This window comes from Zootermopsis nevadensis, unplaced genomic scaffold (genome assembly GCF_977971745.1).
Source record: "Zootermopsis nevadensis isolate Lab colony 2312 unplaced genomic scaffold, Znev_1.0 Znev_ptg000057l, whole genome shotgun sequence".
NCBI classification, from domain to species: domain Eukaryota; kingdom Metazoa; phylum Arthropoda; class Insecta; order Blattodea; family Termopsidae; genus Zootermopsis; species Zootermopsis nevadensis.
The window spans coordinates 2,162,635-2,273,382 of record NW_028259188.1 but is presented as its reverse complement, the minus strand read 5'-3'; the positions used below and the strand labels follow the sequence as shown (position 1 = coordinate 2,273,382).

General features: G+C 39.3%; 6 protein-coding genes, 1 long non-coding RNA gene and 1 other non-coding gene across 15 annotated transcripts; 3 read left to right on the top strand and 5 right to left on the bottom strand.

Moving 5' to 3' along the window:
• Positions 1–623: 623 nt before the first annotated feature.
• LOC147871438 (uncharacterized) lies at positions 624–4,239 on the bottom strand. Of its 3 annotated transcripts, none has more exons than XR_015538804.1 (4): positions 4,006–4,239; positions 2,918–3,103; positions 1,089–1,702; positions 624–664 (listed from the first exon to the last, which is right to left on the bottom strand). It is a non-coding gene; the product is annotated as an uncharacterized LOC147871438 (long non-coding RNA). The 3 variants fall into 3 exon arrangements; XR_015538805.1 differs by having other exon boundaries at positions 1,485–1,702; positions 4,006–4,234; XR_015538803.1 differs by having other exon boundaries at positions 1,661–1,702; positions 4,006–4,229.
• A 55-nt stretch (positions 4,240–4,294) lies between these two features.
• Positions 4,295–19,540, top strand: LOC147871437 (RAC family serine/threonine-protein kinase homolog). Of its 3 annotated transcripts, none has more exons than XM_087361288.1 (13): positions 4,295–4,426; positions 6,772–7,027; positions 8,728–8,796; positions 9,402–9,608; positions 10,895–11,010; positions 11,871–11,981; positions 13,908–13,985; positions 14,640–14,743; positions 15,185–15,320; positions 15,865–15,996; positions 16,366–16,508; positions 16,730–17,173; positions 17,407–19,540. In XM_087361288.1, exons 1-11 carry the CDS (start codon positions 4,361–4,363, stop codon positions 16,402–16,404), a joined length of 1,314 nt encoding a protein of 437 aa, XP_087217414.1. In that variant the 5' UTR covers positions 4,295–4,360; the 3' UTR covers positions 16,405–16,508; positions 16,730–17,173; positions 17,407–19,540. The 3 variants fall into 3 exon arrangements, with proteins under 3 accessions (XP_087217414.1, XP_087217413.1, XP_087217415.1); XM_087361287.1 differs by having other exon boundaries at positions 16,366–16,513; XM_087361289.1 differs by having other exon boundaries at positions 4,372–4,511; positions 16,366–16,513.
• A 1,666-nt stretch (positions 19,541–21,206) lies between these two features.
• LOC147871436 (cell division cycle protein 20 homolog) lies at positions 21,207–26,878 on the bottom strand. The gene is made up of 5 exons (XM_087361307.1): positions 26,734–26,878; positions 26,091–26,218; positions 25,599–25,716; positions 24,867–24,968; positions 21,207–23,570 (listed from the first exon to the last, which is right to left on the bottom strand). Exons 1-5 carry the CDS (start codon positions 26,875–26,877, stop codon positions 23,406–23,408), a joined length of 657 nt encoding a protein of 218 aa, XP_087217433.1. The 5' UTR covers position 26,878; the 3' UTR covers positions 21,207–23,405.
• Positions 26,879–27,103: 225 nt separating this feature from the next.
• Positions 27,104–32,807, bottom strand: LOC147871435 (cell division cycle protein 20 homolog). Its single transcript, XM_087361310.1, has 3 exons — positions 32,735–32,807; positions 32,250–32,379; positions 27,104–27,432 (listed from the first exon to the last, which is right to left on the bottom strand). The coding sequence occupies exons 1-3, from the start codon at positions 32,750–32,752 to the stop codon at positions 27,104–27,106; spliced, it is 477 nt and encodes a 158-aa protein (XP_087217436.1). The 5' UTR covers positions 32,753–32,807.
• A 5,072-nt stretch (positions 32,808–37,879) lies between these two features.
• On the bottom strand, positions 37,880–51,908 carry LOC147871434 (kelch-like protein 10). The gene is made up of 10 exons (XM_087361282.1): positions 51,780–51,908; positions 49,957–50,144; positions 47,149–47,397; positions 45,534–45,858; positions 43,651–43,887; positions 42,687–42,856; positions 42,200–42,369; positions 41,217–41,375; positions 40,048–40,255; positions 37,880–38,570 (listed from the first exon to the last, which is right to left on the bottom strand). The coding sequence occupies exons 2-10, from the start codon at positions 50,139–50,141 to the stop codon at positions 38,429–38,431; spliced, it is 1,845 nt and encodes a 614-aa protein (XP_087217408.1). The 5' UTR covers positions 50,142–50,144; positions 51,780–51,908; the 3' UTR covers positions 37,880–38,428.
• Positions 51,909–57,980: 6,072 nt separating this feature from the next.
• On the top strand, positions 57,981–58,087 carry LOC147871433 (U6 spliceosomal RNA). Its single transcript, XR_015532435.1, has one exon. It is a non-coding gene; the product is annotated as a U6 spliceosomal RNA (small nuclear RNA).
• Positions 58,088–63,047: 4,960 nt separating this feature from the next.
• Positions 63,048–93,786, top strand: LOC147871432 (protein argonaute-2-like). Of its 4 annotated transcripts, none has more exons than XM_087361275.1 (20): positions 63,048–63,236; positions 70,712–70,743; positions 71,498–71,717; positions 73,257–73,353; positions 73,696–73,889; positions 76,018–76,151; positions 77,286–77,408; positions 78,772–78,862; positions 79,188–79,329; positions 80,345–80,464; positions 82,558–82,674; positions 83,349–83,473; positions 84,755–84,939; positions 85,323–85,482; positions 86,972–87,062; positions 88,242–88,439; positions 89,256–89,492; positions 90,235–90,422; positions 92,522–92,628; positions 93,577–93,786. In XM_087361275.1, the coding sequence occupies exons 2-19, from the start codon at positions 70,728–70,730 to the stop codon at positions 92,622–92,624; spliced, it is 2,541 nt and encodes an 846-aa protein (XP_087217401.1). In that variant the 5' UTR covers positions 63,048–63,236; positions 70,712–70,727; the 3' UTR covers positions 92,625–92,628; positions 93,577–93,786. The 4 variants fall into 4 exon arrangements, with proteins under 4 accessions (XP_087217401.1, XP_087217400.1, XP_087217399.1 ...); XM_087361274.1 differs by lacking the exon at positions 63,048–63,236 and adding an exon at positions 68,525–68,694 and having other exon boundaries at positions 93,583–93,786; XM_087361273.1 differs by lacking the exon at positions 63,048–63,236 and adding an exon at positions 68,525–68,694.
• A 13,394-nt stretch (positions 93,787–107,180) lies between these two features.
• LOC147871431 (protein CFDP2-like) lies at positions 107,181–107,963 on the bottom strand. The gene is made up of 2 exons (XM_087361266.1): positions 107,677–107,963; positions 107,181–107,565 (listed from the first exon to the last, which is right to left on the bottom strand). Exons 1-2 carry the CDS (start codon positions 107,961–107,963, stop codon positions 107,181–107,183), a joined length of 672 nt encoding a protein of 223 aa, XP_087217392.1.
• Positions 107,964–110,748: the final 2,785 nt, after the last annotated feature.

Here is a 110,748-nt window from a genome sequence, read left to right as displayed (position 1 = left end):
AAATATTATCAGAATATTTGGTTTCAGGCAAAGAAGCCAGAAACTCTGAGAACAACAAACAGGAAGACATGGAAAAATTTAAGTAATTCAAATTAGAACCAGAAAAGGACCACAGTTCTGATGATGATTCTACTATATGTTCGCAGTCTTATTGCGGCATGAGTTATTGAAGCTTACGGATGTTTCACCATGTATCTGGTATTAATTGATTAAAATATCAAAGGTGCTTACCGCCTCTGAAACTTCAGTGAATTTCTACCAGACTACACGATGCAACACTCCAGAAGATAGGAAACTTCTTTATTTATCTCCATGAGAGCCTGATATCTAATTTCACTTGTTATGGTTCAAAGTAGGCTACAACAGCTTACAGACTCAAATGACAGAGCCAATACACAAAAGCTTCCTGTACTATGACACACTGTGTGTAAACCCATTACTATACACTCACTTGGCACGAGAGAAAGGACAGCCTCAAAATGTGGCAGGTTACACAATGCGACAGTCCGGAAGGGCCAGCATCTCACGTAGCTCTTTAACTCTGAATGCCAGCTGCAATGCACCTTGCCCGTCAATCAGCATCACAAGACAAACTCTGCTATAGGTTATGGGTTGATAGGCACATCAGCTACTCTGGCTATTAGCGCTCTCTGATGTTAGTACTCTGGAAAAATCATAAAATGTTATACACAAAGCAAATGCTTCAATTTTCATGCGTTGCAAACTGTTCCTTTTCGGTTTGAAATTCAATGGTTAAGCAGCTGCTAATTTCATTAGGAGTCCGTAAAAATTATTTTGCCCACAGGCTCGTTACAAACTAAGCTCCTACTTTAAACCATCTTCCTCAGTTCATAAGAAGAATAGGTCTTGTAGTATTATATCCATGTGTATGTAGTTATTTAATGATTATAGAAATGACTGACTGAATTTCATGAAATTCAATATGAACTACAAGAGGACAATAAAAGCACTCCAGAAACAGTAAACAAGATGACTGTGGTCATGGGGTGGGCATTTATTGTAATATTATCATGGAATTGTTTATATAAAACTAATTTCTATTGTAATAAATCTTTGGTTCTACTCACACCTCCACAGACACTGAAATACTTTAAAGAAAGTAGAGTTCATAAATTGTTCCCACATATTGCTCATTAGTGTCAGCACATTAAACAAATGAAATTAAAACTAAAACTGAACTTTTATCTTAACCCTGACTTTAAAAGAGGCAACTCCTTCATAACAGATATAACAGTCATAGTTCCATAATTTCACCTTCTAGAATTAAGGTAATGGCATTTTTTATTACGAAGCAGACACAATCACACCATTCCTGTTATCAACTACATTTAAAAAAAAGATGTAACACGTGAAGGTGAGTTTGCCATTATTCACACCCTGGCACTTGCAACCCAGTGTAAGGAAACTGTGGAGTGCTATTCCAACAAGATGGGGCTTAGAACAGATGATTCTTGAAGCTCAACCATAAGTCAGCCAATGGATGTAAACACAATGCTGGCAACATCCAAATCAACTTTTCCCTGGCCCAGTACTGCACCCAGCTCCACATTCAAGTTAACAGAAATGTCTGCGTCCCTCGGCAATACGTTGCACCAGCCCACAAACCTCCTGGACAAGATCACGTTCCTAAGCTTCTCACCTTTAACCCCCACAGTCCTTGATCCTCATGTGCACCACATGCCTGCCAACAATGCGACCATCAATCATGTACACCTTCATATTAGAAATGTTTTTAAAAATGGTTTATAGATTCAAAGGAAGAAAATATTACAGTTAAGCCTAAAATTTATAGACTGACTAGCTTCAAAACATTGTGAAAGTTTCTCCTCTAACAACGAAGGTTTTCAGTAATGGAAAAATATAATATAATAATAATCAGAATACATCTGTGAAAGAGAAGTCAATTCTTGCATTTGGGTCATTCTATATTAAGTCAACAAATGGAGTGACAACAATGGCAGAATTAATTATGATGCTTCTTCTTCTTCTTCTTCTATGGCTCTCCGGTCCATACTCTGTCCATGGGCTCCTGTTCCATTCAGTCCTATCCTCTGCTCGGATGTTAGGTCCATCTGTCAGAGGCTTTGATTGAGGTTTCGAAACATCTTCCTTTTTACGGTGCAAGGTTGTTAGCCTTGCGACTAACCCCCAACCTGGAGGACCACGGTACCTGACTTAGTCTGACCTCTCTCCCTCGATCAATCTGGATAGGAAGGCCCTACCAGTAGCTATGCTACCGCCAGCTAGTCAGTTTTAATATGTGAATCCTAATGAAGTAGCGTACATCTACTGAGTTACTTATCTGGTATCAACATTTTACAGATATTACCAATTTTCAGAGAGTATACACAAAAGAAAATGGCACACATGTCATATTAACAAACATAACATGGCAATAATTTTGGAATCTTTGATAAGATTCACATTATTTTACCCTCAAACTTTAGACCTATAAGATCAATTCTGGAGAAAATCTGCCTTACTGCTCTTGGAATCAAATTTCATGGTACATTTTGGATCAAAACTCACCACAAAATTTAGTGCTTTCTGTACGCTAGAAACAAATTGATATTTATGTTATCACATATCTCAGAAATGTTAACAAATGCAAGTTTTAAACTTCTACAATTTACCACCCGAAGGCAGGCACTGGTGTGTATTAATATTAAAGTTGTAGCTTAGGGCACTACTCAGAGAATTGGGGTAAAGTAAGATGCAATCTCATTATGTTGCAAAAATTTCAACTTTCATACCCATTTGCTCATAGACATGTCATTTATACCAAAGATATGTTGACATATGGCAAAAATATACTCAAAATTCAGCACTACATTCATTCTCTACTCTGAAATAACCCTGTCTCTAAATATATCTATAAGAACGTGTGCATCCTAACCTGAAGCACACGTAGGTTCCAGTCCAAGTACCTTTGCATTTGTGGTTAGTACATGATCAATAACAACACTACTCCTATGTTCCTTCCCAATTCAGGATAATAATTCTGGTAGCATTTTATATGTTTGACCTATCTTGATGCTTGGAGCTGAACACCATTATCTTCAATCAAGAAGGAATCTTCTCTCTGAGGGGGAAAAAACAACAACAAACAAACAGAAAGTGGTCAATAAGGCTGCATAAATTTTTCACAGAACATTCTTGTTTTCTTGAACAACCAACCATCAAAAACCATCATAATCATAGGCAATATATGTCTGTGTTGTTTAACTTCTCACACCTGTTATTTGGTGTTATAAACGATGTGGACAGAACAGAAACAGCTGTAGTGACCTCTCTGGAGTTTAATGAGTTAAAACATGGTATGATTGAGCTCCCGGTATTGCAAGTGCATAACTATGTACAGTTATTAATACATTACAAATAATTCCTTAAAGTTTTCTGGTCAAAATATATTATAATGGGTAGTATAATGTATCAATAGAATATAATGGGTGGATTTATTTGTATTTTATGTAAACCCTTATACTATGTGATATCTTTATAACTGTACAAATTGCAATTGTATTATTCATACTTATAACACATCCTACTACCATCCAACTACCTTAGAGATCCATGCAATTAAATAAAAATGTACGCATGTATTCTAATGATGTGTATGTTGCTGATAGAGTAATTTAACAGTTTATGAGGTATTTGAAGTTGACTTGTAGATCTGCATTTGCAGCCAGCATTTACAATTCTCATGACTTGATGCAGAAAAGTATAACAACTTAAAAAAAGGAACATTTTCAATGAGCCTCGGAACCATTGTCATCGAGTTAGTCTGTCATTATGTACTGTTTGTACTCTATTGTCATATCACCAACAAGTTCAATTAGAAGTAATACTTTCAGTGTCTATGCACCATACATACAATTCTCATTCTAAGTGTTGTACACATACTTATCGTTTCATGAACTCATGCCCTGATGAACAATACACACACACACACACACACACACAAGAATATACTGCAAAGCTTACTGAAATACTTGGGTGTCTTTCTTTGAATTATACAGACTTTTTTGAGGTTATGCAACACATTTTTCTTTTTTTGACTGTCTCTACTCAGTTCTGCAGATGGTGTCAATTATTGTTATTAATTGTGTACATCATACATAAAATGTTTAATTATATCCAAGGCAAACACACAGTTCAAAGTCCAAAAACAATGTTTTATACTAATCAATACCCTGAAAGGAGTTCTTACACGCTGGCGACATCTGTCGGATATAGCGAATACTTCGTTACTAAAACTCGACTCACAATCGATACATGTATCGATTGCGGCCAGGTATTGCGCAACAGCCACTCGTCAACAACGGTTGCTAGTTTTGAAATGTGGGGAAAACGGTTTGGAAAATTTTTCGAAGAAAACTGCGGAAGAAAGAACTGGACAGAAAAAGTAAGTGTACCACAGAAAGGACAATGCACATTCCTTCATGTGGACCATTAAATCCAACCGGCGCACAGTATTTTTGCTGAGTTGGGTAAGTAATATACAGTGAACAGCCTTCGGCTCCAACATATGTAGTTTCTTTCGTGGTTAATGTTCCAACACAATATAAAATACAAGTGATAGAATAATATATAATCCTTGTTCGGATCAGAATTTGAGATAAGACTGCAAAACTACAAAAGTGCGTATTTTAAGCTACTGACATGTCTTCAAATCATTCATACACAGTTCTGCATCATTGCCATATTATAAATGTTTAGCAAGAAATATTACTGCATGTAGAATTTATAGGTATATTTTTGCTCTAAAGCATATCGCCAGGCAAACTTTACATGTATGTTTCCAGTTTGCAGTGGTTTTGCTAGTTATCATATTCACACCAAATGCAGATTTTACTCAGACACCATTCGCTACACCAAATTCTACAAATATAGGATTTCAGAAATTGCGGGCTTTTCTCTCCAAAATTATATCACGGTGTGATATTTCGGATCTCCATATGAAGTGGTCCTAGTGTGTGGAAGAAGACAAGTGGCATTATATTTACACCAATTTTTTTTTAAATCGATCGGTGCTTGAAATGCTTAAAGGACAAAAAATACACACAATGTATGTTGATTTTGTAGCTGGCATTACCATTGTGAAAGGAAAGTATCTTAAAAAATTGTTTTCAAGATGTATAGCTTGGCACCGCAGGTTGTAATGTGCAAATTTTGTTAGGCAGAAGAGGCTCAAGTTTAGTTACTTTCCGTCCTATTTGTCAGCCTCAAAGTTCAGTTTAATAAAGTGTTTCAATGTAATGGTTGACAATACGCCTGCAACTATTACAAGTTACTCCATCAGCAGACAGTCCACTCAAAAGGCAATAACAGGAGGGGAAATGATTAACAATGAGCAATATAAGTTGTAGTATTTAACAAATGCTATTACACTGATGAAATGGATGGTGAATGTAGCACACTTGGGAGACTTAGTTGGATTTGATTAATATTAAAATAGACAGTGTGTGAGGATGAGGATTGGATTGATCTTGCACAGGAGGTTAGGATACAGTGGCTGGATATTTTGTACAGAATATCACACAACTTCCATTTCACATTCACATGGAATGCTCAGACGGTAGGGTCCATCAGAAATGTTCCTCAAGAGAGAATATTAAGCACCTAGTTTCCATACCCTTGCAGAACAATGGGGCAGAAGTTGATCTCCCATTACTGTACACTAAACAGACCATCTTCTGCAAAGTCAAAACACTCAACTCATTAAAGTCATGTTTACTGACAATTTAGGGTTCACATGTTGTTGCTGGCACTCCTGCTTCATATTTAGAGAGTCCTAGATTCACATCTGTGCCCAGAGACTGAATACCCTGACATTTGCAAATTGGAAAAGTAAATAAAAATATGTATTTAAAGGATTATATTTCATTTCATTGGTTTTATTATTTGAAATTAAAGCAAATTCTTTGAAGGCCAGTTCATTGTAATATTTACAATGGGCTTTATAAAGTCAACTTCATGTAGACCTGCTATTATTACTTTTGATACAGGTTCAACTATTTTAAGATAGGTCCCAGGGATGGATTTCTACGAAAAAGGCAATGAATGTCAGATTCTGTGGATGCAGGGAATTTATTGTCACCATGAGCAGCTACCAACCATTCAGGTCCCTGCACCAGACATTTAATGATATTATCACTACAAATGGCGCGGCTAAGAACAATTCTGGGAATACTTGCTACTGTGCAGTTCAGAATATTTTATCTTACAGACTGCAATCTATCAAGAAATGTAATAAATGTAAAGTTAAAAAAACACAAGAACTGGAACTTTATACTCGATCTCTCACATCAAGGAAAGATGACTGAGAAGGCAGTTGTCATCTGGGATGCTGCTACATGTATTCTAAGTTGAGGGTGTCTAACGATAGTGTGTTAAAGAGAACATTTGAAATTACGGGGGTGGGGGCCTGCAGAATCTGAAAATTAACGAGCTGCATAAAGTACACTCATCAGGTAGTATATGAATGATACACCATGCAAGATGAGATGGGCAGGACATACAGCACACACAGGAGAGATTATAAATGCTCTGTAGATGGAAGAACACTCATGAGACGTAGCACAGACGAGAGGGAAACATTAAAACACATCTTGTATGTGATGTGTGGGTATAGACTGGACTGATTTCAGATTAACTGTTACTTTTGTAATGTGTATGAGGAGTTTCGTAGCTTTGTCAATTTGACAACCAGACAGTGACTAATTTGCCTGTCATATCCTCTCTTTCCAGTTTTGTAAAAGCACTGAATTGGACCAAGACATGGGGTGCCCCGTCAACCATGGGGATGACTACGAGAAAAACTGTGACAAATACTGGGACAGAGACTTTCACAACTGGAACAACAAACCTGTCTCTGACTGGGACAGGGACGAACTTTATGCCTGGTACAACAAAAATGTGGAAGACTGGGACTGTACCACAGAAAACTGGGACGACGACAGTCTCAAGAACTGGGACGAGAACTTCACGGAGGACAGACCCTCAGGTATGTGACCAAACATCTTATCACTTTGTGTTGCTTGCTGTTAACAAGGGGAATATTTGGCTCATAAAAGACAGGTAGTAAAATGTTTGATACTGGACAGTTTTGCTCCTGATGCCAAGAGAACATATGAAAATGGTACATATCTGAGCTAATAGATTTTATCATCTATTTATATCTTAATTTGTGGTTTATATAAAGGATATGTCAGATGCTCATACAATGTAGCGTAGATGACAATATTTATATTCCTGCTTTTAAGTTCATAAACATGCTATTTCTTGCATGGAAATTTTAGAATGCCATCAACAAAGTGTGGAAGAATGGAGTCATGTTTTCATATTTCTTATCTTTAATTTCCAATGCATTAATCTGTTACGAGAATAATGGTTAATTGCAAATGTCTGTAAACAAACTGCTAAGGAAAATATTGTTGAATGAAGATTTCAGTTGGCAATTATTACATGTATAGCACCAAATTTCGCTGGTTATGTGCATCTCATGTTACTTTTAGGATAATAAAAGGAAGGAAGGTGGCATTTCAATAATATTGATGCACAAGGTATGCATGTACTGTGTTTGAAAGAATATTTATTATAACTGGCCACTTCATTGACGTGGGGGAGGTGGCATGGAAACATTACGATGGATTTTAGGTAAATATGTTTTGAGCCTCTGAGATGACTGGAAATGGCTGACCACAGCTTCCCATATGCAGGTGTTGTTATTACTCTTGATTAATCTTCCAACTGAAGGCTGCTACTTATAGTGGCAACGATATCAAATATTTTCCAAGTGGGCACAATGCTTTTTATTTAAGAATGATCATAATCTCCTGCAGTGGAGAACATGACCACATTATGCTACTGAAAATGTTATTATTTGATGGTACCACACCAACGACCATGAAGTTGTAAACCCAACGTCCCTGAATTAGAAAATTAATATACACACTAAATATTATTGACCAGACTGCACTATAAACAGCATTACATACATAGGAAGACAATATTAAAATCATCTCCTAACTGATTCGAACACTCAGCAAGTACATGAATTATTGCTCCTGTCAGTATGAGACCTGAGTTCTGAACAATTACCTCACAATTACGCTTTACATTCTGACAGCAGACCATGCTTGGCAATTAAGTTATAACTGAACCTATAATTAAGCCGTGCAAATACTAATTGCTGCACCGTATTTCATAAGTTCTTCATATGAATCTGTTATTGCACAAAAAATTGTGAGTAAACACAAAACAGTCATGTCTTATGTGTATTTGACATCTTGTCAATGCCTTGTTTCCTGAGACTAATGCCGGTCAATGTATAATTTTTAGAAACCATCAGAAATAATAACTATCATTAGGACTACCCGAGCAGTTCTTAGGAAGTGGAAATGCCAATATGTACGGCACAATATAGACTAGTATTATAAACTTCAATTTAAATTACAGGCTGTTTTTAGAGACAACAAAACTTCAGACCACTTAGTTAAAGAATTGCCTACTACACAAGTCCTACAGACTGTAATTTAATACATCAGGAAGGTCACCACCATCTGTGGTAACATTCCTCTTCAATTATGATGGACGGTCCATTCAATGGGCAAATTATGTGGCGTACTACGAAAATTATTTTAATCATGCTGTATGGTTAGGATGCCTTAGAACATGCCTGTAATTTTGAAAACTTTGTTACAGAAAAGAATTTTCGGCCTTACGCAACAAAGCTGAGAGACTTTGACCCGCTGAGACTTCTAGGGGAAGGAGGTAAGTATAAATTTCCATTAACACTTGCCTATCTCTGCTGATAAATATAGGCCTGATTTTCTGTAATCCTCTAGATCAAAGGGCAAAATAGTAGAAGTCGTAGCACCAACAGCTGTTACTGTATTCAGACATGTGATTATGATCAGTAGATATCTAACCACAACATTTACAAACTCTGAACCAAATCTTTATTAATGTTTGAGCAAAATGAAGCTTCAGAAATATTTTCTTGCTTCAAGACGTCATGGTGTGGTTGAGAACAGTTGGAAACAACTCAAAATTCTTTTATGCTTAAATTAAATGAAAATACACATTTTGCCAACAATACCATTCTTTTTCTTATTGCCGACTATTTTCTTGAATGTTATCTGGAAAGAGTGGACTGACAAATGGTAGCCATTATTAACCGTTGTGTCTTTATCTTGGTACACATAAAGACCCACAAATTCATAATTTTAGCACAAAATGCACACAATCACACAAATGTTTGATATTACACAAAACGTTTATAAACAATTATGATCTTTATAAAGGGACAGTCTACAAATACCTCAGACCACTATTGAGCAGAAAGCAACAAGAATCATAACCGTGTGCTGTTACAGGTTTTGGAAAAGTTTTCATGACAAGGAAGAACTGTGGCATGGATAACAACAAGACCTATGCGATGAAAATCATGGATATTCCCGTTGAAGGCGACCGAGACAAATACCAAACAGAGTGCTACGTCCATCAACTCTGCTCCCAATTTCCATTCTTGGTAGCACTCTGTTACGCCTTCAACACAGAGTCAAAGATCTGTCTCGCACTTGGTGAGTACATGAAAAACAATTCCTGATTCGAGGATGGTTGAGAAGCAAAGTGAACAATTTAACAACAGAAGTGTCAGTGCATTGTAGTGCCAAGTAATGCTGTAAAATTTACATAGTTGCAGAGGTACAACATCCTGATAACACAAAGAATAAGAACCAGGTTCAAACTTAAATTCCTAGCATTCCATGTTTTCAGAATATGCGTACTCTGCTGGAATCAAAACCTTCAAAATTCTGTTAATTAGTGTCAAAACTATTAAAGATTATACGGACAAATTTGCTGTACTTAGGCCTATCTTCTGCATAACAGTGCTTTTAGTGCAACATCTTAAAATCGTTATTAAACCTCTATCTTCCGTGAAACCTAATTGCTATTTTAATTTGTACACATCTGTATGTCCCATATTCCACATCCTGTAGTCAGTCTAAGATGTGAATCCATGGAAAGTTTGCAGATATATGTACTGTCTATCTGAGCGAAGAACTACCTTGACCTTCATACACAAGTGCCCACCTGCAGTGATGCGCATCCCTCCTAACACGCACAAGAGAAATCAACAGCTGACACTCATTAGTTTTCCAGCGATTCACCTCATTTTTCTAGTTTCGGCATTTCTTAGTTTCTCTTTTTAATTCAATGATCACTGCCAGCACCTGCAACGGAGGGAGTGTTCTTCGTGTCGTTTAATGTTTTTAGGACCACATTCAGGATGCCTTCAAGTTTGAGATAGTTATTACTTTAGACAGACAGACAGTATGTATGATACAGGAAATCCTCCTGCTGAGCACGGTGGTCTGGTGTACTGAGTGTACATCAGTTTGAATGATTCCAGTCAACACCAGTTGCGTGCTGTGGTGTTAACACACTGTCCTATCACTCATGTTTTGTGTGAGGAATCATGTTTACTCAGAATTTATAACTGTTTATAGTAGCCTATAGTGTACATAGCAGTAAAATAAGTTTCAATAACAACTGAATCATTTTAGAATGGGTAGCACAAGGAGTGACCACCATGTCGACCGGAGGACGAAGGGTCAGCGTATTATTTATTTGCTTCTCAAACATCGAGTGCAGTGTCCTGCATGGGCTGTGAGTTTTGTCTCTGTCTACAGATTGTGCTCCATCCCCCACTGACAAACAAATCTGCTGTTTCCAGTCTTCTGGAGAGGAAAACATTGCAGTAACTCCATTGTCAAATTCAACAGATAACGCAGTAGCACTCACTAGTACCCCTAGTATCATGAAGTGTCCTTACAGTAACAATAATGCATTATTATTTTTCCAGACTATTATCCTGGTGGAGACTTGTTCCATTTGCTGCGTTACTGGGGCAAGTTTACAGAGACTGCAGCAAGACTATACCTAGCGGAGATAGTCCTGGCTGTTGAACACCTGCATCAGGTATTCAGACATCACCTCACTTGTCTGCATTAAACTACTTAAGTGAATGTGGGGCTATAACTTTTTTATTCTATTCAATGTCATTTTTATTTTCTGTGGTAATCAACAATAACAATATTATATGACATCTTAGTTTAAGCGCTATAAGGCAGAAATGCAAAATAGTAGTACTACAACTTTCTGCCACATTAACCTTTATCTTACTAGCGTTCCTTGTCTGGGACATAAGTTGTGTACTCAGCCCTATGAACGTTCCCTGTGCGGAACTCAAAACTTGCAACACTGTAAGTAGACTTGGCTACGTCTTTTGGCCTCTTTTAGGGGCTGCAGATATTGAATCACTTTCTCTAGGGTTCCCACAAGTTCAACCTGAGCTGTCAACCCGGAAACTATAAACAGCAATTAACTTTGTTTATGTCAAGTGGGTTTGGGCTTCATTTTCAGTCCCCCTATTCAAAGTTTCTCACGTTCTTCCTCATGATGGGTGAAAAGAATGTGTATCCACTGAAGTAGCGGAAACAACTTTTTCTGTGTGGTCATTAGTTCACAACCATGGCTTCTATCATGTCGAATGAGCTTCAAAAGAACAAAGTAAAGTTACTAAGGCCTATTTAGGCAATTAAGATATTAACTGCATTTTTTCTCTGTTCTATTCGAATAAATATGGCTTTTATTTCGTGAATTTATCATGTTTACTTTAGATAATATTAAAGTTTTCCGTGGAGTGTGCACAAAAGTTTAAAAACCTGCAAAAAACCCCAATAGGGCTACTCCATTTTGTCGTTTAAATCCCCGTCGTGTAAAGGTTAAAAAGCAGCATATCACACTATGCAAATAACTCGTTAATTTCTTCCTTTCAGATCGGTGTCATACACCGTGACTTGAAACCAGAAAATATCCTGATTGATGCACGTGGCCACATCGCAGTCTCTGATTATGGGCTGTGTAAAATCTTCAACTGCCACACAAAGGTAAAGTTAAATCCACCTTATCTTTTGTTGGGTTTACTTACAGGGTCGCATAGGCTACATGGACCACACTCTGTCTGGCACTACTCCTTGTTTAAGACTGGATAGTTTACAGGAGGACAAAATCTTTATGTAGCGATTCTTAATGGAAAAAGTGTAAACAAATGTAACAAGGTCTTTCAATTAGAGGGGATGAACTCAGAACTAATACTTATAGCTCTATTAGAGTTTCATAAATTATTGCTGTTATGCAATTCATACACCATTAACATGCTGTTTACTATACCAGATATGAAATATATTAGATAAATAAGCCTGGTTCTTACTTTGCGGAAACTACATCAGTTAACAAGTGGTTTGAAGAAAGGGCAATACTGGATGCTAAGGAGGATAGAGCAAGGGGCTAGTCCAACTAACTAAATAACTAGATGGCTTACGGAACGCGAAGGTTCATCACCGAATTAACCAAAGCCCTCCACCAGACACTGTTCTGGGGAAACAAAATCCAGTCTCCTTCAACTCCTATCTCCCAAAGATCTTGCCTGAGATTATCCTCCCATCTACGTCTAGGTCTCCTTAGTGGACCTTCCCCTCAGGCTTCCCAATCAATAACCAATGAACACCATTTGCCCCATCAATGCGTGCCACATTCCCCACCCATCTCATTCTTCTTGAATTAATCACCCTGAAGAGATTGGGGGGAAAACAAATTATTAAGCTCACCATTATGCAGTTTTCTCCATGCCCCATCGTCTTCTCTCCTAGGCCCGAATATCCTCCTCAACACCCTATTGTGAAACATCTGCAATCTATGTTCCTCCCTCAGAGTGAGATACCATGTTTTGCACCCATACAAAACAGGAAAAATTATTGTATAGTATATTTTAAACTTTAGGTTTTTATAAATCAGACCGGAAGACAAAACACTATGAACTGAACAGGAGCACGTATTTCCAGTATTTGGTCTCCTTCTAACTTCCTAATGAGTATCATTTTGATTTGTTCCCAAGTATTTGAACTGCCACACTTACAAGGGATCTATTAGCCACACTAAGATAATTCTGTCTGCTGATGAGATACAAACATAATATTAGTTTTTTTGTGAATTTACTTCTAGCCCCACCTTTCTACTAGCCTCCAGTAAAACTTCTGTGTTCCTCTTTATTGTATTTATGTCATCACCCAATAAATTAACATCATCAGCATATGCAATTAGCTGAAGTGTCCCATTCAATTGCAACCCCTCCTGCCTGTCTTGGACTTTCCTGATGGCATATTCTAGTGCAAAGTTAAAGCGCAATGGGGACAAGGCATCTCCTTGTTTCAGACCATTCTTGGTGCAAAATGACTCAGATAAATATTTAACTATACCAATTTTACTACAGGTTTCATTTAAGCACATTTTTATTTGACTCACTGGCATCTTTAGAATACCAAATTCAATTTGAATATTGTATAACACTTCTCTCTTAACAGAGTCATAGAAAATTTCGTTCAAACTGGGGTTAGTTTAGATTTTTTAGCATTAATGAAAAAATATGTGTTAGGACCTTGCATACCGTGCAGTGCATCCAAATATACAAAGTATGTGGTTTGTTACAGTTTACCAAGTATTGTAATGATAGGGCGCTTATGGAGTTAACTTAGAATGGGCTGGACATCTAGGGAGAGAGGAAATGCCGCAAAATATAGGTGGGAGAAACTCCTGCACGTTGCTAACTTGGAAAAGAGGGGAGCAGATGGGAATACAGCATGAAGAGGGATCTTAGAGAAATAGGTTATGAGGGCAGCAGATGAAGGAATTGACTGTTTTCAATGCCAAGTAGTGGATGTTCAGAGCTTTGTTCCGGTTACCAAACAGTTAATTTCTAGTTGCTTCCTGTCTGATATCTCTTTTACGGTTATATAAAATGCTTTTTCTGTTAACAGGAGAAACGTGCAGAATCCGTGTGTGGGACAGCCCACTACATGGCCCCAGAAATGCTGCGAGGCAATGGATACAGCTTTGTGAGTATCTCATACCCTGATAGTGCAAGAATAATGAGCTCATTGTTTTATGTCACTGAACCAGCAGTAAGTTTAATGTAAACTATTAAGGCAATGCACTATAATATTCTGAGGATTTGGAGGCACAGATGGAATCTTCATGGAGCTTGCAATGACACATGCATAATCAAAGTAATCAGTTTACAGCACGAGACATAGAAGCATTCTACCAAATTTGGCGAACTCACAACAATTTGATAGGTATGAAGGAAATGTAAAATAATCTTATGCACTTCCACAACCAAACTCTATGAAAATGCTCCTGTTAGCTTAACCAAGTCTGTCCACGGGCGATATTTTGAGAATTGCTTAACATATAATGATAATTTAAACAATGCTTAACCAAATGATTTCCATGTTTCTCATTGCACATTCATCGGAAAATGTAAGAAACGTCAGCAGTCTCCATGTCAATAGGAATCAAACCTCTTCCTATATTAAACAGATAAATGAAGAATGAGTAAAAGTCATACACGGGAAAGTTCAATATAAAACTGGAGGCAAGAAATGAACAACGCAGATCCTTCCACAATTTTTTTCTTGATTCTGGAGACCCTAATGAAAATGTTTGACCGTGTGATGAAGTGAAAATGAGTGCAATTTGAACTGTTGCAGGAAGTCGACTGGTGGAGCGTGGGAGTCGTCACATATGAGATGTTGGCAGGCCACAGGCCCTTTGAATTTGATGCCAACAAAAGAGATTGGCAAACACTCTACACGTAAGTATCGATGACCCAACGAACGTGTTCCCTGTGAACATCAGTCTCGTATTAACAGTTACGTGCAGATACCTTTGCGGCCAACACATTACTGTCTATTTCAATGCCAGGAAAGCAGGTGCACATTTTAATCATATGCATAATTAGCCTTAGGCAAGGAAACAAAATGCAAGCACAAACATTACGAAAGCAAATTTGTGCAGGACATCGATAAAATGTAAGGGGTCTGTAAACTAAAGTATTGCAAAAGCTAAGAACTAACATATTTTGACAAGTACAATTTTCCTTGACTCTTGTATGACCTGCATCAGAGTTCTCCATGCAAATTACACATAACTAAGCAGTTTACTGGAACCGTCACAGGCATTAGAAATACTAATTCTCAATGCATGTTTAATAAGAATGTTTAAATGGTAAATACAATGGGCCTGTCTTTTACAGTAAAATCGTATGTGACACCATAGACATTCCCACATGGTTGTCGCCAGATGTGGCAGACCTTGTCTGGAACCTCCTGGACAAGAAACCACATTGCAGACTTGGCGCACTGGACATCAAGTGGCATCCATTCTTTGACGTGAGTTCTTATCCCATGTCTGACATGGTATAATAAATAATACAGAATATACACATGTTTCAGTTCTGAACTGTGCTTTGTCCATGCAAATCAAGCACAGAGGCACAGCAGAGCAGTTCATGCCTTCTGACACTATTCTGGACAATCTCGTTGTTTGGAAAGTTCAGCATAATTTACATTCCCAGACAAATAAAAATAACTTATGTGATGGGCCTAACACCGTCAGTACATAAGCAGTAAGACCGCAGTAAAAGGTTTAGAAAGGTGACGCATAATATATTGCCAGAGCAGAATTTCAAAGGTGTCTCTCAGTACACAACAATTTTCTTTGATCCTTGAAGGCAAGATCGGATGTCCCCAAAGTTCCTTGTAACTGCAGTCCAAAGTTTATATCCAAGCAGAAGATTGCAATTCAATTCCTTGTACTTCCTCCGTGATTGAAGGGTCTTTTACGTCGAAGCATTCTCCCTTCTACCTCCCCATACTTTAACTCTGCAATCAACAGTCTGGTCCATGTCACTGACGTTTTTGCTTCATCCTACAGGGACTCAAGTGGAGTGACGTGATGGCAAAGAAATACCAGATGCCACGCCCTCCACCACGACGACCAGTCGGCTCTATTACGTCCAGTCAGACAAGAGACAGTATCTTCAACCAGAGTGAAGACAATTACGAGGTAAGTAAGAGTACTGTGTGATGTGCCACATAGCAACGGTGTTTACACTTGGTGATTCTGTTACATTTGGAAAATGTCCTGGAAGCTGAAGGCCATGTTTCCATTAAGGTGTTTTAGTAATTAAAAGTTCTATGGTTGTCCCGAGTCCTATGCTAATACGCGAGTGGTGGATGACATGAGATGGCTTATGGGCATAAAAATTCATTAGTGGTAAAAGAATGAAATGCAATAAAGAGAGTCTACAATTAAGATACAGCTTTATAAACAGGTTTCAACATAACCTAACGTTTGTACCTTATGAACACTATAATAAACAAGTTGCACTACAACTGAATTTACTTATATATATCTCTGTAATTCATTTTGCAGGTATGCACATATGTTGCGCCCGTACTTATACCACATTAGACACATGACGGAGACATCGAATAGCCGCACCCAAGACCAAGAAATGGACGATGTTCAACTCGCGTCTGTCATCGAAGAAGTCATCACAATACCATTTGAGAATAGTGAAGTACTTAAATAGTTAAATTGTTTTCACTTAAATACTTAAATTGTTGTTAGAACATAAGTTAAATAATGTATTAGTTAAATTGCTTTTCGTTCACATATTATATATATAAGAATAAAAATTATAAAATATGTTCATAAACTTTCGCTGCATGCAATTGCATACTTGTTAGCCGTAATTCCAGTTCTGATCTGATCCAAATGTTTATTTCCTTTGCAGACTCCAGAAATGGACGACGTGATGTTTGCATCGGCCATTTAAGACATCGTGAATCAGCTAAATTAGTATAATTAGGGCATTTTTAGTTGAAAAGTTAAATAGTTAAATTGTAGTAATGAAAACGTTAAATTGTTTAGTCAAAAACTGTTTAATTAAATTGTTTTTGATTTAACTGTTTATATTTTAGATAAATAGTTCAATTGTTTGTGAAAAAGTTAAATTGTTTTTAGTTCACATATTATATATTTAAGAATAAAAATTATAAAATATGTTCATAAACTTGCGCTGCATGTGTTTCCATACTTGTTACTCATAATTCCAGTTCCTGTTCTGATCCAATGTTTATTTCTTTTCCAGATCCCAGGGATGGACAACATTGAATTTCCGTCCTTCACTGAAGAATCACGAATTTGCCCATTTAGTTACGTAGTTTGAAATTAAAAGGTTAGATAGGTTTAGTTAAATTAGTTAAATACTTAAATTCCTTTAGTTAAGTACTTACGTTGTTTTATTTAAATAGTTACAGTGTCTTTAGTTAAATTGTTTTTAGTTCACATATTATATATTTAAGAATAAAAATTATAAAATATGTTCATAAACTTTAGCTGCATGCAATTGCATACTTGTTAGCCGTAATTCCAGTTCTGATCTGATCCAAATGTTTATTTCCTTTGCAGACTCCAGAAATGGATGACGTGATGTTTGCATCGGCCATTTAAGACATCGTGAATCAGCTAAATTAGTATAGTAGTAGTATAGTTGAAAAGTTAAATAGTTTCAGTTAAATAGTTAAATTGTTGTAATGAAAACAGTAAATTGTTTAGTCAAAAACTGTTTAATTAAATTGTTTTTGATTTAACTGTTTATATTTTAGATAAATAGTTCAATTGTTTGTGAAAAAGTTAAATTATATTAGTTAAATAGTGTTTTAATTAAATTGTTTTAGTTTAATTGTTTATATTTTAGTTAAATATTTTAATTGTTTCAGTGGACAGTTAAATTGTATTAGTTTAATTGTTTATATATTAGTTAAACATTTTAACTGTTTTAGTAAAAAAGTTAAATTGTATTGGTTAAATAGTGTTTTTAATTAAGTTGTTTGTTTATATTGTAGTTCAATATTTTAATTGTTTTAGTAGAAAGTTAAATTGTGTTAGTTATATAGTGTTTTTAATTAAATTGCTTTAGTTTAATTGTTTATATATTAGTTAAATGGGGCTGGAAGTAAATTCAGAAAAAACTAAGTACATCTTAGTATCTCGTCATCAGAAGACAGGCGGGCAAAATTATCTTAGGGTGGCTAATAAATCCTTTGAAAGGGTTACAAAGTTCAAATATTTGGGAACAACAATAACAAATCAAAATGACACTCATGAGGAAGTTAGGAGGAGACTAAATTCCGGAAATGCTTGCTACTTCTCAGTCCAAAATATTTTGTCTTCCCGTCTGATTTCTAAGAACCTGAAAATTAAAGTATACAAAACAAAAATTTTGCCCGTTGTTTTGTGTGGGTGCGAAACATGGTCTCTCACTCAGAGGGAGGAACACAGATTGCAGGTGTTTGAGAATCGGGTGTTGAGGAGGATATTTGGGCCTAAGAGGGAAGACGATGGTGCGTGGAGAAAACTGCACAATGACGAGCTTAAAAATCTGTACTGCTCCCCCAGTATTGTGAGGGTGATTAAGTCGGGAAGAGTGAGATGGGTGGGACATGTAGCGCGCATGGATGGGACAAGAGGTGTGCAACGGGTACTGGTTGGGAAACCTGAAGGGAAGAGACCGCTGGGGAGACCTAGACGTAGATGGGAGGATAATCTCAGGCGGGATCTATGGGAGATAGGAGTTGAAGGAGACTGGATTTTGTTGGCCCAGGACAGGGTCCGGTGGAGGGCTTTGGTTAATTCGGTGATGAACCTTCGGGTTCGGTAAGGCATCTGGTTGGTTGGGTCCACTATTTGGGAAGCCTGAGGGGGAGAGACCTCTGGGGAGACCTAGACGTAGATGGGAGGATAATCTCAGGCGGGATCTATGGGAGATAGGAGTTGAAGGAGACTGGATTTTGTTGGCCCAGGACAGGGTCCGGTGGAGGGCTTTGGTTAATTCGGTGATGAACCTTCGGGTTCGGTAAGCCATCTAGTTAGTTAGTTAGTTATATTAGTTAAATATTTTAATTGTTTTAGTAAAAAAGTTAAATTGTATTAGTTAAATAGTGTTTTAATTAAATTGTTTTAGTTTGATTGTTTATATATTAGTTAAATAGTTTAATTGTTTTAGTAATAAAATTAAATTTGTATTAGTTGCACAGTGTTTTAATTAAATTGTTTTTAGTTTAATTGTTTATATTTTAGATAAATAGTTCAATTGTTTGTGAAAAAGTTAAATTGTATTAGTTAAACAGTGTTTTTAATTAAATTGCTTTTAATTGAATTGTTTTAGTTTAATTGTTCATATTTTAGTTAAATATTTTAATTGTTTCAGTAAAAAAGTTTAATTGTTTTAGTTTAATTGTTTATATATTCGTTAAATAGTTTAATTGTTTTAGTAATAAAGTTAAATTGTATTAGTTAAACAGTGTTTTTAATTAAATTGCTTTTAATTAAATTGTTTTTAGTTTAATTGTTTATATTCTAGATAAATAGTTCAATTGTTTGTAAAAAAAAGTTAAATTGTATTAGTTAAACTGTTTTTAATTGAATTGTTTTTAGTTTAATTGTTCATATTTTAGTTAAATATTTTATAATGTTTTAGTAAAAAAGTTAAATTGTTTTAGTTTAATTGTTTTAGTAATAAAGTTAAATTGTATTAGTTAAACAGTGTTTTTAATTAAATTGCTTTTAATTAAATTGTTTTTAGTTTAATTGTTTATATTCTAGACAAATAGTTCAATTGTTTGTAAAAAGGTTAAATTGTATTAGTTAAACAGTGTTTTTAATTAAATTGCTTTTAATTGAATTGTTTTTAGTTTAATTGTTCATATTTTAGTTAAATATTTTATGTTTTAGTAAAAAAGTTAAATTGTTTTAGTTTAATTGTTTTAGTAATAAAGTTAAATTGTATTAGTTAAACAGTGTTTTTAATTAAATTGCTTTTAATTAAATTGTTTTTAGTTTAATTGTTTATATTCTAGACAAATAGTTCATTTGTTTGTAAAAAGGTTAAATTGTATTAGTTAAACAGTGTTTTTAATTAAATTGCTTTTAATTGAATTGTTTTTAGTTTAATTGTTCATATTTTAGTTAAATATTTTATAATGTTTTAGTAAAAAAGTTAAATTGTTTTAGTTTAATTGTATTAGTTAAACAGTGTTTTTAATTAAATTGCTTTTAATTAAATTGTTTTTAGTTTAATTGTTTATATTCTAGATAAATAGTTCAATTGTTTGTAAAAAGGTTAAATTCTTAATACAGATTTGCAAAGTGTGCTTTTTAATATATTTGAAAAATTCGGAAAATGAGGCATTTAATTACACAATTAACAGTGCATGGCCCAATTTGACATTATGAAGATGTTGCCTTGGGAGTGATGAGTAACTGCCTGTATAATGGTAAGAAGGACTGAACATAACAAGCACATTTTATGCTTTGCGGAAGATTTATTATGTCAAGACACAGGATAGCAAAATGAGAAAGATATTGTACTTAAAATATGCAGTTGCATCACAGTACACTAAAAATAAAAATGTTACCTAACGTGTAAATCATAACAAAGTTGGAATTGCTGCAGAGTGGTAAGTCTTTGCTGTCAATCAAGGCAAAAGTCCTTGTGATGCTGTACGTGAAAAGCAGTCCTGCTACACCCATCTAGGTCATTTGGGGGGAGACAGGGTAGAGCGCGTAATCATTCTTGACCTCAGCACTAGATGATGGTGAGTAGTCAGCATCATGCCCTGGTCACTCTTTAACTCAAGGAAAGGACTCAGGTACCCAACGGATAGGAGGCTGGGTGGGCCCCAGAGACGGTATGGACGCAGAGGCTAGAGGAAAAATCCTCTGCCCCGGTCGGGGATCAAACCCTAGTTGTCCAGCTCACAGCTAGTCACTATACTAACTCAGCTATCCCAGTAGGTGGCACAGCATAATTACAGGCAGCTGGAGAAAGCCCTCAATGTCCTAATGACAAGCAAATACTGACAGCCAAAGACTTCTATGAATTTGCACAAGAAAACATGAATGCAATAAAACACTTATGAGTCTTATTAGGGCTAAAGGAACGTTTCAGTAATTGCACATTAGTATAGCCTCCATGTAAAGATACAGAAGAGCATAACTGAAGAAACTGCTTTCACTGTATGATTAAATGCTAGCACATTCATACAACTCCAAAGAAAAACACTATACAAGTCATGATACACTTACTTAACCAACCTTCTTTTCTGCTTCTCTGATAAAGACTTAGGGGCTTCTATTTCAGACTTTTCTGATTCCTCATCTTCATCTTCATCTTCACTTGGAATAAGGTCTTGCAAAGAAACAGTACATGCACTTGTAGCAACTTTATTTTAGTCATAGACCATAATAAAAAGTCATGTCAACACAATCATAATCTGGATGCATCACGATTATTTAGTACACATGTACTGATGCTTTCATCCCGGAATGAGTATCTGCCACAATTTTCTCAGCTTACATTCCTCCAGTGCATTTTATTGTGAACATTAGAAATTCATCGACAGAGTAAAAGGAGTGTGTAATTAAGTAATTTTTTTTAATGCTAGTTTAAATTGTGCCTTTTTATTTACAAGATTTGTGTGATTTGATGGTAGACTGTTGAAAATTTTGATCCTGCATAATATGCACTCTGCTGAAAACATGAGAGGTTAGCAATTGGTCTATGAAGCTTATTTTTGTTCCTTGTGTTGACACGGTGTATAGCAGAATTAGTTTGAAAATGTTCTTGGATATTTACAATAAAGTTCATTAACTTATTCACAAAAGTCGGTAGTTGAACCCTTCCCACATACTGTAGTTCCTCAAAAACATTTTAATATTATCCTTCCTTTTACACCTATGTTACACAAGTGGTATCTTACCTTCAAGATTACACAATTAGAACTTTCTAGATGTGTGTATTTCTCGTAACTTCAATGCTTCACACTCCATCTGTGTTACCCAATGGGCTTGATGCTCTTAAAATTTGTAATTCCGTAAACGTAAGGAATGGATGAAATACAGAAAAGAAAATTCATTCCCTTTTGCAGTGTTAGTATTAGTACCAGGAACGAAGTTAAGGATCAAATAGCTGCAATATTATTTTCGTACTTGTAGCTCGATTAGTGAACAAGGGAATCTATGAAGCATTTACTTTAATGCTGGAGTTTATTGACGGTACAGTAGAAACAGGATTGTAGTTTACCAAAGTTTTAGAGGAACATACAATTCAGTTTACTGTCCATTTCTCATTTTGTAATTTGGATTTCTGTCTTCCTTCCTCTGCACTAACAAATTAACTGGTTTCTTCTTTACAATCATGGACTCTGCTTGACACATCTGATGACTTCTTTGTAATGTCCTGACTATTACTCGATGTTTTATTACCTTACCCTTTAACACGAGGCTGGCGGGCCTCCAGCCTCGTGCTAATCACATCCAATTTCTCAGCAGCTGGGTTTAGAATGGTTCCTGGCACTGTATTAAATTGTAAAATAGGGAAAAAATTAGCTCTCTGCGATATATAAAAATATTTACATTCAGTAGGTAAAACCAAGTCTTAATACACCCCCCCCAAACCGATAATTAATACTGCCGCCAAGAAAACAAAACTTTACATTAATATGTAGAAGCAAAATATAAAGTTGTTCCCTTGCCTTGAATATGTGTAAACATGGAAGTAAGGCACATGAACACTAAATGGATACAAGTGAACAGCTTCACACTCTGGCCACTTCAATCCTTGGGGAAAGAGTTCCCAGTTCCCACTACATAAAAGACTACGGTGGCCAGTCCGGATGTAGTGGCAAGGAGAAAATCTGAAGCTGTCTTGCCAAATGGCATTCATTAGCATGTGCTCTTCCATAGTTTGTACCAGTAAAGTCTCACTCTACATCATATTTACAGAAGAAATAAATAGATGTCTAGGACAGGGACATTACAGAAGTGTATCAAATGTAATATAACAAAGAACAAAGTATGAATATAAAGTAATGGTACAGCTAATGCACCAACACTAGTGAAGCCAAATTCAGGAAAGAACCATTTTTTTGTGTTCTTTATGATGGATAAAAAATGGTACTCTAGTTGCCTTAGAGTTTTTTCATGTTCTGTCCTACAAGAAAGAAAAATAACATTTGGTATTAATGATACCAGAATACAGTCTGACTTATTTCACTCAGAGATTGAACACAAATTTCAATATTTTATGGCAAGTCCTGTCTAACAAACTACATTTTTTTATTCAGCTGTTCACATAACTCTGTGATGTTATGAAACCTCAGGCAATGTTCATTACCACATTCACAAAAGCCCAGAATTGACACATATCTTAAGTCAGGTACTTCATCACTCATGCATTCTCAAAGAAGAGAAATTCTCAACCTTTCCGCATTATAACAATTTTTGAACACAAGGAAAGCTTAGCTACAGCCTAAACTGATGCCCATAAATTTTTCTACATTATTCTGCTAGAATTGAAGAATTGAATATTTCAATAGATACATTATAATTTGTGTGACCAAATTTCATCATCGAATTCCCTTAAACATGCTCGGAGCAGCCTTAGAGTCTCTTATCTCTTTCTTCTTCTTGATAGGATGAGGAGCAAAACATTTCCACAATCTAAAAGTTTCATCTGCACCAGCAGACGACACTGTACTTCCATCTGGAGACAGCCAGTTGCAATACCCGTGCTGTGTGTCCAGTTAATTCAGCAACATGAAATTAATTCAAGACTTGATTTAATTAACTTAATCAATGCTCTCATTTTACTGATAAAATTGTGCAAGGACCAGTTCTCCAGCTTTGGGGTTTGGCAATAAACTCTTGCAGTAAAAATACAAACTGACTCTGCCCGCAGAAGGTGGTACTGGTATTCGTGTTGTGTTAGTGTTTTGTTTGGACGACAAGATCCTGTCTGACATTTAGATGAAAAATATTTTATGGAAATACTTTATAAATTTGTACGGGGACCACAGAAGTTATTAATGTCTGTGGTTCCTGTACAAATTTAAAATATTTACCCAGTGCAATGATGAAAATAAAAGAGTTTCAATCCAAATTTAAGGATCATAATTCTTATGTTAAATAGTAAAATCCTGAACTACTAGATTAATGGCAGCAGAGATGCAATTTTGAAGAAGCAAAGACTGAAATACTAAAAGAGATAGGATAAAAAATTTAAAAAAATGAAAGAGAATCTAAGTTAAATGCCATGGAAGAAAAACTAACAAAGAACAGAAGGAGATGGTATGGGCAATGGTTTATTAAGAATGAATAATAGACAAATCCCAAAGAAGGCTTTGAACATGAAAGTGAAAGGAAAATGTTCACAATGGAGGCTGTGATAAAGATGGGAATGACAGGTTAAAAAACACAACAGAGAGAGAAGGAAGGTCAAGAGGAAGAAGCATAGGAGGTGTGGGTTGAGACCAAATTGAGAGCCCAGGAAAACCACCCCATTTTCTTCTTTCATTCCCTCAAGCACGGCAGAGTAAAGGTGATGGGAACAATATCAAAATAAACATAAATTACAAAGTTTGCCGTGACAGTATTGGAAAAACGTTTTCTGAGATTTCAGGTTCTCATGTTGGTGCCATGTACTGCGGCATAAATACGTATACTGACTCATGATTTAAGATGAAGCAAATAGAGAGTGGGGGAAGAAGACTTTTGGTTACAAAATATTTGTTAATCATCATCATGTTTTTGGTGCTAAACACTAAGTCAGACAATAATATACAAAAGTGGCTGTTAACACAAGCCTGTTCTACAAGAATTAAATCTCAGCCACAGGATGCTGAAAAATAAGTGTGAAATAAATTTATCTTCCAACTAAACAATTATATATGTATAATTTTAAAATACATGAAAATATCCTGAGTGAACTTTCGTAGACATCTCCCAACACAAACCTTTCAGAAATAACCAATTCATTTTCAATCCCTTCTCTATTAACATTTCATCTCACTAAAATTATGATCATTTACCTTTGTCATTGATGGATATTTCCAGATAATTAGTTGATTATTTGCGTAGCCATGACCTGAGATGAGTTCTCTGTATGTAGCTGACCACTGAAGACTGCATACCTGTAAGAAATTTTTTACAGTGTAAATATTTCAGTGGATTCAAGGAAGTAACAAAATCCACTAAATAACCCAGTCCAAGGAGACAAATGACTGACAGATTTAAAAATTCAAGACAATTATGAAGTAAGAGGATGAAAAAATGTTTAACACACACATAAAGATTTTTCATTCATAAACCTTCCCTTAGTGGTAATAATGTCTAACAAACAGAAGACAGTAGTTGAATATGAAGGTAATGGCCATTTTATTACAAGCTTCAACAAGATAATCATGCAGTAGTTAGGCAACAGTCCACACATTTCAGATGTTTGTAAATTGACAAACACAAGTCACGTTACTTATTTGTTATAAAATCTTCTCAAATGACCAGACATGTCAATGTGGAGTGAAAAATCAACGTTTCAGAGACTAGCTCCGTCTCCATTATCAGTGTCTCTGAAATGCTGGTTTTTGACACAACACTAACATGGCTGCCCAGATTTTTAAATAAAACAATAATTATTCACTTAATAACTATAGATGTGCTACTGTACCTTCCAAATTTAACAGTGCATCAGCCTAAGCAGTTATGTACTTTCTATAGTCATGGCAGTCAAGGGGTCTTAAATACAGTAAATATCCAGGCCTTACCTGAGACTTAGTGTCGATGGTGTTGAAACAACAACCAGTATTGCAGTTCCAAAAGCGAATGCATCTGTCTCCTGTTCCACCACCGCTTGCCAATGCCTTCACAGCTGCTTGATGTGCACTACAAACAAACACTGGAAATTACAACACAGCAGGAAAATAAGCATCTCTCTATTGGAATGGAATGTCACAATTTTTGCAGTGCAATTCTACTAAACTGAAAACGTGTTTGTCATTCCCTTGTGAAAATCATTTGTGTGTCTAGAGCAATGATGGAGATGGTCCCTGAAACACTGGTGATTTTTAATCAACTGATATGACTGACAGTCCAAGAATGTTTGACTAAAATACAATCAAGTTACCAACACTGGAACAGTTTCAAGATACAATATATGTCTACAATCGCATTTTATTATTTTCATGGAATTTATATGATAGAGTACGACGTCCACTCATCTCACAAATACGAAACTACATCATCAAGTATCCACTTACCTGAGAGAGTATAAAGGTTGGGGGTGTGAGTAAGCTCGTCCTGCAACAACTGGCCAAATGTACAGCATATTGTCATTTCCACCACTGGCTAGGTATCTGCCATCTGGAGACCACTTTAGTCCACAAACCTGAAAACAGTGAAGTTATCAATAACACATCCAATATAAATGATGTTATGACCGTGGGAGTTTTCTCAAGAGACTGCATGCATGTGAATATTTTAATCTAAAAGCAGAGGTTAAAGAGGGATGTGAGGGGGAAAATGCACATTTGTCAACGTGACATAGCATTTTAGTAACACTTATCTGAAACATTCGTAGCGCCAGTGTTCCTTCCCAAAACTATAATCTGTTCCTGCCATGAATATATCACTACCCTGTACAGAAACTTAGGTCCCTGCAGTTAACAGCGTAAGTTATGGCATGACCTTTGGTGTGGTGGGGAGGGATAGCAGACCAGGGTACTGTTAAAACTGGCCTACGTAATGTTTGTAGTTTGTCAGCAGAAGTGATTAAATGATGGATAGTAGACCTTCATTTAGTTGTGGGAATGAATCTGTCTGTAAACATGCCAATGGATTCTGCATAGTTAGCACAAACTATTGTCTCCATCCTCCGGGAGTTCGCTATGCACGGTTTCTCACCTCTTGTGTATGAGAAGAAAACACAGCCACACTGTGATCTCTAAGTCGAACATCATCGTGAATGATCTGACCACTAGCAGAACCACTGCTCAGAATGTAGGAATTCCACGACAGACAGCTGACACGTGCCGAGTGACCGCCCATGATACGTACTCACTTCATGTTGCTGCAATCCCACAACTTTGAAAGCAAAACAATTCAATTAATCATTTTGAGTATTCTAAAATTACAAAACAATGAGAACCCAAAAATATTCATTCAAATGTCATGAAATGAGAGCAGAACTTCTTCTTCTTCTTTTTCTTATTCTAAGTTAGTCCATAGCCACCACTATTTTGAATGTTTAACGTCAATATTGTCACATTGGTAGTCATATCAAAGAATACAGGTGTTTCATCCACACCTCCCACTTAACTTGAAGGTAACATCTTTCAAGAGCAGGCAATTTACACGCAGCTAATTCTGTTAGTGGATAAATATATACTTTTTGGGTAACATAACAAACATGTATAACTCCCATACTTGTTCCCACAGCAAGACAATCTCCTTCTTGCATCCAATTCACAGAACATACAAAATCACTCCCTTCCAGACTGAGCAACTTCTGAGTAGCACCATTACCAACATTCCACAGATACACACTGGTGTTAAGAGCAACTGCCAGAATGTTGTTCGGACTCCAATCGACCAGGTTCAGATCTGAAATAACAAGGACTATTACTATAAAATATATGACTCAAATTTGAACAAAATTTTTAAAGAGGCACAGTGTAGTATGCATAACCAAAAACTGTGCAGCTGTAAAAATACATTACCTTTTTCAGCAAAGACTCAAACTTTAACGGATTATCTCAGATTCAGATAGAACTAATTATGTCCACTGAAGGACATTCTCTGTATGAACACACACAAACAAAGAAAAATAAAAACAATGGAGATATATATGAGGTAAAAGACCTTTTACAACGTAACAGAACAATATGTACATATACTCTGACTGCAAAAACATGTAAGGTGAACCAGATTCAACACATTGCTTGAGTGGCGTCCATTGTATATTAATTCATTTACACAGGGTTTGTGCATACAATATATTGAAAACTGCATCGCACAAATGTTCATTAAGTGGAGAAAATCACCAGATTATTGGCTAGGGTTGATGGAAATAAACTGTACTGAAGTGCTGATTTGTTATGGTAATATTATAAATAAATATATCCACTAAAACCACCGTAAGTGGCACCAAGGGTTTTCTTCAAATAAGTTGCATGAAATAATGAAACTCCTTCAATCTTCTGTAAATGCCCTTAATTGACATAAAGAAAAAACAATACAAACCAAAATATTCTTGTCAACCAGAAATAAAAGGCCTTGAATTATAACCTAATATCAATGGATTAACATAAGCATAATAGGCAATGTTTAAATAAGTGGTCTGAAATTTTGTTGTCTCTAAACTCGGCCTGTAATTTAAATTGAAGTTTATAATATTAGTCTACACTGTGCCATATATATTGGCATTTTGACTTGCTAAGAACTGCTCTAGTAGTCCTAATGATAGTCATTATTTCTGATGGTTTCTAAAAATTATACATGACTATTTTGTGTTTACTCACAATTTATTGTGCAATGACAGATTCAGATGGAGAACTTACAATATTTGATGTACTTGCTGAGTGTTCGAACCAGTTAGGAGATGATTTTAATATTATCTTCCTATGTATGAAATGCTGTTTGTTAAATAATATTTAGTGTGTTTATTCATTTTCTAATTCAGGGACGTTGGGTTAACAACTCCATGGTCAATGGTGTGGTACCATCAAATAATAAAATTTTCAGTAGCATAATGAGGTCATGTTCTCCACTGCAGGAAATTATGATCATTCTTAAATCAAAGGCCAAGGAGTACAAAATATACATTGTGCCCACTTGAGAAATATTTGATATCGTTGCCACTATAAGTAGCAGCGTACAAGAGTAATAATAAAGAAGACTTCCGTCTTCTGGGTTGTTGCGCTGTGTAGTCTGGTCGATGTTAACCAACGTTTCGGAGGTCATACTGCCTCCGTCATGGCACATGTTTTGGCCTTCTCAGGAATAGAACGAGAAAGGGTGGAAATCCTGGAAACAAAACTAAAATGTTAAGGGAATCATTCTTCAAAAGGAATAGATATATTTCTTGGTGTTGAAGTAAGTTAAAAGGGGCAAGAGTCACGCCAATCTTAAGTAGCAAAGAGAAGATGCAGAGAGGCAGAGGCAGAGGCAGGATGGGTTGAACAACTGAAAAGAAACTGCAGTTGACACTCAAGATCATGTGAGTTAATACAAAAGATGAATGCACTGTGAACACTTGTCATAATAAAGTTCGTAAAAGCAAACAGTGCTTGCTGACACAATATACACCATATACTTAATTAAGAGGGCAATAGGTCTAGTAATCTCTGTCCCTGACTACTCACTTCCTGGTCAGAATTAACATTCTGTCAGCAGATGACTGTAGATTACTTTTTAAAGCTTTAAGTGATCAGATATTTTGAATATTAATATTGGTATATGGTAAATATCTCTCTGTATTCATTTTAAATTTACTTAAGTGTTACAGTTTTATATTTCTTGAAGGTCTGGATGTAAGAACTTAATATGACGATGATGAGTTCCCTCTAGAAAGATCTGAAGACTTTCTGGTCATTAGATACTAAAATGCAGTGAAATCTATGACAGATTTGCTGATGGTACTAATGAATGGTCATTGCAATTGGTGTCTGTTCATTTATCATAATTAAATGAATAAAGTTTAATCAAATTACACTAATTCCAATACAGTCTTCAGTCTCTTACAGCTAAGAGTTCTGACACTGTGTTGCTGCTTCTCCAACTTTAACTTGGCCTTTGCAATTGTTCCCTCCTTGAGAGCCTTAAGTGCGTCTTCATAATGGAAACAAAGAGTTTGTGTGTGTTATATATAAGGATTGTGTTCGACTCCTAAAATCAAGCCAAGATGAAGCTCTTATAATCAAATGGTCACAGGTGCCTTGTTAGAGGGTTCAGTGATGAAACATCAGTTTAAAAGTAATATTTGGACAGGAATAACAGGTAATGTCCTCATGTTTATTTGTTAGTGTTTCAACTCTTAGAGCGTCTTATTCACATTTGAACAGAATTACATCAAATATTGTTGCCTGTGCCATTGACAGTGTAACAAACTGTGGTTTACGAATGGGGAAGCTCCTGTTCATTTTACCTGCAACTTAAAGCAGCGTTTGGACTCTCATCACACATGCTGATGGACGAGATGAACCAAATTGATTTTGTGGCCTCTGTGGCCTGTTTTTTTAGACCTATCAACTTATTCCTCTCAGGGCATCTCAGGGGCATAATTTACTTGGAACGAGTCAACATGAATGACTAGCTTTGGCATTTGAATCAGTGGCTGTGACAACAGAAATTTTTCAGGGTCCCAGTGCCAGCACAGAGCTCAGTTACGCATTCAAAATAATAGACATTTTCAGAACGTTTTGTGAACATTAAAATCCTGTTAGGCATTTTTACGTGAAAGAAAGAATGTGCTTCTAATAAGCTGTTTTATTTGTCTCATTTGATTTACTGATGCTTCCAGTTGTCACCAATGAAGGCGTTTCAGCCGTGTGTTTACAGGAACTTCCTGGCTTTATTTTAGGAATAGAACACAATCATGTTTAATGAATACAATTGAGAAGTCCCTACTATGTGGCTATTTGTAATTATTTGCATATATTATATAAAATGCTGACCTAGAAAACATCCTATTGTTATATTTCAGAAGAATTACATAACTGCTTTCTGTTACATTTGCTAATTCATTCATGTTGTAAATGAGTTTAATTTTTCCTCCATTCATATATTTTTACAGTACCTTCTTATGTACAAACTTTCACATAAAAGTACCCTCCTTCACATTTATGTAGTCAGGGTATCTTGCATGAGGCATCTTTGTAGATTACGGACTTTTAAAGTACTACCTGTTAATATATCCACTTAACCAGTCAAGAGCTGGAGACTACGAGTTGCATCTGAGAAATCACTATTTCCAGCCAAAAAGTCGGGGAAGAATGCTTTAACATTAGATCAATGTTCTCCTCCACTAGTGCCGAGAACAAAAAGCACAATTCTCATGTGCCTAGTTGTGTCAAATGCACATAGAGAGAATAACAGAAGGACATGACTTGAACCTGCAGCAAACATTCTAGGTGTTGAACAGTGCAGCTTTTCTTGTTTACCTAATAATGTTGAATATTGCCAAAAGATGATTACAGTAGGAAGAAACAATCAGCATTCTAGTACACAGAGTTTAAAACTCTGAGACTTTTTTATCCCTCTGTATACTTAAAATAACATTTTGTACTGTGATGTTTCCTTTGGTACAATTAGAGCTCTACAAACTAATTTGTAGAATCAAAACTCTATCCAAGACAACATTCTGAACTGTTTTGTCTAAAACCTAAGTGGGACAATGAGATTTTTCTTTTTACCCAATGGGCATTGGTAACCCATTCCATTTATTTTATTTAGTGTTCTGTCTGATGACAGGTCCATATGAACAGGATCCTTCCATCCTTTTCTCGGACTGGGACCTGTTCATATACCTTCTTGGCAGGTGATCCAGAAGTGGTTTGCCATTGCCTTCTTCTGTGTGTGAATGGAGTGATTGTTGGGATGCCACAGAGAAACTGGGGAAGCCCCAGGAGGAAAACTCCATGTTGCCTAGAAGAAGGGGTGTAACACTCAATCCACCCTATCTCAGCAATGGATGGAAGTGAGTGATCAGCTTCATGCTCCGGCTGATTTATACTGTGAAAAGAATTCCTTCTGTTTTCATGAATTGAATCCCAGTTACCTTTCTTGCCCAGTGCAGTTTTATTGAGGCTCATACTTTGAGATATGGGGGTCGGTGCATGTAGTTGCTTTACTGTATTATTCAGTAGCTAAGATTTCAAGGAGCTTTATCACAGCATCTAAACAACAATGTTGCATTGGAACATAGATCTCTTTGTACCCTTCTGTTCTGCAATTGTATTATAATGACGAAATTTCAGTGTTTTAATTTAATTTGCATTTAAGGTGGCTTTCCTTTTGAATACATTTTTTTTAACAGACAAAGTTAGGAGTTGTGGATTCTTAACCTTAAAACTTCCTAATATTCATCAAGCATGTCTGCTTCTTCCTGATGCTTTCAACGAATCTGGACAAATCTTTACACTTTGGTGACTAATTTCATGTGGTAAGTTCAAATGGTGTGTGTTACTAGTAAGTAAATACAACTGAAAATCCAGGTTAGGTGAGTTAGTTCAATTGAAATAGTTTCATAGGCTTAGTAAAAGTAAATAAACCCCCAAAAACAACAACAGATAAATGTGGTCATTAAATGCAAGAATATTTCCGATATTTCTTTCATACCCTTTATGATATTTACAAGTTATCTTGGGCTAGAAATTCAATAGCAATGTTTGACAAAGAAAGAAAAAAATTATGGTCATTACCCATACAAGACCTTAAATTCGTGGCAAGGCTGTTTATGACCGCACTAATGAGTTGTAAAGAGAAGGACACATCTTTACATGGTCCACGGCAATGCTCTGGTGAGTAATTCATAGTGACATAACTAATGGTCTGAAACAGAAAACGTGCTATTATGGTACAAAAATTAGGTTAGATTAGTTTTAGGTTAAAGTTTTTTAATTTTTGTTTTTAAATATAATTTGATGTCTTGATGGTTCCGAACATTATCTGGGGATGAACCAACTTTAAACCAGCCAATCAAGCAACTAATCGTTCAAATATTAGGGGTGAGAAGGATGTTTTTTAGCGTGAATTATCCTAGAAAATGTTTAATTTTTCTGGACCCAAATCATGTAGTCAGGTAACTTTAAGCTTTAGATTCTTGGTTAATATACAGACACCTTAAAATGTGAAGTCATTAACATTTTATGTGTGTCACCATATACAAAGATGTGATTTGACATACCACTGCTGTGTGCTGCATCTGTGAAATCTGAAAGACATTGGAGCCATTTAATGTTAGTTGTGTAGCATATACAGGTCATAAAACTGCAGCTAATTATCTTTGTTGGGTATGGTGACAGTTCTACAAACCTTTGAAAAACATCGTTTTTACCATTATGTGTCTAGTTTTGAAGAAACATCCAATTTCAAATTGTTGTTTTTATTCCTGTTAGTATATACAGTGACTAGATTCTGCACTGTTTTTGTTAACCATAAAACAGGCTTTATTTGGCATGCAGAAGATTTCCATTCATTTATACACACATTGAAGAGGGTTATTCCTGCCAGCATCTGTGCAAATAATCTTGCTGATCCTTGGGTCCTGCATTAAACATACTGTTCACTGTATGTGGAACACTGCGGTCATGAAGAATTAGTCATTAAGAGTTAATTTTTTCTGCATCATGCAGTTCACCAGTTGTCTTCAAATGTATTCTCTGACAGTATACTGGTAGCACTCAGCAAGAGTCTGGTTATTTGTGTTTGTGTTGCATTATTAACTAGAAACAATGAACTGTGATAATTTATTGGATTAGTGTGTAAGCTTGGAGCCATTTTTGCAGGAAATCTGAGAATGAGTGGTCTCATTTTAAACATTTTTATTGAGGAAATAAACAGAACGGTTCTCACCACATGAAACAGCACTTCGACTTTGAGCTCTCTTTGTTACTCGCACAATATAAATCTGGTATTCAAAAGACTGGAAAGTGTTGGCTCAAATTTCAACATAATGGATGATGCAGTTTTTCACATCTTGCAAACAAGTGATTTGTGTGCCCCTAAAGGAAGAAATCCATCGACGTTAATTCCGGCGAACTTGCAGGTCGTGCACCTCTTCCATTCTATCTTGCAGGAAACGTTGTGAGTTGCTGTTTCATGCCGTGAAGACTGGATGCTCCTGGCTCTGTTTATTTTCTCAATAAAAATGTTATAATTGTGTGCACTCTTTCTTGGACAACCTATATATTGACTAACACCTCTGTTGTTGATAATTTTATCAAAAGATAGATTTCATATTATTGGTGCATTTATATATTTTGTTGACATGTCATTTGTACAGTGAAGATCCTCATCTCAAACATAAGGACCTGTTACATGACCAGACAGTTGGTCTGTGATGTGTTAAAATTATGAGAAGAAAAATATTTTATGATGCAGTCAATTAAGAGCAGTATGTGAATATTATTTCACAATCCTTGCATCAGAAATTAAATGAAGGTACATCCAGCAGACCTACTTGTGAGTAATAACACCTTTTCACTTGTCTCATATTCTGACTCCTCGCCCATTTGACATTGTCATTACTTTGTGATTGATGAGAGTGAATGTGTTGATGTATTGCAAAGTCTGATCTAACATTTAAACGATCTGTTTTCATTTAAGATGCCAGCATCTTAGTGTAGAATACATTCACAAAGACGTCAGAGATCGGATATTGTTAAAAACTTTTATGAAGTTAGGATGAGAGATGCAGAAAGGGAAATTAATGATGTGACTGTCAAAATTTTATAATTAATTACAGCAAATGCAAACAAGAGTCCAAACAATGGAGATCCGTAGAAGGTCCCTTAGAAGGATTATAAAATGAGCAGAACATAAGAAACAATGAAATTCATTTGGGCTCCTATAAATAAGCATAATGTCCCAAAAATAAAGATAAACAAAAAAAAGTCTATCTTCAGGTTTGCAGTAGGATTTTGATAAGCTGTTTAAATGTGTTACTAATTAAGGAAATTTCAAGTGCCTTACTTTTGTTGCAGTGTGTATAGGCAACATCCCTATTAAAGCAATTTATATAAGAATTAAGCTTCAATAACTCTCACCTCAGTGAGAGTGGAAAGAATCATCAGAACAGTAGTCCTTTTTCTGGTTATGAATTCAATTACTTAGATTTTTCTATGACCTTTTGTTTTGTCTTCTCAGTGTTTCTGGCTTTGTTGCCTGAAAACAAATATTCTGATAATATTTCTTGCTTGGCAGCTCATATCATAAATTGGAAAGTTTTATGCAAAATCAAAACCCAAAGGAGAGAGAAATGCCCCTCTGCTACTAATTTAATCATGTGAATAAGACAATGTAGTGACGAAAACCAGCAAAGAAATGTACCCTATGCAAATTATATGATTATAATACCTATAGCATGCATTAGTTTTTGGTTTGATGTAGTGTGTCATAGACCACATCCATCTACCGGCATCTCTATGTCTTTGAGTTATTTGGAGATGGAATGTCTAATAGGATTAACTGAATGAATGTCTACCTCGAGGATAATGACTAAAGAAGAACGATTTGAATTCAGCGCGCTCTGTTTGCACTGACATCTCTGGTGAGAGCAGCATACAAACCGTCCAGAGCTATTATGGCGGTCTGGTTGTAGTCGTTTGTGCATGGTGAAGAAAAATTTCGTTGTAGGCGCATGTCTTCTAAGTTTTAAAGTTAGAAGATTGCACGGTAAGTGTAACTGAGTGTTCGTTATTCATAATACAAGTGATTAGATTTAAAAGTACAAATATATATGTCTATCGTGAATCTGCTGTCTTGTAACACATATTTTGTGGTTATGTTTTGTGATGATACATTAAAATACTTAAAATTAACATACAAAATACGGCGAATAAGTAAATTCACCTGTTAAGTAAAAGCGTTAACTTTATCTTGGGTTTTGTATAAGGTGGTGTTACCCCAGGCACATGGCAGAATTACTCTGTATGCCGGGGGAATTCCGTCAAATGTGTTTTCGCAAAACTCTGTCAAATAATCAAACGTATAGCAGAAATGATGCTGTCATATGCTGACCACTCACCCCCGTCTATTTCCGAGGTCAAGAATGAGTAGGAGCTATACAAACTCTCTCCCCCCCCTCCCCCCCCCCCCCCCAAGCGCCTACATAGTGCATAGTGGGACTGCTTTAATTCTACATTTTAGAGCAGAAATTATTACAAAATTCTCTATGTGTTATCTTCATGATGAATTACTCTCTAACATTCAGCGTTTAGCTATTGTAAACAATGTTCATAAAGCAAGTAAATTAAATTTTACTAATCGAAAACCTGTACATGCAGCAAAAAGTCAAAGTGAGACTGGACTCAGGAGACACCAACAGCGTTGAGATAGGTAGAGGTGTAAGACAGGGATGCTGCTTATCACCAATTCTTTTTAACCTGTACGGGGAGTGACTTGCCAAGGAAGCTCTGGAGGGAACACGAGACTTCAAAATTGGAGGAAGAGTGATAACGACTGTAGAGTATGCAGACGACTTAGTAGTATTGGCGAAGGAAGAGGAGGACAAGTTAGTGGAAACAGGTGGAGAGTATGGAATGGAAATCAACATTGAAAAATCAAAGGTAATGAGGATAGCACCGAGAGCAGAACCATTGAATGTTGTAGTTGGAAACCAACAGCTGGAGAATGTGGAGCACGACGGATGCTCTATGCACCAAGGAGGTAAAGGCCAGGATAGCCATGGCCAAGGCAGCTTTTGTCAAGAAGAGGATACTTCTCACTAGCAAGTTGGGCTTGGAGATGAAGAAGAAACTAGTGAAGTGTTACGTATGGAGTGTCACGCTGTATGGAGCAGAGACTTGGACACTCAGGAAGAAGGAACAGAAATACCTGGAGAGTTTTGAAATGTGGTGTTGGAGAAGAATAGAGAAGATCAGGTGGACGGATCGAGTGACCAACGAAGAAGTATTGAGGAGAGTCTACGAGCAAAGAAACATTCTGCAGGCGATTACACGAAGGAAAGCTAACTGGCTGGGACATATTATGAGAAGGAGTGGTTTACTGAGTGATATCATCGAAGGCCAGGTTGAAGGAAAGCGAGGACTGGGAAGAAGACTGACACAGCTAACAACGATCTTAAACAAGGAAAGAAGATGAAGTTTCAGGAGTTAAAGCGAGAAGCCGAGAATAGGGACAACTGGAGAGCTCTTTTTGGGCAGAGCAATGGACCTGTCGTAAGACAGAACACTGAATAATAATAATAATTAAGGTGATGCGATTCCCCCACTCTGACTAACCTTCTGCATGTAGGTGGTAAGTACAATTAGCATTTCCTGCTTATAAAACACCTGATTTCTGATCCGTTAAGCAGTGGCTGTTACTGAAGCAAGATGATAGCAGCCCAACACGAGTTCACTATCATTTTCTTCTTATTCTTATTCTTAACTGTGTACAAACCTTAACAATTATGAATAGCTGAATCTAACTATAAATTCATAAACCCAGCCAAGTCTTTGTTGATGTTGCATAAGATTCTTTTATCAGAATTATTGGAGATCTTTTCTTTTTTTCAAGAATTCATAACAAATCACTGAAGAAAATTGTAAAAGGTACAGATTTTGTTATCCCTAAACTAAGGCAATCAAAAATGTTTTTTCCAACAGTATCGATCTTTCTGTGATGGTTCACCGCATTCTTGAAGCCTTTTCAGAACAGTGGTCTGGCAAAAGCAAAGTGTTTCCAATGCTTAATCATTGCCCTGTTGTTTTATCACAAATCCTGTGCATGACGTTATGAATGATTCATGACTAATTACAGGGGGCGTAGATCAAGATCCTCAGTGACACTCTTCAGCATCATGGATGTTTTCAAGGACATAATCACTAAGACCTAGAGAGAGACAGGAATACACATTAAGCTGGATGTTAGAGAAAAAGGTTGTGAGGGTAGGTGATGGACTGAACTGGCTGTGTGTTGCTTCCATTGACAATCTTGAGTGTTTGCAATCCTCTGTGTTATGCTTCTAGTACCACAGCTAGTGAGAAGAATCTCTTGAAGCCCTGTCACATATAGCTTATGCAAGATGTTGTTTTGTCAGCTGGATAAACCAACATACTTCACAGTACTTGGCCCCTGAAGCAATGAGGGGATGGGGCACAGCATGGTAATTATTCCATTCCATGAGGATGTAAAAATAATGATACAGTTTAATTTAACTGAACCACCAGTGGTTTCTGTATCTGGTGCAGTCGCCTGCCTGGTATCTGGTGGATTGGCTAATGCATATTTGTCTGTCCGTCCAGATTGAAGAACCTGAGATCAGATTTTCATTATATTTGTTAATAATGTGTACTCATTTGCTGAGGGCATCAATGTCAAATGTCCTTGAGCAGAAAACAAGGAGGAGAAATAATTTTTCCTTCTTTCCTGCAAACAATATTTCTCTTTATTTTATTTTCTTTTATAGATCCTACATCAATTCCCAGTTTTCTACATTATTTTCGTAAGGTACTTAATTAAAATTAATGTGTTCGTCGTGGTTGTAATCAACTGCAAACTACAGGCAACTCTCGGTTTACGAACGTTCGCTATAACGAACGTCACAAATCATTCAAAATTTCTTAAAGTCGCCAGTAGATAGAGTTCCTTATAAAACAAAATGCCAAACGTATAGTGAACATAATTGTAAAATGTAAAGAAATGAACTTTAAAAATGTATTTATTACAATAATTATCAGAAAATTATTATATGTTAATTAGTACGTGGTTTTAATGCTTTAAAATGGCTGCTAACGTATACGATATGTATCGTAAAAGCTCAGGAATGCAAGATGCACATAACGAACAAAACTTATAACGAACAACGTCTTGGAACGCAACTCGATCGTAAAACGAGAGTTGCCTGCTTTTTTACCCAAACCAACAATTTTTTACGTTACTCCGCCATCTTCTTTTTGCATTTCTCCTCCATTAATTTGTCTCTGTGTTTGTAGGCGTAATCTCTTGCGTTCGGTAGGTTCTTGATGACACAAGTCGACAGAAAGGATCTCCTAACATTCATGTTTGCCGCCTGGTACCTGCAATTTGAAATATTAAAAGTGAAATCAAACCCTTTTTCATCGTCCATCGGTATTATCTACACTGAAGACAATTTTTATCACATTTCGCGGACACAGTTACAGAAAATATGTAGCTCCACATGCGATGATGAATCTCATGAAGGAATGCGTCTTGACATAAATAATTTATTTAATAGAAACATAATTTGAATGTCAGTGCATTTATGTAAAGAAATTATTCATTTTCTTAAAAATATATAAACTTTTACTTCTGGGGTTCTAAAATATCAGAGATTTCGGTGTCGAATAAGCATAAAAGAATTATCTTTGCGAGTCGTAAAATGTTTTGCCCCAAAAATATCCATGTCTGATGGGTTGGCTCTGTCTTTGGGTTGAATGGGAAACTGCTTGAAGCTAAGGGCACAGCTTCCACCGGAATGTCGTTGCTTGTAATTTGTTTCCTGACAACCTAAACAAAAATTCCCCTAATCGGAATTCGATATACGATTGCCTCACCATATTTCAGAACAGTTCCCACGTGATCTTTCTTTCACTCATGCGCATAGAACCCCGGCCAACGTCCTATTATGACGTAATACATTTTATTACATTAAAGTGGAGGGAGAGGTTATGACTATTTTAAAACGCTGTCAAATGACTTGTGTTCTGCGCTAACTACGTTTCGTACACTTCATTAAGCCATTACCTTAGGTCAGAATAACAAATTTAATCACACACTTTCTTTGGAGAGATAAGCACGTCTTGTTTGAGACACGCCCATGACAATATTTCCCTCCTTTAGGAATATATTTTCAAAAAAATTTTGTCCCACCAAAAATAGTTCTGGAGAGGTTCTGCTACACGTAAGATAGACAAAAACCAAAATCAAACGAATTTCTGTGGGCTTTCTGGCTCTTGCACAAACAAGTGTGAAGAAATTTGTCTTCTGGGATGTTTTCGGAGCTCCTTACTCAATCCGTCAACAGATGGCAGGAGACTGTCAAACACGGCAAGAGACAGCCATTTTGAAATAAACTTCGATCAAAAATGGGAACATGAGACTAGCCTAAGACTTTGATGAAAGCGGAAGATTGTGGCGATGCTGATGTGTCGAAAGCCAGACACTTCCTGCCCAAGAGAGTGAGATTGGTCAGAGAAACTTAGTCAAAGAGCTTCTTATTAATGCAGTTACAGTTAGCGTCTGATTAGCATTTCCCAGTCATTCGCCCTCTGCTTTAACGATTCAGCTTGACCGCAACGTCGCCCTGCCTGCGTTCATTCTACCCTCTTCCTCTCACCCATTTTTCGCGTGCTGTATTCAAGTCCCTGATTAGCAGTAAGAACCTCTGAAACGTCGGTCAGTTTCTACGTCACTACACGGCGCAGCATCCGCAAGATCGCGGTTACCTTGACCGGAAATGATTCACTTCCTAGAGCTTTTCGAAAGTAACAGTTTGTGATTGTACAGTCCTGAACAATAAAAAAAGAAACAAACCATCGATTTTCCTTGTCATCGAAACATGCGACGCGGGATTCGGAGTGGCCCTTGTCAAAATATCTACTGATGACGAAGATCGTGTCGTCGAACACTTCTGCATTTAAATAATCTGAATAGACGTTCATGCCAGGGATTTCGGTCCACGTGTCTTCTGTAGGGTCGTACTTTTCGGTACTGAGCAGGGATGATGTCTCGTTGAGTCCTCCTGCACACACAAATTCCGTAATAGGCCACAGCATATAAAAAAGCTGCCAAAGGGAACTTATTCTAACCCCATTCAGCGGGGCCCTTCTTGATATTTGTAACTGTCACCTGGCCACGAAATGTTTGGTCTTTATGAAGCCACAAGTTTCATTACCTTATTCACAAAAGTCGATAGTTGACCTCTTCTCACATACTCTAGATCCTTAAAAACATTTTAATATTATACTTCCTTTTAAGATTATGTATCACAAGTGGTATCTTTCAACATTACCAATTATAACTTTCTAGATGTTTGTATTTCCCGTAACTTCAATGCTTAATCAACGGACTTTGCGCTCTTAAAATTTTTCGTAAACGGAAATGCAACGAAGAAAATTCATTCCCTTTTGCACTGTTAATATTAGTACGAGGAACGAAGTTAAGGATGAAATAGCTAAAATATTATTTTCGTACTTGTAGCATCAGGCAATTGCGCCTGACATCTGTCGTCTGCTTCATGAAACTACGTGCGAAATTAACTTTAAATATCAACACTAGATGGACTGTTCAAAAAGGCGTTACACAAACAAGTGACGAATATCAAAGACTGCGAAGGGACTGCTTTAAACCATCGGCTTTTTGGGGATAACAGCGCGACGAAACTGAATTTTCCTTGCTAAAAGAACAAAATATTTACCTTCAAAACTGGGACTGTGTGAAAAATGAGGCGTACCTTAATATAGATACCAGAAGAGATTATATAATGTTAGTTAGTTAGTTAGTTAGTTAAGTGTTCTTTGTGGAGAATTTAATCGAAACCACGAATCGGGTTTAAAATTACTGACAAACTGACTCTGTAATGACGGGAGAAAATCCTGTTGATAAAATCTCAGTCACTCTAAGAAAACCAGGAAAACATTTCACAATAGCGATTTCTGTAAGAAGGATAGAGGAGCATCCCTCGGAATGTCCAGAGTTCTCACCCAGGGCGTACAGGAAGCCATGGAAGGCGACGCAAGAAAGACTACGACGTTCAGAGAGCATTGGTCCAACGAACGTCCATCGGTCGGTGTCCGGGTCATAAACTTCCACCGAGTTTAGACAATTCTTATAATATGATCCACCAGCGACGTATATTTTGTCTGAAACAAATTAGCTATAATTAAAGTGGTCCATGCAGAGCACAGACATGGGACAATCCCTACTTAAATTTGTAAATCTATTAAGTCCCCCTTCGAGTCACGGAAACTGCACAGACACGGCCGTCTCTGTTCATTTGTTTCTTTGTTTCGAATGGAGACAGTCAGCGTGTCAAAGGAAACGAGTTTAACTGATAAAATTTAATATAAACAGCACAAAGTGCTTACATTAATGCGTAATGGAAATCTTCTGTGAAATGAATTTTATTAAATTTGGTACCGGAGATGAACGGTACGAGGTGCCAAAATTTGCTCTACATTTATAATAAAATGTGCTATTTACATGAGATTATTAACCGTCTCAAAAACATATTAAATCTATATTATATGAGAGCCAGTTTGATAGTTTGATGGTTGCTTACACTCAATCCTAGTTTACAATAAAAAGGCAGAAGACCATGTCGAGGGACAGCTTACGAGAGCAGAAGAAACCATCACGCACTCGGAACTTCAAGCCGTTGCTGTCTGTGAAATAACGTAGTAGGCAGCACGGATAAAAGAATTGGTTATTAAAGGATTTTGGGTTAATGGAACTAAGTTCAAGAGCGAAGAGGAATGCCTTGAAGATGAAGGCGTAAAGTTCGTCTGAAACGTCGGCAGAAGCCAAACGACGGCCATCTTTATACTCCCCGCCGTGAGAACCTCAAATCCCGCGATTCCTTCAACATTTCTTGCGTTCTCACACGCGGACAGACAGACAGACAGACAGACAGACGCCTCGCCTTCTGCTCTAATTCACACATTTATATTTAACAGCATTTACGTACCATTCAGTACAGCTGCACTTGCACTGGATCGCCCTGTGTTCATGGGAGCGATCCACGACCACTGGTTTGTCTCGCAGTCGTATCTTTCGGCCGTTCTGTGAATCCGTGTATAATCTCCACCGCCAATGGCGAACACTGCACCTCGCAGAACTGCCACACTTAATCTGCGTCTGAAATGGTAAAAGTACACGCTCAGCTATGCTCATTTACTGCTGATTCAGATGCATTTCCTCTCGCAGAACGCAATTGTTCGCTTGACAATGTTAAATCTTAACTCAAATGAATTAAAATGCAAATCGCATTCTTAAAACCAACTTTGTCGCAAAAGTCCTCCGACCTATTCACACTTCGCACGATGATCCTGTGTGTGAGTGGTACAATTTTAAATCCCCTGCCCAGATTTATATTTTGACTAAGAGAGCGACTATCAGCTTTTGAAGAAGGACTGTGCTCCAAGGATTTCTTTAGCTAGAAATCTGCATCTTACCTTCGGGCATTCATAGGCGCCACCTCGCGGCATGTCTTCGTAACAGCGTTGAAGCAGAGACATGAGTCTAAGTCTTTCCTGTCGTATAAACCTCCGATGACGTAAATGTCGAAACCGACCACTGCCGTGCCATGGTTCATTCGAGGACCGATCGAGTCGACCCCCTCCACCTGCAGGAACGACAGGTAATGGTTTTACGTTTCTTTGGGTCATTCGGTCTACTGATGTGAAGTCCTTACATTAGAGGCCAAGCGACCAACCACTGGAGCAGAGGTGCAACCGAAATTGCTACACCGTGGAGGGAGGCACTCGACAAAGACCGCGAGAAATTCACTTGGAGCGAAGGTGGAAACAGGAAGACCCGAGGAGAAGCTCTCGTCAAGTTCGACAGACAAATGTAGAATTAATTTCACGTTCGTAAGATGGCAAAGACAGATTTTGGTGTTTTGGGTTTTTCGACGCAAAGCTGGAGGCAGTACGTCCCCCACCCCACCCCAAACAGTGTGTCAGCCTTCTAATTCACGAGGCGTTACCACGCAGATGGCCAGCATCGACACTGATCAGTGCTTCTTTTATTACGTTGAAATCCACTGACGATCACCGATGACTTCGTTCCATGTCGAAAATCAGCAGACAGGTCGCCATGACAGTTGAAGTAGGACGCTTATTGTAAACGGTATTTAAGGAAAACTTCACATCCTTGGTCGATTCCTATTAGAACTTACATTGTACGTGAGACTCAGAATTTGTGTAATTTATGTATTTATTCTTTTTAATTCACGTCTTTGGAGCATAACTTAAAAAAGGGTTCACTGCTAATGGAAATAAAGAGGCTAAGAGGTCCTTGTGATTAAGTTTAAATAAACAATTACTTCGTAAAAATTAGCAAAAAGTAGGAAAAGTAGTTTTTGTCGTAGGCGTCATTTAATAAGGCACGGTAAGAGTCGAAATCTGTGCAACTCACCACAGTCCACCGGTGTGCTCGTGCGTCGTACGCTTCGATCACATCTGAAAGCCTTCCGTCGCGATACCCACAAATAGCAAACAGAATGTCCTGAGGGATTCGCGGGCGGGCAATCCTTGGTGTCACGAGGTCCTTGTCGTCCTTCGGCAACCTTTCCACGTCGTCCAGGAATTCGAGCGTCTCCGAGATCACGGGTCTGCACGCCTCGTTTTCAGTCACGTAAGGGTGATTTGATACCTGTTGAACAGTTCAATGTGGACCTTATGAACTCTTAGGAAGTGATGTCATGTTCCAATGCAGAGGACATAAGAAATTCACAAATAATTTGGTTCTGAAATCACCGAAATAGACTGTGACATATACAGGAAAATATGTTTTTTGGTTTATTTAACGACGCTCTTAACAAATGCACAGGTTGAGGGGAGAAGCGAAAACAAGGTTAAATCGATCTTAGAGGAAACTATTGAAATGTGTTTTAACCGAAAGTTAAATACTTCAGTAAGGGCTGCATTTTGAGTTACATTAAAAATTGTAATTTATTCATCGTCTCTCCCGTGCGAGATGCACATTCTTTTTGATTCGATAACTTTAATTAGTCGTCAAAATTACGTAACATCGAAAGGAAATTATGACAATTGGTTGCTTCGAGTTTCAAGGGAGGCAACCTTCTGCATGTTGATTATTGGGTTGAAGGCCCGTCAACACAACAGCTTGTGGTTATGGGCTCGATGTCTATTAAGAGCCATTGCATGTTTCGACCTTAATTGGTCATCATCAGATATTTTTCTTTAAGTGTTCGAAACTAGTAGATACGAATGATAAGGTGTAAAGACATTTGACGAAGATAACATTTTCATGGATCCGTGCGATTGTTTCACAAATATTCGTGAGAGGTGAGAGCCTGAAATCACAGGGAATTTGACCTAGAGTAGAAACGTCTTTTCTCTGGGGTTAAAGCTCGTTATGAAATGGAAGAAAGAATACCATAAGTTGTAAGGTTGGTTCGTGAGAGTACGTTTAAAATGTTAGAATGTTAAAGTTGTCTATGAATTTGAAGCCCCTGGGGTAATTTATTCTCGGAGGTAGAACGAAGCCTTCTTGCTGCACTTTTTGGATATCTGTTGTCCCTATGTGGTCAATCAGCTGAAGATTATCATGCTAAGTGTTCATCGTCGGAGATGCGTGAAATTATTATAGCAGCTAAGATACGCTTCTTATGGCAATAGGATCTTTGGTTAAGTTGAACGCTGAGCCAGAAGACGTGATTATCTGTTGGGGGATTTTCCTATTCAAGCTGAGTGGACGTTTGAATGCAGTTAACGGTGGAATCCTGTAGTTGAACTGAGACACGTAATCGATCTTAATAAACGCTGAGACTGTAATAAAAAATTGTAGCGCCGACGGACTATCAAACTAACAGACGATGAATAAAAGGCGATTATTAACACCAACCTCATATCTGAATAAAAGGACTAATCGAATATTTGTTTTGCACATACTCACATGTATGCGAGCGTGTTACCAGTGGCATTCCACAGGTAGTTACTGTAACCATGGTAACTAAGGGAATCTGGGGATTTCTTACGCAGGAAATTTTGCCCGGAATAAGGCATTGAAAACATTGTTCAATTTTCACGATGGTATTATAACATTTTAACCAGAATCGGAATATGTCAACAGAATCTGTTAAAGCTCTTCAGCATTAAATCTAATGAATATCCGTTCAGACGTTCTCGAGCTGGAACTGCGGACAGACAGACGGACACGTGACGAAGAAAAAGGCTCCAGATTTGTATTAATTAGTTATGAACACGTGTGAATATTGAATTAAAATGCGGGCTTCACTTCCTATAGACATCCACGATTTCAGGGGCAATACTGACCTCCTTGAAAACTTTTGTGTCCAGACGTCCCAGTCTGACGCCCTTCAAAAGGTCCGCGATATGACCTTTCCTGTTGTTCGGGTCGTGGTTGATCCACCGGAGAATGCACTCCCACACAACTCTCTCGTCCTTCACGTTCAGTTCCTCGGACTCGATTATCGCTTGCAGCTCCTCTGCAGGCAGTTCCAGCAGTTCTTCGCTCTTCTGAGACACTTCCACGAAGTGGCGCAGAACGAGGCTACGAGCACGAGTCTCAAGGTCGGCGCAGGCGAGTGTAAGAGCCGACTCAGATTCGATCTCCTTCGAACTCTGAGATATTGAAACCCTGCAGCAGGAACTGGATTCTCAAGGATATGCACACCACAGTATTTCGCCTTCAGTTTTTACCTTAGCCCTTTGAAGCCCGAATGAGTGAGACTGAGAGCAGACACGTGGAGAAGCAACGATGAGATACGCTCCGTTTAACCGGAGGAAAATAGAAAGTTTTCGGCTCTGAAGGTTCCCAGGCAATGCCCGCTCGTCCTCGTGAAAAGGTTATAGGTTGAAACAAGGGCTTGGCGTACGCAAGTGAAGAAGGCAGTGAGATGAGGAGTGTAGAACTTTTAATTCTGGCATTAAGCTTGGCGAAACGACGTTTTGGTAACTGTGTATGTTAATCCTGTGAAACCTCGTTTAAGCGGACTATGTGGGGGAACCCCGGGTCGGATGAGCGAGGGAAAAGGGAACGTGGTCATGGATAAGAACAAATACCTAGAGACTCAATACAAATTTTCCTCGGCAGCAGATGATGAGGGCGTTTCGCTCGCACAAGCCGATGGTAAAAGTCACTCGTGAGCGCTGTTCGAAGGAGTCCCTGAACTAAAAGAGTGAATTTATAAGTCATTCTGTCCATCGCATGAACTGGAGGTTCTGGTGTGATTCTGTCGATGTCAGTTGATTTGCTTGCTGTGTTGTCCTGAACAAGAAGGAATAAGGGTTCAGCACCTACGGGACCCAGCGGGTCGGTCTTTGTCTTTGCCGCATAATAACCAATTCTCTAAATGTCCTAAAGTGTTCATAATAATCAGCAAAACCTGTGGTGAGGTTAGATCAATGAATTCTACCGCGTGGACATCGCTTTAAACACTCTCGCCGATGGAAATCCAATCGCAACCGATCTGGTTGAAATTCGGTCGCTTAATGCGGGAATCGGATAATCGAGGCTCGGTTAACAGAGGTTTTGCTGTATGCAGAAAATGTGGGGCTCAATGTTGATTTTGATTTTGGGAGAATTATGTAAGAAGCAAGGAATTCCGCAGAGAAAGAAAGAAAGAAGAAAAGGAATTCGAGAGGAAGACAGATTTAATTATGACCATGAAATAGGTCATGATTCACGTTCTACATGGTGAAATTAGTCATCTGCTCGTCGTAATAACGATCGAAATATATGCAGTTAAATCAGAAAATTTAAATTACAGGCACATTAATAACAACCTGCCAAAGTTTATAATTTGCCGAGTCCTCAGTAAGAGGCTTTAATCTCCGACCCGGCACTCGACTGCTCTCTTGAGTAAATGTGATTCGCTCCAGCGACGAAGACTGGCGTCACAGCGAATGACAAATGAACATCAATTACCTTGCGAAATGCATGATGCCGACACAGTTGTCGACGTCCATCGCGTTCTTGAGGAAGTCGCAGCATACTTTAGGCACGTCCGGATTACACAAGTACTCAGCCGCCTCAAGCAGCTGACGAGCGTTGTCGGAGTGGATGTCCACCTCGCGAAAATAAATATAATCCAGTATCTGGATCATCACATCTGAGCTGACTCCGTGGAGGAGAATGTCAGTCTCCTCACTGGTGTTCTGTGTCGTGAAGAGGTTCCTGAAACATCAGGAAGCATTCGTTAATTTAAACTGATTTCGAGACACGGCGAGCAGAAAATTACAAGAAAAGCTCATAAAGTTTAAGTTTTATAACCCACGTAGCTAAATAAAAGTATCCTTCTGTCAATGTTGTGGATGAATTATTGTTATCTGAAGATTCAAAAACTCCCAGAACGTGTACTAATGGGACCAGATTAACTGCGAGGGGTTCAAGAGCGGGCGTAGGCTTAACAGAATATAACTTACGAATCGGATGCTCACAGAAAACAGTTTAGGTCAGAACCAGAAAATAACCCTCGAATCTTCGAAGAAATATCTGCGGTTATAACAACTACTACAGAAATTTTAAAGTCAACCAGCAAATTAACACAAATATTTCAACATACATCGCAGGTTGTACATTCCACTGATTGAACAGTTCGTAATAACTTACTACCTAAGTAACTAGATGGCTTACTGAACCCGAATGTTCATCACCGAATTAACCAAAGCCCTCCACCGGACCCTGTCCTGGGCCAACGAAATCCAGAGTCCTTCAACTCCTATCTCCCATAGATTCCGCGTGACATTATCCTCCCATCTACGTCTAGGTCTCCCCAGAGGTCTCTTCCCCTCAGGCTTCCCAAATAGTGGACCCAACCAACTAGATGGCTTACGGAACCCGAAGGTTCATCACCGAATTAACCAAAGCCCTCCACCGGACCCTGTCCTGGGCCAACAAAATCCAGTCTCCTTCAACTCCTATCTCCCATAGATCCCGCCTGAGATTATCCTCCCATCTACGTCTAGGTCTCCCCAGAGGTCTCTTCCCCTCAGGCTTCCCAAATAGTGGACCCAACCAACTAGATGGCTTACGGAACCCGAAGGTTCATCAGCGAACAAACCAAAGCCCTCTACCGGACCCTGTCCTGGGCCAACAAAATCCAGTCTCCTTCAACTCCTATCTCCCATAGATCCCGCCTGAGATTATCCTCCCATCTACGTCTAGGTCTCCCCAGAGGTCTCTTCCCCTCAGGCTTCCCAACCACCTCTTGTCCCATCCATGCGTGCTACATGTCCCGCCCATCTCACTCTTCTCGACTTAATCACCCTGACAATACTGGGGGAGGATTACAGATTTTTAAGCTCATCATTATGCAGTTTTCTCCATGCCCCATCGTCTTCTCTCCTAGGCCCAAATATCCTCCTCAACATCCGATTCTCAAACACCTGCAATCTGTGTTCTTCCCTCTGAGTGAGAGACCATGTTTCGCACCCATACAAAACAACAGGTAAGATTATTGTTTTGTATATTTTAATTTTCAGGTTCTTAGAAATCAGACCGGAAGCCAAAATGTTTTGAACTGAGAAGTAGCAAGCATTTCCAGAATTTAGTCTCCTCCTAACTTCCTCATGAGTGTCATTTTGATTTGTTATTGTTCCCTGATATTTGAACTTTGTAACCCTTTCAAATGACTTATTAGCTACCCTAAGATAATTTTGCCCGCCTGTCTGCTGACGACGAGATAACAACATGTTCTTAGATTTTTCTGAATTTCCTTCTAGCCCCACCTTTCTACTAGCCTCTAGCAAAACTTCAGCGTTCGTCTTTATTGTATTCATATCGTCCCCCAATAAATTAACATCAGCAGCAAATGCCAATAGCTGATGTGTCCCATTCAATTGCAAACCCTCCTGCCTATCATGGACTTTCCTGATGGCATATTCTAGCGCAAAGTTAAAGAGCAAGGGAGACAAAGCATCTCCTTGTTTTAGACCGTTCTTGATGAAGAATGTCTCAGAAACAAATTTACCTACTCGAATTTTGCTACAGGTTTCATTTAAGCACATTTTTATTAGACTCCCTAGCTTCGTTGGTAGAACAGTTCGTAATATGAAATCCATTTGTTCTGTCGAAACATTTTCACTTCTCATTTCAAGAACGCACCAAATCTTTATTTAAAACTCAAGCAGATTTACGAATCCACAAATTCTCGAACGATTCTCTCCTGCCAATGAAACATTTCTCGCGAAGACATTTGTTACAGTTTATTATATTTCAGACAGAGCAACTCACAGCAGCTTTAAATATTCTGGACAATGGCGTGACGAAGGTGCATTGCCAACTTTCTTCTGGACTGAGTCGGTCGTCTTTATGTGTTAAAACCAAGACGTTTTGGAAATGGATTTTATTTCTCCCTCCAGATCGATTGACAGTCACCTTGGTACAATCGCACTTAAAAATTAGTACAAAAAACCACGTACGTCTTCTGGGATGTTGTCTCGTAGAAATTATCGGACGTTTCAGAGGTGCTTACTGCCTCCATCATCAAGGAAAGAAGGCAGTAAGTACGTCTGAAATGCCACTCGTTTCTACGGCGCAACGTCCAGAAGATATTCTTCTTCTTCTTCCTCACCGCCGTGAGATTTCATGACAATGAACAAATAACAAAAGACATTCAGCCGTATAAAAATACAGGTTTCGGCATGAAAGGGGATAAAATATTTCACATACGAATTGAGGTCTGTTAAGTCCTTATTTCACGTATTAATCAACTACGTCAGTAAATAAACAAACCTGAAATATTCGCTGTGCATCGACAGCATTACTCTGTGGACTGGGAAGACGCCGCCGTCCTCCGACCTCAACACCGCGTCAGAAAAGAGGTTCCTCTCTCTTAGTTTATTCAGACGGACCAATGCTTTGGTGCATGTGCACCTGTCGTCATCTTGAGAACGGCTGTGACTTTGGTTTGACTCCATCTCCTGAAAAACAGTCGATCGCTGTTACAGGTTTTTCTTCATACTGACGGGTGTTCACATCAACTGAGAGTGACTGAGAGGGAACACGGCACTGAGAATAGTATCTGGTCCTGCGGAAGAGTTACTGACAAGGGAATGGCGAAAATTGCATAATATGGAGCTTTATAGATCTCTTCACTAATTAAAAAGTTGTAGGCTATCAGATCAAGGGTGTTGAGATGGACGGGACATGTAGAACGCATGGCAGAGACAAGAAATGCAACTCTTTAATCGGAAGACCTGAAAATAAAAGGTCATTTGAGAGTCCTCTGCGTTGCTGGGATAATATTAAAATGGATCTTAGAGAAGTGGGGAATGAAGGTGTGGCTTAGAGGCGGGATCTTGGAAAGACGAACACGAAACTTCATGTTTCATAGAATTCGAGATTTGATTACCTAGTTAGATTCTCAAGCACGACTTCGACTCCACGGACTCAGTTTGTTTCTTTGTTACAGAAATGCCTGTTGAGATCCAACACAAAATGACAAAGCTCTAAATGTGACATATTTTTTTATTTGTAGTGTTCTGTCTGACGACAGGTCCATATGAACAGGATCCTTCCATCCTTTTCTCGGACTGGGACCTGTTCATATACATTCTTGGCAGAGATGATCAGAAGTGGTTTGCCATTGCCTTCTTCTGTGTGTGAGTGGAGTAATTGTTGGGATGCCACGGAGAAACCGGGGAAGCCCCCGGAGGAAAACTCCGTGATGCCTAGACCACGGCCTTGCCCAACACAAGTTATAAATTTGAGCACCACCGGGAATTGAACCCAGGACCCCAGGCTTACAAGGCTAGTGTTCTGACCACTAGACCACTGTGGCGGTCTAAATGTGACATATAACAAACTAATCAGACGGCTTACGGAACACGAAGTTTCAACACCGAATTAACCAGAGCCCTCCACCGGACCCTGTCCTGGGCCAACAAAATCCAGTCTCCTTCGACTCCTATCTCCCATAGATCCCGCCTGAGATTATCCTCCCATCTACGTCTAGGTCTCCCCAGCGGTCTCTTCCCCTCAGGCTTCCCAAATAGTGGACCCAACCAACCAGATGGCTTACGGAACCCGAAGGTTCATCACCGAATTAACCAAAGCCCTCCACCGGACCCTGTCCTGGGCCAACAAAATCCAGTCTCCTTCAACTCCTGTCTCCCATAGATCCCGCCTGACATTATCCTCCCATCTACGTCTAGGTCTCCCCAGCGGTCTCTTCCCCTCAGGCTTCCCAAATAGTGGACCCAACCAACCAGATGGCTTACCGAACAAGAAGGTTCATCACCGAATTAACCAACGCCCTCCACCGGTCCCTGTCCTGGGCCAACAAAATCCAGTCTCCTTCAACTCCTATCTCCCGTAGATCCCGCCTGAGATTATCCTCCCATCTATGTCTAGGTCTCCCCAGCGGTCTCTTCCCTTCAGGTTTCCCGACCAGTAGCCGGTGCACACCTCTCGCCTCATCCATGCGCGCTACATGCCCAGCCCATCTCTTTCTTCTCTAACTAAGGGCAGATTCCTGCGCAAGCGCAATACATCGTCCTTTGCTACAATTGCAAATAATATAAAAACAATAATGAAAATTTATAGGAATCGCTTACCTCAAACTTTATTCAATTGTAAGAGACCACGACGTCCACCGGCAGTTATCAATTTAATCAAAAATAAAATGGAGTATCACAGATTTCTTAATAATTCTTTTATAAGAAAAGTACTCGTGATATTCTAAAAGGATTTAACAGCACAAAATTATCTTCTCTACGACGCACTTTTTCTACAAGCGATTCACAGCTCAGCTCTTTCCACACTAACGAAAGCGGATTGTTGACGGCGATAATGAAACACAACAATGCCGAGTAAACAGATGACGTAACAATTAGTTTCTTAGGTAAAAGAACGGAGTGCAATACGGTTCATTCGGGCTATTTTACTGCATGCATAAGAAACGAGAAAAGAGCCTTACGGCATGCTCAGGCAAGATTGTTGCAGGCGTGGGTTAGAAATTCGAAAAAAATTTCTTACATTGTTGTAGACGCAGGTGTTCATATAAAAACTGACAAGCTGCTGGTAAAACGTTTTAGAAAATAGAAAGTGCTTATCTTATATAAGAATTATTAAGAAATCTGTGACGTGGACGTCGTGGTCTCTTACAATTGAACAAAGTTTGAGAGACATGGAAGGAGGTGAGCTGGCCTTTCTGAAGGCCCACCTCCCTGAAGTGTTCCAACAGGTCCAGAAGCAGATCCTGGACGCCATCGCGGCGGAAAAGCAAAGACAGCGGGCAGCAGTGGCAGCAGCATTAAATACAGCAGCTACGACCGTGGTCGGAGGGCCTACTCGAGCCAACACTGGCAAGAGGAAAGCCAAAGAGTTGGACTTGTCCAATTCGAGCGGTTCGTTGGAACCCGCATCCAGGCGCCCGACGCCCGGGCCACTGTCCGGAGCCCAGTCACCTTCTCTGCCGGCACCGGCAAAAGTTCATCGGCCCGATGGCCCGTCGGTAGCAGCAACATCATCCACCGCTTCCATGAGCAGGACAGTGCAGCCCTCAGCCAAGGGACCCGGCTCCCAGCCGGGACCCTCTTCCTCGATGGAGGTGACTGGGGACCTGTCCGGGCCGCTCACTGGTGTGTCATCTGACGCCGCTTCTTCTTCCAACGCTCAAGTGGACAAAACGGCTCCGGGGGAGCGCCGTAACAAAACCCCGGTGTACGTCTCTGGGGTGAAGGACGTACGCAGCTTCCTGCATAGGATTCGCGCGGAGTTGGCCTGCGGGATCGTGGCGCAGATGAAGGGAGACCTTCTGGCTCTTGTGCCTGAGACCGCCGACGGGTTCCGGGCCACCGTCAGGGTCCTGCGGTCCCTCGATGAGGGCGAGGGTGTGAGTTTTCACACATTCTCCCTCCCTGAGGATCGGTGCGTGCGCCTGCTGATTAAAAACCTGGGAGTGCGCATGCCTGAGACCGAGGTACGCGAGGAGCTGGCCGCCATGCACATTGCTGTGCAGGGGGTCATGCAACTGCGATCGAGGCGCCGGGCCATGGACCAGGACGGTGACCGTCCCCTTACGCCACACTTTATAGTGTCGATAGCACGAGGCCCCGACGTGGCGAAAGTGCGTTCCCTTACTGAGATCTGCGGTCTGCGGGTCAAGGTAGAAACATATGTTGCACCAAAGGGGCCCATGCAGTGTAAACGGTGCCAACGCTTCGGGCACACGCAGCGGAACTGCGGTTATGCACCCAGGTGCGTGGCCTGCGGGGACGCTCACCCATCCGGGTCGTGTGCCACCCCCAAGCAACAACTTAAGTGCTGCAGCTGCGGAGGCAACCACACTGCGAACTATAGAGGTTGCAGTAAGTGGAAGGAAGCCAAGACGGCCGCTGCACAGCGTGCGAAAGGGGATCGCGGCCGAAAGGACGACGTCTCCACGCGCCTGCCAGCGCCCAAATCGGCGCTAGCTAAGCCTTCCCTCGAGCAGGAGAACTTGGGCCCTGGGTGGAACCACGTGGTCCGTGGTGGCCGCGTCGTCAAGGCTGCGGCTATGAAGAACCCCGCCCCAACGCCAACTGGAGCCATTGTACAGACTGAGCGGCAGACTATCCCCAAGGGCGGCCGTGCCAAGCCCGCTCGTCCTGTGGCGCCGGTGGCAAATCCCACAGCACCTGCTCTCAAGAAGACTGACCCCACCCCACCCAAGGGTCAATCACCGCTCCAGGACATCTCAGATATCCTGGAAACCCTCTCACCACGGGTCTGCATTGAGTTGACACGACGTCTCCTCGCCGCGATCCATTCACTCCCCCCCGGGGGGTCTCGTCCGCGAGCCCTCCTCAAAACCGTTCTCCTCTTCATGGCCGACAATGACTGCACGGCCTAGAGGACACGGTAGCAAGGCCTTGCGGCTGGCTTACTGGAACGCCGACGGTGTCCGCGACAGGAAGCTGGAGCTGGAGCAGTTCCTCGGTGACTACGGAGTCGATGTTTGCCTCCTGAAAGAGACGCACCTCACGTCGGGTCGGGCCTTGAGGTTCGCGAACTACGTTTGCCACCGTACGGACCGCCCGACGCTAGGGGGTGGCACAGCGATCCTTGTCCGCAGGGGCATTGATCATTACCCTGTGCCGGTATCGGGTCTACAACAACTAGAAGCAACCGCCATTCACCTGGTACTGGCAACCAGGAAAGTCAAGCTAGTGGCGGCATACCTCGCACCCACCCGGCCATGGATAGAGTCGGACCTGACCGAGTGCTTGAGCGGGGGTTTCCCGGTCCTCTTGGCTGGTGACCTCAACGCGAAACACACGGACTGGAATTCTAGCCTTATCTCTACTAGGGGCTCGCTCCTGCGTGATTACGCCAACAGAAATTCCTGCTTCATCTACGGGCCGGATTCTCCAACCACGGCTCCCTACACACACAACGCCACACCTGACGTCCTTGATATTGTCCTCATCAAGGACTTCGTCCTACCGGTGCACCTGACTGTCTGCCCCGCACTCAGCTCAGATCACCTGCCCGTCCTCGTCGACACCACGTGCCGATCGTCCTTTCAAAACCTGCCTGATCGCCCGGACTTCGCGAGAATGGACTGGGCTGCATTCCAGGCTTGCCTCGAAAGCAGACTACCGGGGAACCCCGTGGTAAACGACGAGGAAGAAATTGACAAGTGCGTCGAGGAGCTGACCAGTGCTATCCTGGAAGCCACAGCAGCGTCCGCTCCCAAGCTTCGACCCCGCATTGACAGGCGACCGCTTCTACCCGCTAGTATTCGAGATGAAATACGCCTGAAGAACCGGCTGAGGAGGCGATGGCAGGTCACAAGAGACCCCGCTCTTAAGACCCAGGTCAATCGACTCCAGAGGTCGGTGACCTATCGTCTCAACGAGTGGCGGAACGAACAGTGGAGCGACACGCTCGAATCCTTGGACTGCGAGGACCAGTCGCTTTGGAAAATGACCAAGCGTGTGATGCGAGTCCCCACTCCGTCGCCCCCCTTCTTAGTGATGGGAGGACTGGCTCTCTCGAACCCCGAGAAGGCAGAAGCCCTAGCCGACAGCCTTGAGGTCCAGTTCCAGCCGGTAGACTACCCGTCGGACCTGACTACAATTGACATGGTTAACGAGGCGATGCGAGCATACGAGTATGCCCCTGTAAATGAACCAAAATTAACCAGTCCATCGGAGGTCGCCCAGGCCATCAAGGGACTCAAGCTTGGCAAGGCTCCGGGCCCCAACGGTATACCGAACAGGGTCCTGAAACATCTCCCACGACGCGCGGTAACCTTTCTCACGAAAGTGTTCAACGCGGTCCTTCGCAGGCAACACTTCCCCTCGGCATGGAAACACGCTCGAGTGGTGTCCATACTGAAGCCGGGGAAGGACCCCACGCTACCTTCTTCCTATAGACCCATCAGTCTTCTCGACACGGTCGGCAAACTCTGCGAGAAAATCCTACTAACGAGGGTCCTACACGAGGTCAGTGAACGCGGGCTGCTGCGCGACGAGCAGTTTGGGTTTCGACCCAGACACAGCACATCGTTACAGCTGGCTCGCCTCGTCGAAAGGGTCAACAGAAACCTTGATGAGAAGCGGCTAACCGGCGCGGTTTTCCTGGACGTGGCCAAAGCCTTCGACACAGTCTGGGTCCAAGGCCTCCTATACAAACTGACCGTCCTCAACTTCCCGTCGTACTTGGTAAAAACCATCTCTTCCTACCTCGCTGACCGGACATTCCAGACATCCTTCCAGTCGGCCACGTCCACACGTCGTACCATGCGGGCTGGAGTTGTGCAGGGCGGAATTCTCTCCCCTGTGCTCTTCAGTCTGTATGTCAACGACATACCCACACCGTCCCGCCACGTCGAGTTAGCACAATACGCGGACGACACGGCTCTAGTAGTCACGTCCCGTAGCCCAACGCTTCTCGTCAGGTATCTGGAGACCTACCTCAGTAGACTTGAGCTCTGGCTCAGGGCCTGGAGGATTGCTATCAACGTCTCGAAGAGCACCGCGGTTCTCTTCATTTCCGCGAGAAGACACATCCAACAGCCCCGAGCAGTGCAGTTCCTCGGACAGCCGATCCAATGGGTCAAAACAGCACAGTATCTGGGGGTCACCCTTGACGCCGGGCTTACTTGGTCGGCGCACGTCAACCAAGTGGGAAAGAAGGCAGCGCAACGATTAGGTGTGCTAGGCCCGCTTATCAATAGGAGAAGTGGCCTGTCAATCAGGAACGGTGTACTACTCTATAAGCAGCTCATCCGTCCCATAATGGATTACGCATGCCCGATCTGGAGGTCAGCTGCCCACAGCCACGTCCAGAAGCTGCAAGTTCTGCAATCCAAGTGTCTTCGAATTGTTACTAACGCGCCCTGGTACGTTAGTAACAGGCAAATACATGAGGATCTGGGGGTCCCTTTCTTTGCCGACCACATCAGAGCACTAACTGAGAGGTTTGACTCGAGGTTAGCTGGTGTGGGGAACCCCTTAGTTCGGCAACTCGGAAGACACTCGTGCCGAATGAGGGCTGCCAGAGTTCACCCAAGGGCAACCGAGGGCGACTGATGTTCAGCAGGCCAGCCGAAGCCATCCCCAAAAGACGGCCAAGTCAGCACAACGAGTGGTTAGACTACTCGGCTACCCTGACTGAGGTTTTTCGTGCTTTCCTCAGTTGTAAGGCGAATGCCAGGGTATAACTTAATAGGGGCACGGCCCGCCACCCTTCCCCCCGATCATGGAGGCCATCAGCTGAAGTGATCTTCCCCCCATGCCGCAGAGGCCTTCAGCCGAAACGGCCCCTCCCTCTCTGGGTTCATACCCCAGAGACCCAACCAACCAAATTCCTTCGACAACTTGCCTGACAGGATAACCTCCCATCAGCAGCAACAAATCCCAGTTTGAATGGTCGAGGCTCCCGCCACGACGAAACCCCGTTAGCGTTAGCAAAATTTCCGTTCTTATATTACGACCGTTTACCATTTCCAGCAATGCGTCTTGTGCGCAGGAATGGTTTCACCTAGGTAGGGACGATGCTTGCGCTTGCGCAGGCCTCTGCCCTCAGTTAGCTTCTTTGGTTGGTTGGTTGGTTTCCATATTTACACATTGTTGGTAGTTGAGAAAAATTACTCTAACTTATAATTTGGTTACATTCAATCATAAATTTAAAAAGTGAATAATTAATATTAAATGTGTTGTTTATCAGAAATATATAAATGTAAAAATAATGAGAAAGAATTGAAATTTCATTTTCCCTTACTTAAAAATAACTTCGAGTTTTATTATATTTGATTAATTTTAAAAATAATTTTTCAACGCCCCCATAACCCCTGCGCCAGAGAAAATGCTTCCGGGGCCCGCATGCGCCCTGCGGGACACATGTTTCTATGTTCTGGAGTAGGCAATGGAATGGCAGATCTCTCTTTTCAAGGAGGCTGACAAGGGAATGGTCCATTTGGTCATGCCGAAACCTCACCTGAAATTTTGCTTATCTACAGTATACTGACTGAGCTATCCCGGCTCATATGTGAGTGTAGATTACGTACATTCACAAAATAAGAGAATTTCAGTGACCCAAAAATGGTCACGACAAAGTGTTGTCACTTCAGTGACACAACTCACAGAAATTAAGAGGGTAAAATCTCAAATGGGATATTCTGTAGGGGAAAAGTACAGAATATTTTTCACAAAATTATTGAGAACGAAATCAGTCATCTGTCGTCTTCTCTCTGAAGCAGTGAAACATTTAATCTTCCAGTTTCCTAAATATGTAGATTAAATTATCCAATGGCAGTAGCTCGAGTGGCAGTCACTCCATCACTATATCGTGTAACATTGCAGTAATATGGGGAAGATTAGTGTTGCCCCTGCACAAGGATTACGCGCAAGATCGTGAAGTGTTTCATAATTTTAACTTATTCTTAAAACATCCCAATGTCTACAGTTTAGCATTTCACAACAATAAATGTAACTTTTAATGGATTTTGTTAGGTGAACGTTCCTTGTAGTAAGTTTAAAACACTGACCAATGAATGAGAGCCTGAGTGACATACTAGTGTCCTTTCCGATTCATGACTTAGAATCATCCTACATCATCTTGTTCATAATATTCCTCAGTCCTGGGAAATTCCAGGATAACACCTTAAAGTAGGCCACACCTGCTGCCTCTCACATCCCAGACATCTTTTCCTCAGAAATTTTCACACCTCCACAAATTACCTGGACGTCCAGATTATTGAGTATTTAGAATTGCCGCATTTTCATACCGGTCAGTTTTGGTCTCACTATTAATTAATGCGTATTGTAATTACATCCTCCATTTTCCCTGTACTTCAACCTTAGACTGCAGCGCAGAATGTGTAGCTCTTATCGGCACTGTGCACAGTGAAAAATCTTCCTTATATTTAATTAACATGGAGTAGAGTTCTTTTTAGTAACTAATAATTCCTCAGGCAGTGAAGGAATTTTATTCTTCTACAGCACCAAAAGATTCATTGCTACATTAACATATCCTGCCTTCACCCACATGAATCCAGTATAAATCTTCACACTCTGTAATGGTAAGATGCATTTTAACATTATCCATCTGTTTATATCTAGGTTTCGTATGTTCTCTTCACTTCAGGTATTGTAACTAAAAGATTGTGAGCATTTTTGTCTTTCCCATGCATCCTCCATTTCCCTAGCCATATCTTCTTTCTTGATTTCATCACAAACAATTTTTGATGAAGGGTATGAGTTAGGAAGGCTCTCGTGATGAGTTTTCTCCAACCTAATATTTCTTTCTCTTAGGTCCAAGTGTTCTCTTCAGCAACCTGTTCATAAAGACCCTAAACCTGTGCTAGTTTCTTAATGTAAGAGACAAGTCTCTCGCCCATACAGTCCACGACTGTAATCTTGTGACTTGTGGGGTGAGGAAGTGGGGTGAAGGAGGAGAGATAGCGTTTGCCTTTAACGCTACGGACTTTCTGCATCTCAGGATTACAGTCGTGGACCGTAAGACAAATTTCTAATACTTTTAATATTCTATATTTATAGACAGGAGACAGCAAAAGAAAATTTGCTGGAATGAATTGTAGCGAGAAGTCTCCAAAATTAATCGACTCTAAATTTTTTCAAGATTATAACTTAAATATATGATTTGAAGCTTTAGCGGCAACTGAACTCAAGAAAACCCTCTCTGGCCAGCAACTATATCGATTGGTCTAAAGAAATCCACGTTTTTGGGAACCCTCTACGTAATCAAGGACCTGTTGTGACTGGGTACCTTAAAAGCTCCCTATATATATATCTGCCCAGAACCAGTGTTCGTGGCTGGACACTGGTCAGTAAGAGGTAATAGGTGCAGTCAAGTACTTTCTTTGCTTTTCTTTGGCATTGCACTGGGCTGCTTGGCACAGGATGTGTTCCCGCCTCAGGGTGATATCTCTGATACTACTGAAATTACTGGGGGGCAGTTGGATTTGTATTGTGGTCCACATGCCCTGTTGCTTTTCCAGTGTAGAGATGCTGTGGTCTACTATAGTGGTCTGTGTGGCTGAGACATATGTGTCCCATATTCTGTTTGATTTTGGTCACAGTGATTCTACCACGCTGACATGCAAATATTTTGTCACATCTGCAGGGGATTGAGTATCTTCGGACCTCAATTGAATGTTGTACTTGGCTGTAATATGGATGATCTTGATATTGTATTTAGCTGAACTTATTTTTGACAGATTGCCTTTGTGATACACCAGTTGGGTACTCCTTCTGCAGCTGTAGTTTGTGCTTCAAATATAGGGTGTGATTGATGTCATGCTTACTATATCCATTTTGCTGTAAGTCCTTCTGTATGTGTTGAATTTTGCCCTGAAAGCTTCCAGCATCAGAGGTTGTTCTCACACGCTGGATAAGTGTAGTTACTACTGCCCCATTTTAGGCTGGATGATGTTTAGACTACATGTAGGTGTAGATCTGTGTGTGTAGGTTTTCTGTACACATTATGTCCAAGTGAACAATCTGGCTTCTTGCTTATTGTGACATCTAAGAATGGAAGTGACTAGTTCTGCTCAATCTCCATGATGAACCTAATATTTAAATGTATGTAGTTTATATGTTTTAGAAGCTCCTACAGCTCTTCTATTCCATGAGACCATGCAAAATATTTGTCATCCACGTACGTGTACAGTGTGCTGGTTTCTTTACTCCTGAAGCTATTGCTTTACTCCTCCCACTAGCTCCCATTGGCAAGAGTCCATCCATTAATACTGATTCCGGGCATGCGTACATAGGGTATGTTAAAGGTATCCAGTCACACCAGATCCTTAAAATCTGATGGTTTGGGAGTGTATTATTTAAATAAGCATCCTGGACATTATCCATCTTTGTAATATAATTAAAACATGATATTTTGGAGTCTGAAATCTGTATCCATCCTTAGACCATTTTTGCATAGGTTTAAATGGTAAATATGTTGCCTTATAAACTGTGTTTCAAAATTTCTGTGTGGTTCATATACCGAGAGCAATTGGAAATAGATAATAAACTATATAGATAATGGTATTAAAAGCCGAATGTTTAATCGTTGTCTTTCTGTAAAGCATGTGCAGGCCAGCAACTTTTGTTAACAAGTAAAAAGTTATTACCACTGTATTATTTGTGCTGCATTGGTGTGGCTAGAAGTGTGAAGGAAGAAGGTATTTCTTTTATTTTTCCAGGATTGTTTCTTTATTGGCATTTTGATTTAAAGGTTCCACATTTGATTCTGACTGCAGATAAAAAGATTTATTTGCAAAACACATATCTTAGGGGCATTTTTGTTTTGTTATGTGTACCAGTCACACAAGATATGCATTAGTATGTTAATCTTCGAAAGGGTCATTTTGAAGACAAGGCATCTTTAATAATTTGTCTAGAATCCCTGAGCTTCATCTGCAGTTTTCGGTCATCTTGAAAAGACTCAGTTAGACAACAGACATAACATTCAAATGAGGCAATGTCATCCCAAGACTCTGACACAAGTCCAGAGAGCATTTCATTCTTATTCTTGGAGGGACATCAGGCAACGTTTCCTGCATGGTTTTCTTCACCACACGCCAGTTCTACTTAACCTCACTTATCCTTGGTCAGGCACTTGTAGTGGCCATTCAGTGAGTTTGACTTCAGCCTGCTGTGATAGCCTTTCTTGAATCGCATGAGAATCATGAATGGGGGAATGGCCCACTTGTGATCCACGCTGTTCTCAGCCCACGCTACATGTAATAGTTTAAGTTTAGTGGTAAGCACACCCTTCACTGCATAGTGTCGTAATGTGAGACCATCTTCTCTTAGTCTCAGTATAGCTGTACATTTATGTCCAAGACAGCTGATAGCAGCCTTAAGCTCCCTTGCACTGGCAAAAGGGTTCTTTGAGGTTTGGCTGCTGATGCAGCATCACAGACTGGACTTGATACGTGCTATAACCCAATTTCTTTGCACCTCTTAACTTGCCCATCTGTCAGTATTTCTGTAGCATTGCTCTTGTTGTGGACCCTGGGACACCATTCGTCCACCTGCAGTGATAGCATTTAACCCACCTTCTTCAACAAGAGTGATGACTTGCTCATGAGTAGATGTGTCATGGTGATCCACAGTGATGATAGGAGTTGTTCAAGCCTTGTGCACTGGTTGTATTATAGTAGAATGACCAAGAGATGTTCCATCCCCCATGATAAGTAATATAACTTGCTGCTGCATTCTTAGCTGTAAACAAGTAAGATTACATCAGGTGGCCATCAAAGTATATGAAACCCTCTCTAAGTCTCTGTTATGCAAATCAACCACACTGTTATCCATCTCAAATAACAAGTCATTAGTAACAAATGGAAGCCAGTGTAAGGTGAGTTAGCAGTGAAGTTGCTTCATTTGAACATTATGTTAGATCTGTAATTGAGTCCATACCAAGATGAACGACATCTTATTAAAGATGGCAGGTCATCAAAACAACCAGTGTAAGTGCTAACATACCAATTCGTATTTTGTGTAAGAACCTGGTATAATTTATGAAACAAGAATATTTCTAAAGTATGTGCTTTTACAAATAAATTGTTTATTTGCAGTTATATTTTAACACAGAACCTGTTAAATAGAATCTGGTTTTTGATTTATAAAATTTATAGTGCCTGGTTTTTGTTATATGTGTTATTTTCATGCAGAATATGCACTTTATCTTGATATTGGTGCAGTGGAGATTTGTGTATTTTCAAGCTTTGAAATTTAATTGTACTTTTGTATCAAACATCTGCATACAAGAGTCTGAAAGAGTGGAATTTCTCAAATGGATGATTAATTAAAAAAATATGATGGCCCTTGTATTTAGAGACAATTTCTCTAATGTTATTGTTTTTTCCTCCAGCTGCACGTTGTAGTAGAAATGAAAGGCCTTATAGACTGATTAAACTTTATAATATGGGAAAAGGTGGTTTAAAGTCCCACATTAAGGGCCTATCAGCTGGACTTTATGGTTAACAGTTCAGCAATATGCAAGTGCAATGCACGTCCATCTGGACTGTGTATGAAGTAACACAAGGACAGCAAAGGCTAACAATGCTTTTTTAACTGTTTAAATTATTGAGGTTATGTGAGAGGATGATATTGTGAATGATGAATCGGAAGGAACATGGAAGGAATTTGTAATTGCATGAAGTATTCATGACTTATTTTACAGAACTATCCTGCCACTTACATGCAAGGACAGGAGAGAAACATGAAACATGTCAGGATACCTGATCTCTGAATCAATATATGAACTCAGAACCCCCAAAATTCAATGCAGGATCACTAACATGTAAATGTGATATTTGGTAAATGAGAGTTGAATCTTTCTTTGTTTCTGTTGCAGGAGTATGAAAAATGTGAGGACTATTGGGCAAACAACCTGGAAGAGGAACGTTTTCTGTATGAGCAGGAACAGAAACTCAGTGATGAAATTTTTCAGAATTGATGTCCAAGATTAGAGAATGTGAGGAAATGTTTGGTGCACAAGAAGATGATAGCGACATGTTGTCAACAATAGAGGAGAGCGGAAGTCTCGAGAAACAGGTAAAGTGATTGCAGATCATAATCAGAATGCCTATAACCGTAGATTCATTTCATAGAAACACAAGTAATGTTATCAATGGAGAATTTGAAACTGTTTCAAAATTTAAATGTGCAGGAATAGCTATGACAAATAGAAGTAAGTTTCATGTTAAAAGTATGAATATGACAAATTTTGGAAATAGTTTGGGGAACTTCATGATATTCACACTCATTCAGTAATGAAATGTAGCAGGTTGTGATGGGTCAGATATATAGTTTGGATGTGAGGGACAGGACATAAATACAGAATTTTTGTTGGGAAACTGATTTAAAATCGGCCACTTGAAATATAAAGAAACAGGTGGAGAGATGTGGTGATAGATTTTAAAGGTGAGTGGTGGATACAACTAGATTAGGATTGTGTACAGTGGTGGGTTTTATGATTGGAGGTGTTGACCTTCTGGTGCTGATACCAGAGAGTTGGTACCGGCACCAGTGACCCAGAATTTCTATTCAAGGTGCTTGCAACCAGTGAATCATCTGCCTCGTTTGGTTAGTGTGCTACACGTTTCTCCCATATCATGTGTTCTGTTTCTTTGTATATGTCTGTGCCTGTTTCCTACCACTAACTTGCCAGCCATTCATCGCCCAGATGATGGAGGCAGTATGACCTCTGAAACGTCGGTTAACAACCCAGAAGACAGAAGTCTTCATACTCACCGTTGTGGAAACCTCAAATCTTACAATTTGTTCTGTTGAGAAATGTAACATTTACCGCAAGCCTTTTCAGCAACGTCGGTGCGAGTAACTGAAGTTTAATATGGGAGTAACTTTGAGGGTGATGGCTCCTAAATCCTTTTTGACGTAAATACGTCTATACGGAAAGGAAGTTTATGTATTGGCTTTATTCTAAATATTTCCTTTATACTTTATTCCTACCAGATACGTAGATTTGTGAATCAAGTTTCTCTTTATATGGACGTTGAAACTGTAATCATCGTCCAATTCTCTAGGTAGTAGCGTTGCCATATTATTAACATCTACTGGAACATTGATAACTTGTCCCAGTATCCCAAATGCACCCAATTGATGTCTTAACCTCCCAATTTGCATAAATGGAAGTAATGTAATGTAATGTTATCTTCAATGTCATCCATCTTGTTACGAAAGTGGATTGTTGACGGCAATAATGTAACACAACAATGCACGCAAACTGACCATTGTTGTCGGTCCATGTTTACACATTGTTGATATGGATCGACAACAATGGTTATGTTAGCTAAGAAACTAATTGTTACGTCATCTGCGGGTCAAGGTAGAAACATATGTTGCACCGAAGGGGCCCATGCAGTGTAAACGGTGCCAACGCTTCGGGCACACGCAGCGGAACTGCGGTTATGCACCCAGGTGCGTGGCCTGCGGGGACGCTCACCCATCCGGGTCGTGTGCCACCCCCAAGCAACAACTTAAGTGCTGCAGCTGCGGAGGCAACCACACTGCGAACTATAGAGGTTGCAGTAAGTGGAAGGAAGCCAAGACGGCCGCTGCACAGCGTGCGAAAGGGGATCGCGGCCGAAAGGACGACGTCTCCACGCGCCTGCCAGCGCCCAAATCGGCGCTAGCTAAGCCTTCCCTCGAGCAGGAGAACTTGGGCCCTGGGTGGAACCACGTGGTCCGTGGTGGCCGCGTCGTCAAGGCTGCGGCTATGAAGAACCCCGCCCCAACGCCAACTGGAGCCATTGTACAGACTGAGCGGCAGACTATCCCCAAGGGCGGCCGTGCCAAGCCCGCTCGTCCTGTGGCGCCGGTGGCAAATCCCACAGCACCTGCTCTCAAGAAGACTGACCCCACCCCACCCAAGGGTCAATCACCGCTCCAGGACATCTCAGATATCCTGGAAACCCTCTCACCACGGGTCTGCATTGAGTTGACACGACGTCTCCTCGCCGCGATCCATTCACTCCCCCCCGGGGGGTCTCGTCCGCGAGCCCTCCTCAAAACCGTTCTCCTCTTCATGGCCGACAATGACTGCACGGCCTAGAGGACACGGTAGCAAGGCCTTGCGGCTGGCTTACTGGAACGCCGACGGTGTCCGCGACAGGAAGCTGGAGCTGGAGCAGTTCCTCGGTGACTACGGAGTCGATGTTTGCCTCCTGAACGAGACGCACCTCACGTCGGGTCGGGCCTTGAGGTTCGCGAACTACGTTTGCCACCGTACGGACCGCCCGACGCTAGGGGGTGGCACAGCGATCCTTGTCCGCAGGGGCATTGATCATTACCCTGTGCCGGTATCGGGTCTACAACAACTAGAAGCAACCGCCATCCACCTGGTACTGGCAACCAGGAAAGTCAAGCTAGTGGCGGCATACCTCGCACCCACCCGGCCATGGATAGAGTCGGACCTGACCGAGTGCTTGAGCGGGGGTTTCCCGGTCCTCTTGGCTGGTGACCTCAACGCGAAACACACGGACTGGAATTCTAGCCTTATCTCTACTAGGGGCTCGCTCCTGCGTGATTACGCCAACAGAAATTCCTGCTTCATCTACGGGCCGGATTCTCCAACCACGGCTCCCTACACACACAACGCCACACCTGACGTCCTTGATATTGTCCTCATCAAGGACTTCGTCCTACCGGTGCACCTGACTGTCTGCCCCGCACTCAGCTCAGATCACCTGCCCGTCCTCGTCGACACCACGTGCCGATCGTCCTTTCAAAACATGCCTGATCGCCCGGACTTCGCGAGAATGGACTGGTCTGCATTCCAGGCTTGCCTCGAAAGCAGACTACCGGGGAACCCCGTGGTAAACGACGAGGAAGAAATTGACAAGTGCGTCGAGGAGCTGACCAGTGCTATCCTGGAAGCCACAGCAGCGTCCGCTCCCAAGCTTCGACCCCGCATTGACAGGCGACCGCTTCTACCCGCTAGTATTCGAGATGAAATACGCCTGAAGAACCGGCTGAGGAGGCGATGGCAGGTCACAAGAGACCCCGCTCTTAAGACCCAGGTCAATCGACTCCAGAGATCGGTGACCTATCGTCTCAACGAGTGGCGGAACGAACAGTGGAGCGACACGCTCGAATCCTTGGACTGCGAGGACCAGTCGCTTTGGAAAATGACCAAGCGTGTGATGCGAGTCCCCACTCCGTCGCCCCCCTTCTTAGTGATGGGAGGACTGGCTCTCTCGAACCTCGAGAAGGCAGAAGCCCTAGCCGACAGCCTTGAGGTCCAGTTCCAGCCGGTAGACTACCCGTCGGACCTGACTACAATTGACATGGTTAACGAGGCGATGCGAGCATACGAGTATGCCCCTGTAAATGAACCAAAATTAACCAGTCCATCGGAGGTCGCCCAGGCCATCAAGGGACTCAAGCTTGGCAAGGCTCCGGGCCCCAACGGTATACCGAACAGGGTCCTGAAACATCTTCCACGACGCGCGGTAACCTTTCTCACGAAAGTGTTCAACGCGGTCCTTCGCAGGCAACACTTCCCCTCGGCATGGAAACACGCTCGAGTGGTGTCCATACTGAAGCCGGGGAAGGACCCCACGCTACCTTCTTCCTATAGACCCATCAGTCTTCTCGACACGGTCGGCAAACTCTGCGAGAAAATCCTACTAACGAGGGTCCTACACGAGGTCAGTGAACGCGGGCTGCTGCGCGACGAGCAGTTTGGGTTTCGACCCAGACACAGCACATCGTTACAGCTGGCTCGCCTCGTCGAAAGGGTCAACAGAAACCTTGATGAGAAGCGGCTAACCGGCGCGGTTTTCCTGGACGTGGCCAAAGCCTTCGACACAGTCTGGGTCCAAGGCCTCCTATACAAACTGACCGTCCTCAACTTCCCGTCGTACTTGGTAAAAACCATCTCTTCCTACCTCGCTGACCGGACATTCCAGACATCCTTCCAGTCGGCCACGTCCACACGTCGTACCATGCGGGCTGGAGTTGTGCAGGGCGGAATTCTCTCCCCTGTGCTCTTCAGTCTGTATGTCAACGACATACCCACACCGTCCCGCCACGTCGAGTTAGCACAATACGCGGACGACACGGCTCTAGTAGTCACGTCCCGTAGCCCAACGCTTCTCGTCAGGTATCTGGAGACCTACCTCAGTAGACTTGAGCTCTGGCTCAGGGCCTGGAGGATTGCTATCAACGTCTCGAAGAGCACCGCGGTTCTCTTCATTTCCGCGAGAAGACACATCCAACAGCCCCGAGCAGTGCAGTTCCTCGGACAGCCGATCCAATGGGTCAAAACAGCGCAGTATCTGGGGGTCACCCTTGACGCCGGGCTTACTTGGTCGGCGCACGTCAACCAAGTGGGAAAGAAGGCAGCGCAACGATTAGGTGTGCTAGGCCCGCTTATCAATAGGAGAAGTGGCCTGTCAATCAGGAACGGTGTACTACTCTATAAGCAGCTCATCCGTCCCATAATGGATTACGCATGCCCGATCTGGAGGTCAGCTGCCCACAGCCACGTCCAGAAGCTGCAAGTTCTGCAATCCAAGTGTCTTCGAATTGTTACTAACGCGCCCTGGTACGTTAGTAACAGGCAAATACATGAGGATCTGGGGGTCCCTTTCTTTGCCGACCACATCAGAGCACTAACTGAGAGGTTTGACTCGAGGTTAGCTGGTGTGGGGAACCCCTTAGTTCGGCAACTCGGAAGACACTCGTGCCGAATGAGGGCTGCCAGAGTTCACCCAAGGGCAACCAAGGGCGACTGATGTTCAGCAGGCCAGCCGAAGCCATCCCCAAAAGACGGCCAAGTCAGCACAACGAGTGGTTAGACTACTCGGCTACCCTGACTGAGGTTTTCCGTGCTTTCCTCAGTTGTAAGGCGAATGCCAGGGTATAACTTAATAGGGGCACGGCCCGCCACCCTTCCCCCCGATCATGGAGGCCATCAGCTGAAGTGATCTTCCCCCCATGCCGCAGAGGCCTTCAGCCGAAACGGCCCCTCCCTCTCTGGGTTCATACCCCAGAGACCCAACCAACCAAATTCCTTCGACAACTTGCCTGACAGGATAACCTCCCATCAGCAGCAACAAATCCCAGTTTGAATGGTCGAGGCTCCCGCCACGACGAAACCCCGTTAGCGTTAGCAAAATTTCCGTTCTTATATTACGACCGTTTACCATTTCCAGCAATGCGTCTCGTGCGCAGGAATGGTTTCACCTAGGTAGGGACGATGCTTGCGCTTGCGCAGGCCTCTGCCCTCAGTTAGCTTCTTTGGTTGGTTTGGCTTTCGTCATTGCGGAAAGAGTTGAGCTGTGAATCGGTTGTAAAAAAGGTGCGTCGTAGACTAAATAATTTTGACATTGTGTTTCATTACATTACATTTCATTTCGTTATATTACATTACATTCAGCTACCTTCCTTTCATTGTCTAAAACGTCAGAACTGTTTAAGAAATGAAGAAAGGTGAAAGAAAACGTTATCAACTACTTGAAGTACCAACAGCAACAACTTCAACAAGGTAGACTGATACTCGTTCGATATATTACGATTACGAAAACTCTTATGAAAACTGACTTTATGATCGATTTTAAGACGAAGATTTGCAAGGGTGGGGTTGAAGGTAGAAAGTTGACTGACCAAGAACAGTTGGCCTCTGAACAGCGAAGTAAAGAACTAAAACATCAGACCTACTTAACAAATAAAGAAAAGCGAAAGAATACTTACATTGATAAACGAGACCATATTAACGACACACGTAGAAAAACAGGCGAAGATTTGCAAGGGTGGGATTGGACGTAAAAAGTTGTCTTACCAAGAACAGTTGGCCTCTGAACAGCGAAGTAAAGAACTAAGACATCAGACCTATTCAACAAATAAAGAAAAGCGAAGGAAGACTTACATTGACAAACGAAATATTAAATATCAACAGAAACCGATAGACGAAAAACGCGAAATTATCGAGAAGGAAAGACAAGGACTCTAGAGAATGCGCTCCGAAAAGAGCGCTTTGCTCTAATCTCTTATATAAAAGTCTGGTTTCTAAGAAGCTGAAGATTAAAGTACACAAAACAATAATCTTACCTGTTGTTTTGTGTGGGTGCGAAACATGGTCTCTCACTCAGAGGGAGGAGCACAGATTGCAGGTGTTTGAGAATCGAGTGTTGAGGAGGATATTTGGGCCTAGGAGAGAAGACGATGGGGCATGGAGAAAACTGCATGATGATGAGCTTAAAAATCTGTACTCCTCCCCCAACATTGTCAGGGTGATTAAGTCGAGAAGAATGAGATTGGCGGGGCATGTAGCGCGCATGGATGGGACAAGAGGTTTGCACCGGTTATTGGTTGGGAAGCCTGAGGGGAAGAGACCTCTGGAGAAACCTAGACGTAGATGGGAGGATAATGTCAGGCGGGATCTATGGGAGATAGGAGTTGAAGGAGACTGGATTTTGTTGGCCCGGGACAGGGTCCGGTGGAGGGATTTGGTTAATTCGGTGATGAACCTTCTTGTTCGGTAAGCCATCTGGTTGGTTGGGTCCACTATTTGGGAAGCCTGAGGGGAAGAGACCTCTGGGGAGACCTAGACGTAGATGGGAGGATAATGTCAGGCGGGATCTATGGGAGATAGGAGTTGAAGGAGACTGGAGTTTGTTGGCCCGGGACAGGGTCCGGTGGAGGGATTTGGTTAATTCGGTGATGAACCTTCGGGTTCCGTAAGCCATCTAGTTAGTCAAATATAAATGTTTCAGATTTGGAATTGCGAATTTTGATAGTATCAAGTATGGGCTTATTAGTTGCCCATTTTTAAATACAACAAACACTTGCAGGTAAATTATATTTTACATGTAACTAATATTTCCAATTTTTAGAAGATTTATGTATGACTAACCTACCATTTGCTTAAGGCCCTGAGGAAACCCAGAAAAAATGTTACAACAGTTAACCTGGTAAAAATTTGAACCAGAAACTCAAAATATAAAGGCGGGGTGATAAGGACTTCGCCACATTTGGTTGTGAATGTATTGAATGTTGTTGTTTTCTGGGTTCTGGTGCTGTCATTACGCTTGAAGATCACAGTTGACATCTTCGTGGCAAGAGTATCAAATATCAATCGGTCTGTACTCACTTCCTGGTTAAGTGGTACTTTATTAATATTGTTAAAAGGTATCCACGTTAACATATTTATTTTTAGCAATGTAAAATTTGCTGCAGAGAATTGTGAAAAAAGTTAATTCTAAAATCCATGTCATTGAGAGATTGTTTTATTCTTGGCACTTAAAAGTACGCAGTTGAGTAGGAACCTTAAGTCTAACCTACATAAAAGCATTTAAATTCAGATTTGTGAAATCCAGTAATCTTGCCTGCTCAGAAAGTAAGATCACCGAAGAAATGGTTTTGGGTGAAATTGTAAAATTTATGTGACAACATTTATTTGCTTGTGATTAATAATCTCTTTCATGATAAAAATTAACGTTTGAAACAAGTTTAGAGTTAATTAATATATATTTATGTTGTAATTTTTTTATATTTTGTTGTAGATATTCTGGTCCTGACATGGTGAGGAAGAACGGTAAGCTGTGGCCACTTTTTGTCTTGTTTGATATAATATTAAGGAGACCCAGTTCTCTGTGACCTTTTACTTTTTGAGAACTTTCACAAGTAGCTGTATATCTTGTTACAGCCTATCCATTAGTGGGTAGAAAACAGTTTCTGTTCTTATTAATATATTTATTAATTACACTGTGTACCGTTGCAATAGTGAAGGTGGCCATTTCTGAGATATGGCCCTATGAGGTGGACTGCTACCTCAGATTGTAGGTTAAAGAAACTAATTTTAAAATTTCTGTTTTCATGAGTCCTGCAAATGCCCTTATAGCAAAACATGCCGAGCTTAGTTTAAGGATGATGTATTGAATATGTGTTTTCCAGTCTAAATTGTTATTAATTTGTAGGCCAAGAAATTTTATTTGAATCAATTTCCTCCATTATTTTATCTACTCGTCATACCATATATTTCGACTTACACAAGTTCTGCTGTTAGTACAAAATTTCATGAAATTTGTTTTGTCACAATTTAATGTGAGTTTACTGGCTTCAATTTATTTGTTTAATCTAACAAGGACATCATTTATGTAATTTTGAAAACAGGCAATTTCTGGATGTGAAATAATAATATTAGTATCATCTGTAAACTACTAAAATAACCTTTATGAGTTCAGCCTGGAACTCCATCCTTATGTTGAACTGATCTCAGTTTTATATTCTTGAATAAAGAGTATTTATAAATTTTAAATATATTTTGTTGTTCATTGATGAACTTGCAGGCACTGTAAAGCAACAGACTGGAGATGCTGATGTTGCAGCTATAACTAAAGGAATGCAGACATTAAAGATCCCAAATAGGACAGGTTGTGGGACGAAAGGAAGAAAAACTGTTGTAGAAACCAACTATTTATCACTGGACTTGTCAAAGCTTCGGAACAAAATTGCAATTCATTATGATGTGGAATTTAAACCGTCACCATTTCCAAAAAGACTTTTGAGGTGTGTATAGCCCCATTATAGTTTGCATATGATATGTACAGGTAAACTTTGTATGATTTTTATGGGATAATGAATAATAATTATGTTAACGTTAGATTCAAAATGGTTATATTTAGTTTTACAATAATTCACTCTGATTTGCATTATTTGGTAACTGGTAAGATTTTAATTGTACATATTTCAATGCACTGTTGTTGTTTTTTTAAATTATCTTACCCACAAATCTAGGAAGTAAATCAGTTTTTACGATGTTTTGAAGATATGTTGCGTGTGAAAATGTGTTTGCTATAATACCAATACATTTAAATCTAACAAATACTGAACTTTTCTGCCTTCAAAGACTTTGTACATCCATGGATATTTGTGTAGCTAGCAGCAAAAATGAATTTCTTACCTGTTGTCTATCTTGTTTAGGTCAGTTTGAACAATATTAAAACTTTTAATGACTTGCTTCTCTGATAACTCAGAATACTATGATGTTAATTTTCTCACAGTAATTTGTGTGTTGTTGTTAATAAGTAGGAGGCTGAATGTTATGTTTTGTATTTATGCAATTTGGTAGAATAAATGCATTGCTTATATACTTACAGTTTGTTATTGTCAACATTGTCAGTGTTTGTAAAATTCATTACAAGTTTAGGAGCTAGCCAAAACTTTAGGGACCAAACGTAATGTGGTTTGCCAGGTGTTGCTTCATTTAACAGTACATTGCAAGCAGGTCCTTTCTCATTGTGATTTTGAATTAATGACTGCTGTCTCCATTATAGCATTATTTGTAGATGCATGTTAAAAAAGTCCTAAATTTTTGTTTTTGTAACAATACATACTCTAGTCCAGTGATTTTGAACTTGTGGGTCAGAATGAATTGTGAGGGTGCCTTGAAAGGGTCACAAGCTTAACCTTTTCCTCACTGATTGTTGCATTTGTAACCACACTTGGAGGATACAATGAGGATCTTTGGTTAGTGTATGAACTGTAGTGATCTGATAAGAACAGTTCCATTATTTAATAAAACTATTAATGATAAACTGTTTGCACAGCTTTATTCAGTCAGACTTTCATGAAATTCTTCAGGTGTGGGTCCATTGCATGCGCTTTATATAAACTATGTTTATTTGTCATAAGAGATATTTTGATTTGAGGTTATGTACATTGTTTTGTATAACAATAAAGATTCAAATTATATAAGTTGATATATAAACTTATAGTATGTAGCATCTAGCTTTCTTGAAGTTCATGACATTTCCAGGTACTAGCATTGTTAAGACCAAAGTAGTTAGGTCTGTAATGTAAAAAAATCTTGCTGTTTTATTATGCCTCAGTAGAATCTTGGTAGATTAAAGGTGTTAAAATGTTATTGCACAGTGTAGAAGACTAGGTTGCTTCTATTATAAACATGTATGTTATGCAGATTGTGTATGTTGTATTGAATTTTTATGCTTATAAATATATCATGTTTCTGTATGTTTCTAGTTTTGTTAGAATTACTGTTGAAACTGTATAACATTTTGTGTAATTATACATAATCTCTTATTTCAGACGTGCAATGGAAGAATTCAGGCGGAGAAACTTTCCTGATCGATATCCAGCTTTTGATGGGAGGAAAAACTTGTACAGTACTCGAGAGCTGCCAGAGGTATGTTTGGTTTAATTTAACAACAATAAGCTGTTGCTGCTGGTAATGTTGATGTGGATGTAAAGACATAAACCTTATGATAGAGGCAGTACGCTCGTTTGAAACATTGATCATTTCCTACCAGACTACACAGTGCGACATCCCAGATGACAGCCGTCTTCATACTTATCATTATGAAAGTCTCAAATTTTGCCATATCAGAGTTAATTAAAAAAGTTGGTTTTCCTGTGTATTTGTTGTAAGATTTATAAGTCTTCAGTTCTGAACATTGTGGTACATACAACTATTGAAAGAGGTACTGTGATACTCTGTAGCAAAGTACTGAAGTGTTTTTTTTTTCAGATAACTGATCATTTCACGGTGCAAGATGATGAATCTGTTAGGGTTAAAGAGTGTGAGATTACCATCAAATACACATCTCAAGTTAATTTGGAATCCCTCTCTACATATATGAGCAGTGAGCGTACACTGGAAATCCCACAGAAAGCTATTCAGGCTGTGGATGTTGTGCTGCGCAATGCACCATCTTTGCATGGGTAAGTAGTTAATTAGCTGTTTTGTGACTCTTAGTGTACCAGAAACATCTGATTGGTCTGTAAGGTATTCATCAATACTGTGTCAGTTACAGAGATTGTGTAGTGTCAAATGAAGTGAATGAAAGTATGTAAAGACTTGAAAGATGTCTACCTCAAGATACTCACTGGTAGTGCCTGCAGGGCCAAGGAAGAGCTAGAAAGCACTGAATCATGGTAACCAGAAAACCTGGCTGAGATTTGATCATGAACTTGAGGAGGATTGTGACATGATAATTGTTAGTTAATTTTAAAACGTGCAAAATAATTATGAATGTTGATTAAAATGGATATGAATATTGTAAAAACTCTGCATGTATTTAGTTATTATTCGTAGAGAGATTTTTTGGTTTAAGGGTCAATCTGCAGGATGATAGAACTGGAATTTTTCATCCCAAATTTCTATGGCATTTTAAATAATAGTCTGTGATATAAAATTCCAATTGATTCTGTTCAAAGTACTTTTTTCTGTGATCAGTACATTTTTATCAATCAGCGTTGAGTTGTCAATGATTTAACTTACAACAGTGCTGTTTGTGCAGGGCCGGATGGGTCTTTGGTAGGTATGTTTGCGTCTGTGTGGGTGAAAAGGGGTTACTGGTGAGATCTCTTTCCTGTCAGGGTTAACATGGGGAATAAGGATGATCACCAGCTGGATTGTAGAAAATTGCTGTGAAGTGGTGAGGTTGCAGGAGCGTCAAGTTTTGCCACAGTTGTTAACACTGGTATATACTATATAGTATATGGTTTATTAATGTTGATGAAGATGATTCTCGTACGTACAACACAATGTTTATCAGAAAGAACACAGCCAGCTTTACAAAGAGGATGAATCCACTCTAATTTCTCGGATTGCTGCCAACTAGGCCACAATGCAACTCTGTTATTCCCAAGTGTTTGGGACTGTTTCTACCAGTTGCCACTTCCCTACCCTCTTTTTACTGAAAGATTCCTGGAAAATAACTGCTCAGTACTTAGGTTTTTCAAAGGAGTAGCAGGTATATGGTGTACAGAGTGCATGTGGATACCTGCGTTTTACAGCTTAGTTGTGTGTGCTTGCCCCCTGGGCTTGAACTCAGGGGTCCATGGCAGACTCATTGGCTAGACCAGTTATAAACTGTGTTTTATCTCTCCAAACCTTTCATGACTATACATTATTAGAATTCTGAAAGGATTTTCCCTTTTTGAAGTGTATTTACAAACTGCTAAATCTTCTGTTTACTTGTTCCTTGCTTCAGCTTTATGTCAGTTTTATCTTGGAGTATAATTTTGTTTGATTTTAGTTTTACCTTAAAACACTGTATCAGTAAATAAATTGACGTTCTAAAATTTAGCTCTGCTTCTTCAGATGTTAAACAAGAAACACGAATTGTATGAAGTACCAGTAATCAGCTCATTATTGGCATGTCATTCATATTTTTCTCTCATTTTCCCAACAAGATACTTAAAAATATGGCTTTGCTGCTTCCTATATATCAACTAGAATTCATGATGTAATCGCAGTATAATTCTGTAAATTGTGCAGTAGACATGAAGTGCTGAAGCATGAGAAATAAAGAAATCTATTAGAGTTTGAAGTGAGTTCATAATGAGTCTTTAGCCTGGTTTCTGACTAAGTAATTTGTGGTTTTCCTGAGTTTCTCCACCAAAATTCTGGTATAATGCATTAAAATATGTCAGAACTACTACTTCCCGATTTCATTAATTCTTTCACTGAACGCTGTATAACATGAGGCATTTAAGAAGAAGATAATTCTGTGTTTTTCTTTGACAGTCGGATGCTGTCTTTTCGCTATGCAGGCTTGGTCTGCAGGGGATTTATGGTGGATAAACTGTTACTGAAGTGGGTTTTTTCTGAGTTCTTTTGTTGTATCCTGTCAGTTATTGATTAAAAAGTGTTCCATACTGTCAGTGAAGTGTGTGACTATGCAGGACATTAACAGTCTCATACCTGTTGAGACTTCAACCCTGAAGTTCGCTTCAGTGATGATTGTATTTCATGTCGCTGTTTTGTTGAGGTGCATGAAGAATTTAATTTGAAACTTCTTTTCTGTGTTTAATAAGATAATGGTATTAATGTTTATCTTGTTAGGTTTGTGCAAGTTGGACGCTCATTCTATACTCCTCCAAGCGGTACAATTTTGAAACTCGGTGATGGACTTGAAATGTGGTATGGAATGTTCCAAAGTGCCACTTTGGGCTGGAAGCCATTTGTGAACATTGATGGTCAGTATATTTAATGGTTGGTAATACTTGGTACTTGATACAGGGGCTTGTCTTAGTGTTAGCATTACCCTCTATATTTTTAGGTACCTTGTTTAGTTGGACATCATTACTCAACCCCATGAAAAATTTATTGCAGATATTGTCAGTAAGCATATTTGCAAGTTAAATGTCAACTCTAAACAGAATCACATGTGCACCAAAATACATAACCAGGTACTGAAAAAGACACTTTTGTGTTTGCCTAAGATGAGGTGTTTTTCTGAGCTGGTGTGCCAAGATTTATAGTAATGTTTATTATTAATGGGTCATGTGTACTACAGGCTGCTGAACATTCTTTGGGAAACAAAATACATCAGGCATTGAAAACATAGAATACATATGAGCTTTTATTGAAAAATAAGCAATATTTTTTCCATTGTTATGAATTCTTGGTATTTGTTACATTTTTCATTTTCGTTTGTTATTGTGAATAACATTTTATTTTATAAAGGTTAATTGTGAAAAAGGTCTATCACTTCTTTTTTAAATAATCCAGGCCATAAAATTGTTTCCAATGAAATTCATTATCCAGAAGACAGAAATCTTCATGCTCACCACTGTGGAAATCTCAAATCATTCTCATTATCAACAGTTTGTACAACTGCTTTAAAATAATTTGGCACCAAAGGGGCTAAGCACATAAGTGGTGACAAATAAGGCATTTTTTTTATCAAAAGCTTTGGGTTGGTGGTCCAGTTTTTAGCTCTGAATACGAAACTTGGCATGATTTTTAATGACTTACAGGTTTTCTGCATAAAGTTGTAAATTATTTTTCCTTGTATTGAATTAAAATTATATCACATTAAAAAGATTTGAAATAAAAGTTGTAGATGTGAATGGGATATATGTATTACTTGTAAATGTTTTTGTATGTGATGCTTATTTTGAGAAGCTTGATAAAGTTTGCAGAGTTGTGTAAAATAAAATAATTTATAGTCATGTACATTTTTAAAAATTGGCCATCTGTTATGTAGAACCCTTCAGTGGAACTGTAAAATCGGTGGACGAGTATGAATACTGAAGTAATCATACTGCAGCACTAAGTTTATTTGTGACATTTATTTCTGATTTAATTGTGATAATTATGTTTGACAGTGACACATAAAGGTTTTCCATCACCACAAAATGTTGTGGATGCCATTTATGAAATCTGCAGACCTCAAGATCACAGTGAGTTGAACTACAATCAGAAGGAGGATTTCAAGAACTATATCAGTGGTAAGGTTGAGAATAGTTACTGAAAAACTGCATTATCCCTTTTAGTACCAAGCCAGTACATTATGCCATAAGACTGCGAAGCAATTTTATTGAAAAGGAAGACCTGTAGTTAAGAGATATATTTTTCTTTGGAAATGTAGTTTACACATTCAACAGAACTGTGTTCATATATGAGCTGTTAAAAGCAAGTAAAACGTTCATTTTGCAAAATACATTTTCAAATTAACATTGAATTTTCACATTTAAAATAATGTTCTCCAAAGATCAAAAAGTTATGAACACAATTAATACAAGTTGCTAGGAAACCACAACAAACTCATTGTCAGCATTGTTATTCACAGCAAAAGCATTACAGAGATCAGTTGGATAATGCTGTGTAAGGAAATAATTGCTGTTTATTCTGAGAATTATTAAAACCATAAATGCAAATTATAAGAGATATTGATTGTTAAAAAAGGTGGAACATGTAGTTAACACTGAACTTCAAATACTTAAAGTTATGAATAAAATAATATGGTTGAAAACTCTGTTGATCAGGGACCATTATGTCCCTTTAAAATTCACTTCTTAAGGTTTTCAAATGTGGCCTCTTCAAGTAAGGTTTTTGAACTATAGGGTCCGTGCTAACCATATGCTGGTCTTTTAAATTGTGGGCATAAGAGGAGAAGTGACATTATATACTTTTCTCAGGAGGGACAAAGTTATTTTAAATACTCAGCAATGTGTGTAGGCCTATTGTTAATTTATTTACATACAGATTTGTGTCCTCACACTATAACATCTGACTGTTGGTTTAGCTATTTGAATAACATAACATGAAGATGGCTGTTTTCTGGGAACTTCTGCCAGACTGCATGGCACTATAACCCAGAAGACAGTCATCTTCATGCTCATCACCTTGAAAATCTCAAGTCCTACTAAGCAGCAACATTATTTGGTACATAGGAGTTATCTCCTTTTTGCATGAAGGTTTTGAATTCTAGTTTAAATAGCATTTCTGAAAGCTTAATGAAACTGCAGTCAGAGTCCTCTATTAAAACTAACTTCTTTTAGAAGTTAATATAGCCAGTTAGCTTAGTATGACTAGTGTTAGATTCCCAGCAGAGGCAGAGGATTTTTCTTCAAGTCCCTGCATCCAGACCAGCTCTGTAGCCCACCCAGACTTCTTTCCCGTGGGTAGTAGATGGGCCTTTCTGCAGGGGTAAAGCTTGGATAGGGCATGCCGCTGAACGAATCATTCCCATGTAATGCAGAGGTCAAGAACATATGCCAGCTTGATGTCCTGTCCTGTCAAGTGCCTTCATTGTATGTGTGACAGTCTAAAAGTATACAAGTTGTTGGTATTGAATTTTATTTGTTTCAGACTTAAAGATTGATTACATGATCCCTAACAACCCAACCAGCAAGCGAACATTCAGGGTAAACGCAATTGCTGAATGTCCAGCAAAATTACGGTATGTTCAATCTTTTGTGAGCTACAGTCATATCTTTATGTTCACATGTTTTTCATCAGTAGATAGCTGTGAATGTACAGGAATGTTTCTGACTTCACATGTGCAGTTATATGAAATGAGAAATATGATAGCTACAAGTTTGCCTTGATAATTTCTACCATCTGTTGAAATCTCTTAAATTATTTTTCCTGGAAATAGGGATCTGTGTTAAACAGAAAATTTTTTAAAATGGTAAAAATTTAGTTTCCCTGGGATTGCATTATGAGTATATTTTATGATGTTACAGGAATATTTTGATTTACATGTAATGTTTTTTATTATAAAGATTTCAGTTGGATGACGGTCAAACGATGTCAGTTCAAGAATATTTTGCCCATGTCAAGCGTATACAACTGAGATTTCCACATCTTCCATGCCTTCATGTTGGTTCACTTAAGAGAGAAAAGCCAATATATCTTCCACCAGAGGTATAGTACGCTACTGTAATCTTGAGACTTGCAAGGAATGCAGGAAGTCCAAAGTGTTAAAGGCTGATGTTATCTTTCCTCCTTCACCCCAATTCCTCACTCCGAAAGTCTCAAGATTACAGTCTTACACTGTAAGAAACATTGTTTTGAATTGATATATGATTCTTTATGCACTGTAAATCAGCCCCTATAGAACAGGGTGGGACTGTTTACTCTCTGACTGTATTTGGACTGTTTCTTAATACAGCTGACATTATTGTCATTTTATGTAGTAGAAAGGGATTTTCCTTTCCATACAGATGGTAAATTTTGCTGTTCCATTTATTGTATTTGATTCTTCCTTGGATTTCCTCTCATTGGTGTGGACTGTCTTATAAGAAAACCTTCTCCATTCTTCACTCTCCTCTTGTATCTGTATGTCTTCTTTCACTTAGTCTGTCCTCATGCTTGGTCTCCCAGTCTGTTTTTCAAAACACTAGAAGGTGTTTGTGTTCTTTTACTCATATTTACAGTGCTTCATTTCAAATATTTAAAAACAGAGTTCTAAGAGTACCAGATGTAAGAAAAATATATTTAGTGGTTTGTGAACTGAGTTAAACAATGATTTATACACTTTCTGTATCGCTAAGTTAGTTAAAACCAGGACATATTTCTAGAAAGAACTGGCACAGCTTTTATGGCATGTCTGACAATTTTAACATGTTTTGACAATCTTTATTTTTTATATTTTAAAGCAAAATTGCAGGTATTCCTTACTGGTGCATGCTGCCACAAAGAAAGCTCTGGTTACAGGGGGCTGAAAAAGTAGATCAGGTGGGGAAGCAAGAAATACAAGCAGAATTTTATTTGCGATACTCTTGGAAAGCAGTATGTGTTTAAGATTTACATTTTGGGCATATTCCTGAATGATTTCACTTTGCTTGAAACCTGTAATTTACATGAACATGCATTGATAAATTTCATGATATTATTAATCTGCTGTGATCATACATTGAAATGCAGTTCTTTTTTACAGTTGTGCTCAATCTCAAAACATCAAGTGATTAATAAGAAAATGAGTAACAAAGAGACTTCTGCAATGATAAGGCATACTGCAACAAGCACTGATAAGAGAAAACAAAAAATAATGGACATGGTATGTTATCTTGGTTGTCTTTCTTACTGTAGCTGATATTGTTTTTTTATTTTGTTAAATTACCTCAAGTATGTCTTGCATTCTGAACTTTTGCTTTGTACATGACTTGAACACACATTTCATAAAGTGAAACACACACACTTGAGTGATTAGTACTTCTGCTGAATATTTGGGAGGTTCTTGGTCCAAGGCCTAGCTATTGTGGCTTGAGATTTTAGTAATTCTCTTCAACTTCTCCAGGTAAGTGCTGGGATAGTGTTTTAAGACAAGGCCATGCATGACTGGTTACTTCAACTTCCTTCACAATTCAAAATTCTATATCTTCTCATTCAGCAGTATATTCTCTATATAAACTGTGCAATTAAAAAAGTGTTGTTTAATGAGCAGCACAAAACACATTCATTGTGCCAGTATTTTCTTACCTACGTTGGACTATTTCAATGTTGGACACCATTACATAAATTTATTGAACAAATACTACAAGTGACAGTACAATGAAACGACATACAGATGAAAAAGGTAACCTTCTAGTTTGCATCAAGGTAGAGGTTTACGATATGGAAGCCATTTAACACATGGCAAACATAAAGGAATTATTTAATTTCTTGCATCACTTTGTCCAAGGTGTCACAACTTCCACTGAATTTGGATATGTGTATTTAATTCATGAAGTATGTGTGGCAGAGGAGGTTAGTAAACTGCATCCTTTGCATAACCCCATTAGTGTCAGGTCAGGGGTTCTGGGAGGCGACGTGCAAGGCAGGTTTTCATTAAGGTAGTCACCGACTTCCAAATGCCAGAGTTGCAGTGCACAATCCTGCTGAAACTAGGAATCCTCTTGTGGAAAATCTTCTAACAGTTGTGGCATTAACCACTATTGGAATTTGATGAGATACATGATGCCTGTAATTGTGCTCTCTTCAAAAAAGGTCTGACCATAAACCATTGTTCTGGATAAATAGCGTGTGGCTTTTTGGTACCCCAGATCTGGATAGTATGTGTGCTCACACATCTAATCAGCAGGAAAGGTGTGGAGAACCTGTGGGGTGTACTCCTCCTGAGGGTACCTTGGGCTTTCTCACCGAACTTCAGTCCATGGTCCAACTCAAACCCAATCTTGTCCCTGAAATTTAATTTGTAGGCATCCGTCTGGCATGTTTTTCAGCAAAGATCATGGTTCCGTGTATCTCTTATTGTATGAACTTTTATGTTCTGCCATATATGTTGAGAAGGGCTGATCATAATTTGTCATGGAGTGAATTATGATTAGAGGCCATTTCATATTCATACATCTCAAGTTCTCGTAATGAATATTACGAACGTTATGAATGTTTGGACTCAACCCAGCATAATGTATTAAGTTACTTTGTTGTTATAGTAACATCAGAAGAAAGTATGTTCTGTGGATGGAAGTGAATTAGTGAGCTCTCTAAAAATTAAGTATTGCATTTCTGTGGTGTAATCTGTAACTGTATCACTTTTGCAGATTAAGAGGATAAATATGTGAGTGTGTGAAAAGAATAGTGATAGCAAATGGAAGGATCAATTACTATTCCTATATATGATTAAGGGGATAATGTTAAGCAGTGTGTGGTGTAAAGTACACTTTTGTAACCTTTGTGTCTTTCAAAGAGTATTACTTTTCAATTTTGATGTTGCTTTAACATAAAAATGAGAATGTGAATTATGTGATGAAGTACAATATTAGTATTTTAACAACTTTATATTTTAAGATGGCTGTCTTCTGGTTGTTCCACTGTGTAGTCTGGATGATGGAAGAAGCAAGGACCTCTGAAATGTCAGTAAACTTCTACCAGACTACATGGTGCAACAACCCAGAAGACAGCCATTTTCAGAATCACCGCCATGAAAACCTCAAATGCTACTTAACTTTGTTGGTTTCACACACATTGAATGTAGTGAAATATGTGGTTGTTGTGTTTTATATACAAAAGTATTATGGGTTGCTTCGATTGAGTACATACTTAAGTAATGTATGTATCTTTGACATCCTCAAAATTTTGCATAATTTGTTGTTGTTCAAGCTATGCAGCATTTACTACATATTTGAGTGTGTTTTGGTTTTATTTCAGTTAAGGTCAGTGAGATTCAATGAAGACCCATGTGTCAGAGAATTTGGTCTCTATGTTGGAGGAAAGTTTGAAGAAGTAAGTGCTCGGATCCTGGATGCTCCGAAGTTGGAATATGAAGTGAGTACATTAATTGAAACTTCATATAGTGAGTCTCCTTGTAAACATTGTTCATTTTTCAAGGACATATTATATTCAAGCATTTTATTTTTGGGGTTTATTACACAAATATGTTTAATGTAACTTGTAGTCTTTCATCACATACAACAATAATTCAGTTATTATCACAGATGTATGTTTTTGAATAACATGTTTCAGTATAATAGACCATCTTCAGGCTTCCATTTTACAAAATATAAAATATGTGAAACAGAAGGTCACTGTGTAATTTTGATTATTATTGTAGAATAGTTTGCTATCAGTAGGTTGTAATAAAATTTTAAAAATATTTTGTTGGATCCAGCATTACAAATTTTCATTTTTAAATACGTAGATGAGATACGTTACATATTTAAAAACATACATTGAAAGTGTTTAAAATGAAAATCATTGCTAAGTGGTTAACAATCCTATTTTTTATTTGGGAGGCCCCATGTTAAAATCTTGGCCTGGAGACTGCCTATCCTGACTGGGTTTTTTGTAGTTTTCCTCAGTCCCTCCAGGCAGATACAGGGATAGTACCTTAGATTAGGCCTTGACTATGTCATTTCACATCTTTCCAGTTCAGTTTTGTACAGTTGTGTTTTTTAACATAGAGTACATAAAATGGACTTAAATAGAATTGTTATTTTCAGAATCAGAGATCTCCTACAATACCAAGGAGTGGTGTGTGGAGAGCATCAAATTTTGTTATCAGCGGTAATTTGAAATCTTGGATAATTCTCAACTTAGACAGTTATGTAAAAGAAGATGCACTCGGGTGAGTATTAACCAAATGTGATGGCAATTATATTGCTTTGATTTTAGCAGAGAATTATGAAATATAATGTGATACATAAGATTGAGGTGAGAAAGCTTTGTTGTAAGACTGCAAGTACTTCTGAAATATCAGTAGATGAGTATGATGATAATAGTTTATAGACAAATCAATACTTTTCATCTAATGATTTTTTAAATTTTGTCTTAATACAGTACTTGAAGAGCCATCTGACTCACCGTCAACTTATAATTCACATATTTTATTTTATTACAGAACTTACATGTATTAGGTAGAAGCCTGTTTAATAAGAAGTTTTTGGAAGAATTTATGAAGCCTGATTTCCTTCAAAATTCTTGTTCTGTATCACGATTTTAGCATTAGTGTAAATTAAAAATTGGGAGAGTAGCCCATTGCAAACAATGGGACATAAAAATATCAGTGTTGGTCTAATATAAGTTGTATCTCGTTCCAGAGAAAGTCACCACCCCTTGCTCTAAATAGGTTGAAAAAAATTAGAATGAAATCATATAGTTCTCAGCTTGCAGCCTGCTGATATGTATTATATATCACACATTAATTTTTGGTATTATTGTATCACCCTGCATGATGATATTTATGTACTTTTTAAGTGAGTGGATAATAACAATGTCAAATCAACTAATTTTATAAGGAAAATAATTGAGTAAAATGTTTATCTGTTTCTAATTGGAACTCCTCACAGCACAAAGCATCATTAAATAAACAACAAATGAGTAAAACATCCTCATGCTCATCTCCATTAGTTAATCAACTGATAGCCATCAAAACAAATATATATATTGCGAAACTTACCTGGTATTGTTGAACATTAAAGAAACATGCCTTAATGGAAGTAATACTTTTTAAAAATTAAATGGCACACAATATTTGAAGTGCCTGCATATGAGGTGTTTGTGTCACCCCAGCTTCAGACGTTGTGGCACCACGGCAGTGTTACTGATAGTAGGAAATTAAGAAGTAGGTGGGGTGTCCTTTAATGGCATGCACTTCATTTTAGTTTCATGAAAATCTTTCCAGAGAAGGTAGTAGACTAAAATAGAACAGATGATGTTAAATCAGATGACTTGAAATACACTGTTCCAAGAATAGAATGATTAATAATTATCATTAAAGAGTGACTATTCAGTTGGAAAACTAGTTATTGTCTTCTGTTTATGTAATACTACCACTGAGTCTACAGTCATTTATCCTATTCTTTCCATTTCATTAATGGTTTTGTATATTTAAAATTAAAATTTGCAGGCGTTTTGGAGAATTAATGCAGAAAACAGGGAAGAAATTTGGGATGAATATTGCACGTCCATTGCAATCACGAAGTTTGCGGTTTCTAGCAAGGGATACATCTGAATTGCAGGAATTCTTCACTTCAATGAAACAGAGAGTTGATCTGATTGTTGTTGTGATTCCAAATGTGAAAAACAGTTATGGTAAGAGGTCTATTGTATGAATAAAGCACTCTTCCACCCTTGTTTAAATAAGAGGTTCTTTGATTAACTTTTGTCTGTTGAAATGTTTTGGTCTGTATGGTGAGGCTAGCAGGAACTAAATTAATAATTATACGCTTTAGTGTTCCATGTATGTATATAATTTTGGCTGATACACATTTTGAATATTTTAATTTTGCCTGATATAACCTCAAAGTTTGGAATTGTTGACATATAAACATAAATATTACTGTCTTACAGGATGTTGTGCTGTATAGTCTGGTACAACTTTACTGATTAAGAAATGTGTTCTCTATTTTATTATAATTTTTGTGGTCTTCTTGTTTTGTTGTATGAATTAACATTTGTTTTCAACTGTGTTGTAGCCAAGGTGAAGCAAATTGCAGAACTGAATGTTGGAGTGTTAACTCAATGTATAAAGTCAACAACAATGCAACGTATGAATGAAGCTACATGTTCCAATATTCTTCTGAAAGTCAATTCAAAACTGAATGGAGTGAATCACACACTTTCATCTGTGTCAAGGTAAGTCTCATTTATGAAGTAACTTTTATCATATTATTACATATTTACATAATATTTAACCTAAGGGATCCATAACTACAACCATAAGATTTAGTTCTTCCTCTCTGTTTGTTTATCTGTTGTACTTTCTCATAAACGTCCAGTTAATTTTCCTTTCTGACTGAAGTAAATATCTGAAACTGAACATTAACTACATTCTGACTAATGTTTTGAAATTACACTGTATTTACCACAGGAAAAGATATTGTACTGTTTATTTCCAGTTTCCAATTAAATACTTGAGTCAACTTTCCCTCTTTGATACTTTTGCAACTGCATAGATTATGTAGTGTCAAGTGGTGGGATGGTTGTGGGTTGGAAAATGATTTGGAAGTGTTCTGTAGGCTATGTTTAAGGTAAAATACAAAGTGAGCCACCTGCTCTGCTGCAAATGTGAGTAAAACTTTTTTAAGGAAACTGGGACATGAGCTCATGTATTTCTTCTCTGGAGAGATGTAGTAATATTTTTGGGCATAAGTAGTTGATTTTAATTAAATTTTAAAATGATTTCTACCTTGTGAACAGAAGGCTTTTTAACATGAAAGTCCACTTTCAATCCCAAGACAGTCCATATGTGGTAGTATTACAAATTTTGCACTGAGTACTTTGTCTTCTTTCTGCCACTCATTATTTGATCAATGCTCATCTGTTCTGTTGCCGTCTCTGAGGTGTGTATCAGACCCTGGGCTGTTCATTTAATTTGTGCACAATACCTCTCATCACTTTGTTAGTCATTACTGCTTTCCAGTGCCACTTTATTGCCTTTGAGTACCCTCTTTCAGTGCCATAACTTCCCTTCAAGTACTTTATATAAGTGGTAAGTACCTGTTTATAGCCTCCACTTATTACATTCTGAAGTGCTGCTCTTATACGTGAAGATCGTCATCCAAATACATGTCATACCCTTGAAAGCTTTGGAAACAAATAAGAATCATGTAGTGCCACATTAAGTGTAATAATCTTCACTGTTAGAAGTGTGTGGCCGAACATTATTGTCTTAATACATGACGCAGGTCTTCTTTCACAGGTAGCACATTGAAGTTTTTAAATACAAGATTTTAACTTAGGCCTTCCAATTTGATAACCTTAATTCATTATTTATTCTGGATGAACAGTCTGATTTGAGGTGGTTGTGCTTTGTGCTGCCTTTACCACACAGTGTGCCATGAATTGCCATCCCTTTTACAACCACCTGTGTAAGTGGCAACAGCATTTAAATATCTGCAACATAATATTTATTTGGAGTCTTGTATTTTTAAACTCAGCGCATGAATTAAAAGAGCCTCCCCAGTAATGTGTGTCTAACATGTGTCCATATAATAGCATTGAGATTACCTTTGTTTATGTAACAAAAATTAAGTGTGCTGTAGTTTCAGCTTACAGCTGGCTTTATGATTAAAACTAGTATTTTTTTTTGATAAGAAATGAAAGAGTTTTCCTTTGTTCTCAGGCCGCCATTCTTTGAATCTCCTGTAATGATACTTGGAGCTGATGTGACTCATCCTTCACCTGATCAAAAAGATATACCCTCTGTTGTTGCTGTAAGTATGTGCATACACGGTCTGCATTCTTTTCTTGAATCGAATTCATCAGATTTATATGGGCATTAACCGTTTGATTGGTTATCAAAAATAAAGAGTTTTCCCTGTGAATAAAACTCTGGCTCATTTTTGTGGATAAAATTTTTAAGTTGTTAGGGAAGTCACTGCGATAGAAATGTAAGCAAGCATAAAATTCCCTTTCCTTCTACACAGATTCTTGTATGCAACACTTGGTTCAGCAGAAATGTGAGTATCTTCTTGGAAACAGAGTTAGTGAACCTCTTAAAGAACTAGGACAGAAATATATCAAATGCTGCTTCAATGTATTTTAAAATATTTGAATATAATATGCATTTATCTGTTTATCATTACACATTTTATCTTTTAACACCATGTGTTGGTATTTAAATGGTTACTTGGTCACTTAATTTGCAGTAATGTTATTTTTCTATGTTAATGTTGATGTTTACTTGTGTGTATTATCCAAAAATAAAGTTACAAGATCCACAAGTTTGAAGATCAGAGATTATTTTCATATGCTCCTTGTTGGTGCAAACTTGAACTTGAAGGCTAGGTTATTTAAAAATGATCATAAATATTCCTTAATGTTGCACAGAATGTGTGCTGTCTTGTCTCGTGTGACACACTTGATATTCAAGTGAAGTGGTTTAGAAATGAAACTGACGTTCAGCCATGCTGCGCATGTAGACTCTTTGTGATGATAATGCACTGCATGCAACTTTATGGATGTTTTGTATGTGTACACTATACGGGGAATATGTTGTCAGTGTAAAATTGATAAATTACAAGAAGATTTAAAACCAAATACTGATAAATGGTTTTGCAGTATAGTGAATGAAGATAGGTTATCCAAAATAGAATTGAAATTGATACCAAAAGGTCACTATGATAGGCTTTCCTCCAAGTTCTTGATGGTCATTGCACCATTGCTCCTTTCATAATTCCTGACGAGGTACGCCAAACTAGCCAGGATGTAAACATAACCTTGGTTATGAGATGGAACTTCATTTCAGACCCAAACTTTTCTTTTTAATTTGATGATGCAAGAAACAAGTGTGCAGTAGATGTTATACTTTGTTAGATCATCAGGGGTCTTGCTGTGTTATCTGTAGAAATTCCTTTATTTTAATCTAATCAACTTTTCTGTACCTTTTGCAGGTGTGTGCCAGTCATGATCCAAAAGCATTATTCAAATACAACATTCAGATTCGACTGCAGCCTCCGAAAGTTGAGATCATTCAAGACTTGGAAGCTATTATTAGGGACCAGCTGTTGTACTTCCATGACGTCACACATTATTTGCCAAACAGGATAATATTTTATAGAGATGGTGTCAGTGAGGGAGAGTTTGCAAAGGTATATTTTAGAGTTACAGGATTGAGGGGAATTAAATAATGAATTTATATGAGTCCTCAGGTTTGGTGACAATATACTGTGTTTACCTGATGTTATGCTGATAATTTACAGCGCAAATGGTTTCTGTGATCTCTGATAAGTGACAACACGAGTGATAATGTTATCAGTCTTCTGATAGTTATGGCATAAAAAATACAGAACTTCATTAACTTGTTAGCTAGTTTGTATGGCAGTAAGAGTAAGCAGAATGTAATGATTTCTGTTTCTGAAATAGCCTTATTGATAAATTATTCTGTTTTTGAGTTTTTGTATTATGTCTTGTTTTCCGAGATATCACTGAATCAATCTTTTACACATTTTTCTTTATGGTTATAATATACCCCTATTTTTAATGAGAATAAAGTAAGAAAACTTTGTCTTATAATTGGGTAAATATGGTATATTGTCTGTTGTATAGTTGTTCCTATTGAGGGGTTGATGTGAGTTTGAGAGAACACGGGAGGGAATTTTGCAGTTTCTACTGTACTTTAGTAGTTTTAAATCTTTTCTCTTTATATTGTAACCAAACATACAATGTAGAATTAAATGAAATAAGTATTGTTGTATGATTGGTGTGGTCTGTTTTTGATTGCCACCGTGAATTGAATCCCAGTCATTGAGCTTGAATCCAGCCATTTTACTGAGCTATCCTGTCTTATTCTTAATATGGAGTTTGGTTAAACAACTTTTTTCTCTATAATACTGCTGTCTATGTTGTTTGGCCAAGAAGAAATTTTTACTGAAAAAGCTTATCTGTTTCACATTATTATTTTACAGGTTTTGAATAGTGAGCTGACTGCTGTTAGACGTGCCTGTTCTTCAGTGCAGCAAGGATACAAACCAATGGTGACATTTCTTGTTGTTCAGAAACGACATCATACTAGATTTTTTCCCACACGTAGGGAGGATGAAGATGGCAAGAACCGTAACGTACCCCCAGGTACTGTGGTTGACTCTGAGATCACACACCCTGTTGAGTTGGACTTTTTCTTAGTGAGCCATGCCAGCATACAGGTAATATATTTATTATTAGTTTCCATTACCAGTATACTTCAGTATAATTATTAATTACTTCAGTAACATCAAATTGAACATATTTTAAACAGCAGCCAACTGGTTTTGGCTATTCTTTAGTGATCATTAGGGACTTGTACGCTTTAAGAAGTTATTAACCTTTATTGCATAGAATTTAAATACTTTGTTCATTATCTTACCACTGGTTTAAATTACCATATAAAGGTGTCAAAGTGCAGAATACTATAAAATAAATTGTATTATTATATTTTAAGCCAGAACCTCCACATAAAAACTCAGTTATTAAGAATGATTTTATTTGCCTGTATATGAAGATATAAAGTAACTAGTCTTTTTGTATATCACATAAAATTGTGTTTTATTTGTTGCATACTCCTCTCCCTATGTTACATATATTAGCAGGAAGAAATTGCTAGATTGGGATTTTGGGTGTCAAACTCATTAACTTTACTGTATTCTTTTAAATATCCAGTGTACAATTGAATTAGACCAAGTTTTAGTAAGCGATGCCTAAGCTTTCACATACGGCGGCCAGTATTCTGGCAACAAGTATTTAAAAGGTTAATGCCAAGCTCAAAGGAAAATTGGTCATCCACAAAGACGGACTAATGATAATTGAAATAAATTATTAAAATTAATGTTTTTATAATATTCTCACTGGTATTGGAATAGATTGTCAATTACAGTCTATATAACTTTTGCTGTTAATGTGTTTTTACAGGGTGTGAGTCGACCAACCAAGTATCATTTGTTGTGGAATGATGATAATAATATGACAACTGATGATCTTGAACAGCTTACATATTACTTATGTCATATGTTCTCAAGAAGCACACGCAGTGTGTCCTATCCAGTTCCCACATACAATGCACATTTGGCTGCATCTCGTGCTCGTGTGTACCTCGATGGGTGAGTATAGAACTGCTGTTATGAAATTAAAAGAAATGAGTAGCTTGAAAAATCTATACATCCTTGGTATAGTTATTATCCACTTTGATTATCAAGGTTAAGTGGGAAAGTGAATGAAAATGGCACGTGATGCTTTATTAACAAATTATTGACATATATAGGATCAAGGTCCTAATATTTATCAGAAATGATTTCCAATAATTTTATTAACAGAGCTCTTATAGGCTCAGTGGTCTGATATTTTCATGTAGGTGGTGTGTAATTGTGGAAATGCCAAAATTAAAGTTTAACCAAGTCAAAATGGACCATTAAATGATATTGCATATGAGGGAAGTTAATAAGAAACACTCCATCATTCATCATCCTTATGATGGAGGCACTAAACACCTCTGAAACATTAGTGAACTTCTAAAAGACTACGTGGTGTAGCAATCCAGATGACAGCCATCTTCATATTTGCTGCTGTGAGAACATTTAAATCTTGCTATGAATAATTTATTTACATTCCATGGGTCCATAAGACAGTCAGATGACAATAGGATGTGGAATAAGTGATAATAATACAATACATGTTATACAAGTACAAGTCATACTATTATATAAATGTCACATAATACAAAACAAAGTATTCACCTAGAGAAATGATAAGCTACAAATAGATCTACCCATTATACACAAGAAAAAATTATTACTTATTTGTAAACAACATAAATTCATCGACAGAGTAAAAGGAGTGTGTAATTAAGTGTCTTTTTAATGCTACCTTAAATTGCTCCTTCTTATTTACAAGACTTGTGAGATTTGATGGTAGACTGTTGAAAATTTTGATCCCTGCATAATATGCACTCTTCTGAAAACATGAGAGGTTGGCAACTGGTCTATGAAGCTGATTTTTATTCCTTGTGTTGGCACTGTGTACAGCAGAATTAGTTTGAAAGAGTTCTTGGTTATTTACAATAAAGTTCATTAACGAGAATATGAAATCTCTTAAACAGACTTCTACATGAATTTCTAGGTTTTACACCAGCCAATAATCTAATACTTTTCTTTTGTAAAGTGAATTTTTTTTTACTGTTTGATGAATTACCCACAAAAATTATTTCATACTTCATTAAACAGTGAAAATGGCAAAATATTCTGATCTGAGTGTGTCTGTGTTTCTCACATGCAACAGTGATCTAACTGCGTAACATGCGCCACTTAACTTAGGTATCAGTTCATCAATATGATTTGTCCAATTTAGGTGATTATCAATTTGCAAACCCAAGAATTTTGTGTTTATTGACTCTTGTATATACTAAGATACACAGTGACTGATCTGAGTGGAAATAACTATGCTAACGATGATGATGATGACAGTAATAGTGACTCTGCTAGTTACACTGATAGAAACAGTAAGAATATTTTATTAGGAAGAGTATATCTGTTAGAAACCCATGTATTGTATGTGCTGAGAAAAAATTAGTTATATTCTAGTAATGAAGGTGATTTTGTAATTAGTACGAAATATTCCATTGGAATTCCTGCACAGTCTTTAAATCATTTGGGTATAAGGATGTATTCAGCAGTTATGGTTTTATGAAATATTGCTTAAAATTACAGTCATGAGCAAATAAGTGGAATGGTTGAGCTCTCATTGTGTTATTTAGTATCATCAATGATATTATGAACTTTAAGTCTGTGGGTCTTATATTACCTATAGTCTGTTTTCTATAGAACATTTGGCTTTTGATGTAAGTGACCAAAAACAGAATTATTTACTTTATTTTCATAATGCTTCTCTCAGTCTGAAGGACCTTGAGTTCACGATAGTCACACTGTTTACAGCAGTTAAGTAGTCAAGATATCAGACCTATGCCATTTGATTACTTGACTCTGACTCCACGGCCCTGGTTATGTGACTCAGTGAAGATCCCTTCAGAAGAATATTTAGAAAATGTGCCCTAAAAAATTAACCTAAACACCGATCTGCTTTCCTGTTACCATTAAACCTTGGAATTCCCCAATGTGTTATGTCCTGGGACTGGAATATTGGTGGCAGATCAGGCTATCTTTATTCTACAGAATATGAAAGTAATCATCTTGTTTTCTCTTTTCAGGAGAAAGATAACATTGACAAATCTTGCAAACGAGCAGAGGAAGTACTTTGAAAGTTCTGTTTTGAAAGCGATTATAAAGGACTTTCCTATGTATTTTGTATAGAAAGGTAAGTAATATAAATTCTAGATCTAGATTTAAAGTATTTAAGTTATTCCTGTAAGAAAGACATTTGAAAACTAAGATTTTATTCTGGTCATTGATTTTCTTCACATAAGTTCCCAGGTTTTTTCCTTCCTCGAGACTGGTGGAGATATCGTGAAGTGTCCAAGACCTAGTTCAATTCCTACTACTGTTCTCGGGTGTTTATTATTGGTAGTCATTGAACAAATTGTGGAAACTCGGTGCATGTGAAGACATTATTTCTATAATTGGCTCATAATGGAAATTTGCATCAGATTTAATATGAAGGTTCTCATTATGTTAAAGATAGTTCAGTTGTTTCAGTTACAATGGTTTAGCTACAGTTTATACGCTTTTGTGGTTATCATTTAATGAACTGAGAGGACTATGTAAGGTGAACTTGAAAGAAATGGATGGAAGCCATTCATAGCTTATTTCCGGGTACCATTTGTCTGCAGTGGACTAAGGAAAACCATTGCCGAGAATGTCGGATGTGCAAGACTAGTCAGAAGTACTTCGTGAATACTTCAGACACAGGACTGCTACAGTCATCAGTCTTTGTAATTAAAGTTGGAGGTAACTGCATAGGTTTGAAGTCGCTTTATATGTTGTATGGCATTGAAGGGGAGGATGACTGTGACAAACCAATCTATGAAGATTTGGAGGAAATAGTCACTGCTGTTTTAAGACATTATCTTAACATTTGCCTGGAGAGACTGAGAGGACCCATGAATAGACCTCAGGATAGCCAGACTCTGGTCTAAGAATTGAACCAAAGATGAAGCTGGAATGCTAACTACGTACATAACACCAATGTTTAGAAACTGTCAAGTGCATTACTGTCCTAAATGTCCTTATTGTGAAAATCAGTTTGAAATTTTATGTGTATTCAAATTCTTTTCAAGCTTTTTTAACCGCGATGTTTTGATTTCAGTTTCAGATCAGTATCACGTTTGAACATCAACTGTGTATTTCGAAGAAAGTGTTTCTCTTGTATTTTGTTATATGCCAGATTGATAGAATTCCATTAATTCAGAATGTGAAAGGTGCATAGAATAAAATAAAGTCATAGTTATGTGTGTTTGTGTAAAAAATGACGTAGAATGAACTCGTTATCAAATAAAATAAACATAATATATTGTTATCAATTTCTTTAATCTTTTATACATAACTAACTAGATGGGTTATAAAACCCGAAGGTTCATCACCGAATTACCCAAAGCCCTCCACCGGGCCAACAAAATCCAGTCTCCTTCAACTCCTATCTCCCACAGATTTTATAAGAATGTTGGCAGCTTTATCTGTTGGCAAAATGTTTTGGGAGGAATTTACTTAAGTACTTTACTGGAAGAGAGAATGTACAAATTTGTCAGTTAATGTCATAATTTCTAGTATGTACTCATTTAAATTTTATTGCTGGATCTGTGAATTCACACAATACATATATAGTTTTTCATATACTTCGTAAGATGTAAATCAGTAAATTGCATGGCGTATAGTGGGACAGCTTTACTCACATCCATAAGAAACATTTCAGAGAGCAGTCTGTCAAGAAATTACATTTTAGGAGGGTTCATAGGAACTTGTCAATATTCCCTAATGTCAGCCAAATTATTACAGTCTTTCCCCTTTGTTTAATTTCAATATACCCCAGTCTATGCCTATCACAATACTTCCAATTTTCGAGATTACTTACAACCACAGTTTGTTACTCTGTGTCGAGAATTAATAACAGAAAGCAAGAAATGCAGAATACTTTAAACCATGTGTCTATGTTCAAGAGTAGGACTGATGCATTATTCTCATGATTGTAAACGTCAGGCACACACTAAAGATGGAAGCGATTCTTCTTTATTACGCCGTCTCCTTTACAGGAGGTTGCCGACTTATTATGAACAGGATCCTTCCATCCTTTTCTCGGACTGGGACCTGTTCATATACGTTCTTGGCAGATGATCCAGAAGTGGTTTGCCATTGCCTTCTTCTGTGTGTGAATGGAGTAATTGTTGGGATGCCACGGAGGAAAACTCCGTGTTGCCTAGACCACGGCCTTGCCCAACACAAGTTATAAATTCGGGCACCGTCGGAAATCGAACCCGAGACCCCAGGATTACAAGGCAAGCGTTCTAACCGCTAGACATTCTGTAAAAAGTTGATAGCCACCGACAAGGCTGCCTGGTGTCGCAACCCAGCGGTGAAGAGTGCAAAATATGGAGTTCCTCTTCTCGTCTCTCTATCATCATTGTAGGTTTTAGCTACATGATAGGGACAAACCGATGACTTTCGTGTTTTGGAATTAAAGATTTCGAAGTGAAAAAAATCTTGTAACTTCTATCTTCCCACTTTTAACAAGACACTCACTTCAGCTGCATTTCAAAAACGCCTACGTTTTCGTCACTTTAGTCGGTCTGTTCGCAAGTAACAGCATCCACATTACATGAATGATTTTGACAAAACTCGGTATGATATTCAATTTTGTCATTGACTTTACTGGTTATTGTTATAGATTGCTTAACTTAACCTAACCTAACCTAACCGCGTTTCAAATCCACCGTCACAAGAACCTGAACGTTCAGTGAAGACGTGACAAAACACTAACCTGAAGACAGGGATGCCCATTCCGCAGGCGGCCGATTTATTTTTTGAGGCCCACGTAATTTTTCTCTAATAAGTCAATAACTGGTGGTTGTAAATAGAATAAAATCCGCAACTGGAAATGGAAGTGTGTGTATATTTACAAGAATAAATATTGCACACAGTGAGAGAGCTGTAGAGACAGCGGATCACAGAAACTTCTGTTTAGAGAATTCCACTTGACAAATGAATGAATGTTTGGCAGCGCATGTCCTTGTGAACAGCTGTTTATCTTAGTGAAGAACGGCAGGACTCGTCTCACTAATGGGCATGTGGAGAGACGCGTGCGAATGACAGTAACAGAACAGAAAATAGAACTGATCACTCAAAAAGGGCACTGAGTAATGTGTGAATCTCTTTGCAGTAGTTGGTCTAAATTTGTAGGACTCTCGATATAAAAATATGGGGCCCTGACGAATTGGTTCCATTTATAAACACGCAGCCTAAATTTCGATAAGAAGGGGTAAATGTTGTCCCAGTTATGGAAGAGGTTCAGGAACCCTGCCTTATTATGACATCGGCGATTAAAACATTCTTCCAAACAGTCTTTCATTAAGCCGTCATCTGGAATGACTGGCAGCATGATCGAGTTTCATTCGGTCGTAAAATCAAGGTCTTCAGTTTATGGCTGGATCACCGAATAAAAAACGTAATTGAAATTTTAATCTGAGACAGCAAAAATTTTAAGATTTACGTCTTGGAAGTCACGTGCTGGGAATTGAAAAGTTGAAGAAAATGAATATTAAAATTAAGTGAACTCTACAAAGTGCGTTGTTATAACAATATTAAAATTAACTTGATCACAATATAGTTTAAATTGTACTATATTTAGTATAAAATATCGAAACGTCGTATTATTTTTTTTCACACTGTTTATGTTCTCTGACACCTTTTAAGACTGCGTTTTAATAACAGTTAAATATACGGAAAAATGTTTTTTTATATTCACATTTCAAGAGACCATCGAGGCTTTTTGGTGTCACACGTGCACTGAATAGTCTGCTATGAAAATGGTTATTGTGAGAACTCTGGCGTTTGGCACCAATTGCAGTTGCACGTGGCATCCTAGCAGTGGCCATCTGTGGCCAGTTTTCGTCTGTGCAGCAGCATGAGACATGATATGGCTAAGAAAGGTATTCCTGGTAGCTTAGCTCATTCTATTAATGCAAGGCGTTACAAAAAAATGTGTAAAAATATAATTTATTTACAAAATGAACCGGTTTTGATAAATTAAAAATGTTGGACTAAAGCTACATACAAGAGTTTTAGTGTCAGTAATTTAAAATACGAAACACAGCGACGTGCGGGCATGACTCCACACTGAGCATTCATTTCATGAACTTCGAGTAACCATCCCACCCCAAAGCACTACACCTTTAACATTACAAGTCGTATAAATGACAAATATCTCACGAGCTGATTCTATGCACTCAAGTATGGGCGCCCCCGAACACAACTTGTTTCGGAACCCAAATGAATGAAAAAAATTCAATTAGAGGGAACACTATAATGGACACTATTGCCATACGCGTTTCGACCTCAAGAGGTCATCATCAGTGGCATCGGGGAAATTAATACATTTAGTCAAATGGTTCGAGCAAATTTCATAATTAAAATAGAAGGTAATTGACAAGATGACTGCACTAGATGCTGTTATTCACATTACTTGTAATCTACGTTCTTCCTTCAAGATAAGAGACCAAGTTTCACAACCATACAAAATCACTGTTTTATATATCCTGACCTTCAGGATTTTGGGTAGTGAATACAATCGAGCGTTTTCCGATTGAATTCTACTCCTAATTTCATCATGGACCTCATTTCTATTTGTTATTGTTGTTCCCATTGCATTTATGAAAATTTAAGCTTCAATTAAACAATAATTATTTATTCAAGAGTTGCCATTACAACATGCTTTGGCGTCAGTGACCGTCTTCAGGTAACGGGGAACTGACAGCATGACGCACTGGTGCAACGTGCTCAATACACAATTATCGTTTAGAGTGGCAGTACTGTTAATTAAATAACCAGGAAATAACTTCCCTGCCTGGAGCGGAGTCTCCATAACGATGGCAGCTTTTGGGGTTGTCGACTTTTGGTCAGTGCAGTTGTGCTCTTTCACCTTCTTATCGCATAAAACTGACAATAACATTATAAATCTGATTCAAATACATTCTCATAAAAGCCCAACTACATTTATAATAAATAATTAATAATATCTAAACGTATTGTCTTTAAAGGACTTAATATACTGAACAAAAGCACAAAAATAAATATTCTACACCGTCCATTACAGGCGTTTTCGGCTCTACTTAATATTTCGCAGTACATTTAAATTCGCGACAAATAAATTACTACTCCTAGAGAACGAAATTTTTCGCCTTGTCAACTTGGAAGTTTATTCTGATCCCTGTTTTAGTAATTGTATTTCCCAGTAAGTTAAGAATAATTTTGTTTGGATAAACTCATCTCACTTCCCTGTAAACATCTTCTTATCAATTCAATTCAAAGCAAACAATTACCCATGATCGAAAGCAGCTGAAACATTAATTCGTTCTTGATAAGAAGACAATTAAAACAAAACACTTCAACGAACAGCGGATGCACAGAGACGGACGGATCGAATCGCAAATTCACTTTTCCTTACGCGACAATAAACAGCCAAACCACAACTGACAACAACAAACACTCGCAGGTCAGAATCCTCAGAAGGAATAAAGAAATTTTGGTGAGGGAATCCTGTAACTACACAGAAAGAAAGAATGTACCAATAAACTGATTACCAGGTAGCAGAATGCACACTGCTACACTGAATTATTAAAACTAATATTTTCAACGCTCAGTGGCGAGCTCCTGTCTTCTGCAGCTGGTGCCACAGTTCGATTTTCGTTCCTTGCTGCTCCTCTGACCACTTTCTCAAATTATACTTCGACCCAGAAGTTAACGTTGAGTAATAGAGCATTAAATCACGTGTTCCCAACAGAACTAAAGTCATCTTGTGGCTAAATAAAAAAATAATGCGCATGTAAACTGTGGGCTTGTATGAAGAATACAATTCTCAGGTAACATATTAGCGAACATAGACATATGCTTATTTTACATGCATCGCGTTAAGGAGCAGATGAGCGTAAGAAAAAGTAATTTGTCTTTTATCTTTGATTGCGCTTAGTCCAGCAAATTGGTAAGTTGCTAATATTCCGTCCCAGTCAGAGGACACGCGCAACATTTCGGATCAACTTATTATTCTCACGGTCAGGAAATGTTAGCCCCGCGCTCAACCCGCAAGTCGGAGTATCACCCCTTGTCGGCTGTCCGCGAATGCTTATCCGAAACACTCCGTATCTGGCGGCCATAGTCTATCGTGATCCTGGTTTTATGTGGACTACGGGGCGAAGTTCCCGCCCTCTCTGCGGCCAGTCTGTTTCTGGGGCCACCTAGTCCGCTATCCCCTGACCACCGAGGATCAAGCAGGACGAAGCGTGAAGATGACGCTTGGGCACAGGAACAATTATCGCATCAACGAATTATCTGACGCAGAATCAGAATCAGTTAGTAGGAAAAGTCAGGGAAATGACAAATGCCACGTAAGGAAAGTATTAAGTATTACTGTGTAGGTTTGGAAATTCAGGTGTAGATCAACTCTGCTTCAGGCTCGTTCAGACTCTGCAGAAAAGACAAGAAATAATTTTAGTCTGTGGATATATTACCCCTACAGGAACAAAAATCAAATTTTTATAATGCTTTTTCTCCTGTAGGGTGGTTAGCAGCAACTTTTAAGTAACCTTGTCACTTCACAGTCTTAATTTCAAAATTACAAAGCAGTTCAGCAGAAATGTGTTCAGAACAATATGTTTACTATTTGTTTATTTTAACCGCAGTGTTCTTTTTAAAAATACAGACGACTGACACAGTCCAAGAATTTAGTGTTCTCGATGCCAAAATTACACTTTTGAGTACTTTAGTTTTTGTAATTATATAGGAGTTAGGACAAAAAATTTTGGACTGAATAATAGCAATCATTCTCTGGATTTAATCTTCTATGGATTTCATCATGAATTGCCCTACTGACTTGTTAGTGTAATATATATTATTAGAGAGTAAAAATTATGTAGCCCTGCGTTATGCAGTTTTCTCATGTCCAATAGCATTCAGCTTTCTCTTGTATGACGAGTCTGTCGCCGTGATTGAGCGGCAACTTCTCTGACAACTCCGTACTGCGTATAGGCTAGTGGATGTCTTGCAGGGGCACCCAGTCTCTGAAGACGTATTTGAGGTTCTCACCGCGGCGAGAATGAAGATGGCTGTGTTCTGGGTTGTACGAGGTGCGATCGGAAAGTTTCAAGACTGTGTCAATAGAGGGCGAACCGGATGTAGTACGAGCTTCTGCCGCTAGGGGGTGCGGCCTACATTCATAGTGAATCAGTGTGCCAGCCGGCATCATCGAATTAGCATTTGTTTCTTAGTTACGGGCGTTTTGGTAGTGCATTACACCGACCCTCCTGCGATTTCGGAATGGCGTGTGCATCAAATGTTGCCAAAGACTCGCCAAAACGGCTACGGAAACCTATGAAATGCTAAAGCAAGCATTTGGGGAGTCCGCAAACTTTTGTGTGGCATTCACGTTTTAAAAATGGCCGAACCTCTGTCGATGATGACGAGCGTTCTGGACGACCATCTTCGAGCACAACGCCCGAAAATGTTACGAAGATCGACGTCGTACCATCAACGACTTGTGCGACATTGTTGGGATAGGCTATGGGACCTGTCAGCTGATTCTAAAGGAAGAACTCCACATGCGACGCATCGCAGCCAAGTTTGTGCCAAGGCTCCTGTCTGAGGACCAGAAGCAGAATCGACTTCTCGTTTGTCAGGAGCTCAAAGATCTTGCAAGAACCTACCCCAACTTCCTTTCTAAGCTCCGTGTGACTTCTTCCTCTTGCCAAAGATGAAAATTCAGCTAAAGGGAAGGAGATTTGAGACGATAGAAGAGATTCAGGCAGAATCGCAGATGGTGCTTGACAGGCTGACAAAGAAAGATTTCCAGGGATGCTTCCAGGCTTGGCAGCGGCGCTGGGATCGTTGTGTTCACTCCCAGGGGAACTACTTCGAGGGTGATGGATGAATTTAATACCTGAGATAAGTGTACGGGTTTTTATACGCGCAGTCTGGAAACTTTCCGATCGCACCTCGTAACTAGGTGTAGTATGGTAAAATGTTACCAACATTTCAGAGGTACTTACTGCTTCCACTATCTTCCAGCTTCACAAGCTACTCATTGCCTTTACTATAAAGACAAGTACTTTTGAAACGTCGGTAAACTTTTACCAAGACGCACGGCGTTACAACCCAAAAGTCAGCCATTTTCACACAAGAGAAGACTTGTGAAGTATGCCAAAGTTTTAACTTTTCTTCTTCCTACGGGTAAAAATATCGCTGGCCCAGTGTATGTTGTGCATCAACCGACTAAGAGCCAGTTGCTGGTTTGTAAGTCATTGAAGTGGAGTACAGTCATGTTCAGAACTGGAGGCACAGGTTTAGGCATCGGGTTAAGGGAAAGAAGGTACGCTGGAACGCAGAAGGTCACCTATTCGAACACTTGCTGTAGTGTGAATTAAAGACTGACGTTTTAGACTAAGAGTGTATAATGGCTGTTATGCGGGACTGCGTCTGACAGTAAGTGCCATACTGCGAAGACTAGTTTAAGGGGCCGTGTTGAACCCAAGGGCCCAACTCCTGGAACTATTTTTGGTAACTAATACCCAGTTTTCGTTATCTTTAACAGTACTTATCTAGAAATGAGAAAGTACCACAGTATATGCTTATATATGAATGTTATTGAAGTCTGCACATATTATTATAGCGTTAATTTATGGAGCATCTTGTATTTGACACAACGTCTACCAGGAAAAACTTAAATTTTACATTAGGGCTTTTAAAAGCCAATAGCATTTGTGCCAATTGTACGTAAAACAACAAACGAGATATGGATCGAATTTTCATTTCAGACCCTTCGTAGTAAAGAAAATAAATGAACGTAGTAACTAGTAACGAATTAACAATTAATTTCACGGTTCTATTTACAAGTCGTATTGGGCCTGATGTGTCCCACGGACCGATATTTGGACAACACTGATCTCTACCTATTGTTGATGTCAGTGTTCGTAGTTTTTTAAATTCTGTTTCTGAATTAAAAATTAATATGTCATATGACCTTACCCGGTCCGTCATTTCAGTACTCGTATTTATTTGGCAGAATGAAACAGAATGGTGGAAGATGTTTTAAGGTGGCCTCTTCCCGACGACAGGCACATACTACGGAACTACGGATCGTATTACCCGTGGTGTGCAGGATGTGTTGGAAGCCAGGGGATCTCAAGGGAGAAATGTAGTGGGGTGTGGTCGGAATTCCGTCTGCATGAAACTGTCTGCAATGTTTATAATTTCACTAAATGTGTTCGTGAAAGGGCGAAACCTTCTGTCAATGCATAGTAGTGTTGCCATGGAGTACACCATACTTGTCAGGATATTATAAAATTTCGGATAATGCATTCCCGCAATATATTTGCTTCTGAACGATATCCTTATTCGTTTCGTTACAGACGGGAATTTGAAACAAAACTTCTTGGTTTAGTCTTCCGGTGTCATGAATTTCTTACGGAGTTTTACGCTAATCCGTTACTGAGAGAAACTGATAAAGTTGAATGCTGCCCGGCTCCCGGAAATGATAAAATATTGTTATATTATTGGTGGTGAGTTATGCAGTTCTAGCCGGAAGCCGGCAAGTGACAGTCAGTGAACGCACTGTATAAGAACACAAACGGACACATTCACGGAAGGCGAGCCAGTTGTTTGTTAACTATTCGTCGTTTTTCATCACCAGTAACTCTACCGTCACTGAAGGACCTTTTGCCGCCTCATAAACGGGAGATTTCTTAATCTTTTTAAACATTGCTAGGACCCCTTGGATGAATGATCAGTCCATCGCAAGGCCAGGACAGGACAGCACAACAGAGAAAGACGCAGACTAGCAACCATCCATACCTTGAGCGGGATTCGAACCCACGATCCCAGTATCCGAGTGATCAAGGCCCATGCCTCCAGACCATTCTGGCATTTTTTCTTGTTTTAATATTTTTAAAAGGTTACCTTTCGCGTAAGTTTTTAAACTGTTGTCGTAGGCTGCGCGGTGTCGCCGTCGCCCGTGGCCTGGGACTGAGGTCAATCTCCCATACGTCACAAGGAGCAGGTTTGCTTCAGGCGGGCCTTAATGAACCTCTCTTACCCGGTACGGAGAAAGTAGTATTAATTTACTTGTAGAAGCTTTCAACGTCAAACAATTTCATTTGTGAAGATGAATTTAACTTTGTCTTTAAAAGCCTTTTTACCCTTCCTCCAGTCACGAGTGGGTGCGTTTTAAACTCCGTTGTTCCAATTACCGGGAACTGCGAGGAGAATAGACCGACCCCCTTTGCCCGTAAAGGAATTGGCAGTCGACAAGAGATACTACGTGTTCTGGTGGGTTATATAAAGAGTGAAGTTTCCATGCTTTTCCTCAGTTGTAATACAAATGTCAGTGTATAATTCGAAAGAAGCAGGGCGAAAATCCAGAATGATTCTTCCTGAAGCCGTAGGGGTTTTCAGTCAACCTTTCTGGGTTTAACTCATAGACACCCATCGACCTAAAGTTCTTTTAGTAGGAGGGCGAGTTGCCTAATGGGGTCATCCTCGCACAAGTAACAGCAGCCCGTGGTCTGAGCATGTCGAGGCCTTCAGCCAAGACAAAACTACCCAGTTATAATTTACAAGGCACTGTTTACCGATTCCACCTATGCGAATTGTCTAAGCTAGGGAATGTTAGGTTCTTGGCTCTCTGATTCGTGCTCTGATGGTGCTTGACAGGCTGACAAAGAAAGATTTCCAGGGATGCTTCCAGGCTTGGCAGCGGCGCTGGGATCGTTGTGTTCACTCCCAGGGGAACTACTTCGAGGGTGACGGATGAATTTAATACCTGAGATAAGTGTACGGGTTTTTATACGCGCAGTCTTGAAACCTTCCGATCGCACCTCGTATATAGAAGATTTGTTACACGTGCCAGTGTATATCAAGTTCGCTCCATGCGTTAATAGTTGGAAAATATTAAAGTTGAACGCAACTGTGACTTCCCGGTTTCCGTCAGGAACTGCTATAAACAGCTAATTTAATTTTATTTCTTTTGTGAAGCGATAATTTACTGATGTCGGGAAAACCTTGTAGCCCTTGACGGTGAGTCATGCAGTTTCAGCCGGGAGCTGGGGAGTGACAGTTACATTTAAATTTATCTGCGAACGCACTATATTACAGAGAATACAGCAAGAAGGGCACACAAGACGTAGCTACGTCCAATCGGTACGATAACTGCACGAAGTATTCCAATACCACGCAGACTGCAACAGAACACAAATAACATATGAAAACGAGGTTCAGTGCATCACAGTAGTGACATCTACAAATGCGAACTACGAATGACAGTCTACGGGTGATAATTTTAATTCTTTATCAGTGTTATTGACATATTTAAAACTAATAGAACATTATCCATAACTTTTTGAAATGTGCTTGGTGCTTCTGAAAGTCCAAATTCCATAGCGAAAACTTGCAAATGGTGTTACAAATCCAGTTTTGTCTCTATCCTCAATTTTGATAGGAATATTCCAATACGCGTTTTAATATCTATAAGAGTAAAATATTTGCTCCCTGCCATGAGTGACAAGTTATTTTTCATATCCGGAATAGGATAGACAGGCGTTTGAGTCACTGCTTTGAGTGCTCTGAAATCTGTACAAAATCTGTATTTAGGAGATCCATCTGGTGATTTCTTTGGTACCAAGATTACTGGTGCTGCCCATGGCGTAATTACTCCTTTAGTAAGCATTTCATCTAATTGTCTTTTCATTTCATCTTTGAGCGCAAACGGTACTCGGTACGGATTCTTCTTAATTGGTAACGCATCTCCTGTGCGTATCTCATGCCAACCTTTAGTCGTACAGGGTAACTCTCCTGTGTCTTCATCCTTAAATAAATCTCTGTACTCCTCGAGTACTGGGGCTATCGCTTCAAATTCGTCTTTTGTCAAGTGGCTTAGCTTCTTCCCAAATGCATGAATCATATCCTCTTTAAACTTTGACGGTTTCTTACTCACCGTACTTATCTGACTATGGGCCCATGTGGTTACAAATAGGTCATCGTGCAGGATTTCCGTGGTTTCTAACACAATATTCTTCCATTCATGAAGTGACTGTTGGGGGACGAATCGGATCGTCATATTAAATTCAAAATTTATGAACAGTTACGTTGCGGGGGTATTTAAAGCGGGATCGCGTTGGTGCATTCTTCTTGCCCTTCTTGCTCTCGCGCGCGCTCAGAAAGTTTGATTCGTCAAGGCAAGCAGACAGTTTCTGCTTCATTCTTCAAATTGCAAGTATAAGTACAACAGCCGAATCATTACGCTGCCTCCGACCAGAGTAATTGCAGATTCCACTTGTCGCAAATCCCGCTCCAACTATCACAGTCCCCATATAATCCCTGAGAGTCGGAGAATCTTGCTCTCCGACAAATCCTACACCAATTATTCCTTATATCCTTCCACATATCCAAATTTATATCTCGCGCTGTAACTGCACGCTACTGGGTTTGATCCCGGGGCATCCAAAGGAAGAAGACGAGTCGTCTACGAAAGGGCGGTGACACGACGTACGGTGGAAGCATCTATATTAACCCCGTGAGACAATCTCCCTTTTGATGTCTCCACTGGTCTATGATACTAATTCTTCGAATTACACTAACATCTCTAGGGGTGGTTTTCCTTTTTCTATGGGACATGTCCACGGATCCCGTCTCCTTATGCAGCTTCATGATCCGTGAAACGCTGGATTTCCCGACGCCGACTGCTTTTGCTATCTGCCTAGCAGTAAGTGAAGTGTTTTCGCCTAAAGCGATTGATTATTTTAGCTCGTTTACGAGGCGTGATGTCCAAGATGTATTTAATAAAAAAGTTTTCCAATGAAAATTGTGAACTACTTAATCACGTCCTCAGCCTATGAAATATCAATTCCGACTAAAGTGGAAGTGTAAATAATACCAGAGTAACACAACAGACAGATATCGCTCTGCTGCAAGTCTAAACTTGCGCGTGTCCATTGCAGAGCTTGGACTTAGCGTTCCTTCGCTTGTCCCAACTAATTCGCTCAGTACTGTAGACTGAAAGGTTGCTGGGGCCGTCTTTAACCCGAAAGGTAGTCTCTTGTAGGCCCAGTGACCTTGCGGTTTTTTCTCTGTCTTCTTCCCGGAGCTCGATCTGGTGGTGTCCCATTACCATGTCCATGCACGAAAAATACTTGGACTGTCCTAATTGATCCGATATCTCGGATGTTTCAGAAAGTGGGTGTGCATTTCCCACCGTTTTCTCATTCTGACGCCGGCCTCCGGGTTTTCTCTCCACTCGCGTCTAACTTCTTTGGTCCTATCAAAAGTGGACTGTTCCTTCTTCTACCAATCTAGTCACTTGTCTTTCTACCTCCGCCTTTTGGGATTCTGGTAGCCTCTGCGGTTTTGTGTTTTAACGCGTTAAATTCTTTATGAAGTTCTTTTTTTGTATTATTTTCCATTTCGGAAATGAGATTCTGCTTGGAAGCCGTGATTGGTTTGTGATCACGACGCTCTGATTGTTAAGTTTTCCCGTGCCTTGTAATATGGTATCTATTGGTTCCTTATCAGGACACAGGATAGTGATGGTATCCTTAGAAGGAATAACATATTTAGATCGGGTAAATTTCCTGGCCACTCCAATACCTTAAAATGTTGCTGGGTAAAAAGCTCTTAGCAAGCTTAGAATTGTGGCATGGAGCCAGATCCTGTTGAAATACCCCATCGCCGTTAGGAAACAGCTTCCGTTGTGTATTTAATTGTCCGTTTTCCTCAATAATGTGTTTTTTATCTCTGACAGTCCCCTTGCAGGAACGAAAACTATCTGCTCCTTTGAAAGCTCTAAAAGTTAACTTGTTCCAGCTCTGAGTAATATTTTCCATCCTGTTCGTCCAACGTTCCGAACAATGTATGCGATATTGTCCCTGTGATCCAAATAAGCTTCTCTTAAAACGGTCTGAATTCGAAGCTCGTTGGGTCAGTTCTGATAACGTAACTTTCACAGACTCAATCTGAAGTAGATTTCTATGTACATGCTTGATCGTGGACCTGTATTTTGTTAAATTCTCCCAATCTTAACGTTCGTGTGTTTGACGAAACTCTTTAGTGAACTCGGCTTCTTTTCTAACGGTTTCGAAATTTTCATCAGCACGAGCTAAATCCACGTCACTAGACAGTCACAATACATATCATTGATTGACAACACGCATGGACGTGCACATCACATAGTTTATTTGTGTTTGTACACACTCGCGTTTCTGGTTTTCTCATCGTCAATCTCGATCTGTTTTTCATTAAATTTCATAATTTTTTTTTCTTGTCTCGTCTGTCCAGTCTCTTTCGCCTAAGGGCCTCTTGCCATAAGATATTTTTTGGCATCGCGAAGTATGTATTGTCACCTTTAATCTCCTTCACTATGCATTTTTTCTTTAAAAAGTCTGTGAGATTCTTCCACTGCGTATAAATTATATGTACATGATCACGCTGCCGTCTATAACCCTCGTTCACATGATCTTATCGAGCATAGCCTGTGTAATCCATGCCTTCCTTGGTATCCTTTTCATCCTACCAACCTTTTCTTCTAGTGCCACTGTTAGGCACTTCTTGACATTCCTCCATTCCTCTTCAACGCTTTCGCCTTCACTTTCACTTAATTTTCCTTCCAATTCTGCTCTTACTTCGTCTCGCGCGCTCTCCAGGTCCCATCTCTTCTTCATCACCCCCCTACTCCTGATTTTCTTCATTCTGGGGCTGACGTTTGCAACTAACTGAGTCGATGTCCGCTGATGGCACTGTCGTCACATCCTTTACGCTATTCCTAAATCGTTGCTTCACTAAGATATAGTCTATCTGGTATCTGCTCCTGTCTCCTGTGATGCTTCTTGAACCATTTCTTCGGCAGAAGTCAACCATCATGTCCCCTCTCCTATTCCTTATTCCCAGTCCATGATGGCTGACAATGTTGTTTTCTGCTCCTTTCCCCACGACACTGTTCCAGTCTCCCATTTTTATGGTTTGCACTTTCCCTCTTCCTTCTGTCTTCTCATATATTATTTCCACTTCTTCATCGTCATGATCCGATGTTGCATTATCAGAATATCCACTGGTTCTGCATTCAACTTGATATACATCAGTCTGTCACTACACGCTTGCACTTTGATTATACTTTTCTTGATCCATTTCTGCATCACTATTGCAACACCTCTTTCAGAACTCTCACCTCCCGAGTAGTACATGATAGTTTCCAGACTCGAAATCACCTTGATCCCTCCATCGAACTTCGCTGACACCCACAATGCACACATTATTTTTATCAATTTCGATCTTCAGATTTTCCAGTTTTCCTCCCTGTTGTAGTGTCCTGACGTTCCACGTTCCTATGGTGAATTTCGTAAAAGAATTCTCCTGCCTGATACCTTCTCCCGAGACAGTCCTCGCCCGGAGATCCGAATGGAGGACTAGTTTACCTCCGGATTGTTTTGTCTCTGGAGAAAGCATCATGCACATTGTGACTGCTCCTGTTGGGCAGAAGCTGTCCTGGAAAAAAGTACTGTGGTAGTTTTTCCACATCGCAGGACCACAACCATTAAAGCTGCTCCAGCCTCGAACCGGTCCCGGATCATTTCCTTCACGCTTCAAGCTGGTAATAGTGGTCGCTGCTGCCCTCCACTGTGCTAGTGTTTGTCCGCCCCGGGTATTTCATTTCCCATATCTGGGAAGCATTCCCCTATCCGCAACCTGGGGAGGCGCCCGATGGGGGACTAGCAACCCCCTGAGGGTAAAAAAAAGTACCGAATTAAAAATTAATTATAAGGATAAGTTAGTGCTTTATTGCAAAGACAAAAAATTGCTAAACACACAACAATTTTATTGCATCCTCCTTTACTTTTCATTATGTAATTTACAAATTTGTGTATTGTCCAGTCCATGAACTATTCTTCCTTTGAAAGGACCTGCGGTGACGCCAGAGCCTTGAATCCTGAAACCAGCCACTGTTAGAAGGAGTGTTTCATTCTTGTTCCTTCAACGCTCTATCAACTGATAATGTTGCGTATCCATTGATTAAACATGCCAGGATGGTTGTGAATCATAAATTGCGAGAGTACATTCTGTGCTTGCTTTAAAGTAACTGAGAAGAACCAGGAAACTGGGGTTAGCCGATACCAACATGTTAGTTTAATGTGATTGGATAAAGCCGATATTTTGGGCGTGTTTTAAGGGGGGGCAGGAATTGGATCGATTTTTTTTAGATTATGGTGCCACAGACTTTAATTAATCTGACAGGCGGCTTCGAATGGCGGATGCTAAGTTTGTTATGAATTGTGAATGGGACAGGGCGAATGTGCAAATGGATTTGAGGAACTGCTGAGGAATTTGCCTTCGAGAAGGTGCGGATTGGCTCGTACAAGATTCGAACTGGAAATCGCTTGGATAACCTCTCAGCTTTGTCTTGAGTACTTCGTGGTTTTACTTTCGTTAAGTTAGAGAATTTTCTGGCGTTGAATCTGATTCTGCCTCAGATAATTCGTTGATGCGATAATTGTTCCTGTGCTCAGGCGTCATCTTCACGCTTCGTCCTGCTTTACCCTCGGTGGTCAGGGAATACGAGGCTAGCTGAGCCCCAGAAACAGACTGGCCGCAGAGAGGGCGGGAACTTTGCCCCGTAGTCCACACAAAACCAGGATCACGATCGACTATGGCCGCCAGATACGGAGTGTTTCGAATAAGCATTCGCGGACAGCCGACAAGGGGTGATCCTCCGACTTGTGGTTCGTCGCGGGGCTAACAATTCCAGGCCGTGAGAATAATAAATTGTTCCGAAATGTTGGACTAAGCGCACTCAAAGATAAAAAACAAATGACTGTTCTTACGCTCATTTGCTCTTTAACGCGATCCATGCAAAATAAGCATATGTCTATGTTGGCTAATATGATAGGTGGGTATTATATTTTTCATACATGCCTACAATTTGGACTTGAGAATTTTATAGTTGTATTTTGTGGCTTATATTAATCCACAGTTCGTTCCAGAATCTCTTTTTTTGGCAATTTTAATAAAGAACATTGTGAATTCTATGCCGAATTCCGCTGGGCTGACACAAATCTAATTACTTTTTAAAAAGGCTTCCAGTGCACTCTGTTCACGCCAGATTTAATGAAGAAATGTTGGCTGATTTGGTGACTGGATCAGAGGGACAGGTTCGTATGCAGCTCGTAAAAGTAACGTAAATGGTTTCACTGCCTCATTTCATTCGTGATCTTAAAACGTGTGTTCCATAGAGCGTTCTTTCACGCAGGCGAAATCTGTCCAACTAAAATCAATATTATTGAGCGGTAGCGGATGCACTCTATTGAGTAGTCTTGGTACTATGAGCATTGATGATCGAGGAGAGCGGGGTTCATACTCGCTGAGCCATCTCTCGGGGCAATAAAAAAGTTCAGCCGGTTTTGGTAGCTCTATCAATAAAGTGAATTAGCATTACGATCTACTTTACTCCCAGTTTCCGAAATTTGACATTTTAGACTCCCAGATTCCTGTGGCCGTGTAATCAGTGCAAGTTATGCCTAGAATTAGGATGTGTAATCTTGAAACGGTATTTATGGATAGAATGTGCACGCTGATACTCCAGAGACCAAAGCAACTTGTGCTCCTAAATGTCATACAAGGGAATGGTCCAGTTGGTCAGGTCAAAAGGCACTTGTAAGGCTGTGAAAGATTTGATAAATCGCACACCCGATACATATGTTAAATTTGAACCAAGAAGCATAAGACGCAGATCAACGTAACAAGACAAGCTTGGTATTGATGTTTCTAATTTCTGTGACAGTTATCGTGCACAGATTTGTAGATAGTTTTATTAGATGCGTTTTGTGAGCTGTTTGATTTCTGATATATTTATGAGCTTGTGTGTGTGCGTCAGACATTTCTGAAGTCTTTCACATTCTTACCAGCACCTGGCCCACAGACTTCTTTGGAAATACTCCAGTGCTGGTGTCATGTGTGTGAATTTGAACTGCACATTCCAATTTTGGACACATTTTGTGCACCCTTTTATAGTGTATTGGCAGCTCATATTTACCCATCAAACTACGTACATCTCAGCCCTCGTGGCTAATGTCCGCCAACACCTCAAAACAGTGAAGGAAGCCTTGGGGGTAAAAACTTGCGTCGTTAAATAAACCACGAATAAATAACAAATCATGGAAACCAACGACCTAATAGAGACTCGAACCGAGGACTGTGTATCCGTGTCTGTGACCTTAGACCCCGAAATTTCCTCTCCGAAACTAAA

What these genes read in the sequence shown, in the direction of transcription:
- LOC147871435 (XM_087361310.1), bottom strand. An exon ending in GAATTTAAGGTCTTGTATGG is followed by an intron (nt 27,433 to 32,249) that starts GTAATGACCATA and finishes TTGTTATTTCAG; the next exon opens with ATCTGAACCTGGTCGATTGG.
- LOC147871434 (XM_087361282.1), bottom strand. Translation starts at nt 50,141, where the DNA reads ATGGAGTCAAACCAAAGTCACAGCCGTTCTCAAGATGACGACAGGTGC. An exon ending in GCGCCTATGAATGCCCGAAG is followed by an intron (nt 42,370 to 42,686) that starts GTAAGATGCAGA and finishes TTACCATTTCAG; the next exon opens with ACGCAGATTAAGTGTGGCAG. An exon ending in TGGCTTCCTGTACGCCCTGG is followed by an intron (nt 40,256 to 41,216) that starts GTGAGAACTCTG and finishes TTGTGTGTGCAG; the next exon opens with GAGGACTCAACGAGACATCA.
- LOC147871437 (XM_087361288.1), top strand. Translation starts at nt 4,361, where the DNA reads ATGTGGGGAAAACGGTTTGGAAAATTTTTCGAAGAAAACTGCGGAAGA. An exon ending in CTGTTGAACACCTGCATCAG is followed by an intron (nt 11,011 to 11,870) that starts GTATTCAGACAT and finishes TCTTCCTTTCAG; the next exon opens with ATCGGTGTCATACACCGTGA. An exon ending in TCTTCAACTGCCACACAAAG is followed by an intron (nt 11,982 to 13,907) that starts GTAAAGTTAAAT and finishes TTCTGTTAACAG; the next exon opens with GAGAAACGTGCAGAATCCGT.
- LOC147871432 (XM_087361274.1), top strand. Translation starts at nt 68,630, where the DNA reads ATGAAGAAAGGTGAAAGAAAACGTTATCAACTACTTGAAGTACCAACA. An exon ending in GCCATTTGTGAACATTGATG is followed by an intron (nt 76,152 to 77,285) that starts GTCAGTATATTT and finishes TATGTTTGACAG; the next exon opens with TGACACATAAAGGTTTTCCA. An exon ending in AACAAAAAATAATGGACATG is followed by an intron (nt 80,465 to 82,557) that starts GTATGTTATCTT and finishes GTTTTATTTCAG; the next exon opens with TTAAGGTCAGTGAGATTCAA.
- LOC147871436 (XM_087361307.1), bottom strand. Translation starts at nt 26,877, where the DNA reads ATGGGCGGTCACTCGGCACGTGTCAGCTGTCTGTCGTGGAATTCCTAC. An exon ending in TTTCTTCTCATACACAAGAG is followed by an intron (nt 26,219 to 26,733) that starts GTGAGAAACCGT and finishes CACTGTTTTCAG; the next exon opens with GTTTGTGGACTAAAGTGGTC. An exon ending in AATATCCATCAATGACAAAG is followed by an intron (nt 23,571 to 24,866) that starts GTAAATGATCAT and finishes CTGGACACACAG; the next exon opens with CACGGGTATTGCAACTGGCT.
- LOC147871431 (XM_087361266.1), bottom strand. Translation starts at nt 107,963, where the DNA reads ATGTGCATGATGCTTTCTCCAGAGACAAAACAATCCGGAGGTAAACTA. An exon ending in TATCATGTACTACTCGGGAG is followed by an intron (nt 107,566 to 107,676) that starts GTGAGAGTTCTG and finishes AGTTGAATGCAG; the next exon opens with AACCAGTGGATATTCTGATA.